The sequence below is a fragment of the Mya arenaria genome, chromosome 3 (assembly GCF_026914265.1).
Source record: "Mya arenaria isolate MELC-2E11 chromosome 3, ASM2691426v1".
NCBI classification, from domain to species: Eukaryota; Metazoa; Mollusca; class Bivalvia; order Myida; family Myidae; genus Mya; species Mya arenaria.
The window spans coordinates 69,293,807-69,437,985 of NC_069124.1; the positions used below are offsets into that span (position 1 = coordinate 69,293,807).

Genomic DNA, 144,179 nt, shown 5'->3' on the forward strand with positions numbered 1-144,179 from the left:
ATCAGGGCGTTTATCGACCCGAGCTCCCCGGGTTTTGACGCATTCAAAATCGTAAATGACCCGAAAATGAAGTATCATAAATTTGTAATATTAATCATTTGCAAGACATGATCTAAATGTCTTTTTATCAATTAAAGTCAAGAGCAATTAACACCCGCAATGACAACTGATATCGATCTGGAATCTAATCGGTTTCCATGTTAATTAGCAGCACTCAAACTCAATGACGTGATAACTCCGCCCATTATGCAAATAAACGGATACCTTCTGCTTTTTCACTTAGTACGATGGTTTAAAAACAACAATGCTTAAATATATTTTGTATAAGTTTTTTAAACCATGTCTATATTAGTTTAAAAATGTATATATGTATTAGTTTTTAATAGATAATCATGTACCTTGCAATGCCATCATACGACAGATGAAAACTATAATTAAGAAGTAAGACCATGTATTTAGAAAAACACGGACAATGACACTTGAAGATCTGATTTTGACTCTTGAAAATCATATTTTAAGAGTCATTGACCATTGGGTTTAGACCCTGTTGAAAGCCCTGACTTTGTAGACTGTATTGCAGGACCTTGTGTCCTGCAATGTGATAATGACTTTCGTACAGACTGCAAAAGGGTCATTTTATTTTGCATCTTTTCAAAGAAAATTATAAGTTAATTATTTATACTGCCCATCACATTGATGTGTAAAACATCTAATATATTATGTCAGATCATTTTAGCATTAAATCAGTTAAGATTATAATTATTTGAGAATCATGTCCATCATGGTTCTGGCCTAAAATAGGTCAGGTAAACAAACTTGTCTTTTGACAAATTTTGCAAGCGTCTGGAATATCCAACTGCATTATTCATACCGGAAATATCAGTCGTCAGCTTTCTGTTAACATTTTTATGAGGGGGTCATAAAGTAACACAGACTCGGGATCAATCTGCTGGAAAACATAGGATATTCCTGCCATATTTCTATGTATTATACACTAGAACATCAATGGTCGCTTTTTTTTTAATCCTTATAGGTCTTTTTTATGATAAAGGGAATTAAATTTAGATTGATTCCAGCATTTTTTTTACCCCTTGATTGAATGAAGTTATGACATTTAAAAGTAATGGTACAAGTCCATCTTGGAAATGCATTCACAAATGAAATAAAATAATTTAATATTTCACCATTGACACCATTTATTAGGTAATTTAAATATCTGTAAAAAGGTATATTCACATAAAAAAGAGTTTGCCACAATTATTGGAAGTAATATGATCTAAAGGTCGTACTGCTGTATAAATTTGCACTTTTCCAATACCCCTAAAAAGGGCCTATAGATACAAAAAAGGACTGCTTATCAGTCACTGTCAGTTGGCTATTGACTTGGAGGTGTAATCTGGCCACTTGCCTATGTGCTGAAGGGTTAGGAGAATATTGAAGTGGAGTGAAAACTTCTTAATGTGTAGCTTATTACACCTTTCCATACATTAGTGTGTTATGCATTCTCCTGAGATTCAATCTCAGATTTTTCCTTAGTTAGTTCTACCATCTTATATCTTTGTATTAGATTGGGCTGAAAATAGCCCAAATGAGCAAGAGAAAACTTAAGTTAAAAATCATTATTATGCAGCTCATGTTTAAAATCATGTCTAAAATCCAGTATAGTTTATCTAAGAGTCATTAATTCAGTTAAACATACATGCCATATATTTGAAAGTCTCCCAAGGGAATTTTGGTCAGAATTCCAGGGGGATTTGGGTCACACACAGGGTATTTTCATCATCACCATTTAGCATTCCCGGCTGGGGAACAAGGGATGGGTCAAAATTCTGGGGGATTTTTCCACCCACTGGGGGAAATGGCATGTATGGTTAAACATTTTTTCTTGAGAACAATAAATTAATTGTAAATCAATTTGTTGCTACATTTTAGATATCACACATGCACCAAGGCCAAATGTTGAGCCCTGAACGCATGGTTGAAAAGCAAACTGGACTGTTCTTGAATATTTTAGCTTGCTTATAAATCTTTTAGCTTGCTTTTAAATGCATAAACTGGAAATGTAGTTAAATTAATCAATAATTTACAGATAACTACAAAAACTACAGTAGAAGATCCAGCTCAGAACTTAAAAAGGACAACAAAAACCCTGAAGAAAAACATTACTTCTCAGTCTGACCATGGAAGTTTCAGCTGCGCTGTTGGTAGCAGTCTCTCGATAGCCATTGAAGTCAGAATTATCACTTGTAAGTAAATACAAAAAATGAGTGATTATATTACATATATATATATATATTAATGCAAAAGTTTCAAATATTTATCGGTCACACACTAAAAATGACGAGTTTACCGTCAATGTGAAAGCTGAAAATTGTGACAGGACACAAGGTCCTATAACTTGATCAATGTTACGGGACCTAATTATTTCATGACATAACAAATCGCATGGTGTTTTTTTGTCAGTATTAATATCATAAAGAGTACCAAACAATAAACATTATCATTTCATGTTTGAATTATAGTCCCCTTAAAGTAGATACATGACCTTGACATTGTGAAGAAAATCATGCTGTTTTTATATATTTATTCATTGACATGTGTGTTTTTGTATACCAGTGTATACCAGTATGCACTGGACATGGCTCTGTTAACTCATAATACATTTGATTGAATACTGGTCATGAAATGGTTTATATTTATGTAAATGTAGGATAATCAGTTTGTCATTGATAGAACTGTATTTAATGAATAATACACTTAAACAAATCACATGAACATACAATTATACATTAAGAAAACATTAAGTGCAGACATTATTTAGTTCTATTCTTGACTGTGAATGCACTTACTCTTTGTTCAAGTGAAATCATGTAAATGGTCTATAATTGTCAATGACCAACAGTTAGTGGCCGAGGAGTTCCGAATGCGTTTTCTCTTGAAAGCAGCCTATTCTGTTCATTCCCATTTATCAGAGGTTTGATAATGACAAATCTAACGCATAGCATCATCACCCTGGTGAACCAGAAGGATTTTGATAATAATGGGTTATTATTGCGCAATTCCTGTCTTGATATTACATTTTAATTTAAAAATTAAATAACACATTTCACGGACCTATTAAGCATTAAAGCATATAATACGGTCCGTGCTTATTTCAAGCAGAATAGAGCATGCTATGTCCATGACTTAATATACTTTACCTGGAAAATGTTACTTTTATTGACTTAAATTTGCTTTATTTTTGAGGGAAATAAGCTCTTGGCACATTATTTGTGCACATTGTAGTGTGCATGCTTTTTACTGTAGGCATTAATTTAATACGTTTCAAACAAATTAATTAAGGTACGTCTATCCAGACATAATGTACGTTACTTTAAAATCGTGTTTCCTGGAAAAGGAAAATATCAGGTTTTCTGTAAAAGGTTTTTAAGCGCGAGATGTACAATGTATGCCTTTATTAAGTATCTTAATGTAAATGTGAACACGTGTCTATAAGGATTGTGTTCCAACATGCTGCCTTCACGTACCGAGTATCTTTCTTGAGATGGAGATGTAAAAAGGCAATGTTTTGAGTGTGTGTATTCATTATTTTTAATCTATAGTGGCATGCAACTGCCGTAAGATTATCTGTTAACGTTCGCGAACTGTTACGTGTTAACCTGACTTAATTTTCGCTGTAATTATGTAGCTAACTAATTAATTATTTTAACATACCAAACTGTGCCTAGATAAAATCATAATATAATTACCCCTTTTTAGCAGTAACTATGCATTTTTTTTTAAATAAAGCTGCGCCGTTTTTTCCCAAGAGATACAAGATACAAGAATCTTTTTTTAAAGTCGGGTATGTGTTAACAAGAAACATTAGCTTAATGAGCTATTTTCCGACATGAATAACAGACATACCTAACATATCAACTAGAAAATAACAATGAGCTTGTGACTTGGAAATAATTAAAATCATATATGTTAAAATGAACACATATTAGAGCAAGTATTTACAAAAGCCATTTTTATCATAATCATGCATACAAATACAAATAGGAAAATTGGATTAAATCATCGAAAACAGTGATAACATCAACAAGTTTTCCCGGCTGTGCGGCCAGTCAACACGCGCACGGTTCCACTAGTTGATATACCACTGTAAAATGGTTAGTTGTTTCAAAAGTATAACTTAAAGGGTAATCATATACATTGAAAAAGCATAATTGTAAGTAGCAAAAATATACAAGGGAATAACATCTTTGTACATCGATGTGTAGTTCGTAAACAAAACTTAATTAATCTAGCTTGATAGGGAAAATCTTTGGAAAGTATTGCTTACAGGATGCATGATATCATGTTATCTTGATATTATATACCTCTCACTGTAAAAGGATGTTAATTGAAAAGTAAAGTCGTAACACCTAAATAAAATACTCACCGAAAGAAAAACACAAGTAGTTGTATGTGTTCGACAGATTTTATATAAATTTGAAACAAACATAAATAGATGTGAGCCCATGTAATTTACTTTTATTAGTTGTTATTTTAATCAAAAAAGTCCTATGGAATCTTTTCTGGTATTTGAATGCCATATCTTGTCCAGTGGGTGTAAGCATATATATATATATTTATATTGGCTGTGCCACTGCGGTTTATACCAACCCATAATCTAGTCATCTTATGTTCCTAATAAGTCTTACTAGGGCTTAATAGACAAACCCTTTAACTTAAAAAAATATTTATTAAAATATTATTAAAAAAGGGGTGCGTTTCAGAGACGATCGTTAAGGCGATCGTTAGCTGATTTGGGTAGTACGACCAAAATTACCGATCCGCACCGTTTCAGAGACGCAACGTGCACCTGCTTTATCGTTAATATTGCTCGTAAACCTACGACCGGTAAGAGGCACTCGTTAACTTAACGATCAAGATGGCGGACGAAGATTTTCTCCATATCAAAGTATATTTTTACTTTTTTATTAACATTTGAGAGTTTAATATTACGTGTAGCATGTTCGCTGGTGTGGAATTTTCAAACTATGTCTAAAAATAGCTGAAAACAGTACGAAAATGTTCTATTTCCGCCGTTCTGTCAAAAACGGATTTTAACTGTAGAAGATGTAAGCTTTTTGTTATATTTTGTTAATGTGCTGATATTGAGTACATCTTAAACATGGAATATGATGTTGAATTTGATTTGGTTCCATTGTTGTTTAATATGTCATGTAAAACATGTTCTTGAAATTCTTCTATTTCGGATGGTTTTAAATTCGGATAAATAAATGCATGTACATATTTTGTTGTTACATTACCGGTCTTTGTGGCATGTAGTCAGTGAATTATTAAACAGTGTTACCATATTACCATGTCATGATATAACATAATTATTTTCCTTAATTTTACACATCTAAAACTGATGCTTAATATGTAAATATAGATACTGTACAGTAATGTAAACAACACTGTCACAACAAATAAGTTGATTATTGGCTACTTTAATACCATGAACACTATCGGGTGACAATGTAATCATTTTAGTTCACCTTTACTTGTAATTGAAACTTGTATTAGTAAGGTATGATATGGTTTATGTAGAACTTTGTAGTATATATGTACATATGTGAGTTTTCAACTGACAAAGGTTAAATCTTGTCTTTTTCAGTCATACCATTTGATGCCAAGTGTACAATGAAAATTGACAACAAAAGTGTCATGGTCTTGGTGGAAAAAGCCTTGCTCTTCATTGACCTCTGTTTAATAATGGTATGGAAAAGGGAATTTAATTCTAATGTTGGTTTAATGAATAATAATGGAGGTATATTCAACATATGAACACATTTTCATAAGGACTAATGTAGAAACTAAACTGCAAAACCATATTATGTACCTGCAGTTAATGCACAGGCTATGAACGGATGCTTAATGATATTCTATGTTTTTTTTTTTAGTGTTTTTGCTTGTTAAATATTGTTTAAGTTAATTATTTCAGGCTGGTGATAGAAAACTATCAGGAATGCTTCAAGCTGGCAATGGAGGGAAATGTAAAAGTAGGTAGGAAATGATAAAATGCAATAAGATATCAACCGATTTTATGAATAATACAATAAAATGAATTTCATATTGATACAATGTTGGGCATCTTACTTTGAGCAGTTAACTGGTATAGCATAATTGTTATTTAACTTATATGAACATTAAACAAGAAATAAAATGTGACCAGAATGGTGTTTTTCATGTTTTCTTAAATACCCTACTTATTTATTTTTTTAAAAAGACAATAATTTTCATAAAATATCCAACTATTTCAGTTGAAAAATGGGAATGAAAATTATGTGTTTCTTGTTGTTTAACCATTAAAAGGCGTTTTCATAAATGCATTATATTGTGCTGTTTTAAACAATATTTTATAACTTTTTGTTTTTTCAGGACACTGAAAAATCACAAGGTTTAGAATATGCTCACAGTCAGTCTTCAAGATACTCACCTTAAAGGTTCCAGTGTGTTTTAGGAGACTTTGTCAGAACAGTACTTAATACCTACATACACTGGAGATACCAGACCCAGCAGATAACTACAGATATATTGACACAGAACCTGAAATTAATTGCATATCCCAACACAACATAAAACTTTAAACTGTTAAATAGGCAGTGAGGAATTTGTGTGAAACTTTCATTATTTGAAATCAAATTTCTTATTTATTTTTTAAGTTTGACTTTGCATTTAAAAGCCATTGGCATTAGATTTTCCAAATATTATATATATTTATACAGTTTCAACTGTGATGTATATCCAGTTGTACATGTTTCCTCTAAGGATTAAAACACTTCTGAATTATATAGGAAAATCTAAATGATTCATTTATTCAAACTTATGATAGTATATAAAACACACACTACCATGGTTGATCATGTAAACATTCATACTATCTTATTATAGAAATTAAGTGCATCTTTATATTTCTGAATACATTTATTTTTACTTTGACTGTCTCGTGTATAAACACAGAATGCTACATAAAGTGTATACTCCAGTGTATATCATGACATGACTGAAAAAGATAATAGATAATATTTGCATGAAACTCTGAACACTTAACCACTATGACAATCTGCACCAGTTAAGATACTTTTTGTTAAATAATGTGTTTTGAAGAGACGAGCTTGTAAAATAGCTGTATTTCTTTTAGTAATTTTGTGTATTTGAAGCATGTCTGCAAATGTAGATTTTATCATGTATTTTGAATGGATCTGAAATGCTGTTTATTTAACTGTTATAACAACGATTGACACGAATTGTCTTCATACAAAAAATCCAACCAGTCAAAATTGTATTTTCGAACTATTTCCCAATACAACAACTCTCAGTCACAGTTTTGGTGCACAAACGTATGAACTTTACTCGTTATCCGAACTAAGGCTGGTTGTTGATGATTATTTTCATCACCATCATCATCATCATCATCATCATCATCATCATCATTTTCATAATCATCATCATCATTAGCATCATCATCCATCATCATAATCATCATCATCATTCATCATCATCATTATCATCATCATCATCATCATCATTCATCATCATCATCATCCACCGCACCCACCACAACAACCACCACAACCAACTTCACCATCTTCATCATCATCCACATCATCAATCATCAGCAACATCTACATATCATCATCTCGTCATGATCATTGTCGTCATCGTCACATCATGATTAGTATCATTGCCGTCGTCGCATTATCATTATTATTATCTTCATCTTAGTCGTCGTTGTCGCATTATCATTATAATACTGATAATATTCGTCTTCGTCGCCGCCGCATTATCACTATCGTCGTCATCGCATCATCATGATAGTGTCGTTGTCGTATTATTATTATTAAATTATCATTGCCGTTGTCGTCGCATCATCGTGACTATCATCATCAGCACCATTCTGCACGTTTGCATTTACTTTACAGAACATTCATAATACGCATACTATAATATTTCACTTATCAAAGACGAATTCAAAGAAAAATCACCAGCCTGAAAAAAACAATGTATTTTGTTGTTGTCCAATTTTCATTATAATCACACAAATTTTAAAATGAGCGTCGGAACCCGCCACCGCCTCCATCACAGAAAACCCGGATGAAGATGTACTTAAGATACAAATGTAACATTAATAGCAGAATAGAGACCGCGAGTTTGTATCATTTGTGCAAATCATTATAAAAATGAGAGTTACATTAATTGATTCCCTTCAAGAGGTTATCATTATTATTATTATATATTATTATTATTATTACTATTATTACTATAACTATCATTAATAAAAAAGACAGGTGCGCTCACCAGGTCAAAGTGACGTAACGTCATTTAACTTCAGACTGGGTCACTCGCTTTAACGCTGTGCTTTATCGTTATTCTTTACGTACGACCGGAGAGTTTACGAGACGTTTCTGAAACGCCTTTATGATTATCGTTAAGTTGGTCGTTATTACGATCGCAAATTTACGATAATGGCAGATCGTAAAATCTATCTGAAACGCACATGCTACATGTACGTATAGGACACCTCCTGCCATGGAACATTTCACAGTGCGAGCGCGTTTGTGTTATATTGCATGAAATTCAAAATATAAACGATAACTTATAATAAATAGAATACCTCTAAAAGATAATATGAATTTTATTCCAAAAAGTGTGTGCGACAAAACGAGCACTACCGCTTGTGACACACTGGCGGAATCCGGTGCGGGGTGATACAGGAATCCAGTGGATTTCACGTGAAATCCACTCAAAACGTGAAATCCACTCAGAATTCAGTTATTTTAATTAATATTATATTATAATATAATATATATATATACATGTTGGAAAGTTCCTCATAAAGGGTTTATATTTCAAATTTTATTGAAAATGGTCAAAAAATAAAGAAGTTAGAGCAATTTTTCATTTTTTTTTTCAAATCGAGGTGAAATCCAGATTCTGATAAGTGAAATCCACTCATAACTTATTAATTTTAATAAATAATTTTGTGTTTTTGTATACTTATTAGAAAGTGCCTCATAAAGGGTTTAGATTTTAGATTTTATTGGAATTGGTCAAAAGATGAAGAAGTTAGAGCAATTTTTCGAAATTAGATCGGAAATCGAGGTGAAATCCAGTTTTCGAGAAGTGAAATCCACTCCTAACTCAGTTATATTAATTAGTAATTTTTATTTTTTTGTATACATTTTGGAAAGTGCCTAATAAAGGGTTTACATTTCAAATTTTATTGAAATATATCAAGAAATGAAGAAGTAAGAGCAATTTTTCGGAAATCGAAGTGAAATCCACATTTTGACAAGTGAAATCCACTTTTTGAGACGTGAAATCCACTCATAACTCATTTTTTTTATAAGTTTTTTTTGTTAAACAAATAATTGAAAGGGCTTCATGATGGGTTTATATTTCAAATTTTATTCAAATTGATCCAAAAATAAGAAAGTTGTAGATCTATTTTGAAAAAAAAGATCGGAATTCGAAGTGAAATCCACATTTTGACAAGTGAAATCCACTTTTTGAGACGTGAAATCCACTCATAACTCATTTATTCTTAACAAATTATTTTTTTTGTTAAACAAATAATTGAAAAGGCTTCATAATGGGTTTATATTTCATTTTTTTTTTCAAATTGATCCAAAATTAAGGAAGTTGAAGTTATATTTTGAGGGCGTTGTGTTGTGTATGCATAATTGTTTAATGTGTTCATGATAAACACAATATCCATACACATCCAGACCATACCACGTGGAGGCGCCCTCAATCATGGCCCTTTTTTACTTTCGAATTTTGAAAATATTAAAATTTAATAAATAATCCGAAAATTGTTTTGTATTATTTGTTTATGCCAGACATTTATTTATGGTTATTTTTACATGTACATTGGTTGATATACGTAACATGGTTCATGGATTTACAATTCATCATCATCATCATCATCATCATCATCATCATCAACACCACCATCACCAACACCACCATCATCACCATTTTCATCATCATTTACATCATCATCATCATCATCATCATCATCATCATCATCATCATCATCATTATCATCATCATCATCACCACCTTCAACATCACATTCATCATCACAAACACCATCATCATCATCATCACCATCATCATCATCATCAACAGCATCATCGACACCACCAACATAACATTCATGATCACTAACACCATCATCATCATCACCATCATCATCATCATCATCATCATCATGAACAGCATCATCGACACCACCAACATAACATTCATGATCACTAACAACATTATCAACATCAACAACAGCATCATCATCACCACCAACATCACATGCATCATCACAAACACCATCATCAACAACAACACCATCAACTACGACAGCAACATCATCATTCTTCAAATCACTTTCATGGTATGAAATTATTGTGTATTGTAATAAACCTGTTATGAAGAGTTCCTTCAGAAAATATAATAAGTATAAGTATTAGTTAAAGATGCACTATTACTCCCAAATGATTTATACTACAATTCATGTTGTTGTTTTTAACTTACCAACCATGATGAATACATATCTCATAATGGACACCGTGTTGAATTTGAAAGAAAAGTGAAAAAACACGATATTCCTACCTTATGTTATGATAGTTGACCACTTTAAATCTTTAAGCATTCACCAGTCATTTAATAGTTTTGCGTACTCAGCTACACGGTTACAATCTTGTTATCAGTTATTTATATTTTGCATAAATGCATTATTTAGTAAAAAGTTAAAGGTTTATTACTCAAAATTTATGTTTGTTATGAATGTGTTTGTATCGGTTACAAATACGAGTGTCACTTCAACAAAAAATGTTAGAATTTCTGAAGTACTGAGTTGACTTGCAAAATTGATTTACATGTATGCATGCATTGTTTACATTTGTATTGCTTTTATCATTAGTATACTTATAACTGAATTTAATATAGAAAAATAAAAAAAAATAAAAAATAACAATAAAAAACAATGTGTTTGTTATTCATGACATTAATTTTAGTACATGTGTATATTTTATGGGTTTTATTATCTTTGCCTTAATTTATTATTTGTTTTATTGATATAAAAATGAAATAATTATCATCAAATATCTAATGTTTGTTTTCTTAACAACGTTAATTAACTGTAATCTTTTGCAATCCTATTACCCCCCGCGGTCATTCACACCTTCACGATAACGCCCGATACCTACTATAAAATTTTAAAAACAGAGACCGGATGAGACCGGGACCGGGAAATAGTATCGCCCATAACTGCAATCGGAACTCCTCGGCTAGTATCAAGATATGGCCTCGGATATAATACGGGTCGTAAGAAAATAGTCCATCATGGCCGACCAAGAAGATGTTCAAACAACCAAGAGATATGTTAGTCCAAAGACAGAATGAGGAGCGAACTTTTACCACTTATTTGTGTGTAAGTGTTATTTTTATACTTATTGTATTTTAATAAAATACAAAAATAGTTTTAAAAGAGCCCTAATGAGAAACTAATTGGAAATGTCATAAATTCTTAGTGGGTGGGGTAAAGTTAGTCATTCTAAAATGCCGTCCAGGCTTTTTTTTTAATGATGGTTAGCCTGGACGGCATTTTAGAATGACTAGGGGTAAAGTATTCTTTCATTTGACAGATTCTAATTTAGTAAATAACAATTTTGAAGCTCCAGTGATCAGTGGCAAAAATTAAGAAAACAAATACTCTTTTTGTTTTTTTTTAATAACAAATAAGTCTGAATCTGACTTTACTTAGATCGATAATAGGTTAGACTTTCTTTCTCAGTGTATTTATCTCATACATTTCATATCATAACTTTAATTTTTTATAATTAAAATTTACATTCTTTTAACCAAGGATGTATAGTTTATATGTCCGTGATTGTTGGTAGCAAACAACTTAATGTAATGGCACAATTGCAGGGTTCTCAATAAGTTTCGGTCGAACCATCTCCAATAGTAAAGTTACCGACCAGCTTCTACTTATTCTACTAAAAATTCATTTAGTTTTCCAAATTTGAACCGGCCCTATTGCCATTTGAACCGTCCATTTTGGCCGGCAGCCGGTTCTTATTGAGAACACTGAATTGAATACCTCGGCCCTGTTCACTAATATAGTTCTCTAAATAAATTAGATCTTCATTCTATTGGTTTAACAAAATAAGTTTGAACGCATAAACCAGCACACATTTCTTTCAAGACTAAATTCTTTGATATCCACCAGTGGTGGTGATGCAGAAACATTGAAAAATGTTGACATTTTTACTGTGCCAATGAAATGCAGACATTTAAATTTTAATCTTATTGTCATTTTCAGAGAAGAGTATGGTACCAGGGGTGCAGCTGACTCTGATTCCCGGCTTGTTCAAATGAAAAAAGGCAGATGAGGTAATGGTTGTGCTATTTTCGAAATTCGGACAATAATTTAACAGTCAAGTATCCTATTGGTTTAAGCCCAAAAGTACCTGCATGTTTGTACAATTAACCAACAAGGATTGACAGTATTAAAATATCAACATTGTAGATGAATTTAAACATGATAACAAGTTCATTTCATATTTTTAATTAACCAGCAGTCCAGAGCTAAAAGCTGCTCTCTCACAGATTGACAGTTCTTCTTGGTCATTCTTCAAAAGCCCAAAGGAGTAATTAAATTAAATTTACACATATAATTAATTATACGGCTTAAAGCGATAGCAAAAAATATTTTCCAATCAATTGAAATCTGTTCTATTATGTGTGACCTTATATGACTAGTTGGAGGAATTTTTACCAAATTTTCAAACTTGTATATGAAAGACTGTGATCTGATATTATGTCAGCAGTCTAATATCACTGGCAGGGTTCCCGCTGGCGATCGCCATTGTCGCCATTTGCGACAAAATCGCAAAAGTGGCGATAACTATTCAAATTTGGCGAATTTATGGCGACAACGATTTTTTTCTGAAATATTTTCTTAAAATGACGTAAGTGGTGACCATGCGGCCTGCATGATAATCGATTCTGTCACTGCCATAAATCAAGCGCAGAGCTGCTAGTGCGACAACAAAAATTAATCCGATAATTAGGGCAAGCAGTCACGGCCCAGTCAACACCTCGCTAATTATTGCAGAATTTTATTGCTTTCACGGATAAACAATGACATCCTTTAACTGTTATGTCTCTTATTAGCAAACAATTTTAATATTTAGCTCAACAGCCTTGTTGTTGCGTAATTATCGTGTTAGTTTTAAATATGCAAATCGTAGAATTTTATGTTGTCGGAAAGTCACGTGATATGCAAATTTCGTAATGACGTTTACGCGCTTAAAATAGACTTGCTTTCGGTTTTGTCGCAATTTGTAATTGCTATAAATGCAGCATTCTAAGAGTTCAAAAAGTGTCAAAAAGATTAACAGAAATCAAATAAATAGGATTAAACCCCATTTGATAAGGCTTCTAATATATTGGCTGGAGTAAAGAGTAGGTAGACAAATTTCTATTAGGAAAGTTATGGCCCTAGTTTGACAATGTATATTTCTTAGAGTTTTCATTTATTTTAAATTTATCTCATAATTTCACAAATGTATTCTTTTATTGTATGCAGGCATTAGACTGAAATCAACATATTGATGTTTATGTCACATTTTTTGCAATATTTTTTTTATTTATATACTAGTCCATATACAATGAATTTTGTCAACAGAATAGCAATTTGCTATTAATATCTTGTGCTTCATGTACAACAAAATGTTATGATTTGCACAACAATGTGCTAATTAAATGCAATTTAAGGCTCTTAAAATGCTTAAACCCCATGAGCTTCAGGGGGCTTTGCCCCCTTGGCCCCCACAAGGGCGCTGCCCTGGACCCGTAAAGGGGCCTATCGCGGCCCCCTTAACCCCCCGCGAAAAAGTGGCGACAACTTTTTAGAACCCAGGGGGAACCCTGACTGGTTTCCATACATTTGCACAATAATTGCCAATTGGCTTGTTTAAAGACAAAAATAACAAAGGTGTCAGAACAGTAAAACTGTGAGGATGCAGCTTTAAATTGGTGTTGCACTTAATGTTTAATGAATACTTTTCTGTTGTTGTACAGGCTTTTAAAATAATTGATCTGAAAATATAATTCCTATTATTGTTGTATTTTCTGTTTTCTATTTCAGGCACTGGAATCCGAATGTAATAAAAAATGCCATTGTATGAGGATTGACCTGCAATGCATGGCAATCATCTTAACACAACTGCAACGCCTTCCTTGGAAAAATGAGTGCAAGATGGAAACAAAGCGTTTAGTGGAACATCTTGTCATCTCAAATATTTGATGACTTACATACTGATGTCCCAAATTCAAGGTTGTGAGTTCAAGACCTCCAAGATACTTTCTCTTGACCTCAGGAAAAGGATGTCCATACTTGTTTCTTCTTAGGCAACAGACTTAAGAGTGATTTTGTAAGCTTCCAGCTTGCATAGCAATCTGATAAGGCATAGAATAAGTACTAGCTGACTTGCAAACAGTTTTTCCATTTGTGTTGATTTTTTTCAGTCTGTTGGAATGTTTATTAGAAGTGATGCGCATTGCTTACTGCAACCAATATTTGTTTTCTTTATTAAGTTGAATTTAACGAACACATAACATGACTTGTGCTTTTACAGATGCATGTTTATTTCGTTGATTGTATGAGTTTATTTTCTCAAATGATGTAATAAAAGTTATTCTGAATGACTGTCCTTTTTTTGTTTGAAGAAAATGTGTTGAGGTTTTGGCATAGCATAGTGTCATCATCATCATCATCATCATTGTTGTGTACAAATAAAACATTCAAAACAATGTATTAAAAACCAAACTGTCAAGCCAAGTACTCAAAGAGGCACAAGGATATTGCTAAAGAGACCGGTAATACAATTAGACAAATAAAATGTAAAGAAAGATCTATAATTCTGACACATGGTAATGCTTTAAATAGTCCTCACATTGTGTGTTTATGGTTAAAGTGGAGACATACAGTATATTTTGTATTGAAGACTTAAATTTGTAGGGCAACTTACTATCCATATATGGGGATTAAGCGCCAGAAATATTGTGAAGTCTCCCAAAAGACTCAATGCACTTAAAAGGGCTTGGCACAGAAATGAAAGTAAAAATGGGAGCAAAATCTAATTTATCATTAGTTTTACATTGGATTGCATACACATGGCTCTGTTATTACTTGACTAATATTAAAAATAAAATTAAGAGACATGTTGATCCAAACTGTAATTATTCTTGTTTGCATTTTATGGAGTTGGACATAAAAGAGTCATTTGGTGAAGAGTGATCTAAAGGCTAATTATTCAAAATAGATTAAGTATTATTGAAAAAAGTCTGGTATACATTGCTGAAAAGCTTAGCAACCTGTTTAAATATTTGTTTAAGGCTTTTATTGACAAAAAAATGAATCAGTTGAGTATCTTATCAGTTACTCATTTGGTGTTGTTTTTAATAAAAAATGACAATTTACTCAAAGATATTGAGACTAATAATTATAGATTTAGACAAGTATAATGTGTAAGGAAACTTCTAATGAGTGGGTTTTATCCACAGCCTAGGAGGTAAAGTGAAGCATGATCTGCCTTGAACAAATACAATTTTAAGACAACATCTGTCAACTTAGTGCACCAGTCAATTGTACCCCCCCCCCACCCCAGGTCCGGGGGAATACTGGGGTTAACCAGGGGATATGGGCCGTGTTTTTACCTATCAGGTGGCCCTGCAGTGCTGGTTGAATGCAGTGGTTTTATCTTCGCTTAAAATATAGAGGGGAATGGACCTTACCTAGAGTCCCTTGGGTGTGGGGCATATGGCAGGGATTTTGCCATTGGATCGTCCGCACAGGGTGGGGATTTTAGCCGGGGTTGGCTGTACTGAAAGTCAAAGTCCCCACTATTCCCCAGACCTGGGGAGGCCGTGGTTACAATTGTCTGGTGCATATCCACATGAACGTTGTATTGGTACTCTAACAATTGAGCTTACTGTGTGGATAGTCACCGCCCCACCTCAACCCCACAGAACTGCTTACACAAAAAAAATCTGCAGCCCAAACCTAATAATGCTGAAGTAAAAGCATGCATAGATTTCAGCTGGTAAAGCTGACTGGGTGCCAAGCTCACACCCATCCTACCACAATCCACAAAAGTCTGCACAATATGCAATCAATGATTTTACAGAATAGTAATGTTGTTTTAATGGCAAGGCATGGTGTGAAAAATAACACGGCAAAGTATGACTTAAAACTTACATTTCATAGGGTATTCCTATAACTGTTGAGAAATGTTGACATTTAGTCCATGCATGCATTTAATCCGATGTAATGATTCATGCATGCCATGAACCGTATGATCATTTCAATGACTGTCAAGTACATTTTCTGTGTGCTCACGATTTTTCTAGAGAAAATAGAGTGCTTCAACTATAAGAAAACATCTAAATATTCATAAAACGAACATTTTTTTGAGGTTAAAATAAATATTTTCTCTTAAACAAGCACATTTAATTTAACACAATCCATTTCCTTGTTGTTACAATGGGCCTTCTTTACGCGGATTGAAAACGGTGTTAATCGCCGGCAGCCGCATCGCACTTTCGTATATCCTTACTACTATTTACGAGGTATATCTCGAAGCTTGCCGGAGATGGCCGAGTTGTTACGATTGCCATAACTGTTGTGTGTTTCGAACTTCTGTCAAGTGAAGTCGATCGTCCAAATCGATGGACAACATTGTAATTGTTTCATGTTTTATGTCACAGCCAACCTTTTTACCAAATTATCGGCAACACAAAAGCGAACAAGTAAGGATTACATTCCACCTTCATGATGATTATTTAATATAGTCGACTCGACGCAGAGAAATATAATTTATCAGTAGTAGGTGAGTAGTTTTCGGACAAAGTATCTCACGGACACTCGTGAATTTCCCCTCATTCAGGGTTCGAATTTAGACTCGCATACTCGCAAAATGCGAGCGACATTTACAAATTGCGAGTGACTTTTATTCAAGCTCGCAAAATTCTGCCAGTGGCTTTTTCTAGACCACAAAATGTTAAAAGGAAAGTAGAATAAACATGAACTTAACTCCGCTACGTAGTCGAGTGTAAACAGCCGATAAGTGACATGTTTACACTAGAAGACAGTACGGAGTCACCCTCTAGTAAGTTTTCCAAAAATAGAACAAATACGGAAAAGGCCGAGTTTTATCTCGAATCTTTCCGGGATGCTCCGAGGCGTGCATTATACAAAGTGAATGCGAATGACGTAATCACCTAGCTCAATCATTGGCTAAATTTAGCGCTTTCGCGCATTCCCCTTTGAATATATTTGGCCCAATTGTCAAAATGAATAGACTTCGTCTATCGATATATATCATGGTCCAATGTATCCAAGCTACATTTACGGTTGCTTTTTTTTATTTCAAATTTATATTGTTATTGATTTTAATACTTACAGACTTAATGAAATCTGTAGCGTGCTTGTCGAATGGGTATTAAATTACCCGATGGCGAGCGTAAATATACAAAGTGAACATTGTCAAATTATTGGACAGCTTTGTTATCAAAAAGCTGCCAGCATCAGGTGAGTCTTTCAGTACCCCCAAATAGAATAAGCCATCAACAAGTTCTAGTAGTTGAGTCACTCAAGATTGATACTTTTTAATATTCATAATATGTCTTAGGCCTAAATTTCTACTTTAATTAGACAATATTATAAGGGAATAAAGCAAATAATAAAATTGCAAGTTGATTTTTCATTTTGCGAGTTGCCTCAAAATGCACTCGCAAAATTTTGCGAGTGCTCCTCAAAGTAAAATTCGAACCCTGTCATTTTTAGGTTTTTAAAACGTATCAGCGGTCAAAAGCACTTTTTATCAGTTAAGATATATTTGAAGTTAGTAACCCCCCCCCCCCGACCTGGGGGGCCGTGGTTACAACTGACTGGTGCTTTATAGCTACTGCAAAAATCTTCATTAAATCCGGACTTAAGGCACATTAGTCGATATTTTTCTTCTACTTCTTTATTTGTGCAAACAACCTTATAATTAATAGTAGTAACCAAACATGACTATGGACAAACAACGAGTGTCACAGACATGACGCAGTCTTAGTGCAAAAAATTGTATGTGGATGGATATTTTTACGATTTTTGTTATGGCAAATTCTTAATATTAAAAGAAACCGGTATTGAAAGTCTATTATTTTAGACTAGATGCAGTGATGTAGTCTTGATCATAGAGCAAAAGATATTGGGCTCTCTCTTATGTACATAATAACACATAACCTTAAAGCCATCCCCATCTACGGCTACCTTATCTCACTTAAAAGACCATCTTGACAGCATCACAAGATCACAACTCCTCCACCACATACTATAACAAATTCTTCATAAAAATTTCTGAGGTTTATTATACTTGGACAAATATTCAGATGTATCTTCAAACATCAGAATATCTTAAAAAAAAACACTTGTCTGAAAACTGCTCGCCTACTAGGTAGTCATATCTTTTCTTTCTTTTTTTATCTTTTTGACGTTTCTTATGTATACCTGTAATTAGCATGCCAAGAATCTTCAAAACACTTGATTGCATCTATTAAGGTGGACTACCTTAAAGTCACAATAAAAAGCATTCAGGGATACTTTTTAGTCATTTTGAGTTTACAATCGTTCTGTACCCCTGTATTATAAATGAGTCTGCCAACTAAAATTATGTCAAAAGATTCTATGACGTTCATTTATTGGACTAGTGCTACTCCACTGCAGGATTGACAACGTTGCATGATTAACCATTCCTCAGTAAATAAGACTTTTATGTTCACAAAATAGATCAATATAAGTCAATGTGCTATGAATGTGTTGAATATCGATTGCATCCACTCTATTTCAACTACAAGTTGTATAGAAGTTGTATTAGTTTTCCTATAGAAATTATGGTCCCAGCCCAATCTTAATCCATTGATGGCAATATCCAAAGATGTACACTATGTATGTATATATATATATATATATATATATATATATATATATATATATATATATATATATACATAATCGTACCCTTTTGTAGTTTAATAAGTTCATCAACAACAAAATGACATTGATGCCTCACCAAGTGTGTGCGACTTTGTGCTGGTTAAGTCGTGCAGCGTCAGGAACGGGCCAGTATATACACTTCAGTATATAGTAGGTGTCATCAAGCCCAAGCCACACTGTCTAAGAGGCACGTGCAGTATGCCATTAATTAGCTGGCACAACTGTGGGTTGTCGCTGTAGTTCGGATCACATTTAATCTTCAATTTGATTAACAACTCAAGTCCAATTAACATGTTAAAAGTAAGTTATTGATTTATTCCACATTGAAGTTTTATAGTTACAGTAATTCAAAATAAATCCAAAGACTTATTCAATAAGAAACATCAATTAGTTGATTTGATTTGTCAGTTATGAAAGAAAGTGAATGAAATATATTACCGCAATAAAACAAGTTTGATAGTTTTTTTAGTAAAAGAAGAAGTACAAAGTTCCTAGTTAATTTTCAAAGTTTGTCCACCCATAAATAAATAATGTACAGACTATTTAAACAAACTTAAAGAGAAAAAGTTACCAATGAGAATTTAGTGATAAAAAGATAATGCAGATTTGTGGAAGTGTCACACAATAATAACTATTGTCAAAAAGTAAAATTACAATTAAAGATTAAAATCTGAGATAATTGAAGTGTCATAGTCTTAAAGAGTAAGGTTTATGATTAAAATCTGAGATAATTAAGTTGATAATAATTAAGAAGAGGAAGCAGTAAAAATCTTATCTGAAATGCCAAAACACAATTAGAATGACAGACAAAAGTTGATGCAGAAAATTGAATATGAAAGTAGGTATTATTTAAAATAAAATATTGCTCGAAAAAATAAAATATTTTTTTTAACAAAATTTGAGAAAGAAAGTCAGATGATGACATGTGCCACAATTAGGATTTTGGGACTTGTGCATCTAAAGTGAAAACTGTGTTACACTTGGAAATATTTCTTTAAAGTATTTACGATTGCCAATTGGTTAGCATATCATTATTTCATACTCATAATCAGAGGGTTCCAAGTTTGATTCCCACTCAGAACTATGACGATTATTATATCTTGTTTTATCCAAGGAATCTTAGATGGTTCTTGAAGACAATTTAGGATGATTTTTATATAGCTTTCTCTGTTAGATGTACAAGATTGATGATTATAATTGCCTTCACCTTATGAGGCCCTGATAAAATCTTTTTAAAGACTTACTTGTTTAAAAGTCATTGGAAATAAAGCTGTGTCCATTGATTAATAAAAAGATATCTTGAAAAATCAACTATAAGGGCCTCCACTATTTGAGTCAGTGTTGAATCCATGAGACTCATCCTAATTTTTCGACATGATCATTTGTCTAATTAATCACATGTATACAGCAGAGTTTAAAACTCATGGTGTTTGTCATTTTAAAGCAGATGTAGTAATAATTCCTTTGATTGCTCTAGTTGGCTATTCAGAGTGAGTTTTGTTCCAAACTGTAAATAAAAAGTTTACTAAATTCTTTATGGTACATCACATTTTCAAACCATCAAAGAAACTTATATCACTGAAAATGATAATGGTAATTATTTAACACTTACTGCCTAGTCAGAAAAGTAGAGTTTAATTGCTTTATATACAACTAAATATTTTTACTAAGTTTTTTATTTTATTTTTAGTCACAGGTGACTCTTACTTGCCTGGATGAAACTGCTTTCTGAAAATATCTAGTGACCAATGGAGAAAAGTAAGTAAATTAATTAATAATGATTATTTATTTATAATAAAACTACACTATACCCTTTTTACACCAAATATGTACAAGAATTACTTATATGCTCAAATCAATATTTATGTATGTTTAATAGCGTTGGATCAAATTAATTTTATGCCCCCTTTTGAAAAAAGTGAATAAAGGTTTGCAATGTTGTATGGTAGGTTGGTCCGTCAGTAGACTGGCGTGGAGAGTTTTACCTCTGGGGACCATGTAACTGCAGTGGTAGAATGTCTTTGAGCAGTAGATGAACCTTAACTGTTTTTGAGATCAGTAGGTCAATTGTCAACATATAGATATACAGGCAGCTGCAATGAAAAAGTATATTAAGAATGCTCTTTGGACCATAAGGTCATAGTCAAGGTCACTAAAATAGAAAAAAATGCTGTCTCTCTCATTTTAATAGTTCTGTGTGAATATTGATGAAAGTTGGAGGAAAGATAAATTGCTTAATACAACAATGACTTTATGTCAACAGTTTTTAAACAATATTGAAGGTCAATGAAGAAAATATTTTGCTGTTAAGTTGCTTTTGACAACATTTACTTAAAACGCATGTATAACTTTGGACTGTGTTTGGTACCATTTTTTAACTAGATCATTTTAACGATTTAATACTTAAGGTCTGATCTTGTATTGCCCTGGCAATTAAATTGTATTGGCTTAAATGCACGGTAGATAAGGTGTGTATTTAAGTGCTTATTTTGGATGTGTTTGCAGGCTGATTATACTTAATGGTATGTAATCATTAGAATATTTGAGGTTTAATATTTTGTAGTTTGATAGAAACTAATCACAAGGGAAATGTTGGGGTTTAGTTCTCAACCTGCGTGGGGTCTTTGCTGTTTGATTCCATCTAACTCTCCTTGCATATCTGTTTTCTCTCTACTAATGTGTATGATTTGCCTCAGCCTACTCAGCGTTTCTTGTTGTTGCACATGTTATTTAATACTTCATTTTCTTTTTCATTAAAATGACAAAATAAAATGTTTACCATGCTTGATACCAACTTTTTGTTAAACCTTTATAACTTATTTGTTTTGGTCAGCCAACCTGAAGTATAGGTTATAGTATTTGTATTTATGAAAGTGAATATGGTCAGTTGCAGCATCACAACCACTGACCAAATTTGCTTACTAAAAGACATTTACTAGCTGAGTGGTTGTCTACTCAATCAGAGGCTTGACAAAATGAAGTTTCAAACCCTACAATCTTTATAATTAAAGAACATCTTGTCCGAATTTTTCGAACAATCTCATGCTCTTTATAATAGGATCAAGCAAAGTATTAATTTCATATTTGATTTTGTTTTTAGAACCTTTTCTTGTATATTTGTTTTTACCACCTGCTGACACTTACTAATTACATGTCTAGGAGTGACAGCAAAATGGTTCTTCCATCATTTTTTAAATTTAATGTCACTTTTCACATTCATCTCTCAATATCAATATATAATATTAATATTTGATGAGTGAATGCATTCACAATGGCTGAGTGCACATAAAGATAATATTTCAAGCAAATCATGACAATTTACAATGAAGTATTAAATGGTTAACATCTGGTCATTTGACTACTCAATGATCGGTTTGGGAATATTGGTATAGTTTAACCAATGTAAAAACACACTATTTTTTGTTATAATTAGTGTTACATTTGTTCTGAGACCTTTAAAGGAAAATATCTTCATAGTTATCATGATAATCTTTTTTGGTAGTAAATTCAAACTAAAATACATTATGCCTAAAAGAAACACAGATTTTCCCTGTTTATCATAATGGAATGTACATTGTACTTGTACAATTGTTTGCAAATAAAATGTTCTACTCCATCCGTCACACAAGGCACGTTCTCTTTGCAGCTTTGACATGTGACCCTCACAACCCCATCACTTTTTTATGTTCCTGAAACTTGAATGATTAAGAAAGCTATTGGTGATTTTGGCTGAACTCATCATCACTGTTTGCCACTATGCAATGTCTTCAAACCTCAAATGCTTATCTTTTTTAACAGTTTAATGTTTGAAGGATCGTACCTGCATGCATGTACATATTAGCGAACTATCAATATGTGAAGAGACCTTAGATTCTTAATTTGTACACAGGGGCACACTGATGTAAACCTCTGCTTTGGATAACTTTAGGTTAATACTTAAAACTGCTGACTTTAACATGGATTATAATTATAGAGGACTAAAATTAATAAAACTAGTTCTATGTGACAATGTGTTCTTGTTTCTAGTAATGTTGTATGTATAATTTTTATTGAATGAGTGTCTTGGTAAAAGTACAAAAAGTTTTAATACATAGATGAATAAACTATATTATATAAAGCAAACTTGTCGTGTAACAATGCATGCTACAATATTAGTGATTTCTCATTTCAGAGACTATGGCATGCAAGGCACGGTACATGGAGGCATTGTGCCGGAGGGACACAACCAAAACTTTGTTCTTGTGTGTCATTATCATCACCGTGATGCATTTCATCATCAAGTTCGAGCAGATACACGAACATGGTGACTACAAGAGTCTGGATCTGCCTTTGACTGATACAGAGATTTCGAACTATCAACCACTGTACCTGAAGGAGTTTGAAATATTCCCTTCTAGTGGGGAAGTAAGGGTACCCAGAATTATACACCAGACTTGGAAAGATACCAACATTCCCATGAAACTAACCAGTTGGGTACGGTCATGGTTAAAAGTAAATACTGATTATCAGTATTATCTTTGGACCGATGAGAGTGCTAGGGAATTGATAAAAGAAAGACACCCTACTTTGTTGAAGACATTTGATAGCTACACTGAGGGCATACGAAGGGCTGACGCCCTTAGATATGTTATACTGTACGAGTTTGGAGGAGTGTACGCTGACATGGATGTTGAAAGTCTGCAGAATCTGGACCCAATGTTGCGAAAGTATGCCTGCTTTGTTCCTCAGGAGCCCTACGAACATCCAATACTTTATGGCAACTTTGAACATCTTGTTATCAATGCGCTTATGGGATGCAGGCCAAGACATCCCTTCATGAAAATGCTTATTGACAATTTGCCATATTTTTCTCATATGTGGAATGTATTGGACAGCACAGGTCCACATTTTTTGACCAATGTGTATAGAAGGTATACGGATGAAACACATTTAGAACCCATCAATGATAATGGCGTATATCTTGCCCCTGCAGAATATTTTTTTCCCACTATCGACCCCTCAAAACATTTTTGGTTTAGAATACAGTGCTCAAATTTTAACAAATTGACTGACATACAGAAACAAGCTTGTGTTACACTTAAGCGAGTGGGTGGTAAGAGAAAGCCACTGAATGTGTCATTTACAGAGCATCATTGGATACACACATACTTGAACTTCCGTATTTCACTGAAAGGACCAGTGGATATTCACAAGATAGTTCCTAGTGTTAAGATATATAAAAGAAACAGCTCAATGTAGGTTTAACTTACCTGTAGTGTGCTCCCTTGATTTTGAAATGTGAAGGTGTTCTTAATTTATTCTTTATTGACCATCTACTTATATTATGACTTGCATTTTTAGGTAATGTTCTTAATCTGACAAGTATCAATTACCTCTGAACAATCTTTTTTAGGTTTTTAATCTATCCTATTTACACCTCAACTTCCATTTTTTAAATGAACATTTCTGAAGAACGCAACATCTTTGGATATGTTCTGATTGTAAATCACAGACAATAGGTCCGTGCACATATTAATATAAATTGATTTCTAGCTCGACTATTTGAAGAATAAGGAGAGTTATACTACTCACCCAAACATAGACGTCAGCGTCACACCTTGGTTAAGGTCTTGCATGTAAGCACCTTAGGTCATTATCTCAGCAAATTGTATTGCATTGAAACTTTAGATATGTATTCCCAACTATCCAACCTACTTAATTAATAAGTTAGATAACACTTATTTGAATATAATGCAAATAATGGGCCTTTATTATTTGACTTAGAAATTCTGGTTATGGTTTTGCATGTAAGCATACATAAGTTAATATATCATCAACTACTTGATGTATTGCATCAAGACTTTATACAATGGAACTCAAATTAGATAACTCTATTTTGCATAAAATGCTAATCATGGCCCTTTATTTTTCAATTTATAAATTCCAAATTTCTGATTCTATATTTATAAAACTTGAATCAAAACGTTTTCCTTGATATAATCAATGACTAGTTTGAAACTTGGTCACATGAGGTCAGAAACTAGGTCACTATGTCGAATATTTCAAAAAACATGTCTGAAACCAAATATTGGTATTGATTGGTCTTTGTTCAAACTGTGGTCAGAGTGTTCCTCTTGATGTATCTTGGTAGATTTTAAAAGTGGGTTACATGGGGTTCAAGCACTTGGTCGTTAGGTCAAATTTTAAAGAAAACCAGTGAACAAAAAGGCAATGTATCCAATCCAACCTTTATTAAACTTAATCAGAAATTGCCTTGATGAAATCTTGGCTTAGTTTGAAAAAACTCAGTCAAAAACTAGGTCACTAGGTCAAATCTTGAAAAACCTTGGGAATACTCTAGAGGCTTTATATTTTGCAATATTACTTGTCCAATCTGGCCTTGATGAAATAATACTTTAATAGTTTGAAACTGGGTAATGTGGGGTCAAACTCAAGGTTACTGGGTCAAATCTTAATGCTACACTATATATGATATTCTTTTATTTCTAACAGTTGCAAAAAACTCATTTCTCATATCCAATGCTCATTCGAGTCCATCATTCTGTTGTCGTATTGCTTGGTTTGATTGGAATGTTTCACCAACACATGATTTTAATGCAATCTACTTTGCCTAATCTACCAGGGATATCAATTCAACGAATTTGCTTATTTTGTATATGTTCATACTAACAACCTTGAACTTTTTTAGTGTTCAGCATAATATTGTGTAAACTACCCACTTACTATGTTTTTATCTACCGCTTTACCTAATTACAATCAAGAATGGCTGACTCTTGTTTTACTAAAATACACTGTGTGAGAACGGACACCGGATATAGCTCAAAAAGTGATAAATCGATAAGCGTTTGATTTTGACACATGGAAAGTTTTCTATCATGTTTTGTATGTTATGGTTATATATTTATCAAAATCGAAGAGTTTCAAATAACTTGACCCTGTGCAATATACGACTATGATGGAAATGTGTGTCCTCTTTTGTATAATAGCCCAATTCTCGCCGAAAGTTGCATGATCGCTCACAAATGTTCATTTTTGTGGTACGATTTCAACATAAATCAACATATTGAAAATAAGAATAAAACTCGAGCGATTTCATTGTAATTACATTATCTAGTAATGTGTAAGATATCAATATGATATGATTTGTTGTTACGGAGATATTAATACCTTTTGATGCCCTGGCAGTGTACTGGGGATAGATGAAGCAAATAAATAACTGCACAGGGGATAGCTATTAAGTGGACTGAGGATAGTAACGATGTAATAAGAATAACGAGACTATATATAGTATTGCTATGTAAATCAAGTAGGTACGTTTTTGCACACTGAAAGTCATCAGTAAGGAATGAGATATTTTGATCAAATTCGGAACATGTGAAGCTTTTTTCTAAGCTTGGGTCGATGTTGCTATTACTGAGAACAGAATAATGGTCTCTACTCGTTCACTTCAGTGAGAAAGTATGGATTGTGACCAACCCTGATATTTAAGCATCTTGCATATATACGTTCATTTAGGAGAGCATGGATCAAACTCATTGTTAACTAAAGTTTGCTCAATAATTTCTCATCAAATTGTACTCTCACTTTTTGCAGATTATTTGAAAGTTCGAAATAGACATACATGTTTATTGTATATTAACAGTGTTACTATCAATTTTTGTCCCATTTTACATGTTATCACCGGGACACATTTCTCAACTTTGAAACTATCCTCAGTACATAATACGGCTATCCCCAGTACAGTACTGTGAACATTTCTAAGGGCTTATCTTTAACAGTTTAAAGGTTACATTGCCAGTTGTTACAACAAACATTTAGGAGAGCATGGATCAAACTCATTGTTAACTAAAGTTTGCTCAATAATTTCTCATCATATTGTACTCTCACTTTTTGCAGATTATTTGAAAGTTCGAAATAGACATACATGTATATTGTATATTAACAGTGTTACTATCAATTTTTGTCCCATTTTACATGTTATCACCAGGACACATTTCTCAACTTTGTGAAATTATCCGCAGTACATAATACGGCTATCCCCAGTACAGTACTGTGAACATTTCTAAGGGCATATATTTAACTTATGCTTGTGAAATCCTTCGATTCAGAATTTTTATTTATTTCCATATATTTCCTAAAAATATCTAAACTTGTCGAAATTCTGTAAGTTTTGAGGTGATCATCTCAGATTTGAAGAAACATTTTTCGAGGTCTGCTAAATCATAACCACTTTAAAGTATACCATAGGCCAAATTTAGCATTCAGCTATTAGTTAAAACACTTGTTTCATTTGTTGATACGGTAGATAAGCGTTAACAGTATCCGGTGTCCGTTCCCACACAGTGAAATAGAGGTTTTGGCAAATTTGAAGTACACTGCCTTCCCAATGAACAAAATATTATGTTGACCACTAACTATTTTTTAAGGTAATATGCGTTAACTTTATTAACTGTTGTAATTAGATTTTTATTTATATAAATGAAGAATGTAAGATACATTTTTAAGTAATGTTAAATTAGCTGCTGTCTCTCAGTGGTATTACTTTTTTATGACTGATTGTTTTAGTCCTTATGCACTGTTCATTGTAATATATGCATTTGTTAATATATTCATTGTTGAAAACAGAAGAAATTGTTGGTTTTATTTTGTGTAATGTTGTTTAATACTATGTGTATGCTTACAATTGTATGCTTTTATCTACAAAACATTTTAACATTTATGCTTGAGAGACACTTTTAACTGTACTTGAATATAAACCGTTCTATAACAAAAGCTGTTGTTATAATTATGAATGGACGTTTCTTTGCTTTGAATGCCTATATGCCAAAATAAAAATAGCTATTTGAAACTTTTAAAGAAACGATTTGGCAGTGTTGACTTGTTCCTATCAATGATCTTTTTCAGATACATGTACCATCTTGGTGTGAACACTGTTGAAATAAGCACAAGCCAGCAGCCCTGCTCTAGTAAAATGCTTTAAGGGCTTGCTCAAATTTTGTATTTTACAAAACAGGGCAGGAGTCTAATTTCAATAACTTAGCTGCACATGTTTATTTTTAATGGTGAGCTATTGTGATTTGCCACTGCCCATGATCGTCCGTTCAGGTCAACATTATAACTCTTCAAGTAGAGCTCAAGGGTCAGCTATTGTTAAAAGGTCAATAACTGACTTTGAATTTGTATAGTTACTACATACCGGTATATAGTGTATGTGAACATGGGATTGTAATGCCTGGTTAGGTGGGTCACAATGTTCGGAAGCTTAGTTGTATAGCGTGGTAGAAAACCAACAGGCTGTTCCAGATACAAACCTGTATGAGACTAGTTTGCTTTTCAAAATAAAAAGACAAAATGAGAAAACTATGGTATCACCAAGAGCAACAGGGAGTTAATCAATTGAATTTATATTGATAAGAAAACGTGAGCAATGCCTATTTTATTTGTAATCTTAAACGATGACTTTGAAGAAAATAATGTCGACGGACTGTTCGAAAAAATGCAAACTCTTTCTGGTCCAAAATCATGTAAAATCTTGTTTCGTAAAATTTGGCCAACCCCTTAATACCCCGAAACAAAGGATGTATATTTTACTTCTTAAAAAGATTGTTCCTCCAACTAAATGATACACGAATTTTTGAAACGTAATAATTTTTAGCCTTCCCCACCCACTTTTGCACTGTGGAAGGCCCTTAATTATAACTGATTTAGTGTGATAGTCAATCTATTGAATCATTTACACACCAGCACGTCCTAGAGGGGTGACTGACAGCTCCATTCTCCTGAAATGGGGGATTCGGAGCTGCACTAACCGGTTTCGGATTTCTTGACCACTTGCCGGAGCCATGCGCAGTTTCTTGGCACTTCAGAATCTGCAATTATTTTAAGATGGTAACACATTATGATATAATTACAGTGTCAACAATAAAACATCATATTTTCAATATGGCCTTCTAAATTAAAACATAATGCCATTAGCTACACAATTCACACACATGTACACATACTATGAAAATACTTGTAGGTATTATTGCGCCAGGTGTAGGCTGCATTATTTTGTTCTCTGAATAATTTGCATTTTCTGTTGGAATTACTGTGTGTAAAAACTGGAATTTTGGACTATAGTGTTATGAATATATATTAAATATGCTGGTGAAATTATTCTTAGGAATTTTAATTGTATTACATAGAAATCTGCATCTGAAACAAAGACAATGTAACAAAGAAGGGTGTTCCACCCCATTGATCTCAACTTACATGGTGGACAGATTATCAGCTCTCACAATGAATAAGCCGTTTACTGTTATACAGTACAGTACTGAGCAATTACTGACTTTTCGCTCACCACCGAGAAAGTCAATTAAATTAGACAAAGAAGTGTTAACAAGGCTGAAAGAATTTGGTATACTGGTATACAGAGGTAAAAGGGCTGGTCGCCTCAGGACGAGGATCAAGGATTATAATGATGGTGTTCACTTGAAGAACTTAACACAGATAAAACTAGACAGAACAATTTATTTAAATGAAACAAGAAAAAGCAGGCTCAAATGTTCAACTGTCAATACAAGATCTATTCGAGGAAAATCGTCTGACCTACTACAGCATATTTTTGAGCAGAACATTGATCTTTGTGTGATTACTGAAACTTGGCTCCATGCTGATGGTGATGATGTTGTACGGAGAGAACTGTCACAGGATGGTTATCGTTTTGATGATGTCCCTAGACCTGAGCGAAAAGGAGGCGGAATAGCCCTGTTATATAGAGACAACTTAAAAGTGTCACGCAATTCTTGCAAAACTTTTGAGTCCTTTGAGTATGTTGAGTGGAAGATAAATAGAAACAACTTTGTTTTCCTGATAATTGGTATCTATCGACCGCCATACTCTGAGAAGCACCCAGTTACACAAGCAATGTTTATAGATGAATTCTCAGACTTGTTGGAGCAACTTTCAGTGATATCTGAACCTTTGGTGTTAATGGGTGACTTTAATATCCACTAAGACAATAAATCAGATTGTTATACCAAACAGTTCATGAAGTGTCTTCACACATTTGGATTTGTGCAGAGAGTTAAGAGACCTACACACATCAAAGGGCATATTTTGGACTTGATCATTACAAGAAAAAGAGATAAATTCTCAGATGTAACTGAACCTCTGACTGACTATTTTATTTCTGATCACTGCTTCGTTAGTTGTTATGTTGAACAGTGTCGTCCTCCTCTACTTGTTAAAACTGTCAAAAGCAGAAACTGGAAATCAGTGTCAAAAGAAGCTTTTCAGAAAGACATCTCTGAATTGAATCTACTTTTAGAACGATTTTCAAATGTTGATGAACTTGTTACAAACTTTACCAAGAGTACCTCAGATGTAATTGATAAGCATGCTCCACTCAAAGAGAGAACTGTTATTTGCAGACCAAATGTACCATGGTATTCTGGATACCTGAAATCCCTCAAGCAGTTTAAAAGGTCAATAGAAAGTATTTACCAGTCTGACAAATCAAATTTGATGGAAAATATTTATAAAAAGGTTAGAAACAGCTACACTACTGCAGTGACAACATCAAAAAATAGATATTATCAGTCTAAAATCAGTGGGGCAGAGGGCGATGTGAAAAAGTTATATGGGGTGACTGCCTGTCTGCTCGGTCGTACAAAGGACAATCCACTTCCACCGCATACTGATGATGTATCTCTAGCCAACGAATTTTTGCAATTCTTTGTTGACAAAATTGCCAGGTTGAGAAATGACTTAGATAATATAACCATTGAATCGGCACATATCGGGTCTGTATCATTAAACGAGCCTCTGGGTGGCACAATTTTGACTGAGTTCACACCACTCTCAGAAAATGATGTCATGAAACTTATCCAAGGATCAAAACCAACAACTTGTGAACTAGATGTTATTCCAACACCAAAGTTGAAAGACAATCTTAATATTTTTATACCAGTTGTGACAGAAATTGTAAATAGATCATTATCATCTGGGGTGTTTCCAACAGAGTGGAAACGTGCTGTGATAAAGCCTCTATTGAAGAAAAAGGGTCTCCCTCTAGAACTTAAAAATTATCGGCCTGTGTCAAACTTGTCGTTTTTATCAAAGATCCTTGAGAAATCTGCATTACAACAAATTACTCATCACATCGAAGTAAACAGACTTCTTCCGTCATATCAAAGCGCTTACAGAAAGGGTCATGGTGTCGAATCTGCAATGATGAAAATGTATTGTGATTTATTGGATGCTTTGACAACAATAAAGTTACTATCGTTGTCATGATTGACCTCAGTGCAGCTTTTGATACAGTGGATATTCCAATTGTACTTCGAATTCTTCAGGAAGACTTTGGTATTAAAGGTATTCCTTTGAACTGGATAAATTCCTATTTAACTGAAAGGACAATGAAAGTTATTGTTGAGAACACATCTTCCAACACAGAACAGCTGCAGTTCGGTGTACCACAGGGGTCCTGTGCAGGCCCAGTTATTTTTACCATGTATATTGCTGCTCTGAACAAAGTTGTACAAAAATACCCAGCTGGACTTTATGGGTATGCTGATGATCATAAAATTGCTTTCAGAATTCAAGCTGGAAATGCACAAAATGAGGCGAATGTGCTTGAAATGCTTAATGATTGTCTCAATGATATAATTGTGTGGATGACAAATTTTAAGTTGAAAATGAATAACTCAAAAACAGAAATTATCATGTATGGCACTAAACATCAGCTAGCAAAACTTAACATTTCGAGTGTGAGTGTTGGTGGATCATCAGTAAAATGTGTTAATAATGTCAGAGATTTGGGTGTACATATGGAAAGTACGCTTAATTTTGACATGCATATCAGAAAAAATGTCAGATTGCGCATGCTCAGCTTAGAAATCTGAAAGAAATTCGTAAACACCTTTCACAAAGATCAACAGAGATAATGGTGAACGGCCTTATTCATTCTCATATTGACTTTTGCAATGGATTATTTACGGAAATTCCTGCCTATCAGATTAACAGACTTCAGAAAGTTCAGAACCAAGCAGCAAGAGTTGTGACCAACACACCATACGGTCATCCAACTACCGAAGTCCTCAAATCCCTTCACTGGCTACCTGTGAGGGCAAGAATTATGTTTAAAATTCTTGTCAATGTGTTCCGTATTGTGCAGGGAGAAGCTCCTTCTTATTTGAGGTCTTTGTTAAACCGTGTTCAGGGAAAATACAGACTAAGATCTTCTGATGACATTCAATTTATTGTTCCAAGAACCAGAACCAGAATTGCTGACAGATCACTTGTTGTGGTTGGGCCAAAATGGTGGAATGCTCTTCCTAGAGACATAAAACACATAAAAGTGAACCTACTTTTAGAAAGGAACTGAAAACGTATTTGTTTGGACTGTTTTATAATTAGGAGCCTACCAGATTTTATGTGTAAATGACTGTATATACCTTGTGTGAAATAGCGCATGAACTGTGTGAAGCGCAATCGAATATTGAACAATACTTTTTGCGCTATACAAATGTATTTGTATTTGTATGAAGTAGGTAAGTAAGTAAGTTGTTTATTATAGAGAATGTGCATAACACAAATGACATTCACAATACAAATATAAATGATGATAACACCCGGCCAATCTTAATGTTAACATTTCTCAAGCATTGATGCATATATTAGCATATATAGTTAATGTAGGTCGCGGTGCTGTTTCTCTTTAGCAAATAGTGTGTACTATTAAAAAATTAAAGTAATCATGATCATTTCCAGAACATCGAACAGCTAACGTGTTTATCTAACATCCTTCATATAAATGAAGATACTTGGTCGTTTATGCTATGTTGAAACATATGTTTAATACAAAATTTAACGACATAAGACATATTAATACAAGTGTAAATGCTATGCTTATAGTGCATGTACTTCTTAGAGCATTTATAACTTTCACAGTTTACTTCGCTTACTGCATTATTTTGTTATTTATGTAAAAAGCCAATTTTTCAACGTCAGTAAGATTAGTGAAATGATCTTCAGAAAGCACAGGACCAAAGCATTTATTCAAATATCATTAAAAAACACAACAAGTCATATAAAGCATTAATGAATAATTAAACATGTTAATTTTGTTAAACATAAGTACACAATTCACACATGTATACTACCATTCAAATCGCAAATGAAGATAAAAATAAATCATATGAAGTATTAATGAATAATAAACCATGGTAAACACATGTATCATTTCAAGCATTTGCCGACAAAAACCCAACTTATTTTACAATAGCTGAGAAATATAATAATGAATATAACGTTTTCATAAATTGTTTTAATATATTCAGTCGGATTACAAGTCTTTATTAGAACGTTTAAATGTTTATGCAAAAGAAAAGTTTTATACTTAAATTTGAACGTTGCCAATTTGTTGACATTTCTGACTTCTGTAGGTATTTCATTCCATACGTGCACACTGTTATATGAAAGGAATGCTTGAGGTAATTTGTTCTAGGCAACATATTACAAATAAGGTCCGTTTTTGAAACTGATCTTAGTGTAATTTTGAAACTGATCTAAGTTTAAAGAATTGATCATTTGAAAATGTTAAGAAAGATCTGACATTTATGTTGGTACCATATTATGCATGGTTTTTATATACAAGTACGGCAGTATGATAGTTACATCTATCTGTTATTGTTAACCATTTTAACTCTTGCAACAATCCACAAGATGAAGACCGCTTTGGTCTTTTTAATATGATTATTGCCACTCTTCTTCGTAAAATGTTTATTGTATTTGCATTTGAACCATTGCCTTTGTCCCAAATATGAGAACATTAATCGAATAACAGAAATATATATGGGCATATATTTCATCTGATCAGACTGAAAAAAGACAACTTTTTTAAATAGCGAAACTTTTGAGTTTACTTTTTTACAGACAAACTCTATCTGTGAATGCCACTTGAGATTTATTATTATCAATGTAAATACCAAGTAGTTTTATGGCATTTACATTTTCTAATGAAGTTTCGTTTATTATTCGATGCAAGTCGGATGCTCGTTTCGTTTTAAATGATATTCCAATGACCGTGCATTTTGATTTAATTGGATGCAATAACATACTATCAGATTACTTCGAAGCTTATGTTCAACGTCTAAGAGACTACTTCCCGCCTCATGCAATGTAGTATCATCTGCAAAGACATCATTTTATTAATGCATGTAGCAATATCATTGATATATATATTATAAATTATAAAGGACCCAATATGGACCCTTGAGGTACACCAGAAATAACAGTGAGTAATTCAGATTGTATATCTCCGACCTTTACAGACTATTTTCTGTTACTTAAGTATGACGAAAAGAACACCAACACGTTGTACAGTTTCAATTTGTGCGAAAGACTTTCATGATCCACTAAATCAAATGCTTTACTGCGATCAAGAAAAACAGTTCCAATGAGCTTGCCACTATCTACATCTCTAATATACGCATCTATTAAACTAATCAATGCTGTAATACATTTATTTCCCTAAACCCTGATTGTTTATTAAATATTATATTAGTTTCTTGGAAGTAAGACTGAAGTTGCTTAGCTACGTGTCTTTCAAAAATCTTAGATATTGTAGGTAATATTGAAAAAGGTCGATAATTGTTTGGTTCCTCTTTAATAATGGTGTCACTCGTTCAGTTTTCAATTTATCAGGAAATATTTCTTTCCTGATACTAGTATATATAATAGAGGCAAAAGTTGGTGTTATTATATCGAAACCGGTAAATTTATGTAAATCAAGTTTATCTATAAGTATAATATGTTTTACTTCTAAGGGAGTAATTTATTCTAAACAAAACTTTTTATATCCCAGTTTTATATCAACTGATTTTTTAGAGCATCACAATTTTCATGTCTAAACGGTATTGTTTCAAGTATACTTGACATGTTTATGAAATGATTATTCAATTCATTAATGCTGTATCATTTTCCGTTGATAACTTTATTATCTACAACCAATTGTGTTGGTAAGTTTATTTTATTACATTTATTTGAATGTGTTAAATCTTTCAAATTATTCAAGATATATTTTGGGTCCAATTTATTTTCAACAGCTTTTAAATGCTTAGAGTATGTGTATCAAAGTTCTGCAGTACCTTCTTCTTATCTTCGGGCGGTGACAATAGTGAGAGCGGTGATTGCCTTAGCAACGGCGTCGGAATGTTTGTCGGATTTGTATCTTACGGCGATGTTACGAAGGGCGCATTCTTTCAAGTCGATATGGTCCATCTGACATTGTAGCAATCACTTTCTACTGCGGACATGCGGAACTGAAGAATGTTATTTGACCCTGGTGGAACAATTTTATATGAAAAGCAAACACACACAGCAATAAAATACCCCATACCTGCAGCGTTTAACACTTCCGCGTCCACCTTTGTAACAGGGTTGACGATGAGGACGCTGGTGCCGACAAAGTCCCTTCGCGGGCAATCTTATATTAAGACTGAGTCGATTTGGCCTGCCTATAAGAATGTTATTTGACTCTGGTGGAACTTTTCATATGAAAAGCAAATATATACAGCAATAAAATACCGCATATCTGCAACGTTCAATACTTCCACGTCCACCGTTGTGTCAGGGTCGACGTTGAGGGCGCTGGCGCCGACAACGTCCCTAAGCGGACGATCTAAGGCTGCGGCGATCTGGCCTTCTTCCTCTTCATCGCAAAACATCAGGTCGCATGACTCCTGCAGCAATAATATAGAGAATAAAACATTTCCGGTATGCAAAATGATAATACTTATCTTATACATTTTTCATCAATTTCTATATCGGATAAATAGATGTTTTCAAAACGATTAACAATTGAATGTGAGAAGATGCTATCCAATACAATTATCAACGGAATATATTATATCTAACAATAAAATTACAAGTGAAAAAGTTAATTCGGTTAAATAATGATTTATAGAAGCATTACCTTATTCACGTAATTTTAAAATATCCATTTCATAACAGATATATCTCTAAATCTTACATTTGGAGGAAAGTGTCAATTATAGTATGTATTTTGTCGTGTTTTAAAACCTTTAATTATATAGCACGATAATTTGTGTATGATATTTATGTTATTCGTTGAAAGAAGTTCAGTGAATTTTATAATATTCGGGCGACGCCAATAATATCGGTGTATGTATGATTTTCGTAATTCATGATATATAAGACATTCTAAGGAAAAATGAAATTCGTCCTCGAGAGTGTTGCAAAGTTGACATTTTCTTTCATTCCTTGTGTGGCGAAGTTTAATTGAGTTATTGCCCCCTGAGATTTAATTGCCACATTGGTTTGGTTTTGAATGTTCTCACAAGAAACAACACAATTTAATTTTTACAGTTTTTAATTTGTTTTAAATTTAATATGGTTTTCTTAAATGATTTTCCTAAATAATACACAATAAATCGTTTATCACTGACGTTTTTAATAATCCATTGTCCAAAATGAAAAACTTCTTTCTTAGCACTCTAAAACCGTTCCTTATATACCTTTCTATCCCGCCACTCGGGCACGAAACGCCCGAGAAAAACGTGCACAATCCGAAAGGATTATATCCGCCGACAATTTAATACATATGTATTAATATCAAGAACTGCATCTGTTTATATGAACATTGACACATCAAATACATATTAACAACATTACAAACAATATAGATATTATATGCTTACTGAGAACATAACAAACAATGACGTTTAAATTCTAAGCTTATACTGTTTCATAATGCTACCTAGCAATACATAATTTTTAATGTTTCAATTGTTTTAAACACTTTCTGATTGCTACCTGGCAATTTCATTTTCATATTAAATTAAAATCCAGACTTTTTCTTTTCTTTTTTATATATATAATACACTTATTTAAAGGCACTAGTGCACTACACTCTTCGTCATCACTGATCCATACTACCTCTGGCGAATAACACTCTTTCACGGTCTTAGCACTTTCATCATCATTATTAGCTGATCCTGAATTATCCTGGGACACACTTTCGACATCATGAACACTATTCACATCATTTGAAGATACACTGTCGACAACATTACTTCCGGTGTTCGTACCGGAAGAAGACTCACTTTCTGACGACTCACTGGTGTCCATACCGGAAGTGACGGCGCTGGAATCATTATTGGCAACATTACTGTCAGTGTCTTCACCAACAGAAGATTCGTCAGATGAACCATGACTTTCGGATTTTGTACCGGAAGATGAATCACTATCCGACGACTCTCTTGTGTACCGAAAGATGAATCACTATCCGACGGCTCTCTTTTGTCCATACCGGAAGTCACGGCGCTTGAAGCAACACCACTTCCAGAAGCCTTTACAGTGCTTTGGTTGCTAACGAATAATCCCGTATCAAACGAAGCTACAGCGTCGTCAAATATGTGGATGTACAATTGTTATTATTGATATCATTTATCAATTCAAAAACAGAATCGTCATCACTGACATCAGAATAATATTTGTTTTGTTTTGTCCCACACCTTGACACCTTAACACACATGTTTACAGCTTCCGTCTTAGGTATCCCATGTTTTAACACCATATGTTGATACAAATAACTCCTCCTTATGAATTTTGAACTGCACGTCGTGTTTAAACATTCCCAATGATCAGCACCTAGATGCTTCTCTCGAATGTGCCTTCTTAAATTTGATTTATACTTATAAGAGCGATTACAACTGTCACAGACAAACATTTTGGCTGATATGACTTTTCAATATTACCATATGCACATTATAATCGAGTTCCTCGTGCACAATTATTGAGTCCGGCGGATCAATTGTAATACAATTACCGTATATACACCCACTGTAACTTTTGATCTGCTAGGCTGGTTATTCAATTTAATATGACTCTTAATTGATTATAGTACGCCTTGCCTACTTTTAAGCGAATATAATCACATTAAATTCAACAGTCAATGTCACTTTACTCTGCGAGTTGCGCTTTGATCTTTTTCTTAGCGCACTCTGCAGCCCTCCTCACCGGGCGATTTGGTTGCATATCTAAATCCTTAATATTTTTATTCATAGAACTGTCACTAGTTTGCGTATTTTGATCGGACACCTCAAGGGGGTATAATAAGTTAAGTGCACGTCCAACAACTCTACCTGATGGCAACTGAAGTTTTGCCGATCGTATATTTCCATCCGAGCTTTTCACTAAAGATTTCACTTTTCCAAATCTCCAACAACCACGTGGTAAATCATCCTTGACCAGGACAACATCATTTATGTTTGGAGACTTTTGAGACTGAATGCGTTTGCCTTTTAATTTATATTGAGTTCGCTCCCTAAGACTTAATAAATAATCATCCCGCCAAAGTTTCCAAAACGCGCACAACAGTTTTTGTCCCTTTTTCCAAATATTTAAAAGGTCGTTAGCACTTTTATTTTTGGGACTGTAGTCACTGTCTTCATTGTACTTTATGTTTGGAACACTAAAATTCATGTTTGGTGAAATAAAGTGAGATGGTGTTATCGTGATGCTTGAGTTAATGTCTTCACCAACGTATACTAACGGACGAGAGTTTATAACGGCTTCTATCTCCTTCAATAACGTTTGCAATTTTACGCTAGTCAACAATTTGCGTCCGAGTGTTTTTCGGAGTGTTTGTTTTACTAATCCACCAAGTCGCTCATAAAAACCGCCCATCCATGGCGCAAGTTCAACTATGAACGACCAACGAATGCCTTTATTTGACATATAGCTTTGCTCATCCTCCGATTTTAACACGTTCTCTAAAGTCTTGTTTGCTGATTTGAACTTGAGCGCGTTGTCACTTATTATGTTTGTCGGTACGCCTTTCTGTGAAATAAACCGCCTAAATGCCATTAAAAACTCCTCTGTTGTCATATTCTGCACCAATTCGAGATGTACCGCTCGCGTAACTAGACATGTGAACAGGCAAATCCATACTTTTTGCGAACCACTGTTTGTTTTTATGAACAAAGGACCGAAGTAGTCTAACCCTGTTTGAGAAAATGGTGGGTTTTCATTAACACGTGACTTCGGTAGGGGTGGCATTTCTGGCATTTTGTAGGGACCACCCTCTATTCGTCGACATACGAAACACTTGTTTAGAACATATCTCACACTTGTTTGCCCTTGTGGTATCCAAAATCTTTGTCGAACTTTACGAAGTGTTTGTGATATACCACTGTGTAACAGATCTTTGTGCGACCGTTCAATCAGAAGCTCCGTGAATCTGTCCTTTTTAGGTATCAACACTGGATATCTCGAGCCGATATTTGAATTCTCCAATCGTCCTTTGCAACGAAGGAGGCCAATCTCGTCTAAATATAAACCAAGTTGACGTTGTATGTTACTTGTTTTTGTTTTGTTTGCAATGTCACTTATGACGTCACCAAAGTGTTTTCTTTGGGTATATTTCAACCACAATAACTCTGCTTCGTTCAAGTCACAACTGTTTAATCCGTCGAGCTCTGATTTCCTCGTCTTCTTACAAAGTATTTTGACAAAACGAAGAACGTACGCTGTCACACGTATCAGTTTAGTTGCGGGTGAAAATCGTTCTATATCTATGACATGTGACACGCACGGTTTTTCACAATCAAATTTCTTCTTTGGACAACTCACTAACTCCATTTCACTCTTTTGTTCGTTCTCAGTTTCACTTTCTTGATCATTCTTTTTGTCACTTTCTTGTTCATTGTTTTTGTTTGCTTCACTTACTACTTCACTTGATCTTTGTTTATTTCGATGCACCGATGGGCCTTTTAACCATTGCCACCACAAATTATTTGCTCTCAATTTTTCTACACTTATCCCACGGGTTGCAATATCAGCTGGGTTTTGATTGGTTGGTACGTACTGAAACGTAATATCTTCGTGGTGTTGTATTTCGGCCACTCTATTTCTGACGAATACTGACTTTTCCGTCTTTGCCTTAATCCATTGTAAAACACACTTTGCATCTGTATATAGCACCTTACACCAACTACAACCGCCATAAGTTCAAGTTTTTGAATTGTTAATTCCTTTATTGGAGCCAATCTTGTTTTTGCAAACACTAATTCTACCTTTGAATCACCTTTGGTTTCTTGCTGTAGGTAAATCACACAAGAGTATGCCTTCGCAGAGGCATCACAAAAACACACAATGCTGGTTTCAATCACACTATCTTTGGCAATTAATGTCACACATCTTGGAATCTGGAACTCACATATCTTTCTCAAGTTTGCCTTTATATCATCCCACAAACATTTGTCTTCATCGTCGAGCTCACTGTCCCATTTAACTTGCTTTTTCCACAAACTTTGCATAAGCAATTTACCTTGTAGCACAACTGGTGAATAAAATCCTAAGGGGTCAAACACTGACGCCACTGACTTTAAAACAGTACGTTTTGTTTCGGTCTGTACACTTTTTCAAGCACTGTAGATGACTTTAATCCAAAAGTGTCACTGCTTGTATCCCAGATGTGTCCAAGAACCTTCATTAAACCTTCAGTAGCTCGATCGGATTCCCGAATCACAGTGTTCACTTCAACACTATTAGATATCCATTCCCTTATGTTCATTGAGGCTTCATTGAACATTTGCTTTGTACCGCTGTAAAGCTCAATTGCTTCTGTGATGTTTCTTGCTCCTGTTACTAGATTGTCTACGTATATATCACTCTTATTTTCTCAGACAATTCGCACTCGTACGAGTCCAAATGAGACTCTATGGTAGCACCTAGAAGGAACGGACTCGATATAACTCCGAAAGGGACACGACAGAAGCTATTTTCTTCGATCGTATCTTTGTTAACCACAGGCTTGTCACAATCTTTAATCCATAAAAAACGCGTCACATCACGATCACTTGGTTGCAATCCTATTTGGAAAAACGCCTTTTCTATGTCGGCGACAACTGCAATGTTGTGAACACGAAACCGTAACAACATTCCGCACAGGTCATGAAGCATGACAGGACCCCTATAAAGGGACTCGTTCAAACTCTTGTCACAGGATCTAAATGTTGCCGACGCATCGTAGACCACTCTCAATTTCGTGGTTGTTTTCAACGGAGTAATCACTGCGTGGTGTGGTAAGTAATGTATCATTTTACCAGTCCTTGCGTTGACCTTTTCGATGATACCTTTGGTCAGTTGGTCCTGTATCACACTGTCGTACTTTATCATTAACTCCGGTTTATCTTTCATTCGAGCAATTGTCGAACGCAGTCGTCCCATAGCTAGTTGGCGATTTATTGGTAGATCTTGTGAGTCGTCCTTCCAGGGCCATTTAACTTGATAACGTCCATCAGAGAATTGAAGCGTATTTTTGAATGCTGACATTGCATTTTCGTCACTAGAAAGCGTTGGACAATCATTGATTCCGATGGATTCGATTTTCCAGAAATCTTCTAAATCTGGCACTTTCGTTAAACAATCATCGGTGGAAACGAATGCGGTGATTTCATTAAACTTTGTACCATACGTCATAATTAACATGTTGACGTCATTTCTGTCATGGACACCTTCCTGTGTACGTCCGGTAAGTATCCAACCAAATTTGGAACTAAGTAAATATAATCCTGGTTGAACTTCAAGTTTTTGACTAAGCACAATGTCCAAGTAGTAATCATTACCGATGAGTAGATCAATTTGGCACAATTCACTATCTTCGGCAATGTCATCTGCCAAATCCACTGATTTCAACAAATGATTGGCATTTTCGGATAGCCCTTTCATGGGTTTCCTTTGAATATTTCCACTGATTACAGGCACAATATTCACCGATATTGTCATATAATCACCCGGTTTTAACTTAAGTTCCATTGTAGATATCTTTGTTTTCACAACTTTGGATTTATCACTATCAAACGTCATAACATTGATTTCCTCTTTTCCTTCTTGTTTTAGGTTTAATTTTCGAGCTAAAGCCTCCGAAACATATGACCTCTGAGAACCAGAGTCTAAGAGCATTCTCACGACTCTGTGTCTGTCACTTTTTGCACCTTTAACTTCCGTTTTCGCCGTTTGCATTAGTACCATTTCTCCTGAAGATACAAGAACGTTTTCCTCTGGAATATCACCTTTTTGTGTCATTGGCAACTCTTCCGTTAAATGAACACTAGATTCAGAACTCTTGAAGCGCTTTGGACATAGACTTCTATGGTGGCTGTTTCTCTCCCCACAATAGACACACACTTTGTTCTTCTTACACTCTGCTGTTTTATGTCCAACCTTTAAGCATCTAAAACAACTCTCCTTAAGCACTTGTTTACGCGCACTGAGTGTCCGGTACTGGAGACACTCGTCACTCCAGTGATGTTTTGCGCAGTATATACACATTTCCGAGTAATCTTTACTTGGTTTTAATTGCTGCGGCGTTAGTTTCTTTGTATTTGCAACCAAAGCCTCAGCCGAACTTATTGCTTTATAACCATAGTTTGATTTATTTGGTATTCAATCACTCTCCGAACCACGATACAGCGATTTATTTTGTGGTATCTTTGGTTTTGTATCAAACTGCCGTTTGTCTGACTTTTCTCGTGCAGTATATATTCCCTCATTCTATTCCTTAATGTAGTTATTGTCCATTTTCTTTCAGCACCATTTAACATTTCTAATTGAAGAAGCACATCTTCAGGAAGTTTTGCTCGTATCATCGATATGAATACGTCCTGATTTATGTTCTGTTCTAGAACCTCAAGGCTCCTTAGATGACGCTCAACATTATCTAAGAAATTCCTTAAACTGGGAACATTGTTATTTGCACTGTGTAAATTTATCAATTTATTGTAATGTAAGTCAATCACTTGTTGAGTCTTACCGAATCTCTCTTTCAGTACTTCAATCGCTACCTCATAGTTCTCGTTTGATAACGCTAATCCGGCTATAGCACCTCGCGCTTCACCTCGTAGAGTTTGCTTTTGAGATAATTAAATTTATTCACTTTTGATAATTGATCATTCTTATGCACTGCACATTCGTACGAATCCCAAAATTCTATCCAACGTAATCTATCACCACCGAAGGAAATCATCTCAAGTTTTGGGAGTCTAACTGAAGTTGACGCTTTCCTTTGGGACTCTCTTTGTTCTTTTTTTTGTAGTTCAAGAAACTCTTGTTGTTGTTTAACTTGAGCATGAGCAATATTTTGGAGTTCATGCTGTAACTGTACAAACGGACTTAATTCATCCTTTTCTTTCTTAATATCCACATCCTATTCTTTCTTAGAAATGAGTTTAGCCTTATACTCTTTCAAATCGAGTAAAGCCGATATGGCTTCATCACACAGGCTACAGTCCTCATCAATAATTGCACTGACTAACTCTGTTTCACTATCATCAAGAGCACTTGCTAATTTTCCAGATTGAATTTCTAACTTTTCTGAATAGGTTTTTAGTTTCTCTAAACACTTACTTGTCTTCGAAAGCACATCATCTATGTTACTTGTATCTAAGTTACACTTTATTAACAAAACACTTTTGTCAATTTCGGTCTCTAAGGTATTTCTGTACCTCGTTCTAACTCCCTTTAAATACGAAATCCCAGCCATTTTGTTTAATTTATTTCCTTATTGCTTTATTCCTGATTCACTGAAATTATTAATGTCTAATTCGCTTAGCACTCAAAATTCCAGCTGCATAACTTCATCACTACACAATTTTAATCCATCTTATTTGCACTCAAATTACATTTTATTACTTATTATTCCACCTGCACACTTATTCGTTATGTCCGGTTAATAGTCCCGGGTTACGGCACCATCAATGTGGCGAAGTTTAATTGAGTTATTGCCCCCTGAGATTTAATTGCCACATTGGTTTGGTTTTTAATGTTCTCACAAGAAACAACACAATTTAATTTTTACAGTTTTTATTTTGTTTTAAATTTAATATGGTTTTCTTAAATGATTTTCCTAAATAATACACAATAAATCGTTTATCACTGACGTTTTTAATAATCCATTGTCCAAAATGAAAAACTTCTTTCTTAGCACTCTAAAACCGTTCCTTACATACCTTTCTATCCCGCCACTCGGGCACGAAACGCCCGATAAAAACGTGCACAATCCGAAAGGATTATATCCGTCGGATATGATCCGGCGGAATACTCGCGAAAGTCGTGACACCTTGGGGGTATGTGTGGTTTATGCCATCTTCCTATTTCTATTTCGAGTCTATGGGAAGATTACCTAAGCCTTAATAGAGCGTTCCTGTGATGTTTGTTCTGGATATTGTCTAGGTATAATTGGAAATTAAAGTTTGAGAATAATCCAAAAGAAGAAGCTCTCGAAGAGTCTCTCAAATCTTCATTCCATTTTTGCATAAACATATCTTTCGCTCTTTGTTTGAAGATATATCAAACGTATTTAATGTTTCCAACACCTTGATTTAGCCAAACGTCGTTAAACCCCATTGCTTCTAGCATAAGTTTTACTTTATATGCCCATATGAATTGACCAATATTGTTTTGTATATCTGATATTATTGAATTGTATAAACGTTTTATGTATTTTCTGTCATTTGATATGGTCAATCTTAACCAGTATCTGATGATAGACGTCACTCGATAAACATAGATATGGGTTATTTCAAATTATACATAAATAACGTTGTTCTGTGTTGATAATTTTACACCAAGTAAGTTTTTAAAGAAATGAAGATTTTTTTTCTAATGAGTCTGCTGTTAGGAATCCCCATACTTCTTACCCATAATTGAGTATAGGTAATATAAGTTTGTCGAACAATGTGGCTTAATTTGATGTAAGCAAATTTCGATGAATATTTCTTTCATTTAAAGTTTGTTGTTTTGTTTTCTTAACACTTTTAATCTATTGTAATCCCATTATCCCCCGGTCATTCACACCTTTCAATCATGGCCGATACCTACTCTATTATTTTGAAAACAGACCGGATGAGACCGGGACCGGGAAATAGTATCGCCCATCTAACAGCCAGAAGCGTCATTCGTAACAAGACGGCCATCATCGGCAAGCTTCGTCAATTCCTGTTGGATATTGGCCGAGGTGTTCCGATTGCCAGCAGCGTATGCCCAAATGGGGGCATATTTCACGTTTCTGTGACGGTTCTAGTTGGATTTTAAAGAAAAAGCTAATTCCCAAACAAAGTTTTATGCTGGATTCCAGAGTGCATTATTCCCTATCAAAAATAACTTTTAAGTCAGTGTTATTTTTATATCCATGTAAAGGTTGAACAAAATGTTGACTAAAATAAACATGTTGAATAACATGTACAATTAAAACATATATAAAATAAAGCAAAGGCATAAGCTATTTACAGACTCAGAAACATAAGTTATACTAGTAATATAGTCCATGTTTAAAGCTGCACTCTCACAGATTGACCGTTTTGGCCATTTTTCTGTTTTGGAATGAGTCCATTTTAGATAATTGTCTGGAAACAAGTGCCGATAAAAGTCAGATTGTAGTTTTTTTACATATTTACGCTCGGTTTTATGGATAATTAACGTTTTAAGAAAATTGTATTTTTTAGCAGTTTTCCAACCAATGGTTATCTTTTATTTTGTGAGTTATCTGAAATGACTGAATTGAAGTTTGATTCTGAGACAACAATTTAAAAACAATGTCAAAAACTATAATCGTATTGAACTGTTTATACGACTTTACCCCAGAACTATTGAAAAGGTGTCTTCTTACAGTTGTAAGCGGACCATGCACGAGAATTTTGAGTAATCCCACTAGCCGATACATTGTATTTAGGAAGGCCATGATACCAATCTAATGTTTATCTTGCGGAAAAATATCTCTTTTTATCTATTTATAAATCTGTATTTATTTATTATAATGCATTTATTTGCTCAATAATATATGCAATACACTTAAGTTATCGTCGTATAAGTCAGATACAGTTACTCGTTTTTTCTTCAAAAGTGTCCTCTTACAGACAGACGTAAGAAGCCGTTTCGCTAGGACAAACACCAATGAAGATTACTGCTCTTGCTGGGTGCGTGGTGTAAATGCGTATGACAGAATGGCCAAAGTATTCCGATTTTCAGTTCTGTTGGATAATGGCCGAAGTGTTCCGATTGCTACATATTGAATAAACCTAAAAGTGCACTGCATTATGTATATAAAGATTCTCAGTATTATAAATCGTAGTAAATACACACAGTCAGTCAGTATGTGAAATGTGTTTGAAGAATGTTCACGCGAAGGGACATTGGAAGCAAATTAAGGTAGGGAATATAATTGTTTGATCATAAACATGGTCGTTATTGGCATGTTGAACATATAGCGTAACTCGATTATGTTGCATTTAGACTTTACTGACTTATATCTTAGCCGACCAATTAAACATAAAGCGAAACTTGGCTATGTTGAACAGAGACTTTACTAACCTATTTATGTGTTTGCATAGTTGCTTTACTGACCGATGTTTGTAACTGAATTTTATTTAACATTCTATTAGATAAGCAAGTTTTCTTCTGTTTCTTTATGGTCAGTTTTATAGCTGACCAGAAGAAAATAGATCGAAACTCGACACTGTTACATTGTGTCTTAACTGTTTGTGTATTTGAGTTTATTAAGGTCTGTCCTTGCCCATTGGCTGCGTTATGGCTTGACCCCGCCGTCACAACTTAAATTGTGTTTAAATGCCATAAGTGACTTGAATAGAAGTGAAAGCAATTAGCAGTCAAATACAGACATTGGAAGACTTGAAGAATCAGAGTGAGATACAAGAGATCCGGGCTCGATACTCTTGCGAAGAAACCTCCTGGTTCCTTAACGTGCTCGGTGTAAAGCACGGAATACAACCTTCCTTGGTTGAACCAGTACTGAGTAAACCACCTTTCCCAGCACTACCCTTTAAATGCCGAGCGTCAGACAAGGGAGCTATTGTACCAACCTTTAAAGTCTTTCGGTATGACGCAGCCAGGGATCGAGCCCACGACATCCCGCACCGATTACGCCGCGGACGCCTTAACCACTAGGCCACGGAATCGCTATGAAAGAGCATACTACACGTTATGAAAGGTCACACTTCACCCTATGAAAGAGCTTACTACTCTACAAAAAAGCAGGCTACACTCTATGAAAGGAGATACTACTTTCTATGAAAGAGCATACTGCACTCTACGAAAGAAACTATTTTTAGCTCGACTATTCGAAGAATAAGGAGAGCTATACTACTCACCCAAGCGTTGGCGTCGGCATCGGCGTCGGCGTCACACCTTGTTTAAGGTTTTGTATGTTACTACCTTTAGGTCATTATCTCAGCAAATGCATCATGTATTGCATTGAAACTTAAGATATGTATTCCCAACTATCCAACCTACTTAATAAATCAAGTTAGATAACTCAGGTTTGCATTTAATGCAAATAATTGCCCTTCATTATTCGACTTAGAAATTCTGGTTAAGGTTTTGCATGTAAGCACACATAGGTTAATGTCTCAGCAACTACTAGATGTATTTATTGAGACTTTATACAATTGTACTCAACCATCCAACCTACTTAATTAACCAAGAACGATAACTATAGTTTGCATTTAATGCAAAATAATTGCCCTTTATCATTCAACTTAGAAATTCTGGCTAAGGTTTTGCATGTACCCACATTCAAGTCAATATCTTAGCAATTACATCATGTATTGCATTGAAACGTTAGATATGACATTTCATTCCCAACTATCTAACCTACTTACTTATGAAGTTAGATAACACCCTTTTATAGGCTTTTATTATTTTACTTAGAAATTCTGGTTAAGGTTTTGCATGTAAGCACAAATAGGTTAATATTTCAGCAACTACTTGATGTATTGCATTGAGACTGAATACAATGATCCATGCATGTTTCGCCAAAACTGTTCAATTTTTACAATGAAAAGCGGTGGTATAGTCGAGCGCGCTGTTTCTGTGACAGCTCTTGTTCTCTATGAAAGACCATACTTCACTCTATTGAAGGGCATACTACAAGCTATGAAATAGTAAACGTCACATGACGAAAGGGCATACTGCACTCTTTGAAAGAGTTTACTTTATTCTATAAAAGGGCATTCTACACTGTATGAAAGGAGATACTACACTCTATGAAAGAGCATACTGCACTCTACGAAATAACCTTCTTTGCTTTATGAAAGAGCATACTACACTCTATAAAATAACCTTCTTTTCTTTATGAAAGAGCATACTGCACTCTACGAAATAACCTCCATTTCTTTATTAAAGAGCATACTACACTCTATAAAATAACCTTCTTTTCTTTATGAAAGAGCATACTGCACGCTACGAAATAACCTCCTTTTCTTTATGAAAGAGCATACTACACTCTATGAAATAACCTTCTTTTCTTTATGAAAGAGCATACTGCACTCTATAAAATAGCATACTACACGTTATGAAAGGGCATAAAACACCCAATGAACGAGCTAACTTAACTCTATAAAAGACCATTGTACACTCTTTGAAAGGAGATACTACTCTCTATGAAAGTTCATACTACATGCCATTAAAGAGCACACTTCACGCTATCAAAGAGCATACTATACGCCATGAAAGAGCATACTACATGCTATGACAGAGCACACTTCACGCTATGAAAGAGCATACTATACGCCATGAAAGAGCATGCTACATGCTATGGCAGAGCATACTAGACACCATGAAAAAGCATACTACATGCTATGACAGAGCATACAAGACACCATGAAAGAACATACTACATGCTATGACAGAGCATACTAGACACCATGAAAGAGCATACTACACGCCATGTAAGAGCATAGTACATGCCATGAAAGAGCCTACTAGACACATTGAAAGAGCATACTATACGCCATGAAAGAGCATATTACTCGCCATGAAAGAGCCTACTTGACACCATGAAAGAGCATACTATACGCCATGAAAGAGCATATTACTCGCCATGAAAGAGCCTACTTAACACCATGATAAAGCATACTTCATGCCAATAAAGGACATACTAGACACCATGAAAGAGCATACTACACACCATGAAAGAGCATACTATACGCCATGAAAGAGCATACTACATGCCAATAAAGGACATACTAGACACCATGAAAGAGCATACTACACGCCATGAAAGAGCATATTACACGCCATGAGAGGGCATACTACACGCCATGAAAGAGCATATTACTCGCCATGAAAGAGCATACTACACGCCATGAAAGAGCATATTACACGCCATGAAAGAGCATATTACTCGCCATGAAAGAGCAAACTATACGCCATGAAAGAGCATACTACATGCCAATAAAGGGCATACTAGACACCATGAAAGAGCATACTATACGCCATGAAAGAGCATACTACATGCCAATAAAGGACATACTACACACCATGAAAGAGCATACTATACGCCATGAAAGAGCATACTACATGCCAATAAAGGACATACTAGACACCATGAAAGGGCATACTACACGCCATAAAAGAGCATATTACACACCATGAAAGAACATACTACACGCCATGAAAGAAGAGCATATTACACGCCATGAAAGAGCATACTACACGCCATGAAAGAGCATACTACATGCCAATAAAGGACATACTAGACACCATGAAAGGGCATACTACACGACATGAAAGAGCATATTACACGCCATGAAAGAACATACTACACGCCATGAAAGAAGAGCTTATTACACGCCATGAAAGAGCATACTACACGGCATGAAAGAGCATATTACACACCATGAAAGAGCATATTACACGCCATGAAAAGGCATACTTCACGCCATGAAAGAGCATACTACACACCATGAAAGAGCATACTACACACCATGAAAGAGCATATTACACGCCAAGAAAGAGCATAGTATACGCCATGAAAGAGCATACTACATGCCAATAAAGGACATACTAGACACCATGAAAGGGCATACTACACGCCATGAAAGAGCATACTACACGCCATGAAAGAGCATATTACTCGCCTTGAAAGAGCATACTACACGCCATGAAAGAGCATATTACACGCCATGAAAGAGCATATTACTCGCCATGAAAGAGCATACTACACGCCATGAAAGAGCATATTACACGCCATGAAAGAGCATATTACACTCCATGAAAGAGCATACTACATGCCAATAAAGGACATACTAGACACCATGAAAGGGCATATTACTCGCCATGAAAGAGCATATTACACGCCATGAAAGAGCATATTACACGCAATGAAAGAACATACTACATGCCATGAAAGAGCATATTACACGCCATGAAAGGGCATACTACACGCCATGAAAGAGCATATTATACGCCATGAAAAGGCATACTTCACGCCATGAAAGAGCATACTACACACCATTAAAGAGCATACTACACACCATGAAAGAGCATATTCCACGCCATGAAAGAGCATATTATACGCCATGAAAGAGCATACTACATGCCAATAAAGGACATACTAGACACCATTAAAGGGCATACTACACGCCATGAAAGAGCATATTACACGCCATGAAAGAGCATATTACACGCCATGAAAGAGCATATTACACGCCATGAAAGAGCATACTACACGCCATGAAAGAGCATATTACACGCCATGAAAGAGCATATTACACGCCATGAAAGAGCATACTACACGCCATATAAGAGCATATTACACACCATGAAAGAACATACCACACGCCATGAAAGAAGAGCATATTACACGCCATGAAAGAGCATACTACACGCCATGAAAGAGCATACTACATGCCAATAAAGGACATACTAGACACCATGAAAGGGCATACTACACGACATGAAAGAGCATATTACACGCCATGAAAGAACATACTACACGCCATGAAAGAAGAGCATATTACACGCCATGAAAGAGCATACTACACGGCATGAAAGAGCATATTACACACCATGAAAGAGCATATTACACGCCATGAAAAGGCATACTTCACGCCATGAAAGAGCATACTACACACCATGAAAGAGCATACTACACACCATGAAAGAGCATATTACACGCCATGAAAGAGCATATTACACTCCATGAAAGAGCATACTACATGCCAATAAAGGACATACTAGACACCATGAAAGGGCATATTACTCGCCATGAAAGAGCATATTACACGCCATGAAAGAGCATATTACACGCCATGAAAGGGCATACTACACGCCATGAAAGAGCATATTATACGCCATGAAAAGGCATACTTCACGCCATGAAAGAGCATACTACACACCATTAAAGAGCATACTACACACCATGAAAGAGCATATTCCACGCCATGAAAGAGCATATTATACGCCATGAAAGAGCATACTACATGCCAATAAAGGACATACTAGACACCATGAAAGGGCATACTACACGCCATGAAAGAGCATATTACACGCCATGAAAGAGCATATTACACGCCATGAAAGAGCATATTACACGCCATGAAAGAGCATACTACACGCCATGAAAGAGCATATTACACGCCATGAAAGAGCATATTACACGCCATGAAAGAGCATACTACACGCCATGAAAGAGCATATTACACGCCATGAAAGAGCATATTACACGCCATGAAAGAGCATATTACTCGCCTTGAAAGAGCATACTACACGCCATGAAAGAGCATATTACACGCCATGAAAGAGCATACTACACGCCATGAAAGAGCATACTACACGCCATGAAAGAGCATATTACACGCCATGAAAGAGCATATTACACGCCATGAAAGATCATACTACACGCCATGAAAGAGCATATTACACGCCATGAAAGATCATACTACACACCATGAAAGAACATATTACACGCCATGAAAGAGCATATTACACGCCATGAAAGAGCATATTACACGCCATGAAAAAGCATATTACTCGCCATGAAAGAGCATACTACATGCCAATAAAGGACATACTAGACACCATGAAAGGGCATATTACACGCCATGAAAGAGCATATTACACGCCATGAAAGAGCATACTACACGCCATGAAAGAGCATATTATACGCCATGAAAGAGCATATTACTCGCCATGAAAGATCATACTACACACCATGAAAGAGCATATTACACGCCATGAAAGAGCATATTACACGCCATGAAAGGGCATATTACACGCCATGAAAGAGCATATTACACGTCATGAAAGAGCATATTACTCGCCATGAAAGAACATACTTCACGCCATGAAAGAGCATATTACACGCCATGAAAGAGCATACTACACGCCATGAAAGAGCATATTACACGCCATGAAAGATCATAGTACACGCCATGAAAGAGCATATTACTCGCCATGAAAGAGCATATTACACGCCATGAAAGAGCATATTCCACGCCATGAAAGAGCATACTGCACGCCATGAAAGGGCATATTACACGCCATGAAAGAGCATACTACACGCCATGAAAGGGCATATTACACGCCATGAAAGAGCATACTACACGCCATGAAAGAGCATATTACACGCCATGAAAGATCATACTACACACCATGAAAGATCATATTACACGCCATGAAAGAGCATATTACACGCCATGAAAGGGCATATTACACGCCATGAAAGAGCATATTACTCGCCATGAAAGAGCATACTACACGCCATGAAAGAGCATATTACACGCCATGAAAGAGCATACTACATGCCAATAAAGGACATACTAGACACCATGAAAGGGCATACTACACGCCATGAAAGAGCATACTACACGCCATGAAAGAGCATACTACACGCCATGAAAGAGCATATTACACGCCATGAAAGAGCATATTACTCGCCATGAAAGAGCATACTACACGCCATGAAATAGCATATTACACGCCATGAAAGAGCATACTACATGCCAATAAAGGACATACTAGACACCATGAAAGGGCATAATACACACCATGAAAGAGCATACTACACGCCATGAAAGAGCATACTACACGCCATGAAAGAGCATATTACACGCCATGAAAGAGCATATTACTCGCCATGAAAGAGCATACTACACGCCATGAAAGAGCATATTACACGGCATGAAAGAGCATATTACTCGCCATGAAAGAGCATACTACACGCCATGAAAGAGCATATTACACGCCATGAAAGAGCATATTACACGCCATGAAATGGCATATTACACGCCATGAAAGAGCATATTACTCGCCATGAAAGAGCATATTACACGCCATGAAAGAGCATATTACACGCCAAGAAAGAGCATAGTATACGCCATGAAAGAGCATACTACATGCCAATAACGGACATACTAGACACCATGAAAGGGCATACTACACGCCATAAAACGGCATACTTTAAGCCATGAAAGAGCATATTACACGCCATGAAAGAGTATATTACACTCCATGAAAGAGCATACTACATGCCAACAAAGGACATACTAGACACCATGAAAGAGCATACTACATGCCAATAAAGGACATACTAGACACCATGAAAGGGCATATTACACGCCATGAAAGAGCATATTACACGCCATGAAAGAGCATACTACACGCCATGAAAGAGCATATTATACGCCATGAAAAGGCATACTTCACGCCATGAAAGAGCATAATACACACCATTAAAGAGCATACTTCACGCCATGAAAGAGCATATTAAGAGCCATGAAAGAGCATATTACACGCCACGAAAGAGCATATTACATGCCATGAAAAGGCATACTTCACGCCATGAAAGAGCATATTACACGCCATGAAAGAGCATATTACACGCCATGAAAGAGCATATTACACGCCATGAAAAGGCATACTTTACGCCATGAAAGAGCATATTACACGCCATGAAAGAGTATATTACACGCCATGAAAGAGCATACTACATGCTTATAAAGTTCATACTAGACACCATGAAAGAGCATACTACACGCCATGAAAGAGCATATTACACGCCATGAAAGAGCATAGTACACGCCATGAAAGAGCATATTTCTCGCCATGAAAGAGCATACTACACGCCATGAAAGAGCATATTACACGCCATGAAAGAGCATATTACACGCCATGAAAGGGCTTACTACACGCCATGAAAAAGCATATTACTCGCCATGAAAGAGCATACTACACGCCATGAAAGAGCATATTACACGTCATGAAAAAGCATATTACACGCCATGAAAGAGCATATTACACGCCATGAAAAGGCATACTTCACGCCATGAAAGAGCATATTACACGCCATGAAAGAGCACATTACACGCCATGAAAGAGCATATTACACGCCATGAAAAGGCATACTACACGCCATGAAAGAGTATATTACACGCCATGAAAGAGCATACTACATGCCAATAAAGTTCATACTAGACACCATGAAAGGGCATACTACACGCCATGAAAGAGCATATTACACGCCATGAAAGAGCATAGTACACGCCATGAAAGAGCATATTACTCGCCATGAAAGAGCATACTACACGCCATGAAAGATCATATTACACGCCATGAAAGAGCATATTACACGCCATGAAAGGGCTTACTACACGCCATGAAAAAGCATATTACTCGCCATGAAAGAGCATACTACACGCCATGAAAGAGCATATTACACGTCATGAAAGAGCATATTACACGCCATGAAAGAGCATATTACGCGCCATGAAAAGGCATACTTCACGCCATGAAAGAGCATATTACACGCCATGAAAGAGCATATTACACGCCATGAAAGAGCATATTACACGCCTTGAAAAGGCATACGCCAAGAAAGAGCATATTACACGCCATGAAAGAGTATATTACACGCCATGAAAGAGCATATTACACGCCATAAAAAGGCATACGCCAAGAAAGAGCATAATACTCGCTATGAAAGGTCATACTACACTCTATGAACTAGCATAATACTTGCCAAGAAAGAGCATACTAGACGTTATGAAAGGGCATACTAAATAATGCATTGATGCAAAACATTAATTAGGCCAAAAAAATAATTGTTTGTTGAGGGTAACCTTCCCAAAATTTCTAGGTAGGGTAGGTCGGGATTTTTAAACTTGAATTTTCGTGATCACAAAATAACTTTCCGTTAAAACGAAACCCTTTCTTAAAGCTGCGCTCTCACAGATTGAACGTTTTGAAAACTTTTATATATTTTGTCTTGGAACGGGGCAAATTTTGCGAATATCCATTGATACCAGTTAAATATGACTACTAACAAAAAACTAGATCGCAGATTTTTATATTTAAGTTAAAACAATTAATGTTTTATGCATTTGTCTTAAACCGTTAGTAACGGTTTAGGCCATACAAACGGAAATATGACTATCTACGATCTGATTTTTTGTCAGCCATCTTATATCATTGGTTTGCAGATATTTACGCCAACATTTGCTCTTTTCAAGGCAAAAAAATATAAAAAAGTTGTAAAAATGGTAAATGTGTGGGAGTGCAGTGTGATATATTATTTTGTATTTTTTAAATATTTCGCTATGACGAACTTTAAATAAGTATCTAAGTAGAAAATATATTTTTTTTTCGTGTATAATTTAACTCTGGATTGTGAGTGAAGTAATTATTGCGAAATAAATTTAGTTTATTCATGAGTTTGCTTGACGCAATTAACATTTTGGAATACGATCATATACCTATGGTGGCATATTCCTGCCGTGGGATAATCTGATAACGTTCGCAAATAGTTTCTGGTTAACCACTTAATTTTCGGTATCTAGCTATCTAGTTAATATTCGCAAAACTTTTTCCGTAGAGATTTATACAGAACAGAACAGAAAATTTATTTTGACTTAAGCATATAAACAGCTCATCGTCACATCACACAACATACACAATATGCATACACATACAAATAAACAATAAATAGATGAATGAATGCATGAATCATTATTCAATTTCTATATATAGTGATAGAGAAAAAAAACACAAAAAACAACAACAACAGCTTTCATCTCGCCTATAAATACCTGTTCATTCTCTACTCTCCATAGAGGAACGTTTAGGCAAATGTTAGGCAATGGTACTTTAAAAGAATACAGCTTTATAGCTTATTTCAGACACATCAGTTTACAATATAACATGTTTACATATCTACACATAAAACATAAAGCACACAGCCATTCTTTAAAATAATTATAAGAGACAATATACAACAGTTGTATTGCACGTAAATTGTCTTGATAAGACTATTACAGGTGCATTTATTTAATGTACAGGTCACTTTACAAAATGACAAAAAGAAACTGTTATCAAATTTACCAGTTGAAATTGAGTTTCATAAAAATGCACCAAGTATTTTTTAAGTATTATAGTAAGTCTAAGCAACCTGATAAAACATGTTGTCTATACATATATTTATACAACTGGTTATCTACTTATGATTGGCGAATTTCACTTCGTTAGTGGTAACGCGAATCTTACCTAGTTAGCCAGTTAGTATGTTACTTACGTTAGTATGTTTCTTACTAAGTGGAATTCGCAAATCATAACTAGATGACCTGTTAGTGCCTGAATCCGGAATGCATTTATAGGTAACTGGTAACGGGATCTTATGGCAGTAACATGCAACCATAGACTTCCCATTGAAAAGTCTTCTCACGAAATACTACACCCACCGCTTGTTTGTTTGCAGCTGACTGGGTATATTGTATTATTGTTCGAATGATTCACACGATGAATTTGAGTATATGAGATAATGTCAAGAGGTGAAAAACAACTTATAACTGATTTCGGAAATATGGGTAAAATGTAACGTATGTGAAAGGATTGTTTACTGTCGTTGCCGTTGGTAGTTTTATGGACATAGCGCTTCCATTGATCAGGGTTCAGGCCCCTAATAACCATGGAGACGGGTAACATTTTCTATTAAAAGGCTTTTAATTTATGGAGTATTTCTCAACAAAAAACAACAGCAATAAGATCTTTAAGAAATTGGTCAGTAGAATATCTACATCATCATGAATAAATAAATAACTGTTTGCACGTGATACAAGTTAAATTGAAGTTCTTGATGAACAATGCTAAATTTCGTTACCTTTGTTTTTAAGTTTAAACATTATTGTAGTTTCTATTGATGTATATCACACGAATACGAACAAGGAAAACTAATTTTAAACCTCTCCCAAATACAACTGCATGATGTAAAGGACACCTACATATTGAATAAACCTCAGTGCACTGAATTATGTAAAGAACCCTCAGTAATCGTAGTAGATAGTACTAGATACACACTGTCAGTCAGTATGTGAAATCTTTTTGAAGAATGTTAACGCGAATGGACATGGGAAGCAATTTAAGGTAGGGATCATAATTGTTTGATCATAAACATGGTCGTTATTGTGTATACTTTAAATTGACCTTGACACTGCAAATATCAGACAGGTTTATGGATCAAAATCAATAAATCAAAGACTGTTTTCAATACGAAAGTCTTATAAACTATCTCATTTGTAAGTAAAGTTACATTTTAAAGACAACTAATTGTCTTTGTTGTCCAATCGGTTTTGTGTAAATTTTGATAGATTAAAAATAATTTGTGAACCAATGGCAATACAATGTATTATTCTACTATCAAATTGATTTAAGCTTTTTGCAGCAACATATTCACGTTGATCTTTCAATTGGTAAACTATATCTATTCACAGACGAATAAAACTAATATTGTTCAGATTAATTCAAATGTATAAGGTGTTTCCCCATTCTATGGCAGGGCACGGCGGGAGGCGGTGGACCGGAAGGAGAGATCGCCGCCCCCCGTTCTAACCCAGGGACGCCTCCAGTTTAAGGATCACGGTGGAGCCGTCAAATGGGTAAACCACATAATTATATACATACAATTGTCTTTTGATGTTAATTTTGGTTTAACCCGTTTTTGTTGAAAATGACATTTACATTTTTCAGGAATACAAATTGATTGTGTTTCTAGACGAGATTTACACTCGGGAGCAATCCCCCCCCCCCCGGGTCCAAATCTAAACCAGGGTGAAATATGAGCATATAAAAACAAAGACTAATGATAACTAATAAAGTTATACCCGGGAAGGGTGCGGATTAACTCCTTGTCCTGAGTGCCTCTTGCTTTGAGGTAGATAGCGACATAATTTAACAATCAGAATGGCCTAATATCATCTGAATTTTACGTGCATTTGGCCACACTTATGAAAATATAATACAAAGCAAACAAACCAAAAAAACACTTGGAAGAATAGTGTCCGCCTGGCGACCAAGTGGTCTCGGGTTCGATCCCAAAATGGGGCAAGTTGTTGTGGACTCTCGCATGGACAGTTGTTTTACAACTGATTAACTACTATTAATAACGCCTACTTGTTCAGTTGTGTTTCAACTTGTTGACATTAAACAAGTGTTCATTGAATATCCGATGTCCACTTAAAGTTTCCGTAGTCATAGTGCACCGTAAAATTAGATACAAAAAGTTATATTTATTTACCGCTTCTTAGTAAGTGTTTCTTTAAAAGTCAGCCATGCGTGTATACAACCGTTTACGAACTGTTAAGTAATACTGCCTCATGCAATTAAAAAGCCGAACTTATTTTGTTCAAATAATATTGGGCAGTATTTTTTTTAATTGTTCGGTTTGCATCGCAGTCACAAACCACCATGAATTGCATGTGGATAAGCTCAGTGTGTCGACGCCTTGGCTCTGTTTTGAGGGCGACCGTACCTCGCCCGCTCTATTTTCTGTAGATCATCAACATTGGACTCTCAAGTTCGAGTGTAGTCTATATAATCACGTGAGAACTGTTGTCCAATCAAGCCAACTATGTGAACAAAAATTAACCATTCTCTTATAATTTTAATTGATTTCTAATTATCCACGAAGACTGGCAAAACTCCCTGAGCATCCTTACAAGGAAAGACCAATGTTGTGGTTCCTTTATGAGTGACTTTGATGTCCATTTCGCTATAAGAACACAATATTTAGTTAAGGCCTAAAATGGTATCCAATTTCAAAGCATGTATACATGCAGTTTCTTCTAAAACAATGACATATCAACTGTTTTTATGCACAAATTAACACATTGAAGCGATTATCAACATTTTTTAAAAAAAACGTCGATAAAGCAGTCAGCTAATTCAAAGCATTAAACATGCCTGTTCTTCTAAAACAAAGATGTATTTACTGTTTTTATGCACAAATTATCACTCTGAAGCGTTTTTCAACTTTTTTTTTCAAAAAAGTCGATCGAGCACTTCAGCGGCCTAGCGGCGTGAAGTTAGCGGCCTAAAATGGTTTCCTTTTTCAAAGCGTGTTTACATAGCTGTGTGAAGTTAGCTAAACATACGACATTGGACATTGGACATTCAAAATCGAATGTTGTGCTGGCACGACATTGGACATTGGACATTCAAAATCGAATGTTGTGCTGGCACGACATTGGACATTGGACATTCAAAAGTGAAAGTCGTGCTAGCACGACATTGGACATTGGACATTCAAAATCGAATGTTGTGCTGGCACGACATTGGACATTGGACATTCAAAAGTGAAAGTCGTGCTAGCACGACATTGGACATTGGACATTCAAAATCGAATGTTGTCCTGGCACGACATTGGACATTGGACATTCAAAAGTGAAAGTCGTGCTAGCACGACATTGGACATTGGACATTCAAAATCGAATGTTGTGCGGGCACGACATTGGACATTGGACATTCAAAAGTGAAAGTCGTGCTAGCACGACATTGGACATTGGGCATTCAAAATCGAATGTTGTGCGGGCACGACATTGGACATTGGACATTCAAAAGTGAAAGTCGTGCTAGCACGACATTGGACATTGGACCATTCAAAAGTGAATGTCGTGCTAGCACGACATTGGACATTGGACATTCAAAATCGAATGTTGTGCTGGCACGACATTGGACATTGGACATTCAAAAGTGAATGTGGTGCTAGCACGACATTGGACATTCAAAATCGAATGTTGTGCTGGCACGACATTGGACATTGGACATTCAAAAACGATTGTCGTGCCGGCACGACATTGGACATTGGACATTCATAACCGAATGTTGTGCTGGCACGACATTGGACATTCAAAAGTGAAAGTCGTGCTAGCACGACATTGGACATTGGACATTCAAAATCGAATGTTGTGCTGGCACGACATTGGACATTGGACATTCAAAGGTGAAAGTCGTGCTAGCACGACATTGGACATTGGACATTCAAAATCGAATGTTGTGGTGGCGTGACATTGGACATTGGACATTCAAAAGTGAAAGTCGTGCTTGCACGACATTGGACATTCAAAATCGAATGTTGTGCTGGCACGACATTGGACATTGGACATTCAAAAGTGAAAGTCGTGCTAGCACGACATTGGACATTGGACATTCAAAATCGAATGTTGTGCTGGCACGACATTGGACATTGGACATTCAAAATCGAAATAGCACGACATTGGGCATTCAAAATAATATGTCGTGCTGGCTAGTTGTCTTGGTAATAAATATAAATTTTGGACCCATGATAGACAGAGACTTCGAATGGTCCTTTAAGATAGATTTGAGCAGTTCACGCGTCCATTAGCTGAATAATATGTGTCCAGTAATGTAGTCGAATTGAACTGCTTGTTTTATATTTGAACATTTATTGAGTGCGACATTTATAAAATGTTGCAGATGTTAGCCCCAATAAATTGAAATCCAAATTGTACATATAGTCACTGTATACATAAAGGCAGTAGATATATCACTAAATAATGATCCTTTACAATTGTAATTGTATAACCTCAATATGAATTATTGTTTGGTGGGACGCAATTTTGCAATCGATTGTGATTCAGATTATGTTAATAGTCAAATCGTTCTTTAAATAGTTCTGGATGCAGCAAAGTGAAGGCAATAAAAAAGAGTTCCATACGGGTACTTGTTTATCTTTGCCCGTTGGGAAGATAAGAATTTCACGCATGGACAAATGTTTGAATCTACTTTTCTGAGGTGGCAGAAATATATATATCCGAAATCTTGGACTGGTGATAAGGCTGCAATTCTAATTTGTCCATTCAAATTATTGTGTTAAATAACGACATTCAACTTGGCTTTTATTTTTTAAAATATGATTTATAATAACGTATATCTGTCTATAATTCATAGTGACCAAATATTATTTAGGCATCCAATGGAAGTGGTAAATATTAAGAGAAAAAATATAATGAAACGACAACCAGTATACAAATAATAATTGTTGGACATCATTTTTACTCATTAATTATCTGTCAGGAGTACCCTTTAAAATAATACCAAAATTATATGGGATCCCCATGCATCAAAATGTAGCATTATCGCCAATGGTTTATGCATTGACAAGTTTAGCTGTGTGTGTATGTTGCCAAGTCACATCCATGTCCGACAATATTATACATTTGAGGTACCTAACACATATTTAACAAAGAAACTTGTATTTGAAAGTCCGCAACATTGTTATTGAGAGTTGTATTAAAACAATCCTTTCGATTGATATACATACATATTCCCATGTAAATGCAGACACATTCATTAATGAAATATAATTATTCTAAAGCTCTGTAGATAAACACATACTGAAGTGCACATTTGTTGGGTTTATATAATTATTTGCGCTTTGTTTCCTTTCAACCCTTTCAACCATTGTCAGTTCTGCCCAAGATGCCATTTCCAATGGCGCTGGTGTCACATTTTACATGTATAAATTGTATATTCTGTAAAACCTATAAGAACTTATGTCGTATGTGATGAAGACGTCATTTTGAATTCTTTAATGTTGATGCGATTGATTATAAAACGCTTTGTGTAATTCTGTCGACTTATCAAAAAGGTTTATCGAACACAATTATTTCATATAAACTTTACCAAATGAAGACGACGTAGCATGTTCGACTAACTGAGTCGATAAAAAAACAAGTCGACAGGCAGGAATAGGTTACTTTATCGACTCATTGACAATATTTTTTTGTGTTTACGTAAAACCAGATAAAAAAGATGTACGGACGATTACATTTATACTTGTAGGAATCATCAATGCATGTCTATATTTTCCATATGTCATTATATACTGTGGATATAATTATCTTCACTTCCTTTATAAATGGTACTAGATGTGTAGCAGTGGTGTGTAAACAATTAAGCTTATCAAAAATATGCCATTTTGAAAGCATTATCACTGTTTGTCTACATATAATCCACGACCATTCATAAGTATATTCATTTGAATCTTTCTCTGCATATGTGACATCATATATATCTGAATCATGCTTAAGTTTCAAATATTGCGATGGAATCGTCATGACAGTGCTCTCTTGGTGTTAATGAATTTTATAATGGTTCATTGCTTTGTGATCTCTGACCCTTTTCAAATAATTTCAAGACAATATCTCAAACAAACAAAAAATCCGAATAATGCATGCAATCAAAATTAATTTAAAGTCGGTATAAAAAACATTCATTCATAAAACATGTCATACATTGATTTAAATGTGCTAACTGCTAGCACGACTTTCACTTTTGAATGTCCAATGTCCAATGTCGTGCCAGCACAACATTCGATTTTGAATGTCCAATGTCCAATGTCGTACCAGCACAACATTCGATTTTGAATGTCCAATGTCCAATGTCGTGCTAGCACGACTTTCACTTTTGAATGTCCAATGACCAATGTCGTGCCAGCACAACATTCGATTTTGAATGTCCAATGTCCAATGTCGTGCTAGCACGACTTTCACTTTTGAATGTTCAATGTCCAATGTCGTGCCAGCACAACATTCGGTTATGAATGTCCAATGTCCAATGTCGTGCCGGCACGACAATCGTTTTTGAATGTCCAATGTCCAATGTCATGCCAGCACAACATTCGATTTTGAATGTCCAATGTCCAATGTCGTGCTAGCACGACTTTCACTTTTGAATGTCCAATGTCCAATGTCGTGCCAGCACAACATTCGATTTTGAATGTCCAATGTTCAATGTCGTGCTAGCACGACTTTCACTTTTGAATGTCCAATGTCAAATGTCGTGCCAGCACAACATTCGATTTTGAATGTCCAATGTCCAATGTCGTGCCAGCACAACATTCGATTTTGAATGTCCAATGTCCAATGTCGTGCTAGCACGACTTTCACTTTTGAATGTCCAATGTCCAATGTCGTGCCAGCACAACATTCGATTTTGAATGTCCAATGTCGTGCTAGCACGACTTTCACTTTTGAATGTCCAATGTCCAATGTCGTGCCAGCACAACATTCGATTTTGAATGTCCAATGTCCAATGTCGTGCTAGCACGACTTTCACTTTTGAATGTCCAATGTCCAATGTCGTGCCAGCACAACATTCGATTTTGAATGTCCAATGTCCAATGTCGTGCTAGCACTACTTTCACTTTTGAATGTCCAATGTCCAATGTCGTGCCAGCACGACATTCACTTTTGAATGTCCAATGTCGTGCCGGCACGACGATCGTTTTTGAATGTCCAATGTCCAATGTCGTGCCAGCACAACATTCGATTTTGAATGTCCAATGTCCAATGTCGTGCCAGCACGACTTTCCCTTTGAATGTCCAATGTCCAATGTCGTGCCAGCACAACATTCGATTTTGAATGTCCAATGTCCAATGTCGTGCTAGCACAACATTCGATTTTGAATGTCCAATGTCCAATGTCGTGCCAGCACAACATTCGATTTTGAATGTCCAATGTCCAATGTCGTGCCAGGACAACATTCGATTTTGAATGTCCAATGTCGTGCTAGAACGACATTCACTTTTGAATGTCCAATGTCGTGCCAGCACAACATTCGATTTTGAATGTCCAATGTCCAATGTCATGCTAGCACGACTTTCACTTTTGAATGTCCAATGTCCAATGTCGTGCCAGCACAACAATCGATTTTGAATGTCCAATGTCCAATGTCGTGCCAGCACAACATTCGATTTTGAATGTCCAATGTCCAATGTCGTATGTTTAGCTAACTTCACACAGCTTGTTTACATGCATTTTCTTCTAAAACAACGACATATTAACTGTTTGAATGCACAAATTAACACTTTAAAGCTATTAGCGATAATCAACATATTTTTTCAAAAAAGTCGATTAAGCAGTCAGCTAATTCAAAGCATTAAACATGACTGATCTTCTAAAACAATGATATATTTACTGTTTTTATGCACAAATAATCACCCTGAAGCGTTTTTCAACTTTTTTTCAAATAAATCGATCGAGCACTTCAGCGGCCTAACGGCGTGAAGTTAGCGGCCTGGCGGCCTCGCGGCCTAGCGGCCTAGCGGTCTTAAATGGTTTCCTATTTCAAAGCATGTATACATGCATTTTCTTCTAAAACAATGACATATTAACTGTTTGAATGCACAAATTAACACTTTGAAGCTATAAGCGATAATCAACATATTTTTTTTTAAAAAGTCGATTAAGCAGTCAGCTATTTCAGAGCATTAAACATGCTCTTCTAAAACAATGATATATTTACTGTTTTTATGCCCAAATAATAACTCTGAAGCGTTTTTCAACTTTTTTCAAAAAAGTCGATCGAACACTTCAGCGGCCTAGCGGCCTAATGGCGTGAAGTTAGCAGCCTAGCGGCCTAGCGGCCTAAAATGGTATCCTATTTCAAAGCATGTATACATGCATTTTCTTCTAAAACAATGACATATTAACTGTTTTTATGCACAAATTAACACATTGAAACGATTATCAACATTTTTGTTTTCAAAAACGTCGATAAAGCAGTCAGCTATTTCAAAGCATTAAACATGCCGGTTCTTCTGAAACAATGATGTATTTACTGTTAAACACTTGTGAGCTGCTGCATTTCTAATAAGAACTGAGAGAAATGTTTCAGCTGTATTTGTTTCCATTTGATAAGGTGGGCACATCATCAACTATTAACCGTTTAAAAGTTAACAACAATGTCGCACATAACGTTGTTAACATTAACCAAGTTTTGATCAAAATGGCTTTTAAACTTTCAAATGCATGTAATTAGAAGCTATCGCACTTTTATTTTATTTGATACTTTGGAAGTCATCAATATTAGTCGCTTTCTTGATTCTGATCTTTTTAGGATGAAACTTTCATCAATACGTACAGTTTCAATGTTTTCTGACATTATGCTAATTTGTTGAAAGACACACATAATTCCTTATTTCTTTCTCGAAATGACCCCGACACAATATCGGCAAGAGTGGTATTAAATACAAATATATTTATCAACTGTTAGTAATATGAGCTTCATCATTATTTTTTAACGTACTTTTCATCACAAATTATTGGCATTTTATAAAAAAATATTCCTTTTTCTCAAATGCCATAAAAGCGTGTCTAAAAAAAAAACCAGGTGCAAATTTTCCAACGTTGGGCAGACTCGAGAAGGAAGTTTACATGAAGATTATACTATGTATCGCTTTCGTGCTTTATTACTGGCGTGCGCTTTTTCTTAACTTAAATAACAATAGTTTCAGTAAAATGAGCAATTACATGCAGTTTTCCTTATTTTTTAATTGTAATCAGTGACTGCCTATTTTTGCAGTTGTCTCCCATTTTTACCACCAAAGAAAATATAAAAAATATTTAAGAACATAAATTAAAGTGACTCATTCACAATTTTACAATGGCAACGAGTTTGTTGTTGTTATTGTGTTGAAATAGATTTGTCTAACTGACTTATATGAACAAACACCAGATACTCACTTTAAGATAAGTTTGTTAATACATGTACAAGCCTTACTTTTCCAATTTTTAGACTATCGCGCAGGGGTCTTAAGAACGCAAAATCCAAAGAACTACTTCTTTTCATGTCGTTTTAACTTTTTTTGTCTCAATGCGCTCTATGTTTAGCAGAATGACGACGAAATCATAAAAAGAAATTAGTTGTATTGTGGTCCGAGTACGAGTTCTTGCTTGTTCGGCTATTCCCGTGCTGTATTTCTGTATCCCGGCGTTTTATTTTTAGCAGAGTATAACTATTTTTAGATCGTTATATTTATCAGATTAATGTGGGTCAAAATAATGGAGGCTCTGGTAGGAAGGTAATATACTGATATTCACTCTGAGTTTAGCCCATGATGTTCAAGAAATTATTACCGACCGCAAGTGTCCCATCGCCTGCAGGCTTTGTTATTATAACCTGGTGTGACCATGAAACACGCTTATTTGTAATGGTGTATTTTTGATATTACTTTTATGAGATAAGAAACAAAAATGATTGATTGAAAGTCAAAATAGATGTAACTCAGGTTTCGCGTTGCTAATGCTTTAAATACTATGATTTGCCTGCTATACAATAACAAAATACAATTCCTTCTATGATTTTGCATTCTATTCTACTTTTCTAATAAGATGTTTTCATTTTATGCGTAAAAGCTTCATTCCGGTGTATTCTTGGCATAGTTTTGTACATTAGGCTTTCACTTTATTCTAACACACATGCCCTGATACGACAGTGAGTCATGCATACGTTTGATGAAGCAAAGTAGTTCGGATTTAACCTGTAAGACATCCAAAGACTGCGAAGCATTCATAACAACACTAGTTAGTATTATTTCTACACAGATACTTACATAAAACATAAATAACATTTATTTATCAATAGAACTTGAAAAAGCACAATCATATTCCCATTCTTAGAACAGACAATTTCCGATAATCTAAAAATAGTTTCAGCTACATTAACTGACCGATTTTTTAAAAATAGTTTCTACATACATTAACTGACCACATGTTTGTCCTCACCGCTGGAAAACGACCATCTGATAAGCTCTGCAGTTTGATTATTACTAAAGTTGCTCGTAAAAATAAAATCATTTTCCTTAAACAATTAAAACGCGTATGTTCATAAAACTTGCTTATGTATGATATTTAGTCAAAGCACCGAAAAACGTTTAGAAGCGATTGAAAGGGGCATGCAATGTAACTTTAAATACACGGGGATACGTCGACCGAAGTGATAAGTTGTGCATTTGGAATTGTATTATTGCTGAAGTTGTTTGTAAAAAAAAAGATTTTCCTTAAACAAAACGTGTATGTTCATAAAAGGAAATGATATATATGATGTATTGTATTTTCCTATCGTATGGTATCTAATCAATGCAACGAACAACCTATAGAAACGCCGCAAGTAAATCGCGTATAAATTTTATTTAGCAGTTAATCTTTATGACTACTCGTGGGAATCTTAATGATGTTTGCAATAAATCATTTCACTTGCAATCAATTTAAACTTAGATCAATAAATACAATTCTAAAACAATACATTTAATTAATTATATAATTCAAAAATTTACGAAGTACTTCAAGTGGTGAACCGGCATACATCCGAGGTTGTTTTCGATAATAATGGCCGAGGAGCTCCGAATGATGATATCATTGAAACAAGCATTATATTCACTTTACACAAGAACATTGGGATGCATGACCGTATACAACGTAAACGATTTACAATCTTCTACATGTCTTTCTCTGTTTTGTTCACAGTTTTGCCGGGTGAGTGATGCCACGCAGGTGGAGGATGTGCTCCGGGAATGGGGCCTTGGGACGGGCCTTACCACCAGTCTCCTCATCTCCGTCACCGGAGACAGCACGAGCCTCCCTTCTGACGTCACCATACGCGCCGGCCGCGGTCTCATTGGCGTCATCAGAACAACAGGTAAACAAGGGTAGCACACTTTCATTGGTTTGTTTGTCCCAGTGAAGTATATGTCCTATCATTATGACGCATTTGTGCAGCGAGAATTTTATCTTACAATGCTCTGCATTCGCATGCAATGAATTTTAATCGCAGTAGATGTTACATTATACTTTAAGTAGTAAAGACTGCTTTATACATATTTAAGTGCTAAATGATTTATTTTGTAAATAACAGGATCTAAATATGAACGAACAAAGCATTTATAACAAACTGTAATTGTATACCAAAGCGGGACACCTTTAAAAGGTTGGCAACATTCCCTCTAAACAGGAGCGTGGGTTGTGGCGGACGCACATTGTGGCGCTATGGAGGTTGTTGGAGACACCGTCCGTCGTGTGGAGGCTTCCTCGGACTTCCGGCCGATCGTCATTGGTGTTTCTGATTGGTCAAGGATAAAGGACAAGCTGAAAACTCCATCCCAACACCGAAATGTACATTTAATTTTTATGTAAAAATGTACCAGCACTGTAGAACCAAGTTGTGTGTTTAAACAATGTTTTTTAATCAATCATGATCATGGTGCGTAAACCTGATCTAGCTTCATGTGAAATTCACATGTTAACTCGACTTCTCGAAGAATAAGGAGGCTCTACTACTCGCTCCGGTGTCGGCGTCTGCGTCGGCGTCCAGTTAAAGTTTATGGCAATTGGCTTTTTTCACTCTAAAACCCTGCATTCAATTTATTTAATACTTCACACAGTTCTTTGGGACCATCACAAAGAGGTTACATACCTCCATAATTATCTTGAATACAAATTATGTTCCCTGTTTGACTTATGACTTAGGTTAAAGTTTTAGGACACATTGTGTCCGGTTTAAGGTTTAGGGCAAGTTGGGATTTTCACTAAGTTCTTCTTTACCTTTCATTTAGTTTACTTAAAATGCCACACTCCATATGAACCCTCAAAACAAATTATGGCTTTTTATTATTATTTTTTTACTCCTTTTGACTGGAACATTTTAACCAAGTTTTCACAAAGTGAAACCTGGTTTTTAGAATGACGTTAGCCGAAGTCCAATCTCATTAAAATCATATCGTGACGTTCACTTCATTTCATTACGTTATGTACATGGCGTAACGTCGTGAAGCGTGTATTGGGGATCTGATTTTAATGAGATTGGCCGAAGTCTGACGTTAACCTATGCTATCGAATAATTTGAGGTTTAACATAAGGTGACAAAACATGGTATATATGAAGAGTTTATGGAGACCTTTCATATGATCGCCTTTGGGACCTCTAGGGTAAAAAAAGATCGCTGTTACTTGAAATAGAAAAATGGTTGGTACCGAATACTTTAAGTTAGAATTGACATATACATTTGGTGGGTAGGAAGTTTTTATGGAGATCTTTTATGGAATTGTGCTTGGGGCTCCGAGAGTCATGGTCATGGTCAAGGTCACTTTTACTAAAAAAGAAAAATGTATAAAACTGAATGGCTTTAGTTAGGGTAGACATATTGCGACCAAACTTGGAAAATAGGAAGAATTTGATTGCGTTAGGGGCCCCTAGGGTAAAGTTCAAGGTAACTGTTACTAAAATGTAGTTAGGTTTGGTATTGAATAACTTAAGTTATGGTTGACATATTGTGACCAAACTTGGTATGAAGGAAGATTTTATGGAGGACTTGGGATTGTTTTTGGGGCCCATAGGTTCAAGGTCAAGGTCACTGCTAATAAAAATAGAACCCCTCCAGTTAAAAACTGAATCTCACAACGAAGGCTGAAAATCTTATGTCAACCATTGAAAGCCTGGTTTCCATTGCAGCGTTTCTTGCTTATTTGTTTATTATTGCCTCTGACGTATAACATCATTAATTGTGTTCATTTTTAAGACGAAGCGGTGTATAGTCGAACGCGCTGCGCTGTCTAACGACTGCTCTTGATTAACCACTTGGTTTTATAGAGATTTTCCCACCATAAATAACATTTTCATTAAATGTTCTTTTGAGATATCAATACATTTTTTTTCAGAACTGACAGACCAAACATATTTAATCTTCTTGGTGATATCTTAGTTATGATACTGAAAATAAGGCACAAGTTGTGTCGCCTTAATAACATTGGCGATGCATAGGATTACTTTGTCCGGTATCGTCGTTGTCCACATTGTCGTCCACGTCGTCCGTGTTACGCGTCACACCCGTTTCCGATCGGCTAACGATGTGCTGTAGAGTCTTTAACTTGGTATTACAGAGGTATTGGTCATATTGATTTTAGGTCGAAAGGTCAGAAATAGGTTGACCTTTTCCTTAAAAATAATGGGCGCTACTGAGAGGCGACAGATCCGATTCGCATGATTATTCTCCTCTAAAATATATATATAATAAATCAACGTAACTTACATGTTGATGGTTGAATAAAATTCCCTGTTAAAATCAATATTTTGCTAAAAAAATGTTACGTTCATTTGGGTGTTTTATCTGTTGTGTGTTCTGTAAATTTTCACTGAAGTAGTGAGCGATACAAACAAAGCAATTGCATTAGTGATTTCGCATTGAACAAATTAATGGAGACTACTACTACTATTATAGTTTTATATGTGTATACCTCTTTCATAAGATCTTCCATACCCATATACCAGGGTATTTACACACTAGAAAGCGTGTACCGCGGCCATGTGTCGGCCAGTCCAGACTACCAAAGCTATCAGAGCTTGAAGCGAGCCCAGAGCGAGGACGGAAAGTCGATTGGCGACACCGTGGACCCATGGGACCAGCTGGACACCTGCTTCACCCACTTCCTGTTCCTGGACGTCGGCAAAGAGAAGGAGCGACAGAAAGTCCGCGCGAGTATAGATAGCTGTATAGCCACAGGACGATTCGGGAAATCGGAGGAGACCAGTAATGCATTGTATTTAAAATATTGTTTTTATAAAAAATGCGAAAAATGGCATTTTTGGTATGAACGAACGCGCAGGCCCCATATAATGTTTAAACATAACTAAGTAGTATTTTCTCACTTCTGTTCATTACTCAGATGTTCCTGTGGTTCTCACAGTGTTCGGGGCACAGGAGCGCTCAAAGGCCGCTATCAGACTGGCTGCCAAAAACGGCCACTCCGTTCTCGTTATAGACAGCCAACACGATGGGTATAAATATATTCAACTGTCTTGTTTCAACTATCGACCATGTCTGCTTTGTTTTTCTACAAAAGAGTGATTATTCAGAATAGAAAATAGCCAAGTTTTCTTTTAATTTACCTTGTATTAGTTATTATATTTATAACTGTTACAGTATTCATACACCGAAATAGTTCATACAATACTTGTGGCTTCGAAATAGGTATGAAGTTAGATCTTATGTAGGGCGGAGCGATAGAAGGGAGCCATTAAGATTCTACCTCATATGTTCTCAATTTCTGTATTTTTCAGCAGGCGGGGAATCAAATTATGACGTCATAAGCTGTAAACCTACAAAGTTTTCGATTAAGCGTGGTATTAAAGGCAAGCTGGTCAGCCTTTTTATTGGCTGGAAATGTAGGTTATATAATCTTATTTATAATAAGAACAATCATGATAGTCTTGCTCATAGGCAGGTATTACGTACAGACGATGGTAAGCCGTGTCCGGTGAAAGTCTTCAGCGGCGGCACGGCGGAAGTCTTCGCCCAGACCCTCATGAACGCTGTCATTTCCGGTCAGTTTTGCATTTTGACTTCGGTAGAACCCATGTCTTATGATATAATTGCTTAAAATAATTTGAGCATTAAAGGCAGCCGAGCGCAAATGCTTCTATAGACCCAATACAATACACATTCGTGAAACACTTGCTGTTCTGTAAATATTATTAAATAATTCATGCTAATGTTGAAAGAAATGAGACTCACCGTGAACAGTTTTATGTCCAGTTCTATTTTTTGAATGGAAATACTAAACTGTATGCACTGCCACTGATACCAAATATATAAAAAAACATCATTTTTATCATAACCCCCTTTTCCTAACTTAATGAGTCGGTGAAATTTGCTTCATTCAGATTTAATTTATCTTTGTGATAGTTATACCGTTTCTTTCTCATTAGATTTTTATTATAATATATCTTTAATGAACTTAGGTGCCTTTAAAGGAAGATGATTCATTCATGTATTCGTTTGAGTAAATTTCCACTGAAAACGGTTTTCTTCTAGCAAACGTGGCGGTGTCGGAGTGCCTGCGGCTGGCCATCGTGTGGAAGATGCCGGAACATAGCATCCTCGCGCTCCTCGAAAAGGACCGGAAGTGGCAAGTTGGTAATCTTTATGCACTCAACCACCTTTAAACGGTTTTGCTGTATTTACGCGATGCTTTAAATGGTAGAGTCTCGGACTTTTAAACGCAGTTAAAATTTACAACTACAACCACGGCGAGCTCCATGTACGCTTCGTTTGAAAAGAATATTGAACTACATATATGCGATTTTGTTTTATGAAGGTAACTTGAAGACAGTATGTTCATAATGCTTAAATCTGATGTCACAGATTGCGATGTTATTATCCAGGATGACGAGCAGACTTACCGGAACAAGATATTTGCGCTCGCACTGGAGCGAGACATAGAAGGGACGGCGCGGCTGCTGCTGGAGCACGGGGTACACGTGGCCGACTTTTGCACAGAGTTCCTACACGTGCTCTTTCAGGAGGTGGGCTTTATTTGTGATGCATGAACTATAGCATTTACAAAAGTGTACATAAGTGCTACACAATCTGAGTGAGTGGACACTTGATGCAATGACGTTCCTACTGTCAGTGTTTACATAATATTTACTAGTAGTAAGACATGTACACACTTTTGGCATATTTCTTCTGATAAATGTTTGAATTTTTAATCGATTTCAGACTTGCCTAAAAAAGAATGAAACGGTGAAAGATATCAGAGACGTTGAAAGACTCATCTATCAGCGTGCCCGCGTGAAACTGAAACTGACTGTCACGGATGAGTCGGGAAAAGGTATCAACAGTTTCTTGCGAAGCTTTCGGTGGACTCAAGACTAAACTTAATGATTTAAAATAGACGATGCATATTACATTGGTGAAAATAAGAACCAACACAATGGAAAGTAATATAAACCCTTTTACATTTGAAGCATCTATGCCTTTAACCAAACTTTTTGATAAGCAAATATTTAACGTGGTTGTATATTCCTCTATGACGGGCATGTCACATGAATTTTCTTCTATTCCAGCGGTTGTCCCGGGCGATCAGACGGCATACCTGGGACTGTTTGTGTGGGCTCTGTTCGCACATATGCACGAAGTAGCCACGTTCTTTTGGGGACAGTTAAATGTATTAACGTCAATGAATTAGCAAGAACTCAAGCAAAACTAACACAATTATACATTACGTTCTCAGAATTTCGTAGATGACCCACAATAATAGATTGCATCAAATATGCGGAGTTCTTTTCCCTAAAAAATAAATCTTCTAACGGTCATAATCTAAACTTCAGAACAAGATGGCGGCTGCCCTTTTGGGACACCAGTGCCTGCAGTGGCTGAAGCATCACTCGGAGAGCGAAGAGGGACGAGAGGTCGTAAGGGACCTCATGGCGTAAATATATCACAAAACTGATTAGAATGATCCATTGAAATAGCATTACATCGGCAGTTTTCAGCATACTGCTTTAAAACTTATATTCTGCTACGCTTCTCTATTAATAAATTATGTCCTCATGTTTTAAAGATGTATACACAACAACGGGACTAGCTGCTAAAATACATTATAAAATTGTGTATGTGTTATCTTTAAGCCCGTTAAGGAACGACTGTAAGAAAGGCCCTTTTCTGGTTTGACATAGGAAGCCGAGTAATTCGATAAAATTCGTATAAAACTCGTTTAATTGATCATACATCGTTGTTGTAAAGTTTCTTGATGATTTTCTTTAAACAAGACAAGAAAATTGAAAAGAAAGAAATAAAAGTGTGTCGTTCCTTTTACATCAATGGTCTTTCTTCTTCATAACTGATATCCCTGAACCATGTCTTTTTGTGGTGATTTAACAGTATATGTATTATATGAAATATACAGCATATCATGCATGCCGTTATATTTTACCTATAGTTCATGACACAGGTATTAGGTGCGTAGTTATGCCAAGCCCCCGCTATAAAGAATAAAGGTAAAATAACCTTAGACAGTTTTTTTTAATAATGTAATATATAAATATATCACCCATCATTGCCAATATTTGTTTTAAAAACAACAACAGTTCTTCCTTTATCAAACGTTACTGCTAATAGTTATACATACAGTCAGATGGGGCAGGCACGTACGAGTATGACATAACCACACACCCAATGCCCGTGCTATGTGGCAATAATCAAGATATGATTACGCAGCAATATGCACCAAACCAACTGTTTGCCTTAAACGTGAGTTGAATGCAATCTGCAGAGAATATACAGCGCGGGCACTAAAAATACTGGACGGTTGTTACGGGGAGAAGAAGGGGAATGCGAAAAAGCTGCTGGTTCGGCGGCGACGGGAGCTCGGTGGAACTTCCTGCATCCTGCTGGCTAAAAACAATCTCGTCTTCATCCAGCACCCCGCCTGTCAGGCTGTCCTCAATGATATATGGATAGCACCACTTGCCGCCGAGAACGAGACAAACTCAACATGGAGGGTAGGGTAGTTGTTTGTCTCTAGCCAGTCCTAAGTGTTGGCTTGCTTATCATGTGAATCAAATCATCCAGTAGAAAAATCACACTTTAAATAATAATGGATTGTTTTGTTTTTTTTCAGATTGTCTTAAGTGTGTTCATGCCTTTCTTGTCTGGGTTTCTTCTGGTTATGAACAGGTTAGGCATTCATTAAGAGTTATTACCATTTATATATACATTTTGTAAGACATACATCAAGAATAATCATGAATATACCTACTTGTTGTTACACAAACAATAAGAATAATCATGAATATACCTACATGTTGTTAGACATTCATTAAGAATAATCATGAATACACCTACATGTTGTTAGACATTCATTCAGAATAATCATGAATATACCTGCATGTTGTTAGACATTCATTCAGAATAATCATGAATATAACTGCATGTTGTTAGACATACATTAAGAATAATCATGAATATAACTGCATGTTGTTAGACATACATTAAGAATAATCATGAAAATACCTACATGTTGTTACACATTCATTAAGAATAATCATGAATATAGCTACATGTTGATAGACATACAATAAGAATAATCATGAATATACCTGCATGTTGTTAGACATTCATTCAGAATAATCATGAATATACCTGCATGTTGTTAGACATACATTAAGAATAATCATGAATATAACTGCATGTTGTTAGACATACATTAAGAATAATCATGAATATAACTGCATGTTGTTAGACATTCATTAAGAATAATCATGAATATAACTGCATGTTGTTAGACATACATCAAGAATAATCATGAATATAATTGCATGTTGTTAGACATACATCAAGAATAATCATGAATATACCTACATGTTGTTAGACATTCTCATTAAGAATAATCATGAATACACCTACATGTTGTTAGACATTCATTAAGAATAATCATGAATATAGCTACATGTTGTTAGACATACAATAAGAATAATCATGAATATACCTGCATGTTGTTAGACATTCATTCAGAATAATCATGAATATACCTACATGTTGTTAGACATACATTCAGAATAATCATGGATATACCTACATGTTGTTAGACATACATTAAGAATAATCATGAATATAGCTACATGTTGTTAGACATACAATAAGAATAATCATGAATATACCTACATGTTGTTAGACATTCATTCAGAATAATCATGAATATAGCTACATGTTGTTAGACATACATTAAGAATAATCATGGATATACCTACATGTTGTTAGACATACATTAAGAATAATCATGAATATAGCTACATGTTGTTAGACATACAATAAGAATAATCATGAATATACCTGCATGTTGTTAGACATTCATTAAGAATAATCATGAATATACCTACATGTTGTTAGACATACAATAAGAATTATCATGAATATACCTACATGTTGTTAGACATTCATTCAGAATAATCATGAATATACCTACATGTTGTTAGACATACCTCAAGAGTAATCATGGATATACCTACATGCTGTAATAGGACATACATTAGGAACTGTTATCGTTACGGTATAATGTGCATAATTAAGTTTTACGCTATTAAATTGATAAACATCAAGTTTACAGAACATTGTGTTACGTTGTAACCATGGCATTTAGTCACCATGATTAGCCATGCTTGTCATCTGTGCGTTTCAGGGAGTGTGCAGGGACACGGGGGGACGACGAGGGAGCATCCTTTTGTAATACTGCAACTAACTGTTGTGGCTGCTTCAGGAGATTTTACAGATTCTTTACCAGTCCGATTGTTAAGTTTACATATACAAAGGTACGGAGAATTTTTGTTTAATTTTCAAATTGCATATATGTATTCAATAGGTCGGTCATTAATGTGTATGACAAAGCGTTGTTTCACCGAACTTTTACAGGACAACATCGTTATATTTCATAGAAATGCAACATCCGTCATGCATTGGTCTAAGTAATGCAAACATTTCAGCAAAGAGGTCCTCAGCAATGTGTATAGTTTCGGTTTCCAGCTATAGCAGTTTGCTGGCAGACTCTTTGCCCTGGGCTTATAACTGTACTGAAGTTAAGTTTATTGAGAATTGTTATTTTCTTGAAGTAATTATCGCTTCATTATTTTCAGTTGCTATATCTGGTGTTCCTAAGTCTATTTGCACACGGCTTGATCACGGAAAGCAAATACGTGTTTATAGTGGTTGCCTGCTGGGTCGCCACACTGCTTATTGAGGAAGTTTTTCAGGTACGAAGTCACGTGTATTGTTTTATACATAAGTCCTTTTGCACTAGCGAATCCAGGGAGGGGGATGCCCCCCTAAACACGCATTGGTTTACTTTTTATTTCAATACAGGAGAAAAAGTAATATATTACGCAAAAAATGCATCATTTTGGACTAGAAATGGTTAAAAAAACTGCAAATACTTTAAACCAAATAAATTTCGGCTCTGAAGGAAGGCAAAAAGGTTACACCCTTAAGTTACAGCCCTACTTATGTCGAATCCTGTAACCGCCCATTTATTGTGCTGCTAAGCAAGGAACATCTTTATTACAAATTCGACAAGGTATGCATATGTGTCCATGTATCTGTCGTTTATATGTATGTTTAAATGTAACTTTATGTGATATTAGTTGTGCACGAAGCGGCTACAGTATTTTTACGACACGTGGAACTGGTTTGACCTGCTGGCGATTTTCCTGTTCGCAATCGGTACCGCGCTCAAGTACAATTCGCGGTCCCGAGAGGCAGGACGCATCGTCCTCGCCGTCGACTTTATTGTGTTCTCACTAAGGATACTGCAGGCGTTCACAGGGCTGAGGAACATTGGGCCTATGATTATCATGATCAAGAAAATGGTAGGACGATTGTACAATCTGCTTACAATTTCATGTCATTTGGTATTCATACTGAAATAATATTATGCGGAACAAATTAAACCAAACAAAACATGTTAGGATTTCGGGCCTGACTTAAAGCACCTTGATAAACACAATAAATTGAAAATAACAACACTCGCGAAAAGGTGGATTATCATGTTGATTATCTTTTCTTGAATTTTCTGGAAGGACGAAAACTGAATAAAAAGAAAAAGTTAAGATATGCGTATTCTCCTCATGTGTTTTTCAGATGATCGACCTAGGTTATTTTCTGATCATTCTGCTGGTGGTGGTCGTGTCGTACGCCATCGCTACCCAGTCCATCATGTTCCCCGAGTCGGAGCCCAGTATGGACACGGCTTTCAGGACTCTCCGGCAGCCATACTGGAGCATCTTCGGAGAACTCAACCTCGAGGAGATCGAAGGTAAACGCTTTAAGTTTGGGCGTGGCAGGCGTTACTGTTGGTTATTTAACTTTCTTCATTATTCCACTGACTATATTATATTAAAAAGTACTTCTCTTTCAGTGTTTTGATGATATTTTAGTACATTGTATTGAGTATTTTTTATCAAAGACCAGGAAGTCGTTATTTTTTGGGTTTATTCCTATAAGGGTTGAACCTTGAAACTATGTTTAATACAAGCAGATGTTTCATGCCAGATGATGACTCGTGTAGCCACAACGAGACCGAGTGGCGGTCAGGGACGGTGGCCCGTTGCCCGGATCATGTTAGCAAGTACGCGGTGCCCATCCTATTGGGAGTCTACATGCTCATCGTACAGGTTCTCCTCCTCAATCTGCTCATCGCCATGTTCAGGTAGGACAAAGTTGGGTTTGAGTGCAATGCATTTAATATACAAATTCACATCATCATCAATATTTTCGACAGCGCCACCATCATCATCATCATCAAGGTATAACAGGTACTTCTATTGTTTCCATCCCCAGCTACACGATCAGCGTGGTTCAGGAAGAGGCGGACAAACACTGGTGCTACCTGCGCTTCAAACTCATTCGGCGTTACCATGACCGATCCTTCCTGGTGCCGCCCTTCATCGTCCTCTACCACGTGTACCAGGTCGCTTTCACCGTCTACCGCAGCATAGGTCGCTGTGCCGGCTGTATGGAGGAAGAAGCCAGTGACGCATTCTGTAAACACTGTAGCTGTATTTGAACATATTTGAGATCGACCTTTTTAAAGATGCTTGTACTTGCTTCCCTTACATCGCTATGGGTTATTATATGTATATGGGTTTCTTCCACGAGACAGTTTTTTCCTATGTGACCAGTGTTGTAATAGATAATCAAAAAGCGAATAGCCCCGCCTGGTGATATGTTAACAAGTTGGACCGATTAATGCCATTTTTTGTTTATAAATAATGCTAAAAATGTAGTCCTTTGATTCCTCTCCCTCCCATAGGTAAGGTGTTTAGTACGAGCGAGGACGAGCGGCTCCAGATCTGGGAACAGATGCAGTCGGAGATGGATGTCGAACAGCCCGGCGACAGGTCCGGCTGCTGCCATTCTAATTTCTAACATATTCTATGATATTGTGTTTTTAGAAAGAATGTATTCAGTTGCCCACATACAAAATTTCGCGAAAGTAGCTATTGTTACACTAGCAATTCAAACTTACTCTAAATTATTACTTCTTGACAACAATGATGTAAAGCTAGAGCATTAAAGGTTGAGAATATTCACTTAATCAGCGAAAGAATGTAATTATAGTATTTTAAAAATTTGATATAACTTTTCAGGGCTTCACTGCAATCACTTCCGCGTAGACAAAGGCGGACGGAGCACGACAGACGTCGGCTGAACGAACACACGTTCACCGTATACCAGGACAACCATGACAGGTTAGAGACCCGAGAAAACGGTTTCGGAAAAATCATATAGGCCTGTGTTTGTTGGCTTGGACATCTATTATAGATCTTATTACTGTTTGCAAGCTTCACATTTTTTGCAGTTTTCGGCGCCATACGTTGTTCATGCAATGGAAAGTTGCAACTAGGATAAAATTAACTAATGTGTATAAAAGTGCTGAACACTTGCACAGAAAAAGAACTACAAATGTACATGTTCTGGTTACCGTTGTGTAATGAATGTTGTCTTTTTGCAGACTGCGGCCAATGGCGCTACGCAGCAACAGAGGGACGGAACATGACCGGCGCCGCCTCAACATCCTCTCTGAGGAAATATCCTCCTGCTGACACCCGGATCTCTTACTTTTGAAAGATTTCAACGAATATTTTGTGATACGCAGACATAATAGAATAAGCTCCTAACAATTAGGGATATTCTTAAGCATGTGTTAATGCGATATTGCAAAAATGCTGTGCAGTAACATGTACTAAAAATCTGAAATTACTCAATCGTTAGCTGAATTATTAGAAATGAACGAGAGTACTGTGGTATGCTGGATGCAAAAACCTAGAACAAACATGAAATGTGTATTTAATTAGTGTACATTTTCAGTTATCTGTGACACTATGTATAATTTATATACACGACACTATGTGTAATTTATATAAACGCGTGCAGTTATAAAACAATTATCTTGCCTGTTTCTGTTTGATGCCTTTTAAAAGTGCTGCGATGAAATTATGTACTTGTATATTAAAATATGATAATATTATCAATGTGTTAATTAAACATTTTGGTTTCCATTCCTTATAATTCTGACACGAGTTTCAGTTCCTCCTGTATCTTGGCAGAGATTTCAATTCCTGGTGTATTCCGGGAAGAGGTTTGGTGGGTGGGTAGCTATGGCAATCGGGGCAGGAAGTTAACAATCCTTTTGATTCGGGGCATGTGGCTGAGAGATCTTTGTGAATGGCGTTGGATTCCAGCACTTGTGTATCGTGAGGTGGGGTGTATAGCATGGCGAGGATATTATACGCTGTGCATAAGGTCGGGCTATCCATTCCCTTTGTATCGAGCCAGGTGATTGCTAAGTCATTGTGTGTAAGGCGTTGCGTCTAGGCATTGTGCATCGGGATGTGGATTTGAAGTCCTACTGTATCGTGGCTGGTGTTTGGAGCGGCTCCCGCGCAGCCTGCAAGAGTGTTTTTCACTGCCAAGTCCACTATGGCGTGCCTCGCCATAACGGTCGCGCTACCAATGTGGGAAAGAATCAAACAATTGGCAAACTTCAAAAACCGATGATCCGGTGGTAACGGTTCCGGTGACGTCACATCAAACCTGCTCGTAAGATTTCACCGGAAGTTAGCGCAATGTACAGCGCGTCTTGATCGACAAGAAGTCCCCTTGACATGTTGACGAAAATTGCCGTGTTCTTCATATTTTGAAATGCAGTGGCATTAAACAATTTGTGGTTACTTTGATTGATAGAGCAGCAGGCGATCACAATGTCTGAATGTTCTAGAAGCTTGCCAAAGGACACGTATTCCGCGTCGACATCCCCGGCGTAGTCCTTCGGTGACCTACTGCAGTTCAAGAGTCGCCCGATGCTGAAGGCTCTTAGCCGATGGGCGAAGTCCAAAACGACCAAGGCCGACGATACCGACGATAGCTCCCCGGAGTTCCTGTCCAAACAGATAGAGCATGCCTTCGACGGCGCTTCCCCAAACACCGCTGGATACAGCCCGAATACCTACAAAAAAGGTAAGTCATAAAACATTTGCAAGGCTGTAAAACACGTACAATAACACACTACTCATTATTAAATGCTTAAGAGTATGTGTGCCGTTATGATCATAAATATTTGATAGGACGCGGATATATAGTTATTGTTTAGAAGTACCTTCTTTATATCTTCGGGCGGTGGCAAGAGTGAGGGCGATTGTTGCCTCAGCAACGGCGTCGGAATGTACGTCAGGTGTGTATCCCACGGCGATGTTACGACGGGCGCACTCCTTCAGGTCGATATGGTCCAGGCCAACTGACATTGTGGCAATCACTTTCAACTGCGGACCTGTGGAAACGAAGAATGTTATATGACGTTGGTTGAACAATTTTATATGAAAAGCAAAAACATACAGCAATAAAATACCGCATACCTGCAGCGTTCAATACTTCCGCGTCCACCGTTGTGTCAGGGTCGACGATGAGGGCGCTGGCGCCGACAACGTCCCTAAGCGGACGATCTAAGGCTGCGGCGATCTGGCCTTCCTCTTCTTCATCGCAAAACATCAGGTCGCATGACACCTGCAGCTGGGCAAGCCCTGCCCCGTCCGGATTCTTTGATTTACAAAAACTTTCGGTCGTTCGCTCTCCTGCTTTGTTCATAAATGAAAAGAGAATGGATGTAGTAGCTTACGCATGTGCTTTGTTCAAGTGTCAACACTTGACTTACATTACACACGAATGTCCCAGATCGCTCACCCGATTTCCATAGCTCAACCTCTTGTTAGTTTGCTAACATCAACATGATTATTTAAGTCTATTTAAGCCCATAAAGATGTAGTACATGACCATCTCATGATCAATCCTGCGAATGAGGGGCTGTCTGTTTCTTCCGATAATGTTTTGTTTTCACTGAAAACAAAATTGCGTGATCGACCGCTGGCTGCGGTTTAGTTCGAAATAAACCTTATGTCGAAAACCGGCCCTGACAAATAGCCGGCGATCATGTTAAAAAGTTCATGCCTTTAAACGGCTCGAACCGATAACGTGTACATGCATCTACAGCTTCACTGGAGAATTAAACATTGTCGTCAGTGACAAGAAAGCAATTGTCGGCAACAACGCGCGACGGACAATAGCTCAGTTTTAGTTTGTGTAATGCTCAGGCGGGCTTCAATAAGGTGAGGTCAGTGTGCGACAGGTCAGGTCAGGTCAGGTGATGACATATCGGTTGAATGTATCTTTATCATACAATACCCAGTTTTAGTGACCCCAAATGATGTTACATTTGAGGATAAAATAATAAGCATTGCCTTGCGTTGTTTAGGGTTCCCTTTTAAGCCAATGACTTCTTTTATTTCCCCGTAACATGTGTTCAATGGGGACGGGCATACCCAAACAACACATTCAAATGTGAAAAGAAAAAGCATTATATGTTAAATTAATTAATTTTCAATTAAATATTTACTTAATTTTAGTACATACTAAGTAGGAGAAAGACAATTTAATACCAACTTCTGTATTCTAATTCACTATTTATAAGAAACGGGTGTTTGGGGCAAAGACCAACAGCCCTGCGTTCAGTTAAAGCTAACAGCCTAAAACGTTAGCAAACTGTTTTCCTTTCTATGTCTGTTTAAAACTTTAAACGTAGTCCATACACTGAAAGATTGGAACCAACGTAAAATCGTTAGCTACCGTCAGCACTGAAGTGAGGGCAGGTATGCATGATATTACACTATAAATATACAAGGTTAACTATTTTTTATTCCTAAAACTATATAGCAGTATTATTGAATAATGGTATAATTATTGAATAAATTCGGCATTGTATTATAAAGATAGAGACCGGACACAAACAATTAGAAGTAAGGCTTATTTAACAAAACATACAATTCACAAATGTTCAAAGGGTTACTCTGACCTTGATCTCGAAGGTTTGGACACCGGTCTTAAGGGCGACACGTCCTCATAATAAAAATTATGCTGGTCACTCCTGCCAAATATTGATTTTAATCCGGCCATAAACGTGAAAGATATGGACCGGACACGAAAGGAACAGACCGACGAACGAATTTAAGTTGAGAAGGTTGCTGAGACCTTGACCTTGAAGGTAGAGATACGGGTCCTGTGTGGTCACTTCTCCCAACTAATTTTAAATATCGTAATTGTTTGACAAAGATAAAGGCCGGACACAAACTATTAGAAGTAAGATTTATATAAGCAAACATACAGTTGAAAAAAGTTCAAAAGGTTGCTCTGACCTTGATCTCGAAGGTTTGGACACCGGTCTTAAGGGCGACACGTCCTCAAACTATGCTGGTTACTTCTGTCAAATATTTTTTTTTAAATCCGACCATGAACGTGAAAGATATGGACCGGACACGAAAGGAAGTGAGAAGGTTGCTGTGACCTTGACCTTGAAGGTAGGGACACGGGTCGTGTGTGGTCACTTCTGCCAACTAATTTCATATGACAGAGATACGGACGGACACGAACTATTATCACTATGGCTTATATAGCGGAACAAAGTTCAGAAGGATGCTGTGACCTTGACTTTGAAGGTAGGGACATGTGTCTTCTGCCCAACACAGCTTCGTGCTATGATGGTCACTTCTTCCGAATAGTTTTAAAATCCGTCCATGAATGAGAAAGATATGTAACGGACACGAACTATAATCACTATGTCTTATCTAGCATAACAAACTAAGTTCAGAAGGTTGCTGTGACCTTGCCCTGTTGCCCATGAATGTAGGGGCACGGGTCTTGTGCACGACATGTCATGCTGTGGTGGTCACTTCTTTCAAATAATTTAACTGTCCAGCTATAAAAAAGAAAGATATGAACCGGACAAAAACGGGACGGACGGACGTGACGACGAGCGCGATTCCTATGTAGCCTAACAACGGGGGTATGATTATGGAAGTGTATAGCATAATATAGACACCATCATGCATTCTTTTCGACTCAACTTGACGAGTTATATCACGACACATTGTTTAAATGATGTCGACTTGTGAACTTATCAACTAGATATGCAGACTTTATTTTCAAGAAATATTACTACATTGCAAACACTTTTTCGACTTGACAAAAAGCAAAACAACATCCTGTGTCAATAATTAAACAAGTCTTCACTATTTTGACCAAACTTACTGTTAGAAATCTCCGAGCCGACATAATACCAGTCGACAAAATTACTTTTTTACATCATCAGTATATTATACTAGTATATGTCCCATAAGTACATGTATATAAAGCAATGTTGCGTTTATCATAACCGAAACATGATCATATAGGGACAGGTGTTTCAAGCGGCTCCCCGCGCAGCCCTGCAAGCGTGTTCCTCACCGCAAGGTCCACCATGGCGTGCCTAGCCCTCATTGATGCGCTTCCTAGGTGAGGAAGAACCAGGCAGTTCGGCAACGTCAAGAGCCGATGGTCCGGGGGAAACGGTTCCGGTGACGTCACATCGAGACCAGCTCGTAAGATTTCACCGGAAGATAGGGCATCGTAAAGAGCATCTTGATCAACAAGTATTCCCCGTGACGTGTTGATAAGAATTGCGCTTTTCTTCATCTTTTTGAATGCAGCGGCGTCAAACAGATTGTGGTTACTGGGATTGACTGAACAACAGGCGATCACAAAGTCTGAGTTTTCCAGAAGCTGGTCAAAGGACACATATTCCGCTTCAACTTCGCCGGCGTAATCCTTGGGCGATCTGCCACAGTACATGAGACGCCCGATACTGAACGCCCTCAGCCGACGTGCGACCCCGAGTCCGATCCGACCGAGTCCTACGATGCCGACGGTAGCGCCCCGGAGCTCCTGGCCACACAGGTAGAGGCAGCTGTCCCACGTGCTTCCCCACGAGCCACCAGATACAGCCTGTACACCTGTGATAGACATTAAGAACGGCAAAACTTCAGTATCATCATTGATTCTATATGAAAACGGCATAAAACAATTGATACAAAAAACACAAGGAGAGTACTCCTGACTATTCTGTTTTAGGTGAGAGGGTTATTATATAGACAATTGCTGAGTAGAAATATACCTTCTTTGTGTCTGCGAGCAGTGGCAAGAGTAAGGCCAATTGTTCCCTCAGCGACGGCGTCAGTGAGTACGTCAGGAGTATATCCGACGGGGATGCGCCGACGGGCACACTCCTTAAGATCGATATGGTCGAGTCCCACTGATACAGTGGCAATCACCTTCAGTTGTGAACCTACAAAAAGACGTAGCTTTAAAATTACTGTTCGCAAATAAATAAAAAAAAAATTGTTACTGATGGTATCAAACCAGTAAATTGTTCTTTTAGAAACGGCATTAACTATAACGTTTTGTTATGCAATCATAGCACGCGATCGAAAAACAGGTCCCGTTTACCTGCAGCATCTAGCAATTCTGCGTCCACTTTGACGGGGTAGGGGAGAATGAGGGCGTTAGCGCCGACGACGTCCTTCAGCAGGCGTTCCCGGGACACGGAAATCTGACCGCCCTCAACTTCGTCATACATATTCACATCACATACCGCCTGCAATTGGGTAAGCCCCGTCCCGTCCACTGGGATTTTCTGAGTAAGGTACGCCTTTGGCCTTTCGCTCATGGTGCGTTTTGATGAAGCTAGATAATAGATGTTAATTTAGTATATTCAATTATGAAGTTAACTATAATGAAAGTAATGTAACTAACCACTGGAGTACTATTACATAAAGCCATTGATGCGAGCACATAACCCGCTGACCTCATGTTATCTATATAGGCATTAGTTGGTGATTTAGTGATGATGAGTAGGGGTTAAAGCCGAGTAAAGCAGCTAGCCTTAATTTGGCAGCTGGTATTCGGGTATTAAAGTCTAAATCCGGTCGCACTATGATTCTTTTGCATGGTCTAAGTCACAGGCGACAGATGCATATACTGTGTATAAAGGCTAGGAAAACATAAAAAAGTAATTTGCTTTAATATAACAGTCTAAAGAATATATAGACTAGGAAAACAAAACAAAGTTTGCTTCTGTTCCCTATGGTTTAATGTGTATGTTAGGAATACATAAACAAATTAGTTTCGCGGCCTCCGAGTGTCCATTGTGGTCGAAGACTCTGCTGTAACCTCCCTTTTCAGCTCGCGGTAATTTATGGTTTTAAGGAGTATTCTGGACTCGATATTGACCGGCGGTTCCGCGGTACGCAGAAACTAAACATTTTTAGCATTGCTCGGTACGCAAGCCCTCAAAATCGTTTATCGTTTATTACGTCGAGATACAAAATGTACGTAAGGAAGTGAATAACATCCACATGTTTATTACAGCTTGTATGCATTCGTCAATGTGTTTATGTGTGTGTGTTCAGTCATTCTTATAACTTATTTGAAATAAAAGGGAGGCAAGGGAATAAAACAGAAAATGGCTTACCGACAGGAAAAAATAGCTATCCTTATAAACGTTAAGATTGAATTGTAAATTGACTGGTTGCTACGTTGAGTTATGACAGTGACGATGAATAAACAGCAGCTGATAACATCATGCTTATTCGCATGTGCATCAAGTAGTCTACGTCAGGTTCTATCAAAAAAGTTTGTTTACCTCCCTTCGTTCGCGAATCGCCATTTTCAATTCTTTGTTTACATTTCGATGGCAGGTAAGATGAACGTAAATTGTGTTATATATTTGAATTGAAATAAGTCTTTATCATGAAATAAGATATTGCCTTGGTATAAGTTTGAATGTGACATTAATGTGGACTTAAACGAGATGGTAACAAATGTGCCATTATCTGGATGTATGATATGTTATCAAACGTGCAACGAGGTTACCTTTAATTTCAAAGTTCAAAACTGACTTCAAAGTTCAAGATGGCATTACTGAAATAATAACGAGTAAAATGACTTTCATAGTGCAATTATTTTTCTTCGATTGTTAACAGTTAACAGCCTCAGTGGCCCTGACATGATATACTTTTATTAACACCTGTTATTAATCTTGCGTTTAGATCAAACGTATTTAGTTTGTTTCTCGTTCATGAATTAAGCATACATACTATACAGTAGATATACGTTTTAAATAGATGATAAAGTTCAACAGTTGCCAACTGTTTAATTTATAACTGAGATATCTAGGGCTCAGTGCTGTATTTTCTGTGAGGGTATTGTTTCTTTGGTTGTATTGTTTTATTTTGGTAGAAACCATGGAAACAGCCGTTTATGAATGTGCTAAATTTTCTCTGGAGCTATTGGGATTCCCAAGAGCAGTTTCTGGTCTTTTCTGGTCTTATTTGGTGTTTTATGCATGCAATAGACTGGCGCTACGATCAATACCTATGTCTGGTTGAAACTACAAATATCATTCTTGCTTGGAGGATCAATTGCGTCGCAGTTTTGACGGTTTTATAAAGAAACATGAGCTTAAAAATCGAATTAACAGAAAGGACAATAGATGGTATGGCCAGTGGCATTTTTGGATTAAATCTAGTTCTTAAATGAAGTGGACACTAGACAGTGTATATGTTTAGGGTTGCTCTTCAAAAGGTTTGAAAAGTATTTCAATTTGACGGTGTCACTTTCGTACCGGGATAAAACTTTCTGTATACAAAACATAAATACGATTGCCTTACCTTTCCTATGACAGAATACCTCATGAAAATATAAGCTATGTGTGAGCATCATCATTTGACGAAAAAGCGATTATAGATTAGTAATTTGTGCACCTGCACACTTCTTTAAACTCATCATTTTAAATTCTTAAGAGATGAATACTGAAAAAAATATTAGGAATCATAATTGAATTTTGAAACTAAAGAATAAATATTAACGAATCGATTTTGCATGAGCCGGCAGTTGTTATGTTTATTTCTTATTGACTGAATCACTGTCAACCCGAGGATTTATTGTTTTAAAACAGATTCATTTTTATACTTAAAAAAAGTTTGAAAGTGGGGAACGATGAAATGGATTCGGTACAAAGTAAGACCCCTTAAGTACATCCTAGATGTTACAAGTCAACAGGTTAAATAAATCATGTTCTTTTACGTTTGAATACACATGTAATTAAAACTGTTTAACGCATCGTGAAAAAAACTATTACTGGTTTTGCTTCGTCACGTACGATAAGTCAGATCAAAAGCTAATGCTAATTAAGATTTATATAACTAAAATATATGTTATTTCAACTAGTTTGTAGTTTTTCTTGCATAGTTGACAACGAACATTTGTTACCCAAAACCTCATTCACACAGAGCAAACTTTGGTGAATAAACCAGCTCATGTAAATTAAAGATTCTAAAAGGAGAAGGTATTATATTTAAAGTACTTTGCTCTAAATTGATTATAAATAAGCGATCAGATTAACCTTACCTTAAAGGCTTATATTGTTCGATCAGCTGAATTAGATGTTTTTTACTTAAAGCATAAAACGTAAAGCTGATTCATTACTTCGTAAAAGATCTAACATTCTCCTATTTTAAAGCAAGGAACAAAAGGAACTAACACTAGTGTTGGATTTAGTTCACTTTTAAGTAAATGAACCAAATTCTTTTGAGAGGTAATTACTATTTGCCAATACCTATTTTCTTTTCTGTACCTTATATACTATAACTACTGTTGGTCATTCATGAACATTTGTGAACATTTTGGTTATTGGGTAAATGCCTTGTACTTCGTGTTCGGGCTTTAAATTGTTCATGCGAAGAGATTTTTTAAAATAATTTGGCATTTTATTTTGTTTTCCATGATAAGGTCTGTACGTCATATGTCAAGGTGACAGTCAAGGTCACACTTAAAGATCATTGGTCAAAATGCCTTTTATTCGGCTTATCAGGACTTGAGCTGGAGGTCAAAAGTCAAGGTTGCACTTGAGGGTCATTTGACTTGAGCTTTGTCGTGTTATTTTTTTTTTTTTAAATAGTTTGGCACTATTGTTTTAGGTTAAAGGTCAAGGTTGCGCTTCTGTGTCATTTGTCAAAAACTTTTTGGCTAGTCCGGCCTGAAACGTGGTCTTGCATACGATGATTTTGAAATCACTTGGCATAAATGCTCACCATGACTAGACGTTGTTTCGCCGGCAGGAGCCATTATTTGTATGTCAAAGGTCAAGGTCACACTCTAAGATCACTGGTCAAATTTCTTTGCATTTTCGGTATGTCCGAGGGGGGCGGGGGCGGGGGGGGGGTAACTTGGCACACTTGTTCGCCATGCCTGAACTCATGTGCGTAGTGTGGGTCACCAGCAACACGTATTTTCAGGCGTCAAAGGCCAAGGTCACACTTTTTAGGATATTTAGTCAAAATACCTTGGCGTTTGTCAAATAACTGACTAGCGCTTAAGTTTGCATAAAATGATTATAATAAGGTGCTCATGTAATAACATGATAACATGGGGAAGCATATAAAGTTTTAGAGTTTCCCTTCTCTGTCTCTATTTTAAATATCATTTTCTTTCATTTGCCCAAACCCTTTGTTTGCACAAATGTTGAAAACCTGGTTTAATGTTTCCATTTCACCCTAGTTCAGATGCACTTACATACATTGTTGCACTTTATATTTTACCATTTTTACTGTGAATACATTGCTGTTGTCAGCTGACTATAAATTGAACACCTGTGCTATGTAATTTTATTTGCTTTCTAGAACCTGAACATGGACTCCCAGGGCGAGGTGATAGCAGCGCCCCCTGACCACGCACCGGAAGTACTCACCGACGAGCGGAACTTTATTCTCAACGTAGCCCAGTTTTTCAACAAACCGGAACTCAGTGACGTCACGATCAAAGTCGGAAACAGCTGTTACCATGGACACAAATTCGTGCTCGCAAAATCCAGTGACGTATTTCGGACAATGCTATATGGCGGTGGCTGGGCCCTGGGTGACGAAACTGACCTCATCCTGAGTGAGAGTGAAGAGTGCCAATCAGTGTTTGATATATTTTTGAAATTCATGTATACTGCCGAAGTTTCCGTCACCGTGGAAACGGCTGTGGGCATTTTATGCTTAGCAGATAAATATAACGTAACGTCGCTCAAGGAATTATGTGTTCATTATATGGTGCGTAATACACAATCACCGAAGGTTCATAATGCGTTACACTGGTACAATTGGGCGAAGGCCCTTCATTTGCAGGAGCTGGTGGATTCATGTAGCAAAACCATAGCTTGGAATATGGAAGCCATATTAGGTTCTACAGAGTGGAATGACATGGATATGCACTTTGTACAGGATGTCCTCAATAATTCTGGACTTGTTGTGGCCAATGAGTATGATTTGTTCACGGGACTGACATCCTGGCTCCTTTGTGAAACACATAGACCAAACCTCCGAGAGAATGCCCAGAGACTATTTCCGTTAATTCGGTTTCCACAGATGCTAGTTAGACAGCTGTTTGAGATAGAACAATCAAACTTTTTCCAGCTTGATGAGACGGCAAACGTCCTCAAGGAACTTGTTAATAAGGCGTACCGTTTTCGGTCCCTGTGCCCCAGTCAGGGCGGCCTAGACGTGTCTTTCAGCGGTCCCTTCTACCGGCCGCGGAACTATATGGACTTGGCCGTGGACTCTGTCCTTATGCAGAACACACTGAGGTTTGGTATCCAAGTGGATGTACGGACGTACGCTGGCCCCGTGGTGTCCGAGAATCGTAGCGGCGAGTGGAAGATCACATACCGGAAGCACGATAATAGCTGGAGCATCAACCTGTTTTGCCACGACTCCGCCATGCTCAACGGGGAGGCGTATATTGAGGTGAGCGTCATCATCTACAACAACGACGACAAGGTGATACAGGTTGACATGAATCCGGCCACCTCCTGCACGCGCACTAACAACGTCAGTCTTAATGTTGACGTTAACAACATTTTCTCTTCAAAGAACATGGTGTTGCTTATAAAACCGGTACCACACTGAATGCCGTGACTTACGCATTTTGTATTTACGGGCATTACTATTTGTCAATGTGTTAAATATTTGTTCTCTCCTCGCACTTATTATGATGAATTTTTATGTATTTTAAAATCATGGTCGTTAAAAACAATTTGCATAACTTGATACATGTTGCTGACCATTTGCTATGTGATATCAGGTACACGTATTATTGCGCGTGTACACATTTTGTATTTGGAATAAACTCTAAGCTCTACATTTATATCACCAGTAACGGCAGTTAGGCTATGTATGCTATCCTGGTTTGTTCCAGATGAATTAAGATAGGTGTTTTGTGGTGAATGGTAATTTGAACTTATCAATTAAACTAATCAATCAATAACGATATATATGTATAAAGTGTCTTGTATTTGTCAAAGCTGATAAATTCAATTCTTTAAAATACATTATATTTATATAGTCTTAAAACACGTTTTGATCGAGTATGTGTCTTAAATTCACATCAAAAGAAGTAACTTAAAAGAGTTTATTTGTTATTAAGTGCATTTATCATAAGTCTGACTCTGCACTCAATATTCAGTTTTTATTTTGCATTATTTCTTTAGTAAATAGTTTACATATATTTATTTGTTTCCGATTATCTCTTATCTCAACGTTTATTGAACTTTAAATGCACATATCTTGTTTTTTGATTTTACAACCAGTCTTGATATTACATTTTATTTGTTAAACATGTTACCAGTCCATATATAGGGTACATATTTCATGTGTGGGTGTAGCTGTGCCAGGCGTCTTTCTTGCCTACTGAACGATTATGGGTAGTTGTTTCACACGTACCTCTCTCTACTCTGTTTTCCTGGCACAGACTCTCAGTGAAGCAATCAAAAGTTTACATAGGTACTGAAGTTTTTTTACATGGCTCTAGTATGTTCAATCGTTTGTTCAAATAAATGTCATAAAAATGGTATGTTTTGTAAAACTTATTCAATCGAAAGTGACTATAGTAGTGCATGTTGAATAAATCACGTCCATGATAACCTTTATTGGAACACCAGTTTGTTAAAATCATTCAAGTATTACAGTAACACAAACCATCAACTGATATGTATTTGACAACATGAAAACAACATTTATTGAAAAAATAACGTTCAAAGTGCTAGGAGCAATCTATCATATCTGTTTGACAACGGCCGGTAGGGGGCGCAAGGAAGAGTTGACCGGAAGTACACATACACAGCTGGTATACGTCATCTCTAGTGACGTCACTTTTGTTCCCCGTGCTAGGGAAAAGTCCTGGCAGCAGAATATTTGTGGCGTTCATGAGTATCTGTACAAAAGAAACAGCAGAACATGACTTTGAAAAACATTCGTTTACACCGTTTAACACAAGTTCTTGGAAAACATTCAACTTAAGTTTCCACAAGTCGCTCTCTCTTATATTGGTTATGCCAGTTTTAAAAAAGCAACACCTGATTTATGCGTACTATAATAGTATTGTTTCAACACAGACATAAGTTTTCTAAGAAGTACTATTTATAATAAGTTTTATTATTATTATTATTATTATTATTATTATTATTATTATTAATTTTAATATTATTATTATTATTATTATTATTATTATTATTATTATTATTATTATTAATAATAATTTTAATATTATTATTATTATTATTATTATTATTATTATTATTATTATTATTATTATTATTATTATCATTATTATTATTATCATTATTATAGACATTAGTCTTATAAATATGTATGTTCATAGTTCCGTGCAGATAGACCTACTGCCTATTGTCATCCTCTGCTTACCTTTCTGTCAGCGCGCAGCAGCAGGTCGTTTCCGGTGTTTATTTCCACATTGCCGACAAGGGCCTCCACTTGTACACCTTGCCGCCCGGACACCTGGATGGAACTGGACACAGATTCCAGCCTATAGCAACATGGAATTATCGTTTCAGTGATAAATTTTAAATTGGGATACGCTCTGAAACCCATAGTTACTTGAACATTTTTGACGGTTTTAAAGGGACTCGCTCATGTTTTTAAACCAAAAATAAACATTCCGGCAATACATCTAAAACACTTATTTTAACATTATTGTATTCTATTATATTGAAATTGCAATCATAGTCTTAAAAAAGTATTTTGGTTTTACTGGGCCATTAGAGTCAGGAAACAACAAGATAACCGAAACATGCGCCACTGGGGCACCAGGACAAAAATACCTTTTATAAATACATTATTAACCTCACGTGATATTGTCAATTGAACAATCACGGAACAAATCCGTTATTAAGATTATAACGCTAATGAAAATTATGGTCTTAAAGTCGACATTTGAGCAAATATCGACATTTGCTGAAGGGTTCCAGCGTGTTATCTTAATTCGTTTTGACACTCCTAAAGATTTGCCACACTTTATTTCGCGATACTTAAAAGTACAAAAAACATGAATGAGTCCCTTCAATGCATTTGTATTAAAATGAATGTACATATACAAGAACAATAAAAAATATGGAAGCATTTGCTTCAAAGGTGACATATGGTTTGGTAATCTTGAAAGTATACCTTAAGGATCCTTTGTTTGGTCCTCGTATGTTCGGTGTTTCTATAGAACCGTTGAATACAGCTTTTCCTGAAATCGTTATTTATCATAAGAATAATAATGGACAAAAATACACAAAGTTGTGCGTCTGAAAATGTATTTAAATGCCATAATGTCTTAAACTTTAAATATATCGTTCTAAAAATACAGATTCGTGATCTTTTCTTTTAAGGAAAGTTTAGGAAACGCATACTTGTACTGTATATGTAGTCGCTATGTAACGGCCTGTTTGTAAAATATGGACGACACGAAAATGTTGTTTTTCTAATAATAACATAATGTGCGCATGTGTTAATCCACTTCATTTTCTGAAAATGCAACTTAATTTTAAAATCTATTTCTACGTCTATACCGCTGTATGTGACCTCGTCCACACCGTACGTTACAGCCTTGTCGGTGACCTTGAACCTCGTCTGGTTGTCAAGGTCACGGACTTCGAACTCGTCACAGAGAACCTTCACCCGTCCACTGCCTGGAACATGAAGAACACGTTTATGTGTTCAATTCTATTATACACAATTGAAATGAGAACGTTTTACCATCCAAGTACTTTATATACCTATGTAACAGGATCTTCTCAAATCTAATTATTACATTTTAGCTTGTAATTATTATCCGGAAATTACTTGTTTCATCTTTCAAATCGCGGTCAAACATGACTTTGTATACACAATATATCACTGAATACCTGTATTACCTACCTAAATGGAATTTCACAGATTTCCCTGTATCACCCGTTCTTGATTTTAACACAATGTCTCCTCTAGATGTTATGTTCAGTCTTTTATTCTGAAAAAAAAAATAATACGTGAGCTATGTCAGTTGCAAAACTAAATCAGTTTAGATATATATGCATGAACAACCCTCATTATAGCATATATATATGCATGAACAACCCTCATTATAGCATATATATGCATGAACAACCCTCATTATAGCATATATGCATGCACAACCCTCATTATAGCATATATATATGCATGAACAACCCTCATTATAGCATATATGCATGCACAAACCTCATTATAGCATATATGTGCATGAACACCCCTCATCATAGCATATATATGCATGAACACCCCTCATTATAGCATATGTATGCATGAACACCCCTCATTATAGCATATATATGCATGAACAACCCTCATTATAGCATATATGCATGCACAACCCTCATTATAGCATATATGTGCATGAACACCCCTCATCATAGCATATATATGCATGAACACCCCTCATTATAGCATATATATGCATGAACACCCCTCATTATAGCATATATATGCATGAACACCCCTCATTATAGCATATATATGCATGAACAACCCTCATTTTAGCATATATATGCATGAACACCCCTCATTATAGCATATATATATATATATATATATATATATATATATATATATATATGCATGAACACCCCTCATTATAGCATATATATGCATGAACACCCCTCATTATAGCATATATATGCATGAACAACCCTCATTATAGCATATTTATGCATGAACAACCCTCATTATAGCATATATATGCATGAACACCCCTCATTATAGCATATATATATATGCATGAACACACCTCATTATAGCATATATATGCATGAACAACCCTCATTTTAGCATATATATGTATGAACACCCCTCATTATAGCATATATATGCATGAACACACCTCATTATAGCATATATATGCATGAACAACCCTCATTTTAGCATATATATGTATGAACAACCCTCATTATAGCATATATATATGCATGAACAACCCTCATTATAGCATATATATGCATGAACACCCCTCATTATAGCATATATATATGCATGAACAACCCTCATTATAGCATATTTATGCATGCACAACCCTCATTATAGCATATATATGCATGAACAACCCTCATTATAGCATATTTATGCATGCACAACCCTCATTATAGCATATATATGCATAAACAACCCTCATTATAGCATATATATGCATGAACACCCCTCATTATAGCATATATATGCATGAACAACCCTCATTATAGCATATATATGCATGAACAACCCTCATTATAGCATATATATGCATGAACAACCCTCATTATAGCATATATATGCATGAACAACCCTCATTATAGCATTATGGCTTTACTGACATCAACGATCTGTCAACACGCACATTATACAACACGCACATTATACAACACGCACATTATACAACACGCAACACGCACATTATACAACACGCACATTACACAACACGCAACACGCACATTATACAACACGCACATTATACAACACGCACATTATACAACACGCACATTATACAACACGCACATTATACAACACGCACATTATACAACATTTCGTCTGTTTCATCAGCAGTTATCACTATGTTATTACCGTGCCGGAAGCTGAGGTAATTTTGCTGGCGTGTAGAGTCCTCACCACCTCCGTTCGTCCGCCTACCGTCAGGCCGCTACTGGACAACGTCACCGTACCAACGTTCAAACCGGACTGGAACAGTTAAAAAATCATTTGGTTGTTGTATTAGTATGATGTGCCTTTTCATTTTTTTGTGCATTTTCATATTATTTTTATCTGAAGTACCGGTAAGTTATTGCCAAAAAGGCGCCAACCTGGCTGATATTTTGTAGAAAATAATACTTCCAACAGCACCGATAGACGCTCGAGCGATTTACAATGTAAGATATTCCGATAGTCATTAAAATAGATAGATTGTATCTTACGTGATTTATGTACAAATATGATTTATGGCAGCTCATTATATTTTGGCAAACAAATACGTGCAGTTATTTACCGGAGTGCATAGCGTGGAATGGCTAGTTGTTCCTCATTACCAATATTTTGGTACTTAGGGTATTATTTTATTTCAGATTTTTAAGCACCATATTATACGGACGTTTCTTAGCAACTGAAAGATCGAAATATTTTAAATGCCTCAAATAATTGTTTGACAGATCATGCAGTACTCAGCTTTCGTATTCATTATATGATGTTTCATTGGGTTATAACCACAGTCATTTTAAACGACCAACTCCTATTCACAGCCTTCATTCACACACACGCACGCACATACGAAGGCACGCACGCACCCACACGCACCCACACGTTTCAAATACTCCGTTAACTCACAATGTTAAAGTTGAGAACCCTGAGAATCCAAACAGTGAGAGCGAGGTTCATGATGACGACGACGAGAATGAAGAGCACGATGGCGTACAGGCACTGCTTCCGGCATCCATAGATGCCGGCGGGAGGGTGCACCGGCCTGCTGAAGTCCATTGACCTCCCACCGCCCATTGCAACCGGTTGTCAGGTTTAACCTTTAAAAGACACTTTTTAATGTCAGCCTATAGCAATAACATTTTAAAATTATTCATTAAGTTCTGGAAGACTTCTATAATAAGTAGATATATTATAAAAACATCAGTTATATTCGAAACGTTAAAAATACCGTGACTTGGATCCATTTTAATCTTTATAGCTAAACTTCTAATTGTTTGTTTTATCGGCATGGTAACTATATTTATGACTATATTAACATCGTTTCCTGAAATGGTTTTCCTACCTCAAAACAGCTGTCAGTAACGTTTCCAAGTTTCACTTCAGTTTAGGTCATCATACCTTTTGTTTACTGCAAAGTTGAGTATATATTTTACTATCCTGCACATAATATCACTGGTCAGTTACACAATGTTCTTCAGTTACCAATTCCCAATCAATGTTCTCCCTCACATATTGTTCAAGGTGATTCAAAGAAAGCACGTGCATTTATAATACAGGAAATATTCCCCAGAAAATATATCGAGACAATATCATAGCAAGAATGCTGATATGCCAGTTGTGCTGGAAACATAATTAAAAGCAGAGAGGCGCCGGGGTAACGCAATCTCTCATGTAGCGGGTGAGATCCGCGCTGTGGGGAAGAGGGTCAGCGGGGGGAATTATTCGGATGGTTCTACAGTCTACATCGTAAACCCAGGTGCCTTAATACTGACTGAATTCCAACGACTAGCTCAGCGTGTGAATGTGTTTTTTAATTGTCATTTTAAATACAAATAATCGTATTCATTGGTTCGCAATTAACGTGTCGATATTGGCGTCAATGAAAACAAAACAAACAATACGCGTATATTGGTACCGACACTGGCCTCAAGGATCCTGTACCGGTACGTGTTGATACCGTTAAATATAGTGATAAAAGGCAAAACGTATTTCAATTATTTTAAAAATGATGTTTCCAAGACGTATGAATGTGTATATTATTAAATATCGAGTGATTAGTTTATGTAAGACTGGCATGCATAGCTTTTCCAAGTTACTAAATGAATTATTTTATTATAAACTTTATGATGATCTTGTACATTTATAAAACATATAACATTGCTGGAATAAATGCTTTTTATCAGAAATAATCAGCCAACGCCAACAATGTCACGGGCAATGTAATTGAGTACAGGTCTCGGTAGTTGAAGTATTTTTAAATGCAAGTCTAAAACCGGTAAGAAATATTTTTTGAAAATATGGCATCCAATGCCTACAAATAAGAATTTACCACAATCAGACAAATTGTCGGGATAAAAATAATGTCTGAATTGCCATGCGTATTACAATACTTGGATGCCATATTGAAACTTTTCCAAATTAAGTTTTAACTGGACTGTATATTCCTTGAAATTTAATCCCTTTAAAAGAAACGAAAAATTATTAATGCTTATTCTATCCGTCGCCGCTTGTCGTTTTATCAACGTTACTTAATTATTTTTCTTTTGATTATGTGGAGGTGCAGAGTCTGACGCCGAATAGTTGGACTCGTGTCCATAAAAATGAAAAATAAGTTGAACTGCAAGCTGTTTTCATATTTGGTGCTTATGGGAGATACTATAAATTTATTTTTGTATTCCATAAATTATTTATTCATCTGCATATGTAGAACATAAACGCAACAAGACAAGTGTGTGCCTAGCAGTATATCACACGAATAAGTTAAAATCTAATATATATCATAATATTGTAAATTTAGTGTAAAATAATTAATCAAAACATTGTTCACTCTCCGGTCGCTGATACTTCCATCTAGGATACAGTATTGTGGTTATATATCACTCGTTTCTAAATCAAATAGCTCATTGTGTGTAGTCGACAACACGATATATCAATAAACTTTAAAGGAAATCAATATGGTTTAATAATCAATTATTATTATTAATCATACTCATTTTCGAAATCAGACATGACCAGAAAAAAACAAAAACTAGCGAAGCATTTAAGTATGACCTCACGGTTGAAAATTGACCCAAATGTGTTTTTAACGTTGAAAATTGACCCTGCCATCATTTCAACATTATATTTTGACAAAGAAAACAACAGTCGTTACAAGATTAGATACACACTACAAGATTCTTAATTTAAAGTCGGGTGAACAAGAAACATTAGCTCAATGAGCTATTTTCCGACATGAAAAACAAACAGAAAACTGATCAGAGTTACATTTTTTTTATCAATAACAGGGTCATTTTTAAAAGGTAATAAAACTAAATCAAATGCCAGAGATCGACTGTCCGTAGAAGACAAACACCTAGGTGACTCTGGAAAGAACTACCGACTTCCGCAATCTTACTGACTAGCTTCTTTACACGCAGTCCGAGTTCGAACCGACAAATTCTTTGACTGTTATTTCAAGTTAAGGATTTATGTATATTAACATCCACTGACCTGGGATTCCCAGTCTCAGAGAAAGCACTGGTTCTTTTGTATTTAAAAACCAAAATGACCTCGGTATGAGATTATTAATATAAGTGGGATATTGAACCAGTGTGGTCATGGATATCATTTAAGGGCGTTACCATTCGACCTGGGATTGCTCCCCATACGAATGAATCACTACCATGTGCAATTTTTAATGGCACAGTAAGAAATATAAGCTATTCACGACGTATACTTCCAAAGCAATTACAAGTTTTTTAAATGATTTACAAAACCCAATTTTTACAATTGTTTTGCAGTCCATTCTCGCTATGCACTGTCGTAAAGGGATCCTCATCACCCCACCATATCATAGCCTAGGTTATGATACGCTGGGGTGCCGAGGATGCAGTATAGGGTAATTTTAAATTTTGACAAATATCATTTTAAGTTCATCGCAATGTATTATTTTGATGATATACATGTTGTAGATTGTGGGAAGTATAAATTTGGTTAGTTGAACTGATTTCAATGATTATTGCTAGATTGACTAATTTATATGAGCTCCTGTCATCAAGTCACTGTGTAATCAACGGTCTGTGTTAGTTTTAAACGTTAAAAATAAATTCATAATCCTTTGAAAAATGACCCCTAGGGCCAATTTTCATCGGGTTCGAATTTCAATGTTACACTGGCTCTATCGCAATCGCCTTTGCAGGTCCCCTATTACTTGAGTTACAAGGGAAGTAACTGGTACGTGTAGCTTAAGGTGTTTTGACGGTACGACACGTAGCCGGAAGTGTTTTCACAAAATGGCAGCGATGTCGGCAAAACTATCTCTTGCAGCTGTTTTGCTGTTTTGCGTTGTGTTTGTGATTGCTCAAAAGAAAAAAGAGGTAAATTATTGCGACAACATGAAGTTTAAACAATGGCATGTTATAAAATGTCAATCCATCCAATGAATATTTTAAAAGTTGTTTGGTTATTGAACGTGTTTGCAAGCATCGTTACATTCTTCAACACGTTTTAAACATCAAAGTAACAGTAAATAATTTATTATTAATTTCGCTTTTCTCAGTTTGCAAACAGGAAATACAGTAAACCTTGGAGGAAAAGTGTGCCTTGTGTGTCACGACCGCCAGAACACTAGCACAGAGTCAGACAATAATATTCAAGTTGATACAATATACCTTGACTTCAGAAAAGCTTTTGATAGTGTACCTCACCGTAGACTTCTTAAGAAAGTAAATGCATATGGTATTTCCGGACAAATTTTGAACTGGCTTGAAAACTTTTTAAATGGACGCAAACAAAGAGTAGTTGTTGATGGTCAAAAATCTGAGTGGAATCCAGTTTTGTCAGGAATTCCCCAGGGCTCCATACTTGGGCCGATTCTTTTCATAATTTTCATGAACGATATACCGGATGTAGTTGGATGCCTCTGTAAAATGTTTGCAGATGACTGTAAAATCTATAATAATATTCTTTCCGCAACTGATCAACAACAGCTTCAGGAAGATATTAACCGTTTATGTCAGTGGAGTAAGGACTGGTTACTGAAATTTAATATTAAGAAATGTAAAATTGTGTCATTTGGTAATGAAAAATTTTACAATGACTATAACATGATAGATGAGAATGGAAATGTTCACAAACTTGCAAGGGATTTTTCTGAAAAAGACCTGGGTGTGCTCTTCACAAATAATTTGAATTTTGAAACCCACATTAATAATACAGTCAACAAAGTAAACAAAATCATTGGGCTTATTAGAAGGAAATTCACCTTCATGGACAAATCCTTGTTCTTAACATTGTACAAGTCTCTTGTTCGTTCCCACTTGGACTATGGAAATTTAATATACTTCCCATACACGAAGAAATGTAAGCAAGTTCTGGAGAATGCGCAACGTAGAGCCACAAGACTAATACCTGAATTTCGTGGACTTTCCTATCAAGAACGATTGAATGAACTGAATCTCCCAACATTGGACTACCGTAGAAAAAGATTTGACATGGTACAAGTTTTCAAAATTATTCACGAAGTTGATGACATCAATGCAAGTGTATTTTTCAATTTTGCGGACAATAGTGGAACAAGAGGTCACTGTTTGAAGCTTGCAATGCCTAAAGCTCACAAGTCTATTCGATTAAATTCTTTTGGACATCGTACTATATCCATTTGGAACGGCCTTCCACATAATATTGTTACATGCAGCACCGTGAACAGTTTTAAATCACAACTGGATAAGTTATGGGCACACAAACGTTTTGATCTAAGTGATGTGTATTAATTTCATCAGCAAACAATCAGACTGGAGTGAATTTCATTATTTTCATTGATAAACAAAATCAGATCGGAGTGGAGATTTGCAAAGAAGTAGTCTAAAGGGATCAACTAGCCTAAAGGGCTAAACATTTCCCTAGAAGACACAAGGTAGACACAAGGTAGGTAGACGTCCGGTTAGCTCAGTTGGTTAGAGCTCCATGCTAGTGTTCCGTCGGTCTTGCATTTAAGCCCCACACCGGGCATATTTCCCCCAAGGTTTACTTAACTGGTGGCAGCGGTAAACAGCAGGAGATTGAGATTTTTTTACCAACTTGGCCTGATGATACTTGATAGAAGAACTCTGTCTGGTCCATTTTTGCATACTTAAATTTGTATTGTATGATACTTGTTCACAAACTAAACAGAATAAATATACATAACTATATTAAAACTTTTCCATTATATGGGGGGAACTTGCAGATGGCGGTGGTAGTTTTAAGTTAATTAATATTACACTCTGGCAAGGCCCTTTCAGAGCCCTGATAAGATTGTTAGTCATATTAGGTTTTAGGAGCTAATTTTAGACAGATTTAACCCTGGTTAGAGCTAACCTGGTTCTTAAACATGCACCGATGTATAGCGCTGTCACATGGGACCCGGATAAAACGTCCCTTTCGGATGATGATTAATAATTTTTAGTGTTGCAGTGGGGAATCGACCAAGGGTTCCCACTCATGTGTAATTCACGTGGGATAATTTGATGCCATGCGTGCACAGAAAATACATCGGTGAAGTATGATTTTAAAAAGTTAATAATGTTCTCATTTTCTGGGACCATTAACAATCTTATTCACAGTTATACACAAAAAATATGATTTGCATACTTTGCAATTTGAAACAGGTTTTCCCATGTCTAAAAATAAACTCATCATTTGCAACCGTAACAATGTGGAAGATGGATATACAGTGATGCAATCTATTAAGTGAATGTCCCTTCATTAAAGTTCTGCAGATTTCGGGTCACGTGGTAGTTGTGAGTTATTTTGCTATTGGTTTACAACTGATACGCCTATAGTTCTTGTACAAATCAAAATGAATCGAAAACGAGAGACGGTCTGCTTTGTTGTCTGTAAACAATGTCACAGAAAAGACTCTTTGTTTTTGGGTTTGAACCAACGTCCAAAGATTCAAAGTGTTGCTGACAAAAAAGAAAAGAAACTGTTTCAGCTGATTCAGAGAAGAAACTGCTGTTGTTGTTTTTTCAGTTTATACACAGTTTTTATCAGTGTTATATTTCCTCTCATAGCAATCATTCATTTACCCCAAAATTTGTCTTGCACCGCCAAAAATTTACCCAGATTGTGCATGCACCCCCCCCCCCCCCCCAAACAAAAAAATGATTGGGAACTCTTAATTAACATCATGAAATTAAATTATGCCCTCATATTCCAGGACCCATTGACAGAGCGTGTACAGCAGATGGTTGAATGGAACAGCAAGAAGTCCATCATTCGTCTTAACACTGAAAAATTCAAGCAGTATGTTAAGGGAACCCCTAAAAACTACTCTGTAATTGTCATGCTGACAGCACTTCAACCCCAGAGGAGTTGCTCAGTCTGCAAGTAAGTACATCCAGAATATGACAAGATGAGACTTTGTCTACAGTATATTTCATAGCAATTCTCAATGGTCAAGATTAGTGCAATTTTAGGGTTTGTTTTAACTTTGAAATTCAAACAGCTGTGCTGTTACAAATAGAGCTTGTTCATCCAAAAGTATTTTGATGACTGATTTATGTAGAGGTTAAAAGTTTTCCATATGAATGTATATTTATTTTTCGTAAATGCATACAAGTAACCCTTTGAACAACTTAGTGTATGAACTTATATTTTGTCTACAAAACTAAATGAAAGGAAGATTTTAGAAATTACTTCCATCAGACAAAATATAATTTCAAACACTTATTCCCTTTTGAATCACTGCTTATTTTTTTAGTGTGTGTACACATGGAATTTAATTATGTATTTTAAAGAATTCAATAATGAAATAATAAAACATTTAGCAAAAATGATTGTTTTTATGGTATTTTTTCAAAATGAATTAAGTCAATGTTAGCTTGTTTGCACAGTGCTGCTTTTTTGGTAATCTATAATAGTTATATAAATGGACTGTTTTCAGGCAGGCACATGATGAGTTCACAATCCTGGCCAACTCATGGCGTTACTCCCAACAGTTCTCCAACAAACTCTTCTTTACAATGGTTGACTTTGATGAAGGCTCAGAGGTCTTCCAGATGGTAAACTTAACCACTTTGTAAATGTTATTATTAGATTTAAATATTTGAGCTTGATAACCAGCACGAGAGTAGATCTCCGACAAATTTGAGCTTTTTCCAGATACCTTCCTAATCTTTTTAGGTATCAGATGGGTTTTTTTTCTAAACAGTAAACTTTCAACTTTTTTTTGGTGAGAAATTCACAAAATAAGCTATTAAAGAATTGAGTTACGCATCTTGGCTTTATATAGTTGTGAAAAAGGTGGACAAATGGGATCAAAATCTAGATTGACATTAGTAGTTCTCCGACATTTTCTGAAAATGATGTCATAATTGTATTATTTTTGTTAAATATTTAAATACCTTAAACAATAGTTAATGCCATTGCCATTAAATAATATTGTTTGGCAGTAAATATGGCTCCGTCAAAACATGTCTTAACTTGATTTTTCTTGAAGTCATACATGTACCTTGTTTGATGCATACTCGAAACAATGCTAGAAAAAACAAGGAAAGTAACTTTTTCTGAACAAATGATACTTTTAATACCTTATTGATTTTCAACAGGCACTTGATATTGGTTTTATTTAAAGCAAAAGTCATGACTGTCTGAGATCATCTATCCTTCTACTGCCAGCCTCTATTTGAATATATTGACTTTTCTTACGTATATCAATAATGGCTGACTGGTGATTCACCAAATTAAAATAGATGGAAGATTTAAAAAATACTGCCATCCCATCAAAATAATTTCAACCACTAAGTTATGTTTTAGTTTATTGTTCATGTATTATGAAGAGATCCATTCTGAGATGTTTATGTAGGAGTAGGTCTAAAGAGATGGGTGACATTTTAAATTGTATTTACATTTGCATTGGTGATTGAACACTCAACTATTAAATAAAAGCATACATTACAAGTTGACTTTGGTACTGTAAGGTAAAATGTTGGTTTCAGATGAAGTTGAACACTGCTCCAGTCTTCATGCACTTCCCAGCCAAAGGAAAGCCAAAGAAGGCTGACACTATGGATATACACAGGTACGGCCAAGATCACTGGGCTAATGTATTGCCTTGTCATATTTTTTTTAAGCTGAACATGTGTACGCTTGTATTTGGTGTAGAAACCAAAACTCCCTTTTGAGTCTGCTTTTAAAACTTCACATGCATTGTAAGCGTGTTTAAAACCCTTCATGTCTACACCCTATAATATTGCGAGAACTGAATAAGTGCATACAATAGTACAAGCAGTTAATACACAGTTATTGAGTTTAAGGGAATGATGTCTGTATCCTAATTTAATGAATGTCAAATATATAAGTCCCTTATCATAATGTGGAAAGGGTACAGATGACTTACACTTATGTCCTTCTGCAACCTACTACTTATATTAATTTTATGATTATCATGACTTTGTATTTGCTATGAATAACAATTAATGTGTTACATGCAGCTCTCAAAAATCGCAATGCTGAATTATTACTAATAACTTTTGAGTATTAGTCTATACCTAAAGTATGTTAAATAAAACGAAGTAATGAATACAAATCTTACATTAATTTAGCATTAAGAGGTGATTCATTTCTTTTAGCCCCATATAATTGCCTGGCTGCTGCTTTATTTTCTTGTTTTGTGGCTTTATGTTATAGTTATAAATAGTGTTTAATTTTGGTCATTCTCATTGTTTAGAAGACGAAAAATAAATGTTAACTTTCTTAGCGTTCAGTGTGAAATGCCGCATAACTAATGGGAATTCAGAGGTTTTGTACTCTGCTTAATGGATTAGGGTTGTAAAAGCTTTTCTAAACGAATAAATATAAATCTGTCAATCCCATTGGCAGACCCATGAGCTTTTTCAGTTAATGTATGATGCAATTCTGTTCTTTCTTATCAGCTTTTCCAAGTGTCTTTGAATCAAATGTGGCACCTATATGTAGCTTATGGTGAACAGACCTTTCCAAACTTAAAGATATCAAGGTTTAACAAAGAAGTACCATCTTTTAATAATAATTGAGAATCTTTAAAGTATACACTGTAACTGCCACATTTCCAATGGCCTGTTGGCAACGTTTTCAAAACAGGTTCAGTGATAGAGTTTAAATAAAAACTTGCAGTTAGCGTTACACTGCATTTATAAAATGAGTATTACTAGAATGAACCTTTTTAATCATTTTTTCATCTCATTTTAAATGTTTAGCGTAGAAAAGTAAGTTAGTTTATGGATGAAGGAATGTTTACAAATGATTTAATATTTTAACAGCTCACAAACTACAGTTGTTACTGCATGAAATTAATATATGTTTTTGGAATAGAGGTATTTCCTTTAGACTTCTTTTGCAGCTAACAACTTAAATATTTTCTCCCCAAATATATCTATATACATATACAAAATTCAAACCTATGCCTGATATCCAAATTTAATACATATATTTATGGTTGGGATTAAATGATGAGTTTTGTAAAAAAAAAATGATCGTTCGTCTCAAAAGTTGGTGATTATCAAAAATTTATTATAGCTAATAATTACAAACTATTCTATTGAATGAAAATCTTTATAAAGACATTCTACATGGAAATTTCATTAGTTTTCAAAACCCAAACTTGGAATAAATAAGCTTCATATCACGACCAACTAGGCTTGTGGAGTAGCCCGGTAGTGTCGAATGATTCAGAATGTCATTTTTATAAATTATCTAAATGACTATTTTACAAGTGTTGGCAATAGTTTGTCTCATTTTTAACATCAATCAATTTTTGATATGAAATCAATAGTAAATGATAAATCAAAACAGCCTCTCACTATTTCTTATTAACAATTTTGTCCGATTTTCAAATTACTAGTCAGTGGTGAAAGTACTGGTAGGTCCACAGATTTGGACATTCACATGTATAGCCATGCAAATAATTGTCTGTATAACATGCTGTACAGTTATCAGTCAACTATAAGTAGTATTACTTGTTGATCCTGTGATAAGATGTCCACTTGATTTAAAACATGGGTTGTGATAAGAGATATTTTCTGCATTGGTTGAAGTTTCATTTGGTACTGGTATATCTTTCACCTGGTTAATATTTTTTTGAAAATGCATTTTGGGTTGGGAGTGAAACATGTTTTGCTGTGGATATGGTGTTATGTATTTATATGAGTGGCATCGTACGATTTTGTACATTTAAACATTTATTTGTATTATAAATGAAATTATTTTTAATAAAAATGCCCCCAAAAATCTTTTTTTAAATACTATCAAACTTCTTTTTTTAAAAGGATTGTCATTGATGCATCATTTTCTTGACTTTTATGACCCTTACTTATCTCAACTTTCTGTTGCTTGATTCTTAAAAATATTAAAATGATTTATCAGACTTTTTTTTATTTATATTCCATGAATATTTGGATAAAATCTACAATGATAAGCTAATGGAGTATTGAAATGATAATTATACCGGTCATTCCATATAAATGTACTTTTGTTGTGACATCATGTGTGTGAGGTGAAATTTAGTTTTCAAAAGCAAGGCTTTACTTGTAAACACGTCAGAACTTTAGAGAAATCATAATGAAATATGTATTGCTTCCCTACATTTTATTTAATTAACTGATAAAAACAATCAAAGCAAGTGTTCATCTTAAGGCCCGAAATCGTGCGATGCAACTGATATATCATTGGGAAAGGTTCCGTGCTGGCAGTAATCACTCAATGATGAGGAGGCAAAGAAATGACGGAAATTGAGTCATTGTTTTGTGTTTGAATATTTTAATTATTATGATGTACATATAAAAACAATAAAAATACTGTTTTATTTTTGTTTACTGGTACATGATAATACATTATACCATAAAACTAATCGAGCTTCTGCAAAACTTGTAATATGAAAATCTGACATGAATATGTGTCATTAATTGGATAGTCTTGTTAGTATTTATGACCTTGAGTTTTGTATGATTTATTTCTTACTGTTTTAAGGGTAGGGTTTGCGGCTGAGCAGTTAGCACGCTGGGTTCAGGAGAGAACCGATATTCAGGTACTATATGATTAGCTTGCTAACATTGATGGTGTTACAGTAAATGACAGAAATACAATTTCAAAATTGGCCATTGTATTATTTGTCTGTTTTGTTACTAAGACTGTATGCTGGAAATGCTGTAAAAATGCACTTTTTTAATATAAATTTCAGCTATTTGACTAGGGCAAGGTAAATTCATGTGTTATGATTATCAAATACCATTGCAAGATAAACATTCTAAATATTACTGTCATCTATGGTCATAATTACTGTCATCTATGGTCATAATTTCAAAAAATACTACTGTGTGAACTGGCTGAAGCACAAAACAAATAGGCTAAAAGAAATGAATGATTGACAAAATTGTGACTCATTCAAATATTTTACACTTTTACATTCTGTAACCAATGCCTATTTCGTTTGTCCAGGTACGTATATTCCGGCCCCCAAACTACTCCGGCACACTGGCCCTGGCCTTGCTATTCTCACTGGTCGGAGGTCTGCTCTACCTGAAGAGGAACAATCTCGAGTTCCTCTACAACAAAACATTCTGGGGAATTGCGGCACTGGTACGTGTTATCATGTTTCATATAACATAAAAGCAGTTTATTACGAGTGTGATACTGGTGATTCATTTTATAGAAGAGTGTGTTTTCAGTCAACCTCCTTTCAATCTTACTCCATGTAAAATAATGATTTATCATCATCATTTTCATCCCATTTGAAGGGTACAAATAAAACCAAATTCAAAGATCCTCTATTTCATCATACCAGGGTAAAATTCAACTATACTAGTATTGATCTACAATTTTCAGGCCATCATATTTGCGATGACGTCTGGTCAGATGTGGAACCACATTAGAGGTCCCCCTGTTATGCACAAGAACCCCAGCACTGGAGCCGTGGTGTGTATACAATATTGTCCAAGCTGTAGTTATTGCATAAAATGTTGCTCTCTAAAAATCAGGGGACACAAATTTAACACATTGTAAACAATTTTTCTCAAAGATGAAAACAAATTAAACTTTTGTTTCGTAAGATTGTCATTAAAATTAATTACAAACTAGAATGCTTTATACAGTTGTAGGTAGATGGCACTAAGATGAACACATATGATGCAAACTCAACCTTCAATTGAGCCTCTTACTTTTGCAAACTTGCAAACTTCCATCCTTGAGTTTCAACATTAAAATTTATGTCATTTTGATTGTGTTTTTCAGAACTACATACATGGCAGCAGTCAAGGCCAGTTTGTGGCGGAAACATACCTAGTCATGTTGCTCAGTATCCTTCACAATCTCACTAGTCTGTAGGCTGAATTAAGACATAAAATATTAATGCAGTAAAGACAGTTGGTTTAGAGTTTTAATGTAGTAAAGCGAGTTGATTTAGAATTTAAATGATGGAAAGTCAATTGATTTTAGAATTTTAATGCAGTAAAGCCAGTTGATTTAGACTTTAAACGCAGTAAAGTCAGTTGATTTAGACTTTTTATGGAGGAAAGACATTTGATTTAGACTTAACGTAGTAAATCCAGTTGATTTAGACTTAATACACTGCAAAGCCAGTTGATTTAGACTTTTTATGGAGGAAAGACAATTGATTTAGACTTTTAATGGAGTAAAGCCAGTTGATTTAGAATTTTTATGAAGGAAAGTCAGTTGATTTAGACTTTTAATGGAGTAAATCCTGTTGATTTGGAATTTTAATGGGGTAAAGTCAGTTGATTTAGAATTTTGATGCTGTAAAGTGAGTTGATTTAGAATTTTAATGGAGAAACGTCAGTCGATTTAGACTTTTAATGCTGTAAAGCCAGTTCATTAAGAATTTTTATGGAGGAAAGTCAGTTGATTTCGACTTTTAATGCAGTAAAGCCAGCTTATTTAGAATTTTAACAGAGTAAAGCCAGTTGATTAATAATTTTAATGATTGATTTACTCTTTTTATGTAGGAAAGCCAGTTATTTACACTTTTAATGCAGTAAAGCTAGTTAATTTACACATTTGATGTAAATTAAACTTTTATTAAACTTTTGATGGAGTTGACCTGGGCTTACAATATTGCCTATGATATACATTACTGGTAGAATCAAAATGAGTTATTTCATTAAGTAAGTTAAGTAAGTATACAAATGTTTATTTTCTTATAGATATTTGTGTTCTGGTACAGAAAAAGCTTAAAAACTGTTAGTTGTTGATGTGATTCTTGAAGACAAGTAAAGATGTAATCCTTGACTCGCCACTTAGATGCTGCTGTTGTTGGAGGATTTATTCTCATGGGTGAAGCTAATGTTTTAAAGGGAGACCCAGGAAAGAAGAGAGGTAGGCTTTTCTCTTTAGTTTAATCTTTAATTATTTTACAACAATTGTGAAGAAAGTCTTATTAAATAACTTTAAGTCACCCTTGTTGGCACGATGTTTGGTCTTGTGTTATTGGGGAAACAATAAACATACAGAAAACCTTCTTGTTGGGCTTGGTGGCTACCAGCTTAACTCATGCCCAGGCTAGGAATCAAACCCAGGCTGCTTTGGTGAAAAGCGAGTTCACTTACCACTGCGCTAACTGGATAATGGGCTTTGTTTTTGTAGAGCCAAAAGGTTCTAAATCTGCCTGAAATGTGGTAATTGTGATATTGTACATCTTTGTAACCATGGTTTGTTTTCTGTTACAGTGTTTGCGTTGGTTGGCCTTGGGTGTGTTGTAGTGTTCTTTAGTCTGCTACTCTCAATATTCAGATCTAAATACCAGGGATACCCATACAGGTAAACATACAATTCAGAACAAAAGAAATACTGGGCCTTTTATCATATATTGAACAAATATTTGAATGCATCTTGTTGCTATGATATTTTTTTACCATACTGCTCATTTCAAATGGGTAAAAATATATTTCAAGTATGATACGTCACTCTAAATTGATGTCTCATTAGACAGATTCACAATAATTTTATTTTTATTTTTTTATCATCACCAAACATAGACAATATGTTTATGGGCAGAATATCACATCCTAATTAAATGAGCATCCATGTCACTCCGTTCAGTTCAAAGTTAAAGCCCTTGAATTACCTAAATTCCAACTTTATGTTGCCCATGCTGTTACATGAGGAGCTTTAAAACCGATCATCACCAAACCTGCATGATATGCGTATGGGCAAAATATCTTGCCAAAGTTTGATAACCAGCCATATTACCCCAGTCAATTATGAGTTTTGTTCCATGACTTAAATTACACAAATCATGTTGTCTCTGATGTTTTTGAGGAGCTTTTAAGCGATCTTCACAAACCATTGAAAAATGTGTATTGACAGACTATCTGGGCCAAGTTTGATGTGGCCTTAGTCATATCAGAGTTATGGTCCTCAAATTGGTTAAATTACACAAACTTCATGTTGTAGGCTTTTGACCCATTGTCACCAACTTGGTCAATATTTGTATGTGCAGTGTATCTCTGCCAAGTTCAATTACCAGTCATGTTGCCTCAGCTTCATCTGAGTTCTGGCCATAAAACTGATAATATTACACAAACTATATTGTCGGCTTTGTAACTTGTGAAGCATTTGACTGATTATCAGCAAACTTTGAGAATATGTGTTTGGGCAGAATATCTCGGCCAAGTTCAATAAGCCCTAGTCATTGCAGATTTATTGCCCTTGAATTGATAAAATAACATAAGCTTTAAATGAACAATCATGATTTCAACATGCTTATCTTGAAATTTGCGTTTGGGCCTAAAAAAAAAATATATTTGGTTCGGGTTACCCGACCCTACCTACGGAATAGGCGCCGACCCTACCGTTTTTATAGTCAGTTTGAAAAAAAAATGAAAAACTAAAAAAAAAAAATTTTTTTTTTTTTTTTTAATTGCTTTTTAATATTAAGTTTAAACCTTAAATGCTTGCACAGAAGATAGCTTTAACACCATTCTCCAATGATGAAAATTATATTCTTATATAAAACCTAATAAAAAAAATAAATAAAAAAAAATAAAAAGCCTACCTACCCTACCTATTTTTTTTAAGGATGTAACCCTAACCAAACACTTTTTTTTTTAGGCCTTAGAAAGGATAGTTGCTCAATTTTTGAGTATTAATTGTATAGAAAAAAGCATTGTTTGCTTTCACCAAATCCTTGTTAAAACAGTTTTAATATGGAATTTGTATTTAATTTTGTGTTGGCCGATCCCTCCAATTTCTATATGCCAAATTTGATATAACATAACAAATAGTTGGTGTAGCCTTATTTGAATATGTTAAAATGACACCAAAAAATTGTCTAATTCTTTTTAAAAACCTTTTAACTCCTTAAAAAGGGAGAACACTTAACTTGAAGTTGCTTTAGAAGGAAAAGATAATCAATCTTTGATTTACGTAGTTATATTGCTCGTCCATTCTTGTACACAGGTATTTGAGATACAGTAACTTTTATAAAAAGTCATATCATTTGAGTTATTGTTCAGAAATGCTTCAGAAATGCTTGTAGGAATTGGCAAAATCACTTTAGATATGTTTATCTTTTTACATATTTTACATGTCCTCCATTTTTTTTACTTTCAGTTTCTTGTTCAAGTGATGAGAGAAGTGGACTTCAAAGATTTTATTGCAATCAAAATAGTGTGTCAATTACTATCAACAATTGATGAAAACAGGATTAAAATCATTGTCCCTCATCTTTTTATTCAAAATAATTATGAAAAAATCTCAATCTTATGTTTCTATGTTGATATGGTCATGTTTGCAATTCAGTGCAAAATAAAAAATTATAAGAAATATTGAAAATTTAGCTATATTATTACAGTTCGAAAATTGTTTCTGTTTTGAGTGTGATATTTATTTTAAAATATAGATTAATTATTGTATATTTGTTATTCCATTGTGTAAGTGCTGATATTTTACAAGATACTGTTAAAGACACAAATAGCAAAAGTAGTTGTCAGAAAGGAGTTCAACACTATTATAAACAGCAGTGATTTTTTTAACCATGCTACATGGTACATTAGTATTTTGTTATAGTATGTTCTGAATGATAGGATGTGTTTGATGCATGATATTTTCCTTATTTTATGCCACCTCTGGAGAAGATAAGGCATATTGGTTTACAAATGTTGGTTGGTTGCGTTCCTGGTCTGTCTGTTGGTGGGTCAATTAATCTTTAAAGGTAGGTTGCCCTAGTCCAGTAGATGACCCTTAATGTTATTTTTTTAGGTAAAAGGTCATGGTCAACAGTCTTCTGAAACTTTTGTCTGCAAAATAAAATCAAAACGATTTGTCATTAGACAATAACTATTTAGTGATACGTTGCCGTTCATTAGTAGATGACCCCTTTTGTTTTTAATGTCAGTTGCTCGAACACCAAGGTCAGAGTCAATAATCTTATGAAAACTCTGTCCCACAACAACTTGTGAATGTTTTGATGTATGCCCATGAAACTATAATGGTAGGTTTTCCTTGATCTGTAGATGCTCTATTATTTATTATTAAATAAATTTTTTTATATTTATTTTATTATATTTGGGGGTGTCTATATTCAGTGTTCAAGGTCACAGTTTTATGAAGACTCTGACCACAGTCAATATATTTATCTTCACTTACGTGAAAACTTTGTGCCACCATCCATAATCTATGCATTTCTTTATTCAAGATTCTCAAATTCTGACAAAGCGCTCAGGGGTCATAATGCTTGAAAAAACACCTCTAAACATTTCTAAACGTATTCACAGCATTCCAAAAATGTATTTCATTTTGTTAAACTTAAGTATTTCACTTTTGAATATCATCCTCAATAGACTTTTGAGACCCCCAGCCCCCCCCCCCCCCCCCCCCCCCCCCCCCCCCCCCCCCCCCCCTCCCAAACTTGTATCTGTTTTACAATGTTTGTGCTGGTGGGTAGTTGATCATGTTGTCATTGGAAATCCGTATTCATACCATTGGGATAGTCTTGTTATTGAGTGACTGATAGAAATATATTCTCGAATGATTGTTTAAACAGAGTCAACATTTATTGTAGTATGTTCAAGAAAGTATTTGTTGTTGTGTTTACATGTCCATGCCTGTGTAAAGAATAAAGATAAAATAATGCCATGTGTTTCCTTACTCTAGGAATGGTCTTAAATTGTTAAGGATTGGTACTACATTGTTCAAACCCGGAAATTATGTTGTGAAGCAGCATGGAGCCTTAAATTTTTGGCAAAGCATTCAGCTAGCTAAATAGGTTAAGTAAAGAATGTTGATGACTATTAATGAAGCCTATTGTGTATCAAGCGCAAGAACTGTACCGTGCTATAACTTTGGTGTTGGTTGCTTTTACTGAAACCAGGAAATTAATTTTTAATCAATTGTATGTGGAGATGATGTGAAGTGATGAAACTTGGTATGTAGAGATGATGTGGAGATGATGAAACTTGGTATGTAGAGATGATGTGAAGTGATGAAACTTGGTATGTGGAGATGACTTGAAGTGATGAAACTTGGTATGTGGAGATGATGTGAAGTGATGAAACTTAGTATGTGGAGGTGATGTGAAGTAATGAAACTTGGTATATGGGGATGATGTGATGTGGAGATGATGTGAAGTGATGAAACTTGGTATGTGGAGCAGATGTGAAGTGATGAAACTTGGTATGTGGAGATGATGTAAAGTGATGAAACTTGATATGTGGAGATGATGTGAAGTGATGAAACTTGGTATGTGGAGATGATGTGTGATGATGAAACTTGGTATGTGGAGATGATGTGAGATGATGAAACTTGGTATGTGGAGATGATGAAACTTGGTATGTAGAGATGATGTGAAGTGATGAAACTTGGTATGTAGAGATGACGTGAAGTGATGAAACTTGATATGTGGAGATGACGTGAAGTGATGAAACTTGGTATGTGGAGATGATGTGAAGTGATGAAACTTGGTATATGGGGATGACGTGAAGTTATGAAACTTGGTATGTAGAGATGACGTGAAGTGATGAAACTTGGTATGTGGAGATGACGTGAAGTGATGAAACTTGGTATGTGGAGATGACGTGAAGTGATGAAACTTGGTATGTGGAGATGACGTGAAGTAATGAAACTCGGTATGTGGAGATGATGTGAAGTGATGAAACTTGGTATGTGAAGTGATGAAACTTGGTATGTGGAGATAATGTGAAGTGATGAAACTTGGTATGTGGAGATGATGAAACTTGGTATGTAGAGATGATGTGGAGATGATGAAACTTGGTATGTGGAGATGATGAAACTTGGTATGTAGAGATGATGTGGAGATGATGAAACTTGGTATGTGGAGATGATGAAACTTGGTATGTAGAAATGATGTGAAGATGATGAAACTTGGTATGTGGAGATGATGAAACTTGGTATGTAGAGATAATGTGAAGTGATGAAACTCGGTATGTGGAGATGATGAAACTTGGTATGTAGAGATGATGTGAAGATGATGAAACTTGGTATGTAGAGATGATGAAACTTGGTATGTAGAGATGATGTGGAGATGATGAAACTTGGTATGTGGAGATTATGAAACTTGGTATGTGGAGATGATGAAACTTGGTATGTAGAGATGATGTGGAGATGATGAAACTTGGTATGTGGAGATGATGAAACTTGGTATGTGGAGATGATGAAACTTGGTATGTAGAGATAATGTGAAGTGATGAAACTCGGTATGTGGAGATGATGAAACTTCGTATGTGGAGATGATGTGGAGATGATGAAACTTGGTATGTGGAGATGATGAAACTTGCTATGTGGAGATGATGAAACTTGGTATGTAGAGATGATGTGAAGTGATGAAACTTGGTATGTGGAGATGGCGTGAAGTGATGAAACTTGGTATGTGGAGATGACGTGAAGTGATGAAACTTGGTATGTAGAGATGATGTGAAGATGATGAAACTTGGTATGTAGAGATGATGTGGAGATGATGAAACTTGGTATGTAGAGATGATGTGAAGTGATGAAACTTGGTATGTGGAGATGACTTGAAGTGATGAAACTTGGTATGTGGAGATGATGTGAAGTGATGAAACTTAGTATGTGGAGGTGATGTGAAGTGATGAACTTTTGTATGTGGAGATGATGTGAAGTAATGAAACTTGGTATATGGGGATGATGTGATGTGGAGATGATGTGAAGTGATGAAACTTGGTATGTGGAGCAGATGTGAAGTGATGAAACTTGGTATGTGGAGATGATGTAAAGTGATGAAACTTGATATGTGGAGATGATGTGAAGTGATGAAACTTGGTATGTGGAGATGATGTGTGATGATGAAACTTGGTATGTGGAGATGATGTGAGATGATGAAACTTGGTATGTGGAGATGATGAAACTTGGTATGTAGAGATGATGTGAAGTGATGAATCTTGGTATGTAGAGATGACGTGAAGTGATGAAACTTGATATGTGGAGATGACGTGAAGTGATGAAACTTGGTATGTGGAGATGATGTGAAGTGATGAAACTTGGTATATGGGGATGACGTGAAGTTATGAAACTTGGTATGTAGAGATGACGTGAAGTGATGAAACTTGGTATGTGGAGATGACGTGAAGTGATGAAACTTGGTATGTGGAGATGACGTGAAGTGATGAAACTTGGTATATGGAGATGACGTGAAGTAATGAAACTCGGTATGTGGAGATGATGTGAAGTGATGAAACTTGGTATGTGAAGTGATGAAACTTGGTATGTGGAGATAATGTGAAGTGATGAAACTCGGTATGTGGAGATGATGAAACTTGGTATGTAGAGATGATGTGGAGATGATGAAACTTGGTATGTGGAGATGATGAAACTTGGTATGTAGAGATGATGTGGAGATGATGAAACTTGGTATGTGGAGATGATGAAACTTGGTATGTAGAGATGATGTGAAGATGATGAAACTTGGTATGTGGAGATGATGAAACTTGGTATGTAGAGATAATGTGAAGTGATGAAACTCGGTATGTGGAGATGATGAAACTTGGTATGTAGAGATGATGTGAAGATGATGAAACTTGGTATGTAGAGATGATGAAACTTGGTATGTAGAGATGATGTGGAGATGATGAAACTTGGTATGTGGAGATTATGAAACTTGGTATGTGGAGATGATGAAACTTGGTATGTAGAGATGATGTGGAGATGATGAAACTTGGTATGTGGAGATGATGAAACTTGGTATGTGGAGATGATGAAACTTGGTATGTAGAGATAATGTGAAGTGATGAAACTCGGTATGTGGAGATGATGAAACTTCGTATGTGGAGATGATGTGGAGATGATGAAACTTGGTATGTGGAGATGATGAAACTTGCTATGTGGAGATGATGAAACTTGGTATGTAGAGATGATGTGAAGTGATGAAACTTGGTATGTGGAGATGGCGTGAAGTGATGAAACTTGGTATGTGGAGATGACGTGAAGTGATGAAACTTGGTATGTAGAGATGATGTGAAGATGATGAAACTTGGTATGTAGAGATGATGTGGAGATGATGAAACTTGGTATGTAGAGATGATGTGAAGTGATGAAACTTGGTATGTGGAGATGACTTGAAGTGATGAAACTTGGTATGTGGAGATGACGTGAAATGATGAAACTTGGTATGTGGAGATGATGTGAAGTGATGAAACTTGGTATGTAGAGATGACGTGAAATGATGAAACTTGGTATGTGGAGATGATGTGAAGTGATGAAACTTGGTATGTGGAGATGATGTGAAGTGATGAAACTTGGTATGTGGAGATGACGTGAAGTGATGAAACTCGGTATGTGGAGATGATGTGAAGTGATGAAACTTGGTATGTGAAGTGATGAAACTTGGTATGTGGAGATGACGTGAAGTGATGAAACTTGGTATGTGGAGATGATGTGAAGTGATGAAACTTGGTATGTGGAGATGATGAAACCTGGTATGTGGAGATGATGAAACTTGGTATGTGGAGATGACGTGAAGTGATGAGACTTGGTATGTGGAGATGATGTGAAGTGATGAAACTTGGTATGTGTAGATGATGTGAAGTGATGAAACTTGGTATGTGGAGATTATGAAACTTGGTATGTGGAGATGATGTGAAGTGATGAAACTTGGTATGTGGAGATGATGTGAAGTGATGAAACTTGGTATGTGGAGATGACGTGAAGTGATGAAACTTGGTATGTGGAGATGACGTGAAGTGATGAAACTTGGTATGTAGAGATGATGTGAAGTGATGAAACTTGGTATGTAGAGATGATGTGAAGTGATGAAACTTGGTATGCGGAGATGACGTGAAGTGGTGAAACTTGGTATGTGGAGATGACGTGAAGTGATGAAACTTGGTATGTAGAGATGACGTGAAGTGGTGAAACTTGGTATGTAGAGATGACGTGAAGTGATGAAACATTGTATGTGGAGATGACGTGAAGTGATGAAACTTGGTATGTAGAGATGACGTGAAGTGATGAAACTTGGTATGTGGAGATGACGTGAAGTGATGAAACTTGGTATGTGGAAGTGACGTGAAGTGATGAAACTAGGTATGTAGAGATGACGTGAAGTGATGAAACTTGGTATGTAGAGATGACGTGAAGTGATGAAACTTGGTAGGTAAAGATGACGTGAAGTGATGAAACTTGGTATGTAGAGATGACGTGAAGTGATGAAACTTGTTATGTGGAGATGACGTGAAGTGATGAAACTTGGTATGTGGAGATGATGTGAAGTGATGAAACTTGGTATGTGGAGATGATGTTAAGTGATGAAACTTGGTATGTGGAGATGACGTGACGTGATGAAACTTGGTATGTGTGGGGATGATGTGAAGTGATGAATCTTGGTATGTGGAGATGATGTGAAGTGATGAAACTTGGTATGTAGAGATGACGTGAAGTGATGAAACTTAGTATGTGGAGATGACGTGACGTGATGAAACTTGGTATGTGTGGGGATGATGTGAAGTGATGAATCTTGGTATGTGGAGATGATGTGAAGTGATGAAACTTGGTATGTAGAGATGACGTGAAGTGATGAAACTTGGTATGTGGAGATGACGTGACGTGATGAAACTTGGTATGTGTGGGGATGATGTGAAGTGATGAATCTTGGTATGTGGAGATGATGTGAAGTGATGAAACTTGGTATGTGGAGATTATGTGAAGGGATGAATCTTGTTAATATGTAGAGATGATATGAAATGATGAAACTGTAAACAACAGGCTTAACAAAACATTTAAATAAGAGCTCAATTGATTACAGTTATTTAATAATTTGTTCATAACTTAAAGAAAGATTATATTACGAACATAAAATCTGTAAGCGCGCCTTTATATTGCCAAATCTTTTGATTGCCGTGTTTTGTCGCATTGCAGCGTTTCTATGTATTTTGGAAGATTGTACTTGACAGACACTGGCTTCATTGTTGAATTATGAGATATGCCCCTTTAACAATTTTTAAAACAAGCAAAAAACACATTGAATTATTTGAATTTAGAACGATTATTCTGATTCATTTTAACACCATGCACTACTGCTGATATCATGATATTATACATGAAAATAAAGATGCACATATTCCCTACTTCAATGAGAATGACAAAACAGATACTTCCTAGGTTAATGGACTGACGCACACCAATGAATATGGTAAAAATATTTTCCAACATAATATTATCCGTATGACAGACACAACCCCGGGAATGTTTCCAGACATAATAACGCTCAGTTCAGACGTAATTCTAAAAAAAAAACCAATACAATCTGAAAATAAAATGATTTATTAATTTCAGTATTATAGATCCTTGTATTCTCGCATTACAAGTAAACAAAATATATATATATTTGAAGATACACGCTGTTGCAACTAACTCATTTGACGCACAGTGGTTGAAACAGTATTTCTTAACTACTCTGTCTATACATAGCACATTAGGGGTGGTTCGTCTGATGCTACGTTATGAAACTTACATAACGTATCTTCAGACGAAGCACCCTCGCACCTGGGTCAGTGATGATCATGCGAGACGGCGTAGAGGTTTTCCTGAACAGTTCGTTCTATCGCGTAATTCTCGACCACCGTGGCGCAATTGACACGTCCCGGGAATGATGATAAATGTGCTGAAACCCTTGAACTGCTCCGTGGAGTGGTTATCCTCTATTGACGTCCTTCCACCGGCGGATGATGAGGAATACTGCCAGGTTGAGGAAACCGCCAATGTTAGAGAACGTGGTAACAAAATGGAAGATAGGCTGCGGCACGTCGTCTGTACCGAGTCCCCATATGCCGTATAGCGCCATGGCCCACCACTGGATGAAGAACGCAGCCACAAATAGTGACATGGCGCGGGCAGCGCGGTGGGACGCCCGCATGGAGGCGGGCATGGGGCCAAGTGACACCTTGATATCGTTACACTGCTTCCGGATCTGATTCCATGTGAGGATGTAGAGCACGATGTTCATGACAAGAACGATCAACAGAGGTACCGTCGTGAAAAACGTGTTTGTTATCCGGCCCTTGATCCCGTCAAAGTAGCAACTGTAATAATTGTTACATAGCATAGCTTGTATATTTTGTATGTATTCATTTCAGTTATCATTTTCGACCAATTACATATAATTCATTTGAATGGTAAGTAAAGTTTGATGGTAACTTACAATGATCCGTTGGTTCCGAGCTGGCCGAATATACCGGCAATGGTTGCTCCCAGAAACGGAGCGCCGAACATCCACGTGAGCAGCCGCCAGTCATAGCGCCCGAAGTTGATGTCCCGGTCAAAGTACATGAGCATAAAAGCGTTGACGGCCACCACGTTCACCATGAGATTCTGGGCCGTTATGAACAAGGCGAGGTTGAAGCCATAGAACTCACACAACTCCTTTGGATAAACATGGTTTCGGACGATCACGATGTGAAGGTGGTCGGCGAAATGTGACACGTTGAAGAGGCTGTCACAAACCGCCAGGTAAACAACGAACCTCTCACTCTTGGACCACTGCCTGAAAAACGACTTGTAGTTCCGGTGCCTGAATGACAGCACGACAGAGGTCACTGCACACGTGAAACTCGTCACGATACACAGTATGGCGGGAATGTGGATGGCCAGAAACGTTCCGTTGTTAAGTCCGTACACGGGAATATCGTAGCCATCTTTGAACGACTCCTCATCACTGGTGTTATTCTCCATTGTCTAATCTATTCTGACATATAGTATATAATATCCTGAAAATGTTTGCGTCAATACTTTTGTTTATACATTTCCCTCTCTGTGGTCAGTAATTATAAAAAGTTTCTTTTAAATATGCTGCCACATAAAAACTTAAGATAATTTGAGGTGTTAATATCAAACACTTTACACATTGAACGTCAACACTTAAGCCCAAAGTATTATAAGTAGTCCATTTTGTACACGTTTTTTTATTCATATTTTTTTTATTAGTGCATCATAATTCCTAGTTAATCTAAGTATGCAATTAGCTCTCCGTATTTCTTACAGCCTACCGGGAAGATCCTGTGCCAAAACGAAAACCAAGTGTGGTGTAAAATTATTTTCAAATGTAGAATGGTATGTGTTTTTATCAGTTTCTCATTTAATTTTGTCATTGTACTTCCTACTTACTCGAAACTTGCGTTTTAAAGTTGCTGAGGTTATCTCTTAAGGTCGAGTTGTAGTTACACAATAAGGTATCGCTATTTCACTCTCATACGTACATTCTGCTCACCTCATATGTATTCATTTCCACTGTAACATATATATACATACACACTCATACGTATTCGCATAACAGTACACCAAGTGAGTGATGTGGTGCAAAAACATGTAGAACAAAACAAAAAAAGTTTAATACGTCAACATTTAAATACACACACACACACACACACACACACACACACACACACACACACACACACATATATATATATATATATATATATATATATATATATATATATATATATATATATATATATATACATTTATATATTTTAGCACATGATTAACTCGTTTATGCAGTCAAAACTCGTTATGTCGAAGTCGTTGGGACATCTGAATTTTTTTTCGATATATCGAACATACGATATAAACAAAATACAAAACATGTTTAACTAAAAACGACATGTATAAAGGTATGTAAGCAATAAATTTTTACTATATTTTGTTTAACTGAGGTGTTTTTTAAAACATCTACTTGTGGCCGTTCGTGTAAGATAGGTCCATGATCCGAACCCTACGCTCGGGTTTGGATGAACCTATCTTACAATGGCAGATACTTATAACCCAGTGGTGATATATCAGTAGCATAATGAAAATTGTCGATGTATCACTTTGAAAGACGCTTTGTGTTTAAATTGAGTTGATCAATCTCCATTGAAACGTCTCGAGTGCACTACAGTATCTGTATGTAAAAGGATAGGCCAGGGCTTAATTCTTGCACCCTTTCAGTGACACAGTTTATTTCGGAGAAATGCAAGTCATTGGTCGTTCTTTGCGTATAAGATTAGTATCGATTCAATTGAGAGAGCTGTCATAGAATTTACAGATGTTGGGTTCGTTGGATCTTCGCTAAACAAAAACACTTGCATATGTATATGTTTAATTCGTAGCCTTATTTTTTGCGTAAGAGGTTGGGAATTTAAGCTAGGCTTCCAAGGATTTCGTTGATTGGCATAGTTTCGTCAGATCGTCCGTAAGGGTAGGGTTCCAAATTTACAAGGACCAGCAATTAGACCATAATGTGAGTGTTCAAGTTCATCCAATAGATCGCTGATAAAGAGTAGATAACTCAACGTTGTCATTATTCCACATTGGCAAGGGCCTTGGCCCCAATTTCTCGAAACTACTTAAGTCCCTTATAACAGGAATAAGATAAGCTTACTATTTTTATGTTTCAATAATTTGCGTATTATTTACTTCTTTAATAAGAGTTTTTATACTTAAGATAGGAATTATCTTTATGATAATCACAATAGACCATTTTTCAATTATCAAAATTCAATTTAAGTATGTATTTTGGCTTATTGAAATAAGCTACTTAAGTGTGCTAAGCTGAAGAAGTTTCGACAAATTGGGGGCCTGTGTACATCTTTTACAAAAAACAGCTCCTACATTCGTGTATGAATCAACTAGAATTTAATCAATTTGCCACCTATACCGAGTCCTTGCAATCGAATGAACAGGACACCGTGGTGTACGTTGTCAAACGCGTCGGCTGTGTCCAGAAATGCCGCGTAGACCTGGGATGTATGTTCGAGCCTATCACTCCTACAGATTACCCGCTGTGGTTACTGAACACATGGGCTTATCGTGTTTTGCTGGTGTTTTGGAAACGACTTTTAATGTATTTTGCACCACTCTGTATGAATAAGTTTTTCAAACAGTTTGTACAATACCAGAAGTAACTTTATTGTTCCATTACTTTTAGGATTAGTTAAAACCTTTTCTTCTTCATGAATGGGTATAATGATCACAATATTGCAGCCATTTGGTATATAATAATAATAACAAAAATAATAACTTTATTTAAAGAAGGTAACACATTAAGACATAGGCATCATATTATAAACAAACATAATACACGTCTTATTTACAATGTGGCCTTCTGAAAGAACACACACACACACGCACGCACGCACGCACGCACACACACACGCACACACGCACACGCACACACACACACACACACACACACACACAATAACAACTTAGCTTCTCAGCTCCTAACCACCGTAGAATTTGTGTTTTCACTGTCAAATTTTAAGTGTTTTTGAAATAAATGTATTAATTTATTTAAAAAAAAATCAATGTCGATAAAGTGTTTCAAATATTTTTAAATAATTACATCATATGATAAGTCTGATACTTAAGGCTAAGGCACATGACTTAAGATAGGAAATGAATCAAGATGTTATGAATACCGGCCCATGTCTCCTTCCATTCCGCAATGCGGGGTTACATTTTCCATCTTATCATTTTCATATTGCTTACGTCTGTTAATGACCATATCAGCGTATTTGGATTTGGACACATCTATAATAACAGCCGGATACCATTGGCTACATGTAGTTTACTTCACAGAGTTGCCATTCGATTTACATTTGTTTCTAGCCAGCTGTTTTTCATGGTCGTCATAAAAAGGTATTAATATCTTGTTTTGTTCACTAATAAAACTTTGTTTCGCATTTTTATTCTGCGCACAATCAACATTATGTGATCTACCATCAAATCCCGTTTGTATCTTGCGTCTTTTTGAAATGTATAAGCGCGTTTAACATTGTAATTCCAGTTCGGTTTAACATGATCCGCATTTGACAGTTGATACAGTTGATAGGGAGCTTTACACTACACAATTGCCAATATGTTCGTACAAAAATCGATCATTTGCTGGACAATATTGCATATGATTTAAATAATATTTTAACGATTCTTCATTTACATAAACGACTGCACTTCCTTGTATCAATAAACAGAAATTCTGGGGAGCTAAACAAGGTGCAAGTATATACGACATTTGCTTGATACAGCTAGATGGTCTTAAACACGAGACTCATTGCAACTAATGACATGGTGCAAATATGTCAGTTTGTAGCCTGCTAACTATACAATGGTCCTAGTACACTCATTTCATCTTGTGACTGTGGTTCTAACTGGAAGCTTAGCTTAGTTAGTTGCCTACTAACTCGAAACTTAGCTTATTAATTGCCTACTAACTCGAAACTTAGCTTAGTTAAGCTGTGTGAAGTTAGCTAAACATACGACATTGGACATTGGACATTCAAAATCGAATGTTGTGCTGGCACGACATTGGACATTGGACATTCAAAAGTGAAAGTCGTGCTAGCACGATATTGGACATTGGACATTCAAAATCGAATGTTGTGCTGGCACGACATTGGACATTGGACATTCAAAAGTGAAAGTCGTGCTAGCACGACATTGGACATTCAAAATCGAATGTTGTGCTTAAGTTAGTTGTAAGCTATGGTTGTTTTTTCAGGTTTAGATGACGCAAAGGTCTCGTTATTAAGCAAGTTTATACGTACCCATATCGCTACCTTACGTCTCGGTCACAATGACAACCTAGATATTTGTTTTGTACGAAAAACACATTTTTCTGTTGTTGTTAAAATTTGTATAACATGAACACTATTGCAGAAGTAGTCAAATGGAATTCTAGCTGCTTTCACGACAGGATCAGACAAAGTGGTTATGTGGCAGGTCTGTAGAAAACGATTAACGTAGGAGATTGTCCTGCTTAAGAATACCCTGCAAATTTCGTACCTCGCACGAATTAGGTGATTTTGTACGAATTTCGAGCGATCTCAAAACATTCAGGATAATCCCATAAATGACGTGCGATTGTCCTGAGACTGTCCCATCACTGTTGGCATCCACGACATGTCATGTTTCATGTGAATGACGTGCGATTGTCCTGAGACTGTCCAATCACTGCTGGCATCCACGACATGTCATGTTTCATGTATATGACGTGCGATTGTCCCATCACTGCTGGCATCCACGTTATGTCATGTTTCATGTGAATGACGTACGATTTTCCCATCACTGCTGGCATCCACGACATGTCATGTTTCACGTGAATGACGAGCGATTGTCCAATCACTGCTGGCATCCACGACATGTCATGTTTCATGTGAATGACTAGCGATTGTCCCATCACTACTGGCATCCACGACATGTCATGTTTCATGTGAATGTCGTGCGATTGTCCCATCACTGCTGGCATCCACAACTTGTCATGTTTCATGTGAATGACGAGCGATTGTCCAATCACTGCTGGCATCCACAACTTGTCATGTTGCACGTGAATGACGTGCGATTGTCCAATCACTGCTGGCATCCACAACTTGTCATGTTTCATGTGAATGACGAGCGATTGTCCAATCACTGCTGGCATCCACAACTTGTCATGTTGCACGTGAATGACGAGCGATTGTCCAATCACTGCTGGCATCCACAACTTGTCATGTTTCATGTGAATGACGTGCGATTGTCCAATCACTACTGGCATCCACGACATGTCATGTTTCATGTGAATGACGAGCGATTTTCCCATCACTGCTGGCATCCACGACATGTCATGTTTCATGTGAATGACGTAAGATTGTCCTGAGATTATCCCATCACTGTTGGCGTGAACGACGTGCGATTGTCCTGAGATTTTCCCATCACTGCTGGCATCCACGACATGTCATGTTTCATGTGATTGACGAGCGATTGTCCAATCACTGCTGGCATCCACGACATGTCATGTTTCACGTGAATGACGAGCGATTGTCCAATCACTGCTGGCATCCACGACATGTCATGTTTCATGTGAATGACTAGCGATTGTCCCATCACTACTGGCATCCACGACATGTCATGTTTCATGTGAATGACGTACGATTGTCCCATCACTGCTGGCATCGACGACATGTCATGTTTCATGTGAATGACGAGCGATTGTCCAATCACTGCTGGCATCCACGACATGTCATGTTTCATGTGAATGACGTACGATTGTCCAATCACTGCTGGCATCCACGACATGTCATGTTTCATGTGAATGACGTACGATTGTCCCATCACTGCTGGCATCCACGACATGTCATGTTTCATGTGAATGACGTACGATTGTCCAATCACTGCTGGCATCCACGACATGTCATGTTGCATGTGAATGACGTACGATTGTCCCATCACTGCTGGCATCCACGACGTGTCATGTTGCACGTGAATGACGTACGATTGTCCCATCACTGCTGGCATCCACGACATGTCATGTTTCACGAAAATGACGTGCGATTGTCCAATCACTGCTGGCATCCACGACATGTCATGTTTCATGTGAATGACGTACGATTGTCCAATCACTGCTGATTGTCCCATCACTGCTGGCATCCATGAGATGTCATGTTTCACGTGAATGACGTGCGATTGTCCAATCACTGCTGGCATCCACGACATGTCATGTTTCACGTGAATGACGTACGATTGTCCCATCACTGCTGGCATCCACGACATGTCATGTTTCATGTGAATGACGTACGATTGTCCAATCACTGCTGATTGTCCCATCACTGCTGGCATCCACGACATGTCATGTTTCACGTGAATGACGTGCGATTGTCCCATCACTGCTGGCATCCACGATATGTCATGTTTCACGTGAATGACGTACGATTGTCCCATCACTGCTGGCATCCACGACATGTCATTTTTCATGTGAATGACGTGCGATTGTCCAATCACTGCTGATTGTCCCATCACTGCTGGCATCCACGACATGTCATGTTTCATGTGAATGACGTACGATTGTCCCATCACTGCTGGCATCCACGACATGTCATGTTTCATGTGAATGACGTGCGATTGTCCAATCACTGCTGGCATCCACAACTTGTCATGTTTCATGAGAATGACGTGCGATTGTCCAATCACTGCTGTATCCACAACTTGTCATGTTTCATGTGAATGACGTGCGATTGTCCCATCACGGCTGGCATCCACAACTTGTCATGTTTCATGTGAATGACGTACGATTGTCCCATCACTGCTGGCATCCACGACATGACATGTTTCATGTGAATGACTTGCCATTGTCCCATCACTACTGGCATCCACGACATGTCATGTTTCACGTGAATGACGTACGATTGTCCCATTACTGCTGGCATCCACGACATGTCATGTTTCACGTGAATGACGAGCGATTGTCCAATCACTGCTGGCATCCACGACATGTCATGTTTCACGTGAATGACGTGCGATTGTCCAATCACTGCTGGCATCCACGACATGTCATGTTTCATGTGAATGACGAGCGATTGTCCCATCACTACTGGCATCCACGACATGTCATGTTTCATGTGAATGACGTCCGATTGTCCCATCACTGCTGGCATCGACGACATGCCATGTTTCATGTGAATGACGAGCGATTGTCCAATCACTGCTGGCATCCACGACATGTCATGTTTCATGTGAATGACGTACGATTGTCCCATCACTGCTGGCATCCACGACATGTCATGTTTCATGTGAATGACGTACGATTGTCCAATCACTGCTGGCATCCACGACATGTCATCTTGCATGTGAATGACGTACGATTGTCCCATCACTGCTGGCATCCACGACATGTCATTTTTCACGTGAATGACGTACGATTGTCCAATCACTGCTGGCATCCACGACATGTCATGTTTCATGTGAATGTCGTGCGATTTTCCCATCACTGCTGGCATCCACGACATGTCATGTTTCACGTGAATGACGTAGATTGTCCAATCACTGCTGGCATCCACGACATGTCATGTTTCACGTGAATGACGTGCGATTGTCCAATCACTGCTGGCATCCACGACATGTCATGTTTCATGTGAATGTCGTGCGATTTCCCCATCACTGCTGGCATCCACGACATGTCATGCTTCATGTGAATGACTTGCGATTGTCCCATCATTGCTGGCATCCACAACTTGTCATGTTTCACGTGAATGTCGTGCGATTGTCCCATCACTGCTGGCATCCACAACTTGTCATATTTCATGTGAATGACGTTCGATTGTCCCATCACTACCGGCATCCACGACATGTCATGTTTCACGTGAATGTCGTGCGATTGTCCCATCACTGCTGGCATCCACGACATGTCATGTTTCATGTGAATGAAATACGATTGTCCAATCACTACTGGCATCCACGACATGTCATGTTTCATGTGAATGTCATACGATTGTCCCATCACTGCTGGCATCCACAACATGTCATATTTCATGTGAATGTCATACGATTGTCCAATCACTGCTGGCATCCACGACATGTCATATTTCATGTGAATGACATACGATTGTCCCATCACTGCTGGCATCCACAACATGTCATATTTCATGTGAATGTCATACGATTGTCCCATCACTGCTGGCATCCACGACATGTCATGTTGCACGTGAATGACGTGCGATTGTCCAATCACTGCTGGCATCCACAACTTGTCATGTTTCATGTGAATGACGTGCGATTGTCCAATCACTGCTGGCATCCACAACTTGTCATGTTTCATGTGAATGACGTGCGATTTTGCCATCACTGCTGGCATCCACGACATGTCATGTTTCATGTGAATGACGTTCGATTTTCCCATCACTGCTGGCATCCACGACATGTCATGTTTCATGTGAATGACGTGCGATTGTCCCATCACTGCTGGCATCCACGACATGTCATGTTTCATGTGAATGACGTGCGATTGTCCAATCACTGCTGTATCCACGACATGTCATGTTTCACGTGAATGACGTGCGATTGTCCCATCACTGCTGGCATCCACGACATGTCATGTTGCACGTGAATGACGTGCGATTGTCCTGAGACTATCCCGTCACTGTTGACATCCACGACATGTCATGTTTCACGTGAATGTCATACGATTTACCAAAACAGCTAGTAATAGGCCTATAGTGTTCAGGCTGTTTTACCCCACCTGTATTGTACAACTCCAATTAACAATGGTTTTTGTGTGCCACCTGTGTTAAGATCCACATCAACCCGCAGAGTCGTTGTCTTTAAAAAAGTTATACAGTTCATGTTCATCTACATGTACTTCAACATTCTTTGATTAACCATACCGCACTGTCTGACTCAACTAATAAGGCTGAGATTTCCCATAACGTGGACCGACAGTGTCATTTTAAATCGAATTAACACGAATGCAGATTTTGAATGTTGATTTATTTCCCCTTTCAGACAGTTGATTTCTATGACATTACTGACTACTGTTAGTATTATGTCATTTGTGAAATGAATAATACATTTTTTTTCGTAATGTATTTTGATAATTAAATCTTCAATTCAATTCTATACTTTTACGCTGAACTCTCATAGATTGTCTCATAGATTGGCAGATTGGCCGTTTTAGGAACTGTTTTATTTTTTGTCTTTGAATGAGCCACTTTTTGCGTAATGTCTGGAAACAAGTGATTTGAGAATGCTGACAAAAGATCAGATCGCAATTTTCATATTTACTTTTGAAATGTAATGTTTTATGGCTGAAAACATTATTTACGCTTTAAGAAAATTGATTTTTTTTTGCATAAGCTTCATTCTTTTAAAGTAAATACAGTCAAACCCCGATGGCTCGAACTCGCTTGGCTCGAATTCTTCGTAGGCTCGAACTGGATGTAAATACGGATTTCTTTACATTGAATATATTCCCGCTTGCCTCGAATTTTCCGAGGCTCGAAGTATTTTCGCCGGTCCCTAGGAGTTCGAGCCAACGGGGTTCGACTGTAAGACAACCTGCTATCTGAACTCATTTTCATGCTTATAATTACATTTCGAAAATGGAATTAACTGTCGACATTGTAACATTTTACAACTGGTGGCAGTTAACTTATGCTGACTGTTCCTGAATTTCTTATGAGTATAATAATTATACAACAAAACATTAAATTGCGAAAAGTGCGTGTTTCGTGACTTCAAACGGTCAGCTTCTGATTAATCATGAGGATGCAGGATAATATGGTGGTTCTTGGGCACGTCGTGGGAATGACCATGACTATGACTGCGGTGGGAACCCATGGATCGTTCGGTGGAGATGTACTCTCCCTTGGCGTACTGCCGCCTGTGGATGATGAGAAACACACATAGGTTGAGAATGCCGCCGATGTTAGAGAACGTGGTGACCAAGTGGAAGATCGGCTGCGGCACGTCGTCGGTGGCGAGTCCCCATATGCCGTATAGCGCCATGGCCCACCACTGGATGAAGAATGCAGCCACAAATAAGTTCGGTCGCACAGGTTATATATTTGGAATACATGTATATAGTTTTCAGTCATCTAATACCAGGTAAAAATAAAAGAAACAAGAGGGTCAAGATGACCCTATATCGCTCACCTGAATAAACTTATAAAAGATGCTCTGGACTTTTCTGTAATAAATGGGCAATAACTCGCAAGTGTCTACAAAGCTTTGGCTAGCCTGGAAGCCCGTATGCCACAAGTGAAACTAGACTATGTCTTATATTTAAACAGGCGTATAAAAACATGAAAAATATGTATTTGTTTAAAAAGTTACAAAGGGCCATGATTCTTACACTATTTAAGTTGGAGTCACTTAATTTGTCACAAACAAGAAGACCAATATTCGAACTTGAGCAGCTAGAAATCAACGAAAACACATTTCTGACAAATTTCTAGGATAATTGGGCTAAAAATGTTACCTCTAGAGTGTTAACAAGGTTTTTCCATATTTGGTCTCTGTGACCCAGTTTTTGACCCCAGATGACCCATGCATATTCGAATTTGAGCTAGAAATCAACGAAACAAATGTTATTTCTGGAGTGTTAACAACGTTTTTCCATATTTGGGCTCTGTGACCTAGTTTTTTTTACCCCAGATGACCCATATTCGAACTTAAGCTAGAAATTATCAAAACAACCTTTCTGACAAATTTCCAGGATATTTGGGCTGAAAATGTTACCTCTACAGTGTTAACAAGGTTTTTCCATATTTGGGGTCATGTGACCTAGTTTTTCATCCAAGATGACCCATATTCGAACTCATCCGAGTAATTACTGGGACAAACATCCTGACCAAGTTTCGTGACAATTGAAGCCAACGGCTAAGGTGAGCTAAAAAAATCAAATTTAAAAAATCAAATCAAATTTAGCCACTCGTTAAGTTTATTATTGGTCCCCGTTAAAATATAGTTTTTCTATGATCACGAGTGAAAATATCCGATCTTACACTGAAATCAACAATTTTTCTGTGTTGGTTTATGCTTATTTTCGGAGATATTTTGGTATTTTAATTTATGTTTTTAAAAACCAATGATTTTGGAATGCCCTTCACGTGAAGTTTTGATCGCCGATGACGTACAATCGGAACTCCTCGCCTAGTATCAAGATATGGCTATCTCGAAGCTTGCCGGAGATGGCCGAGTTGTTACGATTGCGATGACGTAGACTGTCGTTTATACGCCGTGCTTCAGTGCCAACATCTTATAAACATTCATCAATAAACTATTATTAATGCATTTATGTTACAAATCATAACAGTTAATGCACGAATTTTTCTTTTTAATTGAAATGGGCATGAATACATGGCCCGACTACACTGGTTGCCATCTGCATATTTTGTGACTTTGTGCGGTGTTTAAGTTTATTAGTGAATTGGTGTGTGAATTTTACGTGAAGTTCGTATTACAAAGTCATACAGGTAAAAAGATTTTAGATAGATGATATAACATCGAATTTTAGTTCGAGCAGTTGTTTCCGTTGTAATACTTTGTACAAAAGCAAATGTTCGAACATTAAGTTTCAAGAAAACATTTATTATTTTTTATAAACGGTTAGAATGTTCATTTTCGAAAATATCTTTCTTTAAAGATATGCAACCTTTATTGTAATAACAAATCATAAGTGTGGGCAAAATTTACTGGTGCAAAAGTGAGGTATTGATAGTTTTTATCAAGGGGAAGTAACTACACTTGATTTTAAAAGTTAGTTTTAAATGTGCGGCTGATAACAGTTTATGCACGTTCGGGCATCTGAGATGGATACAATTTCGCTTCTCACCCTTGTAAACATCAGGCTTCTCGCAGGTTTTCCTTCAAAAAATGTTTGTCCGCTACATAAGAGGTTGAAATAAATGTCGAGAAAAACATGGAGATTATAGAGCCGAATGCGCGTCATGATATTTGTAATATATTATAAGTATCTTCCATGGCCGAGAGTGTAAGATAGGTTCATTCCGACCCGAGCGTAGGGTGTTTTGCGGAAACGAGGTTTACCGAGTTTCCGCAAAACACCCTGCGCGAGGGTCGGGATGAACCTATCTTATTACGAGCGGCTATGGTATATGCTTTTTCTCCCACCTCAGTTAAACAAAATTAAGTAAAAATGTATTTTTTGCTGGAACTCTTTTTTGCTTAGTGAAAATAATTGCGTATGGATATGCGATAACAGGTGGCTGTCATGGATATACGCGCAGTGGTCCGGTTAATGTTAATAGTCAAATCGGTCTTTTAAAATAGTTCTAAGGCGAATGAAGCATTATTTCTTAAATGATGCGCGAAAACTGTTTTATGGTGACATTTGAAGCGAGAAATAATTAATTAGCGTTCTAAATATTACCATAAGACAAGATTTCTTTGATGCTACTGACGACAGTCTTCAACGAGGGAGGTAATTACAATGTGGTAAAAGGAGTTCCATACGGGCATTTTATCTTCGCCCGTGGGCAAGATAAGAATATCTAGCATGGTTAAATTATTGGATCTACTTATCTGAGGTGGGAGGGAATCTTATCTTCCGGATATCGATTGTTATACAAACCCTGTAACCTCGGGCCAAAATAAATCCTAATTCATCCTAAAACGACCAAACTTTATTTCCGATTTGATTTGTGAGTTAAACTATGAGAACTTACAATGATCCGTTGGTTCCGAGCTGGCCTAATATACCGGCAATGGTTGCTCCCAGAAACGGAGCGCCGAATGTCCACGCTAGCAGCCTCCAATCATAGCGCCCGAAGTTGATGCTGCGATCAAAGTACATGAGCATAAAAGCGTTGACAGCCACCACGTTCACCATGAGATTCTGGGCCGTTATGAACAAGGCGAGGTTGAAGCCATAGAACTCACACAGCTCCTTGGGGTAGACATGATTACGGACGATCACGATGTGAAGGTGGTCGGTGAAGTGTGCCACGTTGAAGAGGCCGTCACACATCGCCAGGTAAACCACGAACCTCTCACTCTTGGACCAAAGCGAGAAGAACGAGTGGTAGTTCCGGTGTTTGAACGACAGCACGACGGCGGCTACCGCGCACGTGAAACTAGTAACAATACACAGTATGGCGGGAATGTGGATGGCTAGAAATGTTCCGTTGTTAATTCCGTACACGGGAATATCGTAACCGTTTAGGGGAACCTTCTCAGCACTGGCGTTACTTTCCATTGTTTCATGTACTCTGACAGCTAGTTTACTAATAGTATTGTTTGCATCACTATTTGTATTAACTAACTCTATTCTTCAGTTTCGAAGCAATATAGTTTTTTTTTATTACTTTGACTATTTTTACTGCTTAAACCACATTAAATAAAATGACAGATACGCAGTTTTTGTGGAATTGCAAGTGTCAATTGTTCAAAGAGCCAAACCTTACGGAAGTTAAATGTAACATTCAGACGATATGAGTGAGCGACAATAAATTTCCGTTGAACAACTTGAAACATGAGCTGTAGTTTCGGTGTTTGAAAGACATCGTGACAGCGATCACTGCGCACTGCGAATGCAACTCGTCAAGATACACATTATGGCGTGAATGTTGATGATCGGAAACAATATCAATACTGGTGTTACTTTCCATTGTCTTATCTATTTTAACATTTAAAGCTGCACTCTCACAGATTTACCGTTTTCCCAACTTTTTTTTATTTTTTGTATTGGAATTAGCATTTTTTTGCGTAAATATCTACAAACCAATGATGAAATACTGTTGACAAAAAATCAGATCCCAGGTTTTCGTATTTCCATTCAAAATTTAATATTTTATGGCTTTAACCGTTACTAACGGTTTAAGAAAAATGCATAAAACATCAATTTTGGAGAGGAAATATGAACATCTGCGATCTGATCTTTTGTCATCAGTCTTTTATCACTGTTTTTTTTTCAAATGCTTACGCAAAAAGCTACTCGTTCCAATATAAAAAAATAATCTTAATCGTAATTGTTCAACACATGTAACTATCATTAACTTTTGCTCCATATTGAAACGAAGGGTTACTATCAGTAGTTTGAAGAAATTAAGACTATTTTATTGACTTTCTTAAACCAACAGTATAACGATTTATCACATGCTATAACTTGCTTTCACATTAACCAGCACGTATTATTTCTGCATTACACATGTTTTATAAACAATACCACTCCGCGCGCCCGTCAACAATTTAATTGGAAATAATAATTACCTAATTGGTAATATTCCAGCAAATCATACGTTTATTTTCTTTGTTGTTTAATATGATCAAGATTTATTCAAATAAAATAGTTCATTTTCAAGTAAATCATGAAAGGAAATCATGATATTTCCTCTTGATTTTGTAAAAAATAGACTTTCTTCATTGAAAACAGGAAATGACGTCATGAACATAATTTCCAATTAAATGAAATCATCTATCCTGGTGTGACTGAATTCATCAACTAACGAACGGAAACGAAATAAAAGTCAAATTTATTTACATAAACTGAAAGAGCCCTTTAAGTAATTGTTGACCACTTCAATTCATTAAGAGATCTCCATTCGGTTTAAAATAAAGGTAGCATCTCTAGAGATCGCTCCAAATAATTCGGAGAGCTCTACAATTCAATTGATGATAATTTCAAACCAACTGGATTGAAATACTCTTCAATTGATTTAGAGGTATCTCAAAATAATTTTACATATTGTGTTGTTTCAAATGTTGCTCTCAAAATTTGATTCAACTAGCTAATAAATATAATAAGAGTTTTTTCAAATTAATTATAGATGACTAGGGATTTGTTAGAATTGCAGCTTTCTACACATCAAACGCTGCTTTCTTTACTTGTCATGTTAGAAAAAATACATGTACAGCAAATGTTTATGGTGAGCTATGCGGATATTCTCTTTACGTGCATAGAATCATGCAATATTGGCTTAATGTTGTAAACAGTGATACTATTATAATACGCAATATTTATTGGTATTCATTATCAGACTGTGTAATAGGTAAGAATAACTTGGAATTAAATGTAAATAAGCATTTAAGGAGTATGGCTTTGGATATGTATTTAACAATGCCAGTGTTCCAAGCGAAAAGCATTTTTTGTGTAAGTTAAAAAATATTGATTGTTTAGGTTAAGAATGATATCGATCCCTTGATAGTCCATTCTTGTTTTTGTATAAAGCATTTAAAACCACGTTTGGTTATCAGCATTATTAAGACATATTACCTAAAAGCTTACGCCTATTCCTTTGTAGACTTAGACTTTCTATTCACCCTTTTAGAATCCAAACGGGTGAATATAACCGTAATCGTATTCAGCGTGATGAAATATATTGTTTATCTTGTCATAGAAAATATGTATGTGGTTAAGAAGATGATGTACTTTGTACACGTCTTTATCAATTATCTGTTCTATTGAACTGATTTGAAGAGCACTTAATTTAATTAGTGAGAACAACAATTGAATTGTTGCTAGCAATGATGATACTATGATAGACACAAATAATAAGAGACCTCTTCAAATCAATTAAATCAATTAAAGTGGTCCTCAAATGATCTGAACAGCTCTTTCGGGTAATTCATGTATGCAACCAAGTTATTAGACAAGGACACAATTGTATTGTTTTCATTGTTTTTAAATGATTAAGAACATTTCATGCTTATTGTAAAACATGGAAACTTGACATCAATGCAGGTAAAACTTAAGTTTTAGTATTTGGCGACAGGCCTAGACAACATAGAAATATTCTTATCCAAAACCATATTTTTGAAGTGGTTGAAACTTTTAAATACATAAATTATGTGTTTTATTTTCGAGGAATAGACGTTTTGCTAAAGCAAAACATGCACGAAAAGATTTGTTGAGTTCGTATTATAAGACAAGAAACCTCTGATTGATTGCCAACTAAAGATATCTGATACTATTGTAGTACCTATTTTGTTATACGCATGTGAAACATGGGGTTACGGAGATATTAACAGGATTGAGAAAATACATATTGATTTTATAAAACATGTAGTAAATATTACAAGTAGTACTCCGCATATCATGCTTTATAGTGACCTTAGAGGGGATCTTTTAGCATTATTATTGCGAAAATAATTATTTTGTTTTGATACAAGTTGATTAAAAATGAATTTAATTAATCCGTTGTATTTTATATGGATTTGTTTTTAAAGAAACAACAATAAAAATCCATTTGTAATAACAATGTTCATGGTTAGTTACACAATGACGAATGTGGACTAAGCTATGTATGATAAAATCAAAATTTTGGCTCTAGAAATGCTTTAGCTAATCTCGTTGAGAAAGCACTAAAAAGCTCAGTATTTACAGACATGGTCTAGCAACGTTAATGAGTCTGCTTAATGTTGCAACCACATAATTGAGAACACAGAGAATATATTGTACTTCACCATTTATATATGTTCAACCACTTAAATAATTTAGACCCTTAATAAACCATATGCCTGTACAAAAAGGTAGATGGCTTGGTATTGAACGACAAAATAGAAAATGTAGCCTATGTAACCTTAACGATATCGGTGATGAACTCCATTATATATTTACATGTATCCACTTTAATACTGAAAGAAAAAGACTGTTACCTTTTATAAGAATAACTGTTAATATAAAATCTTGTAAGAAAATTATGTCTCAAAACGATGTCGAAAAACTTATTAGTTTGAGTAGAATTATTTCAACTGTTAAGAAAGCTTAAAACCCCATTACTCTTTCGAGTTCTTAATTATGTATTTATGTATTATGTATTATAACTTATATTATTTATTTAGTAAACATACTTTCTACCTATATTGTACGATGTGTTATGTATTCAGTAATGTGTTTAGCTTTATAATAGTTGCAAAACAAGAGTTGACCCTACAGCCTGGTTTAATTTTAAGTTTATATGTGTATGTCTATTATAACGCACATTGTCTGCTTTGCATACATATTTGATAAATGTACCTCATATCGCATGTATTTTGTATAAACAGTATAATAAGCTGTTGAAACTGTCGCAATGCATGTAGCGCGGAAAATAACATTGCTTTTTTAGTTGTGTGGTATTCCGTTCATCATCAGCGCAGGTGAAACAAGTAGATCGTTTTTGTAATTTGTAACCGGAAATAGACATGCCATAAAAAGTAACTTGTCACCATAGAATACACACTCGTATTTGACTAGTCCGAGGGGTTTGTTAATAAGCTCCCCAAAGGATCGATGACCTACAAATTTCCTGTGACTTTGTTCATGCATTGTTTGCCGTCTGTCAATCATCAGAATGTTTTATTTTCCAAGCCTTAATTGAATAGAAGCATTCGCATGATAGCCTTTTCACTTTGAATCTTAAGCCGTCTAAGGCAGTAGCACTGCAATCGCGCTGCGCATCATCATGGATGCGAAACAGTGGCTCCAGCTCTTTTAGGAGCTGTATATAAAAACGATCTAATGACACTTCCGAGCTAGGGCAAAAGAACGGACATCATCATAAAACGTAAGTATGACTCGTTATTTGATCTAATACTAGTATCACAATTACGAGGGCTTATTTGAGAAATCGGGGAATGCAGTGCCATATAAATATGTTTAATCTTCACACGTATTTCGGTTATTTTGTAAACATATTGTTTATGAAGTTATAAGACCGATACTCCCATCAAACACATGCATGTTTACATACGAAAGTAGAAAATTTTCATTAATTTTCAGCTAAATTTCACTCAAGAAGCTTACATAAGATAAAACCAGTATTATCGACTGCTTTTATTTTTTAAATGTTACAAAATTTGGTTTTTCCACTTTTTTTATCAATTAATGTGTATGTTTGTAAATTGCATTTTAATGAGTTTTCACACTGTATTGAGAATGAATTAAGAATATATATTGTTTATGCCTATATACAAGTTCTGTTGAACAAACACATATGTTTTTATATTATTGTGTTTAAACATTTAATTGATTGCAACTCTGTTTGATCTTACCCATTTTCCACATGAAACTTAACACAAACATTCACATCTTCTCTCTAAGTAACGTACTCATGGTTACGTAGGTTTTATCACTGGTTCAAATTAGAAATAAAAACAGAATATAAGTTGTGTATAACTTAGGCGATTAACTGTGTAAAGTGTATTCATAATTTAAGAGCATCAATCGTTATTATGCAAAATATAACTAAAAGTAACATAAATTACACATTATCTGTACAATCTTAAAAAGTTTATGGATTTATAGATGAAATCGTCTATTACGTATTTTAGATATGGCATACCGCTTTCATCAAGCAAAATAACATGACTTTATTTGTATAAGCACTCTGTGTAACATATTATTTCTATAAAAACGTTGCTTATTATGTTACGTTTTAACAGTAACGTAATTTACACCAATTCACGCGGTATGACTTATTAGAAAACCTAATAGAACTTAAGAATAATGATTTACCAACTTTTATCTCATAAACGATCATTATACATGGAAGATAAAGTACATATAAAACTTAAAAGTAACTACTTAGGGTAACGTAGTTTAAAAGTCCGTTACTCACTTATGCCCCCTCGCTCAGAGCGTAAACATATCTCATTTTATGGCGTTTTGCTTAAGCTTTAAGAAAATCATAACCTTCAAAATTCCCCCTGGGTGGGCAGGGTCAATTGGCAGCTCAAGGTCTATATATATCCTGTAGTGAAGGCATTTCTTACGTTGAAATTTCGCCATCTATAATCTGTAGTAGGAAGGTTTATTATAATGGGTGATACACATAGCTGTAGTAGGAAGGTTTATTTTCATGTGTGATACACACAGCCGTAAGAGGAGAGTTTATTATCATACGGGTGAGACACGCAGCTGTAGTAGGAGGGTTTGTTATAAGGTAATGGGTGATACACACATCTGTAGTAGGAGGGTTTATTGTAAGGGGTGAGACACACAGCTGTAGTAGGAGGGTTTATTGTAAGGGGTGAGACACACAGCTGTAATAGGAGGGTTTATTATCATGGATGAGACTAAAAGCTGTAGGAGGAGGTTTTATTATCATATCGGTGAGACACGTAGCTGTAGTAGGGCTTATTATCATGGGTGATACACACAGATGTTGTAGGAGGTTCATGGGTGATACACACAGCTGCAATAGGAGGGTTTATTATAATATGTGCGACACAGAGCTGTAGTAGGAGGGTTTGCTATCATGGGTGAGACACAGAGTTGAAGTAGGAGGGTTTATTATCATGGGTGATACACACAGCTGTAGTAGGAGGGTTTATTATCATGGGTGATTCACACAGCTGTAGTAGGAGGGTTTATTGTTATAGGTGGGACACGCAGCCATAGTTGGAGAGTTTATTATCATGGGTGATACACACAGCTGTAGTAGGAAGGTTTATTATCATGGGTGATACACACAGCTGTCGGAGGAGGGATTATTATCATGGGTGATATACACACAGCTGAAGTAGGAGGGTTTATTATAATGTGTGCGACACACAGCTGTAGTAGGAGGGTTTGCTATCATGGGTGATACACACAGCTGTAGTAGGAGGGTTTGCTATCATGGGTGATACACAAAGCTGTAGTAGGAGGGTTTATTATAATGTGTGCGACACACAGCTGTAGTAGGAGGGTTTGCTATCATGGGTGATACACACAGCTGTAGTAGGAGGGTTTGCTATCATGGGTGATACACACAGCTGTAGTAGGAGGGTTAATTATAATGTGTGCGACACACAGCTGTAGTAGGAGGGTTTGCTATCATGGGTGATACACACAGCTGTAGTAGGAGGGTTTATTATAATGTGTGCGACACACAGCTGTAGTAGGAGGATTTGCTATCATGGGTGATACACACAGCTGTCTGAGGAGGGTTTATTATCATGGGTGATACACACAGCTGTCGGAGGAGGGTTTATTATCATGGGTGATACACACAGCTGTCTGAGGAAGGTTCATTATCATGGTTGATACACACAGCTGTCTGAGGAGGGTTTATTATCATGGGTGATACACACAGCTGTAGTAGGAGGGTTTATTATAATGTGTGCGACACACAGATGTAGTAGGAGGCTTTGCTATCATGGGTGATACACACAGCTGTCTGAGGAGGGTTTATTATCATATGGCTGAGACAAACAGCTGTAGAAGGAGGGTTTATTATCATGGATGATACACATAGCTGTTGTATGAGGGTTTATTATCATGAGTGATACACACAGCTGTAGTAGGAGGGTTTATTATAATGTGTGCGACACACAGGTGTAGTAGGAGGGTTTGCTATCATGGGTGAGACACACAGTTGAAGTAGGAGGGTTTATTTTCATGGGTGATACACATAGCTGTAGTAGGAGGGTTTATTAACATGGGTGAAACACACAGCTGTCGGAGGAGGGTTTATTATCATATGGGTGAGACAAAGAGCTGTAGTAGGAAGTTTATTATCATGTGTGAGACACACAGCTGTAGTAGGAGGATTTATTATCATGGGTGATACACACAGCTGTAGTAGGAGGGTTTATTATAATGTGTGCGACACACAGCTGTAGTAGGAGGATTTATTATCATGGGTGAGACACACAGCTGTAGTAGGAGGATTTATTATCATGGGTGATACACACAGCTGTAGTAGGAGGGTTTATTATAATGTGTGCGACACACAGCTGTAGTATGAGGGTTTGCTATCATGGGTGATACACACAGTTGAAGTAGGAGGGTTTATTTTCATGGGTGAGACACACAGCTGTAGTAGGAGGGTTTGCTATCATGGGTGATACACACAGTTGAAGTAGGAGGATTTATTATCATGGGTGAGACACACAGCTGTAGTAGGAGGATTTATTATCATGGGTGATACACACAGCTGTAGTAGGAAGTTTATTATCATGGGTGAGACACACAGCTGTAGTAGGAGGGTTTATTAACATGGTTGAGACACACAGCTGTATTAGGAGGGTTTACTGTTATGGATTATTCACACAGCAGTAGTAGGACGATTTATTATCATGGGTGAGACATGTTTGCCGCATTTCTGATCGCATTTACCTTGTTCGTAGAGTTGTTATTAAAGAACTTCGTTACCGCGGTAGCGGTGTGAACGAACCAACACCAACCCAGCTCTCCATATTAAGACAAGTAAAATCTATCGCTCGAGTGCAGAGTCGAGAGGGTTCTCCTTCAACTGTTCACAAAAGTTAACAACAAAACGTGTTTTTACAGTTGTTTAGATAACCACGAGTCAAATCCGTGCACATAACATGAGACCCTAAATTTCTATGAATCAAGGCGTCAAACCTACAGTATATTTTATCTTTGGATGCAAACCTTGCCCAATTGGTGACTTTAGTTTGATTGAAAAGCAAGCTTCCACTGATCCGTAAAAGGGTTTACAAAATGATCCACCGGACACTCAAATCGTAGAACAGATTTATGACGAAAAAGATGAAGAATGTGATACCACAGTAGTACCAAAGCTATCTCGAATTAGCACCAACAGCATTTACCGTGTTTGGTCGAAGCAGTATCATATCATGCAGGTCTTTACTGAGCATGCAACCAGTTGGGCTAAAATAAGCTCAGTATGCTTTAATAAAGAAAACTTATTAAGGATATTTTCAGGCATATTGCGTAATTTAATAAAGTCTTATAAGGGTCTATGCTAACAATGCCTAATAACCGCGACCTAGCTCAGTAGTGTTCTTGAAAGTTCAATGACGTCTAAGGTTTCAGGGATGTTTATCATTTCTATATAACCAACAGCTCTGAAAAAACATAAATGTAAACTTAAGCATACTATACAAAAGTACAAAATCAAGTCACTATTAAATGCAATACTTTGAGATACCATATTTCTCATAAAAACTATTCTAGTGGCCGTAACACTCAATGTATTTTTCTTAAAAGATCTTTTATATACAAAACAGATAAAAACACATTCCACACCTCAATACATATATAAACTCACCGGCTGTAGGTCAAACTGCCTATAGACCCTCACTGACCGACTCTGTACAATCAATGGAGTGATTTGACCAACCTAAATATTGAAATACAACTGGTGTCAAAGATCTTAATAATAATAATAATAATAATAATAATAATAATAATAATAATAATAATAATAATAACCTTAATAGAAGTAATAATAATAATAATAATAATAATAATAATAATAATAATAATAATAATAATAATAATAATAGTAATCAAGTTTTCATTAATACTACTTAAATAATATTAACATGCAGGTTTAAATAAAAACTATTAAATGCCAAACTTATTCAAGGGCCTTCCATAGACTAGTGCACAAGTGGGTGGGGAAGGCCAAAACGTATCAAAAGTCCATGTTTAATTTAGTTTTTAGGAACGATCTTTTTCAGGAGTAAAACATATATTCATTGTGACAAGTTTTGGGTCAGTAAGGAGTTGACCAAATTTTAAGAAAGAACATTTGATGAGATTTTGGATCAAAAAGCATTTACAGTTTTTCGGAAAAGTCTGTCGTCATTATAACTTAATTTTGTGTGGTATTCTATCCCAAACTACCTCATCAACAATAGCTTGTGGGTTCTTGTTGATATTCAATAACATTATGAAAAAAGTGGATTAAATTCATTTCCTGGTTACAAAAATGCAATTAACTTTTTTTTAAAATAGCTGCGATCACCACAAAGCCTCAATGCATTGTTGATTGGGTAGAACACATACTCATTTTGTATAAAAACATTTCCAGAAAATGTGAATTCTTTTAGACTGGAAATCTGAAAAAATATTCCCTCGTAAAATTTGCTCCACTCACAGACAATTACGGACACACATGTTGCGAAAGATAAATTAATTATGTTTGTTTATTATTGAACCTCAAAACTTAATATAAATTTAATTTTTAAAGGTTTTTAGTTTTGGTCATTCTAACAACTTTTGCGCTGTGTTCGCCTTGAAAACATAGAATGGAATCATCCAATGTTCCAACCAAGAATATTAATTGCGTGACTGGTTACAGATGACCACTCAGCAATTATAGCTTCAAAATACCAAGAAAGACAACTCCGTCGAATTAGTCAATGTAGATTTGTTTGTTTTCTCCCTTACAATAAATAGAACTGAATTCAACATGAAATGTAATAATCATGAAATTCTGACTTTGATATTACACCATTAAACATTGTTGGAGAGACACGTCTGCCGTTGACACGTGGTTGTCATCAATTATGCATGGAATCATTGGTAGTTGATAATCTCGAAGTAGACGTTCTTGCTGGTATTCCATTTATTGCCACAATCGACATCACTGTAAGCAAGCTTGACAGCAGATTATTGTTTGGGAGGCAGAAAATAACCAATGTGGTGCCGTGTCCAGCGCATCGTGGAACAACCACATCCGAAGTGCTCAGACATACTTTTTCGATATACAGCGTCTACAACAGTTGTATGGCCAGGAACATATTTGGAAGTTACTGTTCCATGTGAAATAAATCTGACAGCATCATTTGTTTGACCCCATCCACCTTCAAATTCCAAGACAAAATACCCAACAAGCTCTTCAAAATCACATTCAATCTTAATTTCACAACCAGGTGACCAGCTTTGGATTGTCTCCTATGGATGTATGTCAAGATAAGGTATTGGCCCTACGCTCTACTTTACAAGGGACGATAAGTTAGTGTTAACCGGGCTTTTCATTGCGAAGATAAGAAAGCATAAGGTGACTTTGTTGCCGTGTGAAATTGCAGCGCCAAGTATTGGTTCTGCACTTTCTAATTAAAGTATTTACATTATTTAGGCTTACAAGCAAACGTGTGTACTGACGGACAGTTGACTTCAACCATCTGTCCAAGCGGTCACTTTCTTTCTTTCAATCGTCAGTCGAAATCAATTCAATGTTCGACAGCTTGCTGGTAAAGCGAACATACACATGGACCATTTGATTTCGGTAGCATGATTGCCTCAGAGTGTTTTGAACCTCAGTGCCAGATATGTTCTTTGATGAACCGTTTAAAA

The 144,179-nt window shown here is 36.2% G+C and overlaps 10 protein-coding genes, 2 long non-coding RNA genes and 1 pseudogene across 21 annotated transcripts in view; 7 read left to right on the forward strand and 6 right to left on the reverse strand.

Moving 5' to 3' along the window:
• Window positions 1-2,269, forward strand: part of LOC128226880 (uncharacterized) — a 6,851-nt gene extending 4,582 nt beyond the window's left edge. Inside the window, exon 3 of the mRNA XM_052936983.1 lies at window positions 2,090-2,269. Within this exon, the coding sequence (XP_052792943.1) occupies window positions 2,090-2,254 (165 nt within the window). The 3' untranslated portion in view covers window positions 2,255-2,269. The remainder of the gene's footprint in view (window positions 1-2,089) is intronic.
• A 3,428-nt stretch (window positions 2,270-5,697) lies between these two features.
• Window positions 5,698-6,643, forward strand: LOC128227034 (uncharacterized). Its single transcript, XR_008259758.1, has 3 exons — window positions 5,698-5,751; window positions 5,978-6,035; window positions 6,415-6,643. It is a non-coding gene; the product is annotated as an uncharacterized LOC128227034 (long non-coding RNA).
• A 4,717-nt stretch (window positions 6,644-11,360) lies between these two features.
• Window positions 11,361-14,527, forward strand: LOC128225553 (uncharacterized). The gene is made up of 3 exons (XR_008259656.1): window positions 11,361-11,467; window positions 12,362-12,432; window positions 14,192-14,527. It is a non-coding gene; the product is annotated as an uncharacterized LOC128225553 (long non-coding RNA).
• Window positions 14,528-16,712: 2,185 nt separating this feature from the next.
• LOC128228657 (uncharacterized) lies at window positions 16,713-27,941 on the forward strand. Of its 5 annotated transcripts, none has more exons than XM_052940092.1 (4): window positions 16,713-16,854; window positions 20,778-20,845; window positions 21,593-21,609; window positions 23,259-27,941. In XM_052940092.1, the coding sequence occupies exon 4, from the start codon at window positions 23,264-23,266 to the stop codon at window positions 24,323-24,325; it is 1,062 nt and encodes a 353-aa protein (XP_052796052.1). In that variant the 5' UTR covers window positions 16,713-16,854; window positions 20,778-20,845; window positions 21,593-21,609; window positions 23,259-23,263; the 3' UTR covers window positions 24,326-27,941. The 5 variants fall into 5 exon arrangements, with proteins under 5 accessions (XP_052796052.1, XP_052796050.1, XP_052796053.1 ...); XM_052940093.1 differs by having other exon boundaries at window positions 16,717-16,934; XM_052940090.1 differs by lacking the exon at window positions 21,593-21,609.
• Window positions 27,942-40,753: 12,812 nt separating this feature from the next.
• On the reverse strand, window positions 40,754-42,430 carry LOC128226235 (uncharacterized). The gene has a single exon (XM_052936122.1). The coding sequence runs from the start codon at window positions 42,428-42,430 to the stop codon at window positions 40,754-40,756; it is 1,677 nt and encodes a 558-aa protein (XP_052792082.1).
• A 3,679-nt stretch (window positions 42,431-46,109) lies between these two features.
• On the forward strand, window positions 46,110-79,815 carry LOC128227455 (transient receptor potential cation channel subfamily M member 5-like). Of its 4 annotated transcripts, none has more exons than XM_052938014.1 (23): window positions 46,110-46,303; window positions 57,720-57,819; window positions 67,490-67,661; window positions 67,974-68,134; window positions 70,286-70,544; window positions 70,681-70,792; window positions 71,235-71,338; window positions 71,829-71,926; window positions 72,179-72,319; window positions 72,516-72,627; window positions 72,863-72,963; window positions 73,127-73,227; window positions 74,071-74,299; window positions 74,419-74,474; window positions 75,976-76,105; window positions 76,427-76,543; window positions 76,931-77,155; window positions 77,427-77,601; window positions 77,838-77,994; window positions 78,126-78,328; window positions 78,598-78,685; window positions 78,935-79,036; window positions 79,300-79,815. In XM_052938014.1, exons 1-23 carry the CDS (start codon window positions 46,269-46,271, stop codon window positions 79,388-79,390), a joined length of 3,069 nt encoding a protein of 1,022 aa, XP_052793974.1. In that variant the 5' UTR covers window positions 46,110-46,268; the 3' UTR covers window positions 79,391-79,815. The 4 variants fall into 4 exon arrangements, with proteins under 4 accessions (XP_052793974.1, XP_052793972.1, XP_052793973.1 ...); XM_052938012.1 differs by lacking the exon at window positions 46,110-46,303 and adding an exon at window positions 56,687-56,862; XM_052938013.1 differs by lacking the exon at window positions 46,110-46,303 and adding an exon at window positions 57,158-57,307.
• Window positions 79,816-80,158: 343 nt separating this feature from the next.
• Window positions 80,159-81,428, reverse strand: LOC128226236 (glyoxylate reductase/hydroxypyruvate reductase-like; annotated as a pseudogene).
• Window positions 81,429-83,795: 2,367 nt separating this feature from the next.
• LOC128225567 (glyoxylate reductase/hydroxypyruvate reductase-like) lies at window positions 83,796-88,231 on the reverse strand. Of its 2 annotated transcripts, none has more exons than XM_052935435.1 (4): window positions 88,116-88,231; window positions 85,155-85,391; window positions 84,823-84,993; window positions 83,796-84,661 (listed from the first exon to the last, which is right to left on the reverse strand). In XM_052935435.1, exons 2-4 carry the CDS (start codon window positions 85,372-85,374, stop codon window positions 84,057-84,059), a joined length of 996 nt encoding a protein of 331 aa, XP_052791395.1. In that variant the 5' UTR covers window positions 85,375-85,391; window positions 88,116-88,231; the 3' UTR covers window positions 83,796-84,056. The 2 variants fall into 2 exon arrangements, with proteins under 2 accessions (XP_052791395.1, XP_052791394.1); XM_052935434.1 differs by lacking the exon at window positions 88,116-88,231 and adding an exon at window positions 86,179-86,277.
• On the forward strand, window positions 86,369-91,595 carry LOC128225565 (BTB/POZ domain-containing protein 17-like). Of its 2 annotated transcripts, none has more exons than XM_052935433.1 (2): window positions 86,369-86,404; window positions 89,387-91,595. In XM_052935433.1, the coding sequence occupies exon 2, from the start codon at window positions 89,396-89,398 to the stop codon at window positions 90,653-90,655; it is 1,260 nt and encodes a 419-aa protein (XP_052791393.1). In that variant the 5' UTR covers window positions 86,369-86,404; window positions 89,387-89,395; the 3' UTR covers window positions 90,656-91,595. The 2 variants fall into 2 exon arrangements, with proteins under 2 accessions (XP_052791393.1, XP_052791392.1); XM_052935432.1 differs by lacking the exon at window positions 86,369-86,404 and adding an exon at window positions 87,125-87,201.
• LOC128225568 (zeta-sarcoglycan-like) lies at window positions 91,375-97,137 on the reverse strand. Its single transcript, XM_052935436.1, has 8 exons — window positions 96,825-97,137; window positions 96,389-96,579; window positions 95,636-95,749; window positions 93,947-94,034; window positions 93,598-93,717; window positions 93,209-93,275; window positions 92,450-92,570; window positions 91,375-91,958 (listed from the first exon to the last, which is right to left on the reverse strand). The coding sequence occupies exons 2-8, from the start codon at window positions 96,554-96,556 to the stop codon at window positions 91,788-91,790; spliced, it is 849 nt and encodes a 282-aa protein (XP_052791396.1). The 5' UTR covers window positions 96,557-96,579; window positions 96,825-97,137; the 3' UTR covers window positions 91,375-91,787.
• A 2,587-nt stretch (window positions 97,138-99,724) lies between these two features.
• Window positions 99,725-113,283, forward strand: LOC128228217 (tumor suppressor candidate 3-like). The gene is made up of 11 exons (XM_052939385.1): window positions 99,725-99,837; window positions 102,660-102,829; window positions 103,386-103,503; window positions 104,440-104,522; window positions 107,447-107,504; window positions 107,915-108,055; window positions 108,302-108,391; window positions 108,707-108,770; window positions 109,733-109,807; window positions 110,158-110,248; window positions 112,043-113,283. Exons 1-11 carry the CDS (start codon window positions 99,754-99,756, stop codon window positions 112,056-112,058), a joined length of 990 nt encoding a protein of 329 aa, XP_052795345.1. The 5' UTR covers window positions 99,725-99,753; the 3' UTR covers window positions 112,059-113,283.
• Window positions 113,284-119,258: 5,975 nt separating this feature from the next.
• Window positions 119,259-121,014, reverse strand: LOC128229096 (uncharacterized). The gene is made up of 2 exons (XM_052940760.1): window positions 120,099-121,014; window positions 119,259-119,979 (listed from the first exon to the last, which is right to left on the reverse strand). Exons 1-2 carry the CDS (start codon window positions 120,626-120,628, stop codon window positions 119,592-119,594), a joined length of 918 nt encoding a protein of 305 aa, XP_052796720.1. The 5' UTR covers window positions 120,629-121,014; the 3' UTR covers window positions 119,259-119,591.
• Window positions 121,015-129,659: 8,645 nt separating this feature from the next.
• LOC128229193 (uncharacterized) lies at window positions 129,660-133,400 on the reverse strand. Its single transcript, XM_052940933.1, has 2 exons — window positions 132,871-133,400; window positions 129,660-130,064 (listed from the first exon to the last, which is right to left on the reverse strand). The coding sequence occupies exons 1-2, from the start codon at window positions 133,398-133,400 to the stop codon at window positions 129,938-129,940; spliced, it is 657 nt and encodes a 218-aa protein (XP_052796893.1). The 3' UTR covers window positions 129,660-129,937.
• Window positions 133,401-144,179: the final 10,779 nt, after the last annotated feature.

Coding starts and splice junctions, on each gene's coding strand:
- LOC128226235 (XM_052936122.1), bottom strand. CDS start 42,430: ATGTGTATATACTGCGCAAAACATCACTGGAGTGACGAGTGTCTCCAG.
- LOC128227455 (XM_052938012.1), top strand. CDS start 56,807: ATGGACATAGCGCTTCCATTGATCAGGGTTCAGGCCCCTAATAACCAT. Junction 76,106..76,426: donor TTAAGTTTACATATACAAAG/GTACGGAGAATT, acceptor CATTATTTTCAG/TTGCTATATCTGGTGTTCCT. Junction 77,995..78,125: donor CTGCTCATCGCCATGTTCAG/GTAGGACAAAGT, acceptor TTCCATCCCCAG/CTACACGATCAGCGTGGTTC.
- LOC128225567 (XM_052935435.1), bottom strand. CDS start 85,374: ATGAGCGAAAGGCCAAAGGCGTACCTTACTCAGAAAATCCCAGTGGAC. Junction 84,994..85,154: donor AGAATTGCTAGATGCTGCAG/GTAAACGGGACC, acceptor GTCTTTTTGTAG/GTTCACAACTGAAGGTGATT. Junction 84,662..84,822: donor TGCTCGCAGACACAAAGAAG/GTATATTTCTAC, acceptor TGTCTATCACAG/GTGTACAGGCTGTATCTGGT.
- LOC128225568 (XM_052935436.1), bottom strand. CDS start 96,556: ATGGGCGGTGGGAGGTCAATGGACTTCAGCAGGCCGGTGCACCCTCCC. Junction 93,718..93,946: donor ATCTGTGAAATTCCATTTAG/GTAGGTAATACA, acceptor TTCATGTTCCAG/GCAGTGGACGGGTGAAGGTT. Junction 93,276..93,597: donor GGACGAGGTCACATACAGCG/GTATAGACGTAG, acceptor TAACGATTTCAG/GAAAAGCTGTATTCAACGGT.
- LOC128228217 (XM_052939385.1), top strand. CDS start 99,754: ATGGCAGCGATGTCGGCAAAACTATCTCTTGCAGCTGTTTTGCTGTTT. Junction 108,392..108,706: donor ACCCCAGCACTGGAGCCGTG/GTGTGTATACAA, acceptor TGTGTTTTTCAG/AACTACATACATGGCAGCAG. Junction 108,771..109,732: donor ATACCTAGTCATGTTGCTCA/GTATCCTTCACA, acceptor CTCGCCACTTAG/ATGCTGCTGTTGTTGGAGGA.
- LOC128229096 (XM_052940760.1), bottom strand. CDS start 120,628: ATGGAGAATAACACCAGTGATGAGGAGTCGTTCAAAGATGGCTACGAT. Junction 119,980..120,098: donor CTCGGAACCAACGGATCATT/GTAAGTTACCAT, acceptor CAATTATTACAG/TTGCTACTTTGACGGGATCA.
- LOC128229193 (XM_052940933.1), bottom strand. CDS start 133,400: ATGGAAAGTAACGCCAGTGCTGAGAAGGTTCCCCTAAACGGTTACGAT. Junction 130,065..132,870: donor CTCGGAACCAACGGATCATT/GTAAGTTCTCAT, acceptor CATCATCCACAG/GCGGCAGTACGCCAAGGGAG.